The sequence below is a fragment of the Maniola hyperantus genome, chromosome 24, assembly GCF_902806685.2.
Source record: "Maniola hyperantus chromosome 24, iAphHyp1.2, whole genome shotgun sequence".
In the NCBI taxonomy this organism is placed as follows: Eukaryota; Metazoa; Arthropoda; class Insecta; order Lepidoptera; family Nymphalidae; genus Maniola; species Maniola hyperantus.
In genome coordinates, this window is record NC_048559.1 from 8348953 (window position 1) to 8470848 (window position 121896).

The 121896-nt window shown below is 38.2% G+C and overlaps 2 protein-coding genes across 2 annotated transcripts in view; one reads left to right on the forward strand and one right to left on the reverse strand.

The window, feature by feature from the left end:
• Positions 1 to 3961, reverse strand: part of nst (phosphoglucomutase 3-like protein nst) — a 25245-nt gene extending 21284 nt beyond the window's left edge. The window contains exons 1-3 of the mRNA XM_069507028.1: positions 3748 to 3961; positions 330 to 400; positions 1 to 35 (exon numbers count right to left, since the gene is read on the reverse strand). The exon at positions 1 to 35 is cut by the window's left edge and continues 98 nt beyond it. Of these exons, the coding sequence (XP_069363129.1) occupies positions 1 to 35; positions 330 to 400; positions 3748 to 3851 (210 nt within the window). The 5' untranslated portion in view covers positions 3852 to 3961. The remainder of the gene's footprint in view (positions 36 to 329; positions 401 to 3747) is intronic.
• A 28286-nt stretch (positions 3962 to 32247) lies between these two features.
• On the forward strand, positions 32248 to 117887 carry LOC117993598 (homeobox protein BarH-like 1b). Its single transcript, XM_034981401.2, is given in 3 exon segments — positions 32248 to 32740; positions 32742 to 32829; positions 117191 to 117887. Coding segments are annotated over 3 exon segments (912 nt in total). The 5' UTR covers positions 32248 to 32308; the 3' UTR covers positions 117583 to 117887.
• The last annotated feature ends 4009 nt before the right edge of the window (positions 117888 to 121896 follow it).

The window sequence follows — 121896 nt, forward strand, 5'->3', positions numbered from 1 at the left end:
GTGGGAGGCTGTTATCATGATGCCTATCGTGCGACCTGGATACAAACAAACGAACGTATGTACTAACCACTTTTATAAGTCGCATCGGCGAAATTCCTTTGCGCAGACAAGCCCAACAAAAAAGAAGACTTAAACCGAATGTACAATGGCGCTGATTCTGTTGTCTTTCTCTAAACTAAATTTAGAGAAGATACTGCATCCTTTTCTTTTTAATATTCCTAAAAAAGGACGGAGCATGTTTTTTACATTTAAATACTCTAAATTTAAGTGCTCGCTATAAATTTAAGCGATACGCTCGCGACATTTATAATATTAGTATAGATACTGACCATTTTTGCAACGCGAGCGTAGCACCGCAAGCAGCCCCATGCGGTAGACCACATGCTCCAAAAGGCTGGCTCTGGAAGGTAAATAGAATAATACTTATATACGCGGGCAACAGCTAGTATCTACCTATTTAAATAAGAACCAAACTACAGTACGATTCAAACTTATGTTAGCTTATTGAAGTTAGTTTAATGAATTAGACAATATTTGACTCATCCGATGTCACGCGATCTGTGGCGGGGAAGCCATCTTGAATCGATTTGTATAAATACCGGTGTTTGAAGGTTTTTAAGGACCCCCCCCCCCCCCCCCCCCCCCCCCGATAAAAGACGCCCTAAGCACGTCCTTAACGACCCCGACGATCAAATCATGACCGACAATGCACCCTATCTCGTAGGGCTACACAATTCAACCTCATCACAGCGTCTTCGCCGGCGAAAACGAGGTCCCCGATTTCTAACGTCACCCGGACGTGGACTCACGCCACGGCCTCGGGGGCGTACGGACTAACCAGTAGTCCAACAACTCCACCCATCCCAACGTCATCCTAAGCCGTGGTCCGAGCCTCACAGGAGGCGCCCATAGGAGGACGTTGCCCCCCGACCTCTCAAATTATTTCTTCGAGCCCTAGGGCTCACCCCCAGGCGGAGCTTCGCGCTCGCCAACCCCCCCGGTGACGCTGTAGCGGCCAGTAGGGCCTACGCAGCATAGTCAATCCGAAACAACACACAAACAAAGTTTTTAAGACAGTCTCGTTCCGACTCGAGACTCGACGACTATTAAATACTTTTTGTGTTTAGGTCGCTATTTTCATTATGTGGTTGCAATAGCAATTGTGCCCTAATCAAGTTAATATTGCAGTTAGGTTATTATAAAGATTAAAACTCTCGATAAGCCTCTACGCGTTGTGATCTATATCTACGTGCAAGCTTTATATGAGGGAACATTTTAATAACTTATAACATTAGTTAAATTTAACCTGCTTTTCTGACCTTAAACTTAAATGCGTCTGCGTGAAGTTGCGACACGTGCGCAGTTACCCTCCCCGCTTCCCCAGACACCCAAAATGTGTGTTCTGCGCAACGTCGTGCGTAAACTTGGGGCGCATTTAAGTTTGAATCGTACTGTGCATGTGCATGAAACGCACTGGGAAACTCGAGGCCAGGGTTACGTCTCTAATCTCTTCAACAGTTGAATTATTGATTATATCATCAAGTGCAATGACTCATGTAGGTTCTCAGAATCTTAATACTGCTTTAGTTTTTGTTATCAAGCTGATAATCGCAACAACCTATATAATTATATTTGCCTTGTAGATAGTAAAAGTGGATTAGGTGATTACAAAATTAGTAATTAAGTACATGTTTACTTTATAACTAACTAGCTTTTTGCCTGCGACTCCGTCAGCATGGTACAATCTTCTATAAGGAAAAGGTGACTGACTTACTGATCTATCAACGCATAGATCCTTCTTTCCACACACATGCCAACTGTGGAACCAACTCCCATCGGCGGTGTTCCCACTAGATTACAACATGGGGTTATTCAAGGAGCGGACCAACAAATGCCTAAAAGGCCGGCAACGCATCGGCGGTTCCTCTGGTGCTGCAAATGTTCATGGGCGGCGGTAATCACTTAACATCAGGTGATCCGCCTGCTCTTTTGCTCGCTATTTTTAATAAAAACAGTATTGAAATATATATGTACTAGATGATAGCCGCGACTTCATCTGCATGGATTTAGGTTTTTTAAATATGCCTGTGGGAACAAATTTCGTCAAAATCGGTTAAGCCGTGAAAAGCTAGCAAACTTCGTATGGAATGGACAGGGCTATTGAACAAACAAAATGGCACCGACTCAGTGGTGCTTTAGCACCAATGCAACCTCAGTGACGTCTGGATTTTAAACGAATTATTCATTAGTATCCAAGAGGTGGTGCTGATTTATTTGGTTCCAAAAACGTGAAAATTTTTGTTCGCTTGACCATATCTTGTCATTTATAATGATGGATCATCATCATGATCAACCCATCACCGGCTCATTACAGAGCACGGGTCTCCTCTCAGAGTGAGAAGGGTTTTGGCCATAGCCTACCACGCTGACCATGTGCGGATTGATAGACTTCACACACCTTTAAGAACATTAGGTAGAGCTCTGAGGCATGCAGGTTTCCTCACGATGTATTCCTTCACCGTTAAAGCAAGTGATATTTAATTTATTAAAACTCATAAATAACTCTTAAAGTTAGAGGCGCATGCCCGGGATCGAACCCCTGACCTCCGTTTAGAAGGCGGACGTCCTAACCACTAGGCTATCACAGCTTTTTCGATATCGATGGATACAAGCAATAAATTAGTGTTCCTGATAAAGAACCTATATCATTTCTGTAACGGCGAAGTGCTTGGCCAACCGCCAAAATATATTTTGGAAGCTTTTTGGAATGTTAACTGCAATTGTATGCATAGTAACTATTGTCCAAGCTATTCTGGGGCTTGAATACCAGTTATCTATAAGTCTATGCTAAGTATTATAATATTTAAAAGGAAAAGCTGACTGACTGATCTATCAATGCACAGCCTAAACTATAGGACGACTTGAGCTGAAATATGGCATGCAGATAGCTATTATGACATTGACATTCCACTACGATAGGATTTTTAAAAATTCAACCCCTAAGGGGATCAAATAGGGGTTCGAAATTTGTGTAGTCCACGCGGACGAAGTCGCGGGCATAAGCTAGAAGCTGGTATTCAGCCTAAATAGAATTTCAGACATCTACTGTCATAATCTAGCCTAACAATATAGATTTTGTGTCATAACTTATAAGATATCATGTTTGTAATATACAAAAAGAAAGTTTTTAATTAAATAAATACCTATATATCCAACTAAACTAAAATATTTATTTATTGCATAAATAGGTACAGTAATAATTATACACTTTCAAAACCCATTACCTAATTATAAATTGCATTGCCAGTTCATGTCAAATTATTAGTGCAAGTTAATATCAACATTCCACAATTAATTCCAATGTCAGACTTGCATTCGTAATTATGCTAACAAGGTCTTTTTACGACCATATTACACGACTGTTGATACACTTTTTGCTTATTGGAAAAAAAAGCTTGAATAGATGTGTGGCACACTTGTTGTTTAAACAGGGAGTCATTAACCATAATCTCGACGACTTCCCGTTACCAATTGTCCTACACTTACTATTAAATGACTCATGTTTCGCGACAAAATAGTACGTACATAAAAGGACAAATGCATCCTTCGTCAATTTGCTTACGTGACAACTTAAGACTTGAAAGTTAAGTGTCTTACTATCTAATTTCGTAACTTTTAACATTCAGGGTCTTTAAGGTATTGGGAAAACCCTTTATTGACTCCAAATCGAAAATGCACTGCACTTACTTGGTACGGAATCCGGCTGTGCCGTATTGAATGAACACGTCCGTAGTTTTTGGATGCATCTCCCTGGCGAACGCGTACACGACTCGAAGGCTACTCGGCGGCATTCTGTTCGGCGAAATTAATTTATAAGCCCGAGAATAAATCAGGTACAATCACTTGGAATCAACAAACGAGATTTCCACATTCCCGCCTTGACAGCGGCAAATTATGACTATTTTTGTATTTTTTTAATGTCAAAAAAATGTCAGTGTCAGTAAATGATTGTTAGCTATCCGACTATTTGCATAGTCATCCTTTTCAATGCTTTCTAGCTATGTTCTCAAAGCTTTTGAATTTTGCCGAACAATAATCAATTTTGACGTTTGTTTTACGTTATAGTAACACTAGTGCCTACTAGATGGCAATGTAAAAATTTACGTCAGGGTTTTTAATCCTTGATAAGAACCCATTTAGGAACTGCTTAGCTAATCGTCAACAGAGGGCAGTATAGGTTATAAAATTCAAATTCTTGCGTTACTTCTAGTCTAGTGCCTACATATTGATAAATAGCTATGGAAAGCTCTGCCTATGCTTAATAATGGCGCAGCATTTAGCGCAAGTAACATCGCCCATCTCGGATGCGACGAAGCGTGAGCGCTGATTTACGACGAACGCCATTTACAGCACTTCGTCGCGTAGCTACGCTATTCCGTGTAATTAATACCTTCTATTAATATCTACATACTTTGTCTCATGTTTAAATTTAAAAATCGTTGCAAAAAATGTGGACCTAACGATTAGGTACGTTTAAAATATGTAGTAAGGGTGCGGGCGAGCGCGGGTGACGTGCGGGTGTGCGGAGCGTCCCCCCGCCTCATACCCCAATTGCCATTTCAAATTGTCGCGTACCATACCTAACTACCATATAAGTAGATTTTGACTCCCTTGTCGGGTCTTTCGGTATTCGGCATTCCGAACCAGAGGTAAATTATGTAGTGTATTTTGACGATTCAAAGGCACCCTAAAAACATTCTCGCGACCCGCACGTCCGAACTCCGAACCCAGTCAAACGGTAGATACATCTATTCAATCAATATTTTTACATCAAAAGCTTTCAGAGGAACCCTAAATCATCAATTAGTGGTCCCAAACTCTACAATATTGGGACGTCGTATAAATAATAATTAATTCGCCATTACAAGGTTTTCAAGCTTTGATATGTTATGCCCGCTCTTCTTCAGAAGTAGGGTTACCATCCTTCCTGGTTTCCCAGGATTTGTCCTAGTTTGGAGGGTTCCGTGCCTGCCGTGCCAGGGAACGTGGAGGATTTGAGGGTTTTATAGTTTTAATTTTTTTTATTCATATACAAGATTTTAGCCGACTTGTGGTGTCCGCTAGTCCGCTTCCCATACAAATTAATTTGTTTTTGATTTAAAAATTAACCAATCATACTCAATGAAATTTTTTAGACACATACTTGAAATAAATACTTATCTGTTAAGTAAATTAGCTGTGATAGCCTAGTGGTTAGGGCGTCCACCTTCTAATCGGATGTCGGGGGTTCGATCCCGGGCATGCACCTCTAGCTTTCGGAGTTATTTATGCGTTTTAATTAGGTAATTAAATATCTCTCGCTTTAACGGTGAAGGAAAACATCGTGAGGAAACTTGCATGCCTTCATAATGTTCTCAAAGGTGTGTGAAGTTTACCAATCCGCACATGGCCGTGGTAGACTATGGCCAAAACCCTTCTCACTCTGAGAGGAGACCCGTGCTCTGTAGTTAGCCGGCGATGGGTTGATCATGATGATGATGATGAAGTAAATAAGATTTGTATGTAAATCTTTGAGATTCTATTTTTAGGATGAAAAAAAATTGACAGTGTCCGGTTTTTACGCTCGAAAGTTTGGGGCTTTCAAGCCCGTTGTCCTAGTTAATAGAATTTACAGATGGGAACTCTACTCTGCAGCATATTAGGGGACATGTATTTTAGTTCAACTAATTACTAATTAGTTGGTGGGAGCCAGTGGTGCGTGCTAACCGATGCAAATGTACTGCGCCTGATTTATACTCTGTTAAGATGAATTAAGTGATGTTGATGTCAAAAGAATGAGCAAAATTATCTATATTAATGATTTTGGAAGCCGCGATAGCCTAGTGGTTAGGACGTCCGCCTCCTCAAGGTCGGGGGTTTACCTCTAACTTTTCGGAATTATGTGCGTTTTAAGTAAGGTTCTTGATACAAATAAGGCCTATGCTCGAAAAAGGCCTACTCTCCCGAAAACCCGGTTAAATAAATGTAACATAAAAGATTCTTCACGCACATACATACTACGGCCCTATGATTAGGTACGAACTGCTCAGGCGCCCTGCGCCTATTCCCTGAGCTTGTTGCGACGCCTTCTTTGTGGAAGTCGGGTTTTCCGCGGCGCACTATAAAATTTTCGTAATAACAAGGCAAGTTATTAGGTTTTATATTGACATTTTATATAAACTAATAAGTAGTTATAATACCTTAGCCATTATATTAGATAATTATTGCTTTCATTTTCATCATTTTGAATAATGGAACGAATTATGGAACTTTAAGTATATTTTATCTGGCACGGTACCGAATAAGGCCCTAGGCCTTAATTGTAACCCTAGGCCTTAATATAAATCCCGCATTTTAATACGCATTTTGATGTCTAGCTGTCAAAGTAAGTAATTAAATATCACTCGCTTTTTAACGGTGAAGGAAAACATCGTGAGGAAACCTGTAGCTCTCCATAATGTTCTCAAATGTGTGCGAAGTCTGCCAATCCGCACTTTGCCAGCGTGGTGTCTACCACGGTGGCAAAGTGCGGCCAAAACCCTTCTCACTCTGAGAGGAGACCCGTGCTTTGTAGTGAGCCGGCGATGGGTTGATCATGATGACTGATGAGTATACAATTTTACGTAGGTACCTACCTAGTAGGTAGGTACTTAGATACGATACACTTTGATAGGTAGATAGGTAAAGGTAGGTTAGGTAGACATTTCTAGCTGCTGCGGACTGTCAGCAGCTAGAAATGTATAGGTACATCGGCCTTTAGAATGACAATATGTCGGCTTTGTAGAGCATTGTCTCTGTCACTCATACCTATATGACGTTTTGTCGGTCTCAACGACAGAGTCAATGTTCTACAAATCTGCTATCTAAATAAGTATATAAAAGGAAAAGGTGACTGAGTGACTGACTGGCTGCCTGACTGACTGATCTATCAAAGCGCAGCTCAAACTACTGGACGGATCGGGCTGTTTTGCATGCAGATAGCTAATTATGACGTAGGCATCCGCTAAGAAAGCATTTTTGAAAATTCAACCCCTAAGGAGGTGAAATATGGGTTTGAAATTTGTGTAGTCCACGCGGACGAAGTCGCGAGCATAAGCTAGTCTCCTTCTAAAAGTTGATGTAGTTTGTAGATTGTAAATTAATATAGGTAGGTATGTACTTATATTAGGTGGATACATTATGTCTAGGTACATAGTAATCTACGTACCTAAATAATAATAATAATAATAATTATTATTATTTATTTATTCATTATTTAATTAGAACGGCCATAAAGCCAATTACACTAATTAAACTACGAGTACAAACTAACATAAACATACATACAAAAATTGTTAAAATTATAAATTTTAAAAAGCAAAATTATAAATTTTTATAAATATATAAAAATTTTAAAAAATTATAAATATATAATATATCAGAATGGTGGGTAATATTAAGTTATTAAACCATAGGTACGTATACCTACATTAGGCTATTATGTTATCAGCCATTAACCGTTTTGAAATATCAATTCGTACAGGGTAATTTGTTTCCATAATGGATAATGGAATTTTGCTCTAAATTATGCATAAGTAGCTCGTGTTATTACCTGCAGATACCCATTATATCTAGTTGGAATGAGAACTATATAAGTATTTGTAACAATTTTTAATCACTGCATACCTATTATAAATGCGAAAGTGTGTTTGTTTGTTGGTTTATTAGTTTGTTGTGTTTATCCTTCAATCACGTCACGACGGAGTGGATTTTTCGCATGGGTATAGTTACCAAATCAGAGAGTGACATAGGATAACTTTTATCCCGGAAAATCAGACAGTTTCCGCGGGATTTTCAAGAATCTAAGTCGCGGGCATCAGCTAGTCTAATCTAAATGTATAAAAGGAAAAGCTGACTGACTTACTGACTGATCGTGATCTATCAATGCACAGCTCAAACTACTGGACGGATCAGACTGAAGTTAGGCATGCAGATATCTCTACATATTAGGTAAGTAGGTAGGTACCTATTTAGTAGATACCTATAAAAAAAAAGTCGCTTCCCGCTGACCGTATGTATGTAATATGTATATGTATGAGTGAATAAGCATCTTCTAGGTAAACGCGTCCCATCTTAGGCCGCATCATCACTTTCCATCAGTTGTGATTGCGGTCAAGCGTTTGCCTATAATGAATAAAATAAAAAATAAAAAGTATGAACGCATAGATTTTATAAAGTACGCAACGGATTTTAATGCGGTTTACTAATAATAGAGTGATTATAGAGAATGTAGGTTTTTCTACAAATCCCGTGGGATCTCTTTGATTTTCCGGGATAAAAGTAGCAAGCTAACTTTGTATCAATTTTCATCAAACTGTTGGGCCGTTAAAACAGACAGACAGACACACTTACGCATTAATATTAGTATGGACAGTGGCGTGCACAGGGTTTGAAGCCAGGGTAGGCATTAGTTAGGGGAACCTGTTTACTGGCAGGTCATAATGTAAAATTTGCATTGAGCTATTACAACTGGGGTAAGCAGTGCATTTATGCCTCTATGACCTGCACGCCACTGAGTATGGATATCTTTGTGTGTGTACGTCGGTATGTGGGTTATGATAGTGTTAATAAAACATCCATCATAGGCTAGTGACGGGAGGCTGTGTGGTCCACGACCATGTTCGGACCATAAACACACCATTCATACAATTAGTACGCCGGTAGGTGCTCAAGGAATAAAGGAACGGGTTTGGGAACACCATTTCAGAGGAAATTGATATGAAAAGTACAGTAGAATATTTTTACATATCATCATTATCAACTAATAGAGTCCACTGCTGGACATAGGTCTCTTGTAGGGACTTCTTCTTGTGTGTTTATTTGTGAATGACGGAGGAGGGAGAGCGGGGAGCCTGAGATACAGGTTTTGCAAACTTTCTTCAGGGTCCCGGGCACAATTTTTAAAAAGACCTGTGTAGAACAAATAAATCATTTCATTTCATTTCTTCTTCTTCGCTCTGGGCTGGTTTCCGCACTTAAACGTTTCCGTCTGTTGCCTCTGTTGTCGTATTGTTAATAGGGACTTCCACAGTCCACACGCCACGGACTACTATAACGCTGTCCTTTCCGATGCGCCAGTCTAGACCCCAACGTCTATACCCTATTGGCTAACGAAACTAACCCAAATTCGCAATAAAGATAATGGAAATCTGTAAGTTGGTAAGTTGGTAAATATATATTTTGATTGAAATCTGGCTAAGTTTGTTAAAATTTCAATCAAAATAATTCAGCATATTTCGTACTGTATTTTGTTGCTTTCAGGTAGGTGCGTCCAAACTAAATAGGAACGATTTTCCGCCATATTGTGACGTGACACGTCTCAGGCCCGGAATCGAACCCTCGATCTCCCGAATAGGACGCTGACACTGCTTTACTACTGCAGGACCATTTTAAAATAGGAATAGTACGCGACAGGTCGAGATGGCAATCAGGGTGGGGACACCCCGCACAGCGCCCGCGCTAACCCGGTGCGGGATAGCACGGGTGACGTGCAGGCGTGTGGGGCGTCCCCACGCCGATTGGCATCTCGATCTGTCGCGTACTATAGGTAAACCTGAAGCACATAAAATGTAACGGCGCCTAACCCTGCCCCGAGCCCCAGGCCGAGCTCCAAATGTACGTACTTACCACCCACAGTTTTCTCACACTGAAACCACTCGCAGTCTTAATGAAAGCCTCCGCTCCGCTGGAAATATTTGGTACACTCGGCCGCACAAAAAGTAGTAAGTAGGTAGGTACAAAGTTTCCTAAATGTAGACTACATATTTTAATTTAAACAACTACTTATTGATTTTTTTATTGAAATACTTAATTATTTTTTGTTCCAAAATTAAAATCAATAACATACAAACTTAAATAAATTTACAATGAACCAAAAGCTTAACCTATCTATATATATAAAAGGAAAAGGTGACTGACTGACTGACTGACTGAATGACTGACTGACTGACTGACTGATCTATCAACGCACAGCTCAAACTACTGGACGGATCGGGCTGAAATTCGGCATGCAGATAGCTATTATGACGTAGGAATCCGCTAAGAAAGGATTTTTGAAAATTCAACTCCTAAGGGGGTGAAATAGGGTTTTGAAATTTTGTAGTCCACGCGGACGAAGTCGCGAGCATAAGCTAGTTCGCTATAAACCGCTGAAACAGCTCGAAATGCACCGCCCGCCCTCCCACTGCATGTTTAGCAGTGGGAGCGCGGGCGGTGCATTTCGCATGCTGCATGTTGCACCATACAGATTCGACCTGTTTCAGCGGATTATAGCGAATTAAGCTTTTGGTTCATTGTATATCATGGACTTCCGCAAAGTAACGCCTGCTTCTATATAACATTTAAATAAACCTTACTAACTATAACCACGCCGTCAAAAAGTCCGCCCCTGGTTGCCCCTGGGACAAAGGTGCCCATCAAGCTGGCACCATTGCCACGCTGAATGGCGATGGACAATCTTTAGACCAGGTAGGTCCCAGAGCACGGATCGCAACCTCTTTCCCTTAGGCGACGGCCGATGTCGCGTACAAGGTGATATTGTCGATTAAAATCTAGAAAGTTTTTCCACTTATAGTTTACCTTCTGGAAGATGCTCACGACTTCTTCAGCGTAGAGTTAGGTTTTTAAAAATCCAGTGGAAACTCTTTGATTTTCTGGGATATAAAGCATCCTATGTCCATCGCCGCAATTCAAATTCTTCCCTAGGGGAGGCGCATATCGTTGGTGCGCCTCAGACGTGCGGTGGGGGACCTTCGTGAGTGGGTCCCTGTGGAGGGGTTCCGTACTACAGTCGTATTTTTTCGACATTTTGCATGATAAATCAAAAACTGCACTAAAAAAATCTGTTTTTGAATGTACCTACAATAGGTAAAGCCCTTTCATATCATGATACCCCACTTGGTATATTAGTAATCTTACTTTGGAAATTGAAAAAACTAATTATTGGTTCATTATTATTATTATTATTATTATTTATTTATTTATTATTTAATTAGAACGGCCATAAAGCCAATTACACTAACTAAACTACGAGTACAAACTAACATAAACATACATACAAAAATTGTTAAAATTATAAATTCATGAACACATTTTAATTTTTTTTTGTGATGAACCTAAACACAAATTCTCAGTTTTCGGACTTATTCCTTTACCTGTGATATAAGGCCTACCTACCAAATTTCATGTTTCTATAGGTCTATGTGAAGTAACCTATAGGTTTTCTTGACAGACACGACGGACAGACGGACAGACAGACAGACAACAAAGTGATCCTATTAGGGTTCCTTTTTTCCTTTTGAGGTACGGAACCATATAAAGTAGGTAAAGGTTTTAGATGAAGGACTGTCGTGTCCGACTGTACCCACGGTACGGGACTATCATCTTAATGCTCGTATCCCATCACGATCACAATGGCTTCGCGGTGGTCCCATAGACCCATACCTACTACACTTTACCTTGAGATACCTATTTTAACAGCTTACCTATATTGTTTCCTGAAACTTTTGAAAGCCATAATATTTTTATTACAATACGGAATTGGGTTATACAGACTATACTTGACGCGGGCTATGCTTGGAGTTTCTTAATTAAGAACATTAAAAAAAGTCGAAAAAAAACGGGCCTAATTGAGGACCACCTCCATTTTGGACGTCGGTTAAAAATATGAGCAGATCTGTTGCGTCGACATCTTGAATCGATTGTATAAATACGGGTGGTTGATGATTTTTAAAGCTAGTCTCGTTCCTTTTTGTGTTTAGGTCGCCATTTTGATTGAGTGGTTGTAATAAATGAAATGAAATGAAATGAAATGAAAATGAAATGAAAATCTTTTTTATTCGTATAAACTTTTACAAGTGCTTACGAATAGTTGGATGCATCTACCACTGGTTCGGAATGCCTTTCCTGCCGAGAAGAACCAGCAAGAAACTCGGCGGTTGCTCTTTTCAAATGGTATTTGATATAGGTACAAGATTATGCCATGTATTAAATAGTATTTGCAGTCTTGTGCGTTGCTGGAACGAGCTGCAGGTCAAATCCACGCTCTTTTATCATTTAGATAATCTTCAATTGTATAATATGCTTTTTTCAGGAGCATATTTTTAATAGATTTTTTAAACTTTTGCAAAGGTAAGTCCAAAATAGTTTGCGGGATTTTATTATAAAAGGTAATAGTAATTATTGTGCCATAATCAAGTTAATATTGCAGTCAGGTTATTATAAAGAGTAAACCTCTCGATAAGCCTATTCGCGTGTGATCATTGTCTGCGCGCAAGTTTAACAAGAGAGGACATTCAAATAACTAATCCAAAAATAGCTTATAATGCCCTGCTTTTGTCTGACTTTAAATCCATTTCTGGTATTCTTTTAGTAGTAGGTAAGTAATAGTTAGTTACCATATCGGGTGAGATAGCATTTAAAAGTAAACCTTTCAAAAAAAGAACAAGATGGGAATCGTGAGGATCACTTAACAATAACTCCACTCGTTTTTAATTTGAAACCGAATCAAAAAGCGCTTTTCATATTTACATTCCGGCACAAAGCGCGGCTGAGAGGCGATTAGCGCAGCCTGTGTCGCTCCTCTCATTACTGCGGCCTAATTGCGCGGCAATACGCATCTCAAACGCGCCGACCGCTTTTATCTCGCCGACCGACGGGTATTGGCACGTTGGATAAGCGGAAGCGGGAGCGGAAACTTTGAAAGAACATGCTGATATTGTTCTATTATAATAAGTGTATGCTAAGTTATAACAATAGAGGTTTAAAAAAACCGGCCAAGTGCGAGTTAGACTTGCGCACTGAGGGTTCTACAATCGTATTTTGCACGATAAATCAAAACCTATTATGCCTAAAAATAACCTACCTACCGCCTACGACGCGGCATTGACTCTGAGTGGTCTACTTACGCAACGTTCGTTGACCTCTAGCGTCAGTCAGATGTTTTATTTGTAATAGGTATATCGTTGCAAACATTTACAAAATTAAAAGATTATTATATATATATATTATATTATATTATTTACATATTTTTTTCGCGTTTTTTTTGTGGTATCATAACCAGTAATCATCAGTAGGTACTAGCCTGTCTTCGTTTTTGCCAGCGTTCTAGTTACACCCTGTATAAGCATGAAGTCTATGAAGAATCAGCTGCCCGCTTGCGCGTCCGCTTTATCTTCATCGCCAAGCATCTTCCCTTATCCACGTTACAATGTTACTGGGAAAATATTCTTTTATTTGAATGTAAACCATTTCGCCTTCATTTTAAGAGTGGTAGTTGTTTGTCAGCCTATATTTGAAAGTCATCCCAGCCGCAAATAAAGGTTAGCACCCACCGGCGGTAATTGTTTTTATTCATTTATTGCTCTTCATATAAGCTGAAAGGTGATTTTAATGGGCTCTCTATTAGCAGTGGGCTTATCATTGAGTTATAGGATCCTACTAATTTTATTGAAGCCATTCGGTTCTTAGCTTTATTGGTTGGACATTGGTTTCGACGGGGCGCGGGAGGCTTTATATAAATTAATTTAGATAGGTAGGTATATTCTGACTTTATACAGATTAATTAGACACTTTTATTGGTATTTTGGGATATGTAGGTACCCAGATATTAATTATTTAATTTAAATAGGTATTATTTAATTTAAATATGATTTTGTTGTATTTTTAGGGTTCCGTACCCGAAGGGTGCCAAGCATATCATATCGCTGGTGCCAAGCCAACGGGATCCTATTACTATAAGCCTCGCTGTTGGTCCGTCCGTCTGTCCATTCAGAGTGAATACTAGGCACCTTCTAGGCAAACGCGTCCCATCTTAGGGGACATCATCACTTCCCATCAGGTGTGATCGTGGTCTAGCGTGCGCCTATGACGAATAAAAAATAAAAAATAAATCGAAGATTGTGCCGAAGAAATTTTCAACCTGGTCCCTCCTTCACCCTTCTACTATCGTACCTCAAGGCTTCGCCGAGGTCTTCACCCGCACGTAGTCGAAATTCCACGGATAGGAATTAGGAACTTTTTTTTTTTTTCCAGATACAAGTTAGCCCTTGACTGCAATCTCACCTGGTGGTAAGTGATGATGCAGTCTAAGATGATAGCGGGCTAACCTGGAAGGGGTATGGCAGTTTTTTATTAAACCCATACCCCTTTGGTTTCTACACGGCATCGTACCGGAACGCTAAATCACTTGGCGGCACGGTTTTGCCGGTAGGGTGGTAACTAGCCACGGCCGAAGCCTCCCACCAGACCAGACCAGAAATTTAGAAATTATAAAATTCCAAACCCCTGCCAGGAATCGAACCCGGGACCTCCCACTATTAAGACCACAGCGCTCACCACTGCGCCAGGGAGGTCGTCAATACGATACGTACGATGCGATTTGCCTCCTCATTTCTTATCCGAACCGCTAAGACCTGGAACACCCTTCCAGCATCAGTTTTCCCCTCCAATAATATGGGTACCTTCAAGTCGAGAGTGAATAGGCATCTTCTAGGTAGCGCGACGGTAAGAAAAGTGCTCTAAATCCAGATCCAGGTTTTTTTTTACCCGACTGCGGCGAAGCTTGGTCTTCAAAACGGTAAAATGGTGTAAAAATAGACGCAGACGTCATTTCTGTATTAATAACCATCAATTATATTCTATTTGGTTGTCAATTTACACCTCGTGAAGGATCTTTAGTGTTCACAACGTTATTGATAGAATGTCTACAAATAACTTTGGAGTTTCCAAAAAAATACAATATTAACCGGTATTTAAGTATCTAAATTTCTAAAAGCATTTAGATTGAAGGCATACACTGCGTATCTTAAAAGCATTTAAGAAAAGCACTTTCGAATAAAAGTAGCCATGGAAAAGGTTCTTTTTGATGTTCACGATCTTGTCTTAAACACAAAAGAATAGATCAGTTGATTAAAAAGGTACCGGAATTCATTGTGCACCTTAAAAGACCCATAATGTGACACCCGTTGATGACAGATGACTGAGAAACCAAGATTTATTTGCTGTTAGATTAACATAAAAAGAGCTTTATGTCGTAGCAATTAAGATGAAAGTTGTGTGTGTGGATAAAGTTGTTGATGGATTTTAAAAGGGTTCAGAGGCGCTAAAAGGTAGTTCCATTAAATATATTTATTTGAGGCGACATGATGTGTTGACTGTTGGATAAAGACGTTCAGTTCGAAATTTAAACTTTATTTTTAAAGTTTTACCAGTTTCCAGAGTTTTACTGTGAAAATTAGCATTGGTGGCCTAAATTTTAATGTCTACCTGCCATAACAAAGGAGTGGCAAAAAAACCGGCTAAGTGCGAGTCAGGCTCGCGCACCGATGGTTCCGTACTGCATTCGTATTTGTTCGACATTTTGTACGATCAATCAAAAATTATAATGCATAAATATTAAAAAAATCTGTTTTAGAATGTACCTACAGGTTTGAATTAATTTAAAAGTTGAAAATACTACATAATTTGTTCATGAACACATTTTCTTCACATCACATTTTTTTATGATGGCTACACAAATTCACGGTTTTCGGATTTTCCCTTTACAATGTGTCATAAGACCTACCTATCTACCAAATTTCATGATTCTAGGTCAACGGGAAGTACCCCAAGTATCTATAGGTTTCTTGACAGACAGATACCAAAGTGATCCTATAAGGGTTCCTCTTTACCTTTTGAGTACGGAACCCTAAAATACATCATTATGTAGTTAGGTGATTCACTGTTTGTTTCATATAAAGTTTCGGTCGAGCGATTTTCATAAAGAGCCATAAAGAATTTGAAATGTTTGCGAATTTAATGGATGTTTCTTGTCTTAATTATGTGTTCCGTTTATTTCACTTTAACACGTAAATAAATTGCCTACTAGTCCTTAGTGCCCACATAAATTCAAAGTAGGTACTAAGGTACCGAACCATGAAAATAATAAAATTCCGTAATTGAGGCTAATTCCGTTGTACACAATCTCTAAAGTCTAAACTACTTACCTACACTAAAATGATACCTACGGCTAAATCTATTGCTATCCCTTTCATAATTTTGCCCGCAGAGAAGGCACTAGATTTACCTAGACCTGTTAATTTACTTTGGTTTAGAGGTTGTGTAAACGTTATATACGTAAGAGAAACAGCCCCATTGTATCTAATATCTAATGTGAAAAAAACAGCGAAAAAATTTATGACACTGACACAGAAACAACAAATCGAAGGGACAATCTATTTTACATTTCGTATTTCCACGTCATCATCATCATCATCATCATCATCATGATAAACCCATCGCCGGCTCACTACAAAGAACGGGTTTCCGTAGAACGAGAAGGATTTTGATCTTACTCTACCTCGCTGGCCAAGTGTCGTTTGGCAGACTTCACACACCTTTGAGAACATTATAGAGAACTCTCAGGCATGCAGGTTTCCTCACGATGTTTTCTTTCACCGTTAAAGCAAGTGATATTTAATTACTTAAAACGCAGAATGACTCCGAAAAGTTAAAGGTGCTTGCCCAGGATCGAGCTCCCGACCTCCGATTATTACTGACTGACACACTGACTGACTGATCTATCAACGCAAAGCTCACGAGACGGATCGAGCAGAGGCATACAAATAGCTATTAGGTAATAGGTATGACGTAGACAACCGCTAAGAAAAGATTTTGAAAATTTATTTATTTAATTTAAGAATTTGATAATTTAATAAATTAGATACGTATATTTGCGAAAATCACTCTATTTTAGATTCGCCTTCAAACAAATTGATCTAAACTCATATAAAAGTCATTATAACGAAACTCGGTGATCGAAATCATTAGCCATTCATATTCATAGAGGCACAGATTATCCATCATCAGGGCCTGAATGTGACACTAAATAACCTCAAGTACATCGGTCACAGATAATTAAACGGGCTCATATTGTTGTCATGTAGGGTGACATACGTTTTTGTTCATTAAAGTAGGATCACAGCACACGACACTGAAATCTATAGAGCGTGCTTTGCCTTTGCATAGACTTAAGTCACTGTTAAAACTAGACAGATTTATCATCATGATTAACTCATCGCCGGCTCACTACATGGGTCTCAGAGTCAGAACTCAGAAGGGTTTTGACCACTCTACCACGCTGGCCAAGTGCGGATTGACAACAGACTTCACACACCTTTGAGAACATTATGGAAAACTCTCTGGCATGCAGGTTTCCTCACGATGTTTTCCTTCACCGTTAAAGCAAGTGATATTTAATTACTTAAAATGCACGTAACTCCGAAAAGTTAGTGCCCGGGATCGAACCCCCGATTAAGAGGCGGACGTCCGAACCACTGGGAATGATTTTTATTTTTATTTATTCGGATCAACAAACAGTAGCACGCAGTGCTTGGATAAAAAACAGTAATAATATACGTGTTACCCACTACGTCAACCACATAGTTATTATTATTAATTAATATACTTACATGTATAAAAATATATAAATGTAGAATAAAATATAAAGTTACATGTATAAAATATAAATAAAGAATATATTAGTACCATACCATCTATCTAAATTCTAATTATTCTAAAGGCTTAGTGTAATATAGCAATATTATTCCTAAGATAATTCATGACCAGCTTCTTGAAAGAGCCCACTCGAGTGGAAAAAATGTCAATATTTCTGCGTCATTCTGTATAGTGGTGATCTCTCACCAGAATTTGTACGGTATATTGAAGTAGCAAAAAGTTTGTGTGTTCGAGTCCTGCGTACATGACTTCTGGCAGGAATTCTATAACAAAGTTTACGAGTCAAAGGAATACAATCGTATTTATTATTCCACAGATCATTCAATAGCATAGCTTCATGATCCCTCATTAAACATAAGTCCTGGTCGCCGTAGCACGTAACATCTGCTGGACACAATGCAAGTGATTAGCCGTGTCTGATCTGCGCGTTGTCACGCTGTTGACATCTCACTGGCTTTACTCGCGCCTCGCGCCGACTGATCTATTGTACCCTGTAGGCGACATATTCTACTAACTACTACTAACTAACTACATATTATAATAATATCCAAATTAACTTAAAGTAACTTATTATTATAATTAAAACCTATTACTAAAATTTATCATTATAACTTATAACTAAAACTTATCATTAAACTTATAGCTAATACTTATAAATATTTATATTAATCTAAACCTTAAATCTAAATAAATACATATATATTATTACCATACAAAATGTACTTGCCGGCCGACCGAAAGCAAAGCTGACCGTACGATTGAATTTTACATTTTGCGATAGTCATTAGTACCTACGACAAAACTAGTTACGCGGTGCATGGTCGGGCGGCCGTCGCGATGTATCGTTTATAAAATTAAATCAGTGTGTGGCGGCATGTCCCCACAGCGTTACACTTACATTGGTGCATTTTTATTTTATCCAACTTCCGCTTAAAGACCGTCCGTAAACCCTCAAAAACTATACCCTTCCACTTCTATACTGATAGAGTAGGATGGTTGTTTCACTCAGGTACCTACTGTAGATACTCAACTTGGGAGACATCCTCAGTATGGAGAACTCTCAGGCATGCAGATTTCCTCACGATGTTTTTCTTCACCGTTAAAGTTAATCTACCACTGGTTCGGAGTGCCCTTACTATTGAACAAGAACCAGCAAGAAATTTGGCGGTTGCTCTTTTCAAATATTTGACAATGTTATCAAAGTCAAAAGTGCTTTTTTGAATGATCCCTGACCTGCCTCTCATAGTTCTCACAGTCTCGCTATTATGTATTACTAGCTTATGCTCGCGACTTCGTCCGCGTGGACTACACAAATTTCAAACCCCTATTTCATCCCCTTAGGGGTTGAATTTTCAAAAATCCTTTCTTAGCGGATGCCTACGTCATAACAGCTATCTGCATGCCAAATTTCAGCCCGATCCGTCTAGTAGTTAGAGCTGTGTGTTGATAGATCAGTCAATCAGTCAGTCAGTCAGTCAGCCAGTCAGCCAGTCAGTCAGTCACCTTTTCCTTTTATATATTTAGATTTTTGAAATTCATGTTCGCCCTACTTCAAGCTCAGAAGAAATGCAAATGAAAAATACGCTTTCTCATGGGTTTTACTACGTGCATAGCCTTAACTGGCATACGGAAACATTGCAACATCTGTTAGAGATATTAATAAATCATAGCATATTATTATTGTGTTTCTATCCAAGAATCGACCTCCTAATTTTTAATTCCAAAAGTTTTTTCGAACCGACCGAAAAAATGCAACCTCAATCGATTATAGACCACACATTCTGTTTTGTGGTAAAACAGTTCATATTTATGTGTAACCAGCTGTTTATGACTCTATTGTTTGCAGAATATGGTCCTAATTTGAATGTTTTAAGTTTCAGACAGTTAGAAATTAATGTAGACAATCAAATAAGACATGACTGAGGTGTCTACGCAAATGACTTTCAACACACCCCCATACCACAAAGCCTTTGGGTAGATTTTTAACGAAAGTTTTGTTATAATTATTATATCCGTCAAAGGACGGTGGCATATGTCTTAAACTAGCTTCTCCTCTTCGTCCGCGATTTACCACTCAGGGATAATGTAGCTGTCTAATCGGATTATTAGTTCCGGAGATGGTCCCCTACATACAAACTAACAAATATCTCTTCATAATAATATTAGTGTAAGTATAAGTACCTAACTTTTTTTTTTCTAGGAGGAGGAAAAATCCCTCATGGACTTCTGTCTATCGACAGGGTGTGTCCGACTCGCACGGACTAAAAAGACCTCCCCCTCTACGAGATCAGCACGGAACCGTGTAACATTACTTCGTGCTGACCCTCTGGTTGCTCTCTCTCCTTTTTTTCTTGTTTTTCTCTATCTTCCCTTCTCAACATTATGGCTCTCAGGCCGTCTCTGTGCCACTCATTTTCGCTTGACACCATACGGGCTACCAGATTTTGGGCGTTGACATTGTCACTAATTGCTCCCTGTGCTGCTTCTCTAAGATCCGCGCACGCGGGACACTCAAAAATCGCGTGTCTCGGGGTGTCCTCTCCGCAAAGTCTAAAGTACCTACCTATTGTAGATGAAAGGGTGTCTATTAGGTGCGTATTGTACCACTATCTATAGTATCTACTATCTATATATTCTAGTAGTCATATAGGTAGGTATCTGTAGGATTTAGTTACGTAGGTAGGTTTTATCTTAATAAGATCCTGACGATTCAATCAAATTATTCAATGTTCAAATAGTTGGACTCAATATTTGTTATGAACACATTTTAATTTTTTTCTCGTGATGTAACCACATAATATTTGCGGTTTCCGCATTTTTCCCCAAACCTGCCAAATTTCATGATTCTAGGTCAAAGGTAAGTAGCTACCTTATAGGTTTCTTGACACAACACAGAGACAGACAACAAAGCGAACTTATAAGGCACTAGGGTTCCTTTTTTAGGGTTCCGTACCTCAAAAGGCAAAACGGAACCCTTATATAGGATCACTTTGTTGTCTGTATGTCTGTCTGTCTGTCTGTCAAGAAACCTACAGGGTACTTCCCGTTCACCTAGAATCATGAAATTTGGCAGGTAGGTAGATCTTATAGCTGACATTTGGGAAAAAATCTAAAAACCGTGAATTTAGGGTTAGATCACACAAAAAAAATTAAATTGTGGTCATGAACTAATAATTAGTATTTTCAACTTTCGAAGTGAGTGACTATATCATACGAAAGGTCTTCACCTGTACATTCTAAAACAGGTTTTTATTTATTTTTATGCATCATCGTTTTTGAATTATCGTGCAAAATGTCGAAAAAATACGACTGTAGTACGGAAACCTCATTGCGCGAGCCTGACTCGCACTTGTTTTCTTTTGGGGTACGGAACCCTAAAAATTCCCATGTTTTATGTCATAATGATGACCGTTTACAGCAGTTACAATAAACACTGTCTCCCGGCCACCCGCATGCTGCTTATTACAATTTATTGAGAGCAAGTTCAGCCGTTGAGCCAAATTGAGATGTGTTATAATGACCACCCTCGAAATATTGCTGCGGTTAGGTGGTTTCCCGTTGCTGTACCTGCGTATAGGTATTCTACTGCTTCAAAGAATTTTTTTTTTTTTTTTTTTAAAGAATATTAGCCATATTAAATGACTAATATTCCCCTTTCCTCTCCAATTAAGCGTCAGGCTTGTGCTAGGAGTAGGTAAGTACGACAATAGTGCAACGGGCGGGATTTGAACCGTCGACCTTTCGGTTTTCAGTCCACTCCTATACCGGTTGAGCTATTGAGGCTAAATTATTCCAATAAACTACTTTATTTATTTATTCAGATACAAGTCAGCCCTTTGACTGCAATCCCACTGTCGGATGTGTAAACGAAACTAATAACTATACTTACTAAGTATAACACGAGTGTACAACTTATTTTAGGCATCGGTGGCTTAACCTAATTTTGGTTGTAATTTTGGTGAAACAATTTTTTACTCCTGTCAAACGTCTATGCTTTCTCTCTGCCTGCGACTGACCATCGACTCACCGTGTTTTTCTGTGTGCTCCCAATATTTTAATTAAAATCTAGTTTGATCCTTCTAAAGTAGGTATTTTCTTTTCACGGCCTACTTACGCCCTTCATGTTTAGGGGCTATGGGCCCAGCACGCTTCCACTGCGTGCTGGGTGGTAGGTACTATAAGTGATGATGCAGTCTAAGATGGAAGCGGGCTAACCTGGAAGGGGTATGACAATTTTTTTTACTAAACCCACACCCCTTTGGTTTCTACACGGCATCGTACCAGAACGCTAAATCGCTTGGCGGCACGGCTTTGCACGTAGGATGGTAACTAGCCACGGCCGAGGCCTTCTACCAGACCAGACCAATGAGGAGCCTAGTCTAGCTCTCCCACTGTCTAGATCAGCTTTTCGAACTATGTCGAATCCAGCTCATAGCCACTTCAGCTTCGCAAGTCGTAACCCGCTGAGCTATCTCGGTTACCTACTCTGGTTCTCCTACGGATCTGCTCATTCCTAATTTGATCACGTAGGTAGGTATAGAATAGAATAGAATAGAATAGAATGTTTTTTATTCATGTAAACTTTTTAAAAGTGCTTATGAATAGTCAGGTAGTTTTAATTTACCACAATTTACCACGTATGGAAACTCCAAGCATAGCCCGCTGAGTTACCTACTCAAAATTCCTCCATGCCGGGTTTGTTTGTTTGTTTGTGAATGGGTTTGCGCTCGCCGGCACCGGAGGGCTGTGCGGGTGTGTGGGGCGTTCCCATCCCGATTGCCATCTCGACCTGGCGCGTACTACGGGTATCGAATGCATCTACCATAATAGTAAACCATCTACTATTCCGTGCACCCCGATCGTATTATACATCAAATGACTAATTCGACCGTAGTTTAACTTCCGTCGTCCATTTCCACTAAACTCGCCACTAATTCCACTAAATATAGGGTACCCGTTGGATTTGTTTCGGAAGTTAGTAGATGTCATTTGAAAGGTGCGAGCTTTTTAATTTCTAACATAAAAAAGTTGAGTTAGGTAGGTATATGTCGGTTAGACACTTGGTTGCTTACCTTATTCCTGATTTGATCTTGTATAGAGAAACTCTAAGGATAGCTCTCTCCATCGCCCGCTAAGTGACTCTGAGGCGAGCTTTCTTATCAGTAGATACCTATCTATGGCACATAGTTAGCGACCATGTCTCGGATCCATAATAGGTATTTAATCATCAGCAACACTGGCAACAGACAATGTTTGTAGCTGACTTTGGTACTTATTACAAAGTCACGAACTTGTTAATTCAGCGGTAGCGAAGCGTAGCGTTTTATTGCTAAACTTACAAAAATCTAGGTAAGTAGGTAGGTACCTAACAACCTACCCATTCTAGGTTCTAAAGTACTGTAGCTAGACCAGAATAAAAAATAGAATAAAACAAAAACCAATTTGCCTGATAATCGATGTACCGATTACCCATTTCCACATTCTACAAATAGATGTAGGTATATTATATAGAAAATGACTTAATAACGACACCGGAAATGTGTATGATTGACCAATCATAGCGCGGGAAAGCGAGCAATATGGCGCCAGTTCCGGTTCTGCCGTAAAAAGTTAATAACACGGACTATCAAACCGCTAATAGACGATGTCGATTGATTTTTTGATTATCTGTCTGTGTAAATATTAGATAGGTACCTACCTACTAGCTTATCCTCGCGACTTCGTCCGCCTGGACTACATAAATTTTAAAAACTTATTTAACCCACTTAGGGGTGGAATTTCGAAAAATCCTTTAGAATAGAATAGAATAGAATGTTTTTTTATTCATGTAAACTTTTTAAAAGTGCTTATGAATAGTCAGGTAGTTTTAATTTACCACTGGTTCGGAATGCCGTTCCTACTGAGAAGAACCAGCAAGAAACTCGGCGGTTGCTCTTTTTAATTTTTAGTGGATACCTAGGTAGGTACCTACTCTTTACAAAAAATACATTCTCCAAATTTCATGTCTCCACGCTGATATAGGTAGATACCTATACCTACCTAAGTGAGTCAGTCAGTCAGTCAGGACTTTGAATTTTATATAAGTAGGTATCTATAGGTAGGTACAGATTTCATTGAAATGGCTAGTTAGGTAAACTAGGTTCGATTGGATGAAAATTTAATTAAATGATTTTATGTGACCTAGGTACCTGCCTAATCTGACAACAATAAAAGTTAGGTAGGTATCTACTTAGACATAAATAAAACTAGGTACCTACTTACCTACTGACTAATATTATAAAGAGAAATGAAATGAAATGAAATGCCTCTGCCTCTACAAATTTATCTGCCTCTTGATTCGCTAACTCAGTGTCTGAATGATACTTAAAGTCACAGAGCTTCTTCGACTTTTGTTTTTAATCCATTGAAGGTTTTCTGCAAGAAAATATTTACTGTCACTCAATGAAGCAGCAATGTAGAACCAGCCAATGTCAAATGAGCTCGGTGGCTATATCATTCAGTGTTGGCTGAACACACACTGAGTTAGCGAATCACCCCGCTGCATCCACTAACACATCGATGTATACCTATCGATTCTACTACAGATTTTAATACAAATCGATGCTATATCGATGCTACTACAGATTTTAGGTAATACAAATCGATGCTATATCGATGCTACTACAGTTTTTAATACAAATCGATGCTATATCGATGCTACTACAGATTTTAATACAAATCGATGCTATATCGATGCTACTTACTACAGATTTTAATACAAATCGATGCTATATCGATGCTACTACAGATTTTAATACAAATCGATGCTAAGTATATCGATGCTAATACAGATTTTCTGTTTGTCTTTTGTTCTTGATAGTCTGTTTCTAAATAAATATAAACCATTGAAGCCTAAAATGCGATCCCCACAAAGCCCATTGATATGTCCCCTATCAATTAAAAGTCACAACAAAACTTACCTACCTCTACCTATTTCAAAGTCATAGAAAAATAGACCTATCTACTTCAGAATAAGATACAATATAGCCAGTTTAAAGTTTCATTGTTTTGATGTAAATTTAAATTGACGTTGAGTCGGCCATTTTGGAGTCGTTATTTACTTTTTGGTGAGTTTACGGTTCATGACGTTACGTTGGGGACGAGTAGCGTGGAAAAGCTGTCTAATTAGACTTTTGAGTGTTTTATTTTGATAGGTAAAATAAGTACCTACCTAGGCAGATATGTCTACCTAGGGTTAGATACGTAGGTACTATGTACCCGAAGGCTGCCAACCGGACCCTATTAGGTAGGTACCTACCTACTAAGCCTCCGCTGTCCGTCCGTCTGTCAGCCGGCTATCACTAAGTAGGTAGGTACCTATGTAAGTATCACATAAACTGCATCTAAGGTAGGTCAGGTAGGTACCTACTTGTTTTTTTTTTTTTTTTTTTTAATGTTCAAAGAATGTGTAGGTACCTATCCTAACTACTTAGGTTGTGACATATGTAAACCTCTTTTCTTAGTTTATAAAAAGAGAACAATGTCATTGTCATTAAATAACAAATAAATGATTCCTACATATTTTATAGTGGCGACGAGGATGGGATAATAAAGTGAAGATGGTTTCTCCCAGGAAATTAGGGGAATTCGATGTCGTGAGTGGGAACTGGGCATCATACTGCGAGCGGATGGAAATGTATTTCATAGTGGGCGATGTGAAAGAGGCCTTAAGGGTACCTACTATGATATCGATGGTCGGGGACAGGGCGTACGAGCTGATGGTAAACCTCTGTAGCCCGGTTAGACCAGGTGATAAAACTTTTGCCGAGTTAGTGAAGATAGTGGGAGAACATTTACAACCAAAACCATCAATATTGGCTGAGCGTTTTCGATTTAGGCAGTATCGTCAGCAAGAATCAACTTCGGTCTCACAATATGTCGCAGAACTGAAGGAACTATCACGTTTTTGTGAGTTTGGAAATAATTTCAGCGAAAATTTGCGAGATCAGTTAGTGTGCGGCTTACAGAGTGAAGTCATTCGTCAAAGACTCTTTGCCGAAGAGACTTTAGATTTTAATCGCGCAGTCAGGTTGGCTACGACATTCGAAGCCGCGGAGAAAAACGCACTTGCAGTGGAAGTCGGAATAGGTATCAGCAGACCAAAATCGGAACCAGGGAAGACGGGAGAGACGCTACGAGAAGCAGCTGCGAGTGTCAGCGGAACTTCATCAAAATCATTACATCGTTTTCGAATTAGTGCATGCGATCGATGCGGGGATCAGCGGCATGGTAAAGATGACTGTCCTTATAAGTTTTTTGAGTGCAGCCGATGCCGACGGATCGGGCATTTGCGACGACGATGTCCTGATGACCCAGGAGCAGGATCTGTAGGGCAAAATGCTGCCAGGGGCTATAACCGATCGCGGCGCGGCGGTCGCAGCTACGGAATGCGTTGGGGAGCAGGAGCACAGCGTAGAAATCAGGGTGCGGGCATTGCATCGAGGGGCCCGAACACGGCGGGCACGAACCACTGGCGGGACGAAGACCCGGCTTGGATGGAGTCGGTCGGTTCGGACGACGTCAACGAAGAAGAAACTGTTTATCAGATGTCGCTAAGGGACTATAGGCCGGTTAGCATAATAGTATTACTAGACGAGAAGCCTTTGGTTATGGAAATTGATACTGGTTCTGCATTGTCATGTATAAGCAAGCAGACGTATATTGAAAGGTACAAATACCTACCGTTAAGATCGTGTCGGTTAACGTTAACTTTTTATGATGGCACAAAAATTAAACCTCTAGGGTATATCTCAATTAAAGTGAGGTATAAAGATCGCATGAAGGTTTTAGATTTATATGTCATCGATAATGGGACGACGTCATTATTAGGGCGTCAATGGTTAGCGGAATTAAACATTGACGTGCCTAAGTGCAAAATTAATAATTTGCGAGTACAGGAGTTTGTTAAGAATAGATACGTGGAGGAAATATTTTCCAGGTTTAGTGAGTTAATCGACGGCGGGCTCGGGCGCTACACGGGCGGGCGCGCCACGCTGCACGTGCGGGAGGGCGCCGTGCCCGTGTTCTGTCGTGCGCGCCCCCTCGCCTATGCGCTTCGGGAGCGCGTGGACGCCGAGCTGGACGCGATGCTGCGCGCCGGTGTCATCGAACCGGTTGACACGTCGGACTGGGCCACCCCGCTTGTAATTGTGAACAAACCTAACGGTGCCATTAGGGTATGTGCCGATTATAAGGCTACGTTGAATCGTTTTTTATCGGTTGATAAATATCCAGTTCCTAAAATAGAAGATCTACTGGCCAATTTGAACGGTTGTCAGTATTTCAGTAAAATCGATCTTTCACAAGCGTATAACCAGATCGAGTTAGATAATAAGTCAAAAGAATTTACGGTGATAAATACTCACCGGGGTCTGTTCCGTTACAATAGATTAGTGTTTGGGTTAGCTTCAAGTCCGGGCATATTTCAAAGGATAATGATAAATTTGTTTAAAGATATTCCGAATGTGGTAACTTTCTTAGATGACATATTAATCGCAAACTCTTCACTTGATGAGCATAAGGATACATTGAAGAGAGTACTTACTAGGCTGAAGGATTGCGGTTTTAAAATTAAAAAAGAAAAATGTGCATTTTTCGAAAGTCAAATAACCTATTTAGGGTATGTAATAGAGGATAGAGGTATTCGAGTTGACCCAGATAAAGTCAAGCCTATTTTAAATTTAACGGAGCCAAAAGATATTTCCGAATTAAGATCATTTTTAGGGATGGTCAATTTTTACGGTCGTTTTGTCAGGAATTTAAGTAGTAATTTATCACCATTATATAGTTTACTAAAGAAAAATCATAGTTGGTATTGGGGGATAGAAGAAAGGAATTCATTCAATAAGGTTAAAAGATTACTGGCGAGCTCTGCGGTTTTAGCGCATTACGATGTAAATAAGCCAGTTATATTGACATGTGATGCGAGTGCGCTTGGGATAGGCGCGGTGTTAGCGCAGCGAGGCGCAGACATCGGCGGGGGCGAGCGACCGGTCGCTTATGCCTCCCGATCGCTGTCGGCAGCGGAAATAAATTATAGTCAGATTCAAAAGGAGGCTCTTGCAATTATTTTTGCCGTTAAAAAGTTTCACCAATACTTGTATGGGCGCCGATTTATATTACGAACGGACCACAAGCCTTTAGTGAGCATTTTTGGGGCTGAGTCAGGTATTCCAAACATGACAGCTAGCAGGCTTCAGAGATGGGCGTTAATTTTGTCGGCATATGATTTTTCAATTGAATATGTAAGTACTGATAAAAATACAGCTGATTGTTTGTCAAGGATGATACAAGCTCATAGAGAAAATAGTGAATCTCAAATGAGCGAATGTCCCGAGCAAACGTATTTACATTTTGCTTCAGAAGCTTTATTACTTGATTATAAAGAATTAAAAAAATTTACTTGCCGAGATCCCATCATGGGACGAGTATTAAGTTACATTAGGGACGGTTGGCCCACGGAGGTAGAAATAAAAGAATTACGGCCATTTTTCAATCGTAGGAAGGAGTTATATACCGAACTAGGATGTCTCATGTGGGGTCATAGGGTCATAATACCCGTTGAGTGCCGAGATAAAGTGTTGAAGGAACTTCATGACTCGCACATGGGGAAAGTTAAAACTAAGGCATTAGCGAGGAGCTACGTATGGTTTCCGGGAATTGATGAAGCGTTGGAGGCGATGTGCCGCGCGTGCGAGGTTTGCGCCGCAGTGGCCGACGCGCCGCCGGCGCACGCACCGCACATGTGGCCGTGGCCGAGTCGCCCGTGGACAAGACTGCATATCGATTGCTTGGGACCTATAGCGGGGGTTACTTATATGGTGGTAGTCGATTCTAGTTCCAAATGGATTGAGGTGGTAAAGATGGGTTCCATCACAGCGAAAACTGTAATTAATAAATTAAGAGATATCTTTGCTAGATTTGGTCTTCCAAAGCAGTTAGTTAGTGATAATTTTGCTTCGTTTCAAAGCGTGGAGTTTGGAACTTTTCTAAGTCAGAACGGGATTGAACAAATTTTTTCAGCGCCGTATCATCCTTCGTCTAATGGTGCTGCGGAAAATGCGGTTAAGATTTGTAAAAGAGTAATAAAGAAAGCTCTTATACAGGGGGTAGACGTAGACACAGCGTTATGTCGTTTTCTATTATTATACCGGAATACCGAGCATAGCACGACAGGAGAAAGCCCAGCCAAACTGTTACAAGGCAGGTCATTACGCACGCGTTTGGATAAGCTAAAGCCGGAACGGGAGGATATAGTTCGATCTGCCCAGGCACGTCAAGAGTTTGCGGCGGGAGGAGTTGAGAGATCGTTCGAGGTCGGAAGTAGGGTGTGGTACCGAAACTACGGAACAGGCAATAAATGGTTAAACGGGGATGTCATAGGAAGAAGCGGGAGTACAAATTATAAGCTGCGTACTGGAGATGGAACTGAGATATTCAGACATGTCGATCAGATAAAAAAATGTTCGGAAATTAATTCAAATATCGGTAATTCAATTAACATTGAAACTGGTGATAGACCATCAGCAGCGGGACGGTCCAGGGGCGCGATGGTGGCAGTGGCGTTGAGCTCGGTACCCGAGGAAGGGCCGCAGGAGAGCGGCGGGGAGACGAGCTCCTGGTCGCCCGGTCGCGCGGCGCCTGAGCCCAGCACTAGCCAGCAGCCCGAGTTAGCAGTGGTGGACAGGGCGCCTCGCGAGTCTGTTCGTAAACGAGGGCCGCCAAGACGTTTTGGCATCGATGATTTATATAGTTAAGATAGTAAGGGAAGTTATTGTTTAAGAAGGGAGGTGTGACATATGTAAACCTCTTTTCTTAGTTTATAAAAAGAGAACAATGTCATTGTCATTAAATAACAAATAAATGATTCCTACATATTTTATATAGGTATAAGTACCTACCTACTTACTGTAGGTACCCGGCAGGATTTTTTTTTTTAAATTCAGATACAAGTTAGCCCTTGACTGCAATCTCACCTGGTGGTAAGTGATGATGCAGTCTAAGATGATAGCGGGCTAACCTGGAAGGGGTACCTATGGCAGTTTTTGTTAAACCCATACCCCTTTGGTTTCTACACGGCATCGTACCGGAACGCTAAATCGCTTGGCGGCACGGCTTTGCCGGTAGGGTGGTAACTAGCCACGGCCGAAGCCTCCCACCAGACCAGACCAGAAATTTAGAAATTATAAAATTCCAAACCCCTGCCAGGAATCGAACCCGGGACCTCCCACTATTAAGACCACAGCGCTCACCACTGCGCCAGGGAGGTCGTCAGGAAATATTGCACATTGAACTTTACAACGAGATTTCGGCTTCGTAGAGCGTCGTCTCTATCACTCATACGGCATATCTACCTATGTAACGTCTTGCCGGTCTCAAAGACAGAGACAGCGCTCTACGAAACCGTTATCTCTTTTAAGTTCGATGTGCAATAGGTATTTCCTGCCGGCCACTGTATCTATTTATTTATTAGCTAGGTACTGTCGCTCTATAACAACAAATACTTATCTAATACCTACTTATTAAAAAATTCAAAATAGCCGCCATGAAAATTAAAAAGTGTTAGGTAGATAGGTACCTACAGTATAGGTAAGCGACCGAAAGTGATGAACATCGGCCTTTAGAATGACATTTTACCTTTGTAGAGCGTTGTCTCTGTCACCTAAACCCATAGGTATGACGCTTTGTCGGTCTCAACGACCGAGACGCGGTGCTCTACAAATCGGCTGTCTCCTTCTAAAGATCATCATCACTTTGGCTGCGTACCTACTTACCTACTGTCCTACTTATCTACCTATTTCTTGTCCGATGGTAGGTACGGAACCACGTGTGCGAGTCACAACCTATAGGTACCTAACCGGGTAACTACCCTCTATGCTATCACTCTCATAGAACGGAAATCCGACACGATCAGAGAGAGATCAGAGCAACGTGTATATATAAATAAAATAGAAAGCCTTAAAAAGAAGTTATTCGAATATTTAATTAAAAACATTTTTTATAGTGTTGACGAATATCTAAGATGACATTTTTTCCTTTAGTGTGTATTTGGTTACCTTTTGACATATTTTGTATTAAGTACCTACTATCTTGTTTTTTTATTCTTTTGTGACTAAGTATTAAATTTGGCAAATTTTATCAAAACTATGTACACGTTTGTTAGGAATATCATATTGCATGCTAATAGGCAGAATTTGGCTGTACCTTTTTGTTTTGTAACATCTCCACTGTTTACCCAGATTCGCAATAAAGAAATTTGAATTTGAATTTGAATTTGAACGGCTTTACCTACTTGCTCTCCGACTTCCGAGGCGTGAGGCTGTCACAGCCAATTTTCCAACTCCGGGATGCCAGCTTACCTGCAGCTCGTTCCAGCAACGCACAAGACTGCAAATACTTTTTTATACAGGCCATAATCTTGTACCTACCTAAGTAGGTAGGTATATCAAATATTTGAAAAGAGCAACCGCCGAGTTTCTTGCTGGTTCTTCTCGGTAGGAAAAGCATTCCGAACCACTAGAATAGAATAGAATACTTAGAATGTTTTTTTATTCATGTAAACTTTTTAAAAGTGCTTATGAATAGTCAGGTAGTTTGATAGATGCATCCGACTATTCGAAAGTAGAAGGTACCTACTTGTAAAAGTTTATTTGAATAAAAAAGATTTTATTTTATTTTATTTATTTTTAGGTAAATACCTATCTACTTACCTAATACTTAGATATGGGAATTTCTTAAAAGGAAAACTCATCAACTTTTCGGTCCTCTTAAGACATGTCTTTGCCCGGCTGAATAAGCAAGCCAATAAAGAAGTAAAATTCCTTAACTAACCATCTATTAGGTCTATACCTACACGGTTAGTATTTTGTAGTTAAGTATAAAGTCAAAAAAGCAAAATTGCAGTTGGCAACTTTGCCCTTTGTATCTAACTTTTCCCAGTAGCATAATTCACCACCTAGGGGAGGTGTGCCCAAAGTGGACACCTCGACTTTGAGTTTAAAAATATATATAATTTTACCTATTGGTATTCCTCTTCAACCAATAGGTATAAACCTATAGGTACCTATCTCTTAAGCTAGGTTTAGGTATAGCTAAAACCTACTTATCTACATTACTCAGTCACCTAGTAATCAAGTCTAAATCTAATCACCATATCCGACAATTCAGCCGTTATTAACTCCCACTAATGGCTGACATCTATAAATATTTCTAACAGACCTGACTGACACGGCTGACAACTACTGAATTAGGCAATTAACCGATGAACTATAAATGAAGTAAACCAAGTACTACGACAAACGCCAGCCTATCTACGCTGAATAATTGAAAGCCGTACTTAGACTCGCGTCTTCATCCTGATAATTAAACAGCTCCCCCCTTCACAAACCACCTCACAAAGCTAAATTAATCACACTACGAATCTCGCCCCCCAATCCTGGACACGATTAAAAAGTTTTATTGGATAGCCGAGTGTGAACCCTCGCCACACCCGTTGCGTTAACTCCAACCAATCAGCGTCCATGGAACGTTAAATGGGCTTCTGTTATTGGTGGAAATGAATTAAGCCACGCCTCGAATAACCGCCCGACCCAGGGCTGTCACTTACCTCGTCAGTTGACCGATGCGCGTTGAACCGTCAACCGTATCCCGTGTTATCGTTAAGCCTTAGATTGTTAGTGACTGTGTTATGTGAACTAAAATGGAGGAGGAGTCGATGTCCGGGCACAGCTGTTCTGAGGACGATATCAGTGTGGGACGTCCGTCCCCGGCACCGTCGCGGTCGTCTTCTCCTCAGGACTATTTCAGGCCATTGAAACGGTTGAAGATGGCTTCCGAACCGGTCGAGGAACGTCGTGGTGAAGGTGTCAAGAGTTTTTCTATACTGGACATTCTCTCGCATAGCCCGAGAACGCCTCCGAGGATTGTAAGGCCATGGGATGCGTCAGGATTTGAGAGGCTACAGCGGTTGCAGCGTTTAGCCGGCGCTGCTTTGTTGGACGGTGAACGCTGGAGGTTAGCAGCCTTAGGATTGCTAAGGCCGAGGGATTTGCCAGCGGAGTGCTGCGATTCAGCGTCTGAAAGGTCCTCGTCAGCTTCGGATTGCTGTTCGGAGCCGAGAAGGGTGTCGCAAGGGGGGGTCGAATGCACCTCACACTCCTTTGGATGCCCTATTTCATATGACCAGCAAAACTTTTGAGGCGAATACTTCTGAAAGTGGAGGTAAGTGGTGATTTTCTATTGTTTTCTGACTGTTTCTGATTGTGGAAATAACTTTAGGTGGAATTTTGTTTAGGAATGTAGAGTCTGTTTTATGTTTTTATTTGATAGTGAAATTTCAGTTCACCTTTCCTAAATCCCTCCGCCTTTAATTAAACGTCTAAATTGGTAATTAAATAAGGTAAGTTAAGCAGTTTATTTTATATCTCGGAAAATTGCTTGCTATTAGCTCTCAAAAGTGGCAAAGTTGCCAGATCTGTCATTAAATTTTATATAGGCCTATCTACACAATAAACTTTTAGTCCAATTTACCTACCTAGGTACTTAACATCTAAGCAGATATCATGTAATATCCTAAACCAAAATCATTAATGGTAGAGAACAGAGTGCAATATTTTCCAAAAAAGGCATAGGACCCTACTTACCTACTTACTTACCCCAACCTTTATCTACTATGGTCTGAAATAAAAGATTATTTGTTTTAAAATATCCTAGTAGGTATGTACCTACCTATTTTAAAAGTTATTTTTTACAAAGAATAATAGATACATAAAGTAAGTACTTAGGTACCTAGATACTTTTTAAAAAATCTCTTGACTTTTAAAACCAAACGTTTTAAGCCGCGAGAAAAAGACGTTGCTAACGATTTTTGCCTAACTTTTAAAAGTGTAGTTTTTGATTATCTATTGAATAATGCGCGGAGCACATACAGTGCGCGAATGTAGGTAGGTACTTAGGTAATAGGTTGGTACCTAGATAGGTAGGTAGTAGGTAGGTATGCCGCTTTAAGAAGTGCTCATTTTGAGACACTCCTATTAGATTGCAGCGATATAATCTGCATTTAAACAATGCACCTACAGATACCTAATTCCAAACTCATGACAATACCTAATGGTGATGGAACGCATTAGGTATTTGATTGAAGTCATCAAATTCATATTACGGTCTGTCAGTAAACACTGAATTGTTCCACTTGTTACAGGTAGTGGCAATTTTCTGAACTAAAAACAGACTTTTATTGAACCTAAGTACCTGCCTATTTACCCCATTTATCCTACATATTTGCATACCCTTTCTCTATTGTTATCTGCGATCGATAATAATTTAGTGATCGAAAATTATAAATAATGAAACCTTTTACTAATTAAAAAAGTAGGTAGGTAGTAAGTAGGTACCTACTTTTAATTAAGATTTAAGTTAATGAAATAAAATTTTAATAATAATTATTTTAGGCAAAGTTACAATACTTACCTATTCGTTCAGTAGGTACACGGCAGAAAATAATAATTTGTACTTCAACCTTTAGAAAGAGAGCGGTTTTGTAGAGCGATGTCACTGTTGTTGAGACCGACAAAACGTCACATAGGTATGAGTGACAGAGACAACTTTCTACAAAACCGAAATCTCATTCTAAAGGTCGATGCACATTATTTTCTGCCACGTATAGCTGTAGTGATTGATTGTATCATGATGACAGTTCGGTGTTTGTAATTTTGTAAATACTTAAAACATCCCTAAAATAATTTTTAGGCACCAATCTAGGTAGATACGATGCAGTCTTAGAAGATCTTGTGATTTCCTAATATAACCCGAGCGATCATCATGCTAGTTGGAGAGACCACCAATTCACGCACTTTTTCAAAAAATACCTACCAACAGTTTGAGCTGTGCGTATGTTACCTAACGTAGATAACCGAAGAAATAAATACCTGGTTTTAAAAAACACTACACCATCCCTTAAACAAGTAAAAAGAACAATTTCAAAATAAAACCGAAACTCTCCATTGTATAAGCCGCGAAGACAATGTTGCCATTGTAAAGAACCGCCGATTACCCCGCGATAACACTCATTGGTGATCGAAGCGATGTTAACATTGGTAATATTACGGAATAGGTGATTATGTCATGATTACAGTGCGGTGCTTGGATAATTGAAATATCCCTGAATGGCGCATCTGCCTTCACGTCCTCTGTTATTATATTTGTGCGTGTTTTTTTTGTTTAATTGTCATCGATTTCGGTGATTGTGACGTAGGCTTTATATTCTTATAGGCGTAATGATCGGTTTTGAAAACTTGCGTCATGAATCATGATACTTTTTAGATCTACCATTGGTAATAATTTGCTTTAATCGATTGGATATCATTGTTGCATATATTTTTTTATAGGCGTTTTGTTGGGTTTCATTGTTTCAAAATAAAATAGATTCCTGCATATTTAAGTATTTTTAGGTATCTAATTGAATTTAATACCTACAAGAAACTATATAATATATATACCTACCTCAAGTAGCTATTGTTAGATATGAACTGTATTAAAAGCTTGGTAGATACCTACTAGGTACAGTACGCGGCAAAAAGTAATGTAGGTCTCTACATCGGCCTTTAGAATGACATTTTGGCTTTGTAGAGTATTGTCTCTGTCACTCATACCTACCTATATGACGTTTTGTTGGTCTCAGCGACAGGGGCAACGCTCTACAAATCTGCTATCTCCTTCTAAAGGTCGATGTACTTAGGTACTGTAGGTACCTCCACCTTAAACATACTTATATGTTTACTTAGTAAGATAGAGAGCAATGGCAATCGGGGAGGGAACGCCCCGCACACCTCCACAGCCCCCGCGCTAACCCGCTGCGGGTGAGCGTGGGTGACTTGGTGTGGGTGTGCTGGGCGTACCCCCGCCTCATACCCCGATTGTCATCTAAACCTGTCACGGGATATAGGTAGGTATTTAATCTTAGTAAAAATAAATTGCGGGTAAAGTTCGCACAACACCTAGGCAAAGTTGTCATCTAATCTAGATTTTGTAAAAGTTAACGTTAACTTGTAAAGTTACACTAGAAAAAAAAGAGCCTAGGTATAATTAGATTTAAGAGAGTTGATAGTGAATCTGCTAAAATTACCTATTTAACTTTGCCTACCCTGCAACTTAGCCTATAAATTCCACATTAAACTAGGCTCTCACACATAGTGCACCGGCGAAGACATCTGCTAAAATTACCTACCTAATTCAACTTTGCCTGCCATGTAACTTAGCCCTTAATATCCATTATCCATATTAAATTAGGCTCTCACCATTTCTCACCAACAAATGTATTTTAAATTAACTCCCCGCGTCACAATGGCTGACATTTATAAAAATTAACCACTTAATAATATGAAAGAGCAAATCAATGAGCCCTTAAAGACCCCAAAAGTTACACGCAGTCATTCAGCCGGCCCTTTCGGAAAAAAAAATATTAGCGTAATTTACACGGCCGTTGCCAAAAAAATGCAAAAAAAAATCTATTGTCGATGGTACAAAAGAAGACATCACTATCCATTAACTACAGCTATTCAAAATTCGAATAGATGTCAGTAGCTCGTTCTAGTAGAAGTTTGATCATCTCGAAAACTTTGATCGTTTTCTTTAGTTCGATATTATGATGTCAGAATGTCGGTTCCCACCCGTTGCACTATTGTCGTATCTACTCCTAGCACATCTAGGAGTAACGCTTAGTTGGAGGGGAAAGGGGAAATGGGAATATCAGTCATCATTGGCGTTCTTAGAAGTACGAGAAATACGAGAAATTACCTACTGACAAAACTAGACTTTATTCTCATAGTTTTTTCATAATCTTCTTCATACTAATTTGTTACTGACAGTTGAGTTGATTGAGGAAGTCATTTCTAGTTTATGAGCGGAAATAATACTTTTCCTGTAAAGCTTCTTATGTTAATAAAAAAAAATAGACAAACAAATACAAAAAGTCGTAGGTACCTAGTTACATTCCGTAATACCAATATATATATATATATATATATATATATATATATATATATATATATATACTAATACCTATTATAAATAGGTAAAGCTTGTAAGTTTCTTTGTAGGGGGTAATCTCTGGAACTAGGTACTGAACCGATTTTGAAAATTCTTTCACCAGCACCAGAAGCTACATTATTCGTGAGTAACATAGGCTATAATTTATTTTCAAATAAAATTTGAGATCCCTACGAAAATTGTAATAAGCGAAGCCGGGGCGGGTTGCTAGTCTCAAATAGTTATTATCTAGTTTAGTTTAGTATTATAAGAGGAATGTGCAACATCCATATAAACTCAAGAGAGTTTCTGGATCTTGGCTGAAATAAAGAATTTAAAAAAAAATTCGCTAGTTGTGCTGGCTGGTTACCTATGGAGGAACTCGACATCGAATTTCGTTTTCGATAACTTTATAATAAATACTCTTCCTAAGGGTGCGGAAAGAAAGGCGGGAATTATTGTCTATGCCCCACATATGCCCCATATGCTACAAGATTAACATAATATATCTAAGTCATTTGTCACTGGCGCGCCGAGCGCTTGATTGAGGAAGTCATTTCTAGTTTATGAACGAAAATAATACTTTTCCTGTAATGCTTATTTTTAATAAAAATAGAAAATAAACAAACAAATACAAAAAGTCGTAGGTACCTACCTACCTACCTCGTTACATTCTGTAATACCGATATTTTTATATCACAAATATTTCGCAGTGATGCTGGCAGTAGGTTACCTATGGAGGAACTCGACATCGAATTTCGTTTTCGATAACTATATTGTAAAAAATACTTACTCGTACTAAGGGTGCGGAAAGAAAGGCGGGAATTGTCTATGCCCCATATGCTACAAGATTAACATAATATATCTATCTAAGTCATTTGTCATTGGCGCGCGGGGCGCTTGATTGAGGAAGTCATTTCTAGTTTATGAACGGAAATAATATTTTTTCACCATCCCCTGTACGTTGCATTAGATTATCTAAATGATAAAAGAGCGTGGATTTGACCTGCAGCTCGTTCCAGCAACGCACAAGACTGCAAATACTATTTTATACATGGCATAATTTTGTACCTATATCAAATATTTGAAAAGAGCAACCGCCGAGTTTCTTGCTGGTTCTTCTCGGCAGGAAAGGCATTCCGAACCAGTGGTAGATGCATCCGACTATTCGTAAGCACTTGTAAAAGTTTATACGAATAAAAAAGATTTTCATTTTCATTTTCATTTTCATTTTCATTTTCATTTTCATTTTCATTTTCATTTTCATTAGAGATTATTGTTGGGTGATATGTATCAGCCGCCAAGACGAGCCAAACTAAAGGACGGGGCACTACGTACTTACCTTTTCTCGAAGCGTTTCGTCGTATTTTCGAGCAGTCATAGCTTCGGTCTGGATGACGCTAGAAAGCTGAAATTTTCAGAATAAGGTGTCCTCAGCAAACTTATTAAAAATACTAAGTATCATTTATTTAACTTTTATAGTTTCAGATTTATTGATACCTGAAATACGCTGTTTTTGTGACTCACTGATGATCATCATAATCCATAGTCAAAAATGTTAGGGTACTTCCAGAAGTCCTAGAAGGCTGAAATTTGGTATGTAGGATAGGAATTGCATATAACCAACAGGAAAACCTCGAAACCGGAAATTTTCCCCCTCCAACCCCTCGTATGGGCAGTGGCGTGCAGCTCATAGAAGCATAAACGCACTGCTTACCCTCATTATAAGAAATCAATGCTTAATTTTCAGTATAACCTGCCGTAGAATAAGTTCATACCTAAATGCATACCCTGGCTTAAACTCCTGTGCACGCCACTGCGTATGGGGGAAGCATATCTGTAAATTCTGTCGCGATATTATTTACTGCTGCATTAGAAACTATACACAACTGCAAATTATTATTTACTAGCCGATGCCCGCGACTTCGTCCGCGTGGATTTAGATTTATAAAAATTCCGTGTGAACTCTTCAATTTTTCGGGATAAAAAGTAGCCTATATGTCACCCTCCAGGTTTTGAAATTAGGTATATACCTACCTAAGCAAAAACCGGCCAAGTGCGAGTCAGGCTCGCGCAATGAGGGTTCCGTACTACAGTCGTATTTATTCGACATTTTGCACGATAATTCAAAAACTATGATGCATAAAAATAAATAAAAATCTGTTTTAGAATATACAGGTGAAGACCTTTCATATGCAGTGGCGTGCAGCTCATAGAGGCATAAACGCACTGCTTACCCTCATAGTAATAAATCAATGCTTATTTTTCATTTTAACCTGCCGTGTAATAAGTTCATACCTAAATGCATACCCTGGCTTGAACTCCTGTGCACGCCACTGTTCATATGATACCCCACTTGATATAGTCACTCATTTCGAAAGTTGAAAATACTACCTAATTATTAGTTCATGACCACAATTTTTTTGTGTGATCTAACCCTAAATTCACGGTTTTCAGACCTATAAGATCTACCTACCTGCCAAATTTCATGATTCTAGGTCAACGGGAAGTACCCTGTAGGTTTCTTGACAGACAGACAGACAGGGGTAGGTACAGGTAGATAATAGGGGTAGTGACTATGTAAATACTAAAGGTATGTATTCAACATAAATTGCAAGCAAATCAGTAAAACGCAGCATAATTACAATTTACAAATAATTACATCCGAGATGACATCTCGTATCGTACAAACTAATCACCGCTAACTATCCTTAACTACGCGAGATGGTAAGTGGTGACACGAATGCTCGTGTTATGATGACCTTGTTGTATCTATGTATTGTACAGTAGGTGAGCGGCAAAAAATAATGTACCTACATCGAACTTTAGAAGGAGATAGCATTGTAGAGCACTGTCTCTGTCCTTGAGACTTACATTGCTTACATTTTCTTCAAGGAAAATCGGAAGTTTTTATCCCGGAAAATCAGAGTTCCCGCGGGATTTTAAAAAACCTAAATCCACGCGTATACAAAGTCGCGGGCGTCAGCTAGTTATTCATAGTTGCTAAATGCATAATATATATTATGCACCTATATACAGGTTTATGTAGGTACTTACCTATAGGTGCATTTATTATTGTAATAAAATTATTGTTAACAAGTGACATATAAATTTACAGGTCAATACAACAAAAAAAAACTATATATAGTATATTATGCATACAGAAAAACTTATCACAAAAAAAAAAATCAATAGGTGCATAATAATATGTACCTAGGAATTATTAAGTATCACTGCCTACTATAGTCTACTCTATACTTGCTATAGTGGCTATTAAAATCTACTTAGGTAGTGTTAGTTATTTATATATCTAAATAGGTAGGTATAGAATTTTATTAGGATAGGTATGTTGGTTAATACCGCGACTTCGTCCGCATGGACTACACAAATTTCAAACCCGTGTTATACCCTGGATTGAATTTAAAAAATCCTTTCTTAGCGATTGTCTACGCTATCTGCATGCCAAATTTCAGCCCGATCCGTCCACTAGTTTGAGCTGTGCGTTGATAGATCAGTCAGTCAGTCAGTCAGCCAGCTTTTCCTTGTATAGGTATATACCTAGAGATTAGATAGAGATTAGAAAGAGCACAATACATAGCTAGGTAATGCTGTTGTAAATCTTATCTAACACAATTTCTAAAGTAAACTAAAATTGACAGATCTAATCTACTGCTATCCTTTTCCGCAAAGAGCACTATGAAAGGGATAGCAATATATTTAGAGCTATCATTTTAATTTCGTTTAGAGATTGTGTCCAACAGAATTAGTCACATCAACCCATTTAGGCTATAGCTCAATACTCAATAGCCAGTCGCCCCCGCAACGGTCCGTATTATTATATTTTATTACCCCACAAACACAGCCTCCTGTGGGGTCCAAGGTGTCAGAGCCGGCACGTTTGTATTACCCCCATTATGATACGAAAAAAAAAGAAAAAGAAAAAAAAAGTTGGCGGCAAAAAGCTCCTGCTATTATAAACGTAGGTGCGTTCTCTGACTAAAGGAGCAAATAGACGGGAACGCGTCAGAATGTGAAGCCTTCTGGGAGAAGCTACTTTGAACAAAACAAGCAATTTCCTCTGTTATACGTTACCTTTTCCTGCTCTAGCAATATAAATATTTACTGCGAATAGTGTTATTGGATGAATTGCACTGTACTTAGATGTCAAAACTAGACGGCTGATCTTGTTGTCACATTAATTCTAGGTACCTATGTTGTCTACTGTGTTGCAATGCAATCTGGATAGTGAATTTTTTTTAAAGCGTGGCGATAGCCTGGTGGTTAAGATTGAGACGTCGTCGGCTTCTTATTTGTGAGGTCGGGGGTTCGACTAATTTTTCGGAGCTAGTAATATTATGTGCGTTTTGAGCAATCACATAAATATCAGTTGCTTTACCGGTGAAAAAAAAACATCGAGAGGAAATCTGGTAAGTAGCAGAGTTTTTCATAATGTTCTCAAAGGTGTGTGAAGTCTGCCAACCTGCACTGGGCCAGCGCGACGTGGCAGACTATGGCTTAAATCCTTTACATTCGGAGGGGCGACTCATGCTCAGTAGTTGCACAGTGGGCCGTTGATGAGTTTAACATGACGATGATGAATAAATAACAGATTATAGTGTGCACGTTTTCATATTATCAAATATGTCTCCGAGACTCCGATCATCTTCTATTGCGTCATAACTCATAACAAACTCATCAATCAATCAATTAGCCTGTTTTCGTCCACTGCTGGACATAGGCCTTCCCAAGAGCGCGCCACCACATAATATGATCCTTCGTCTTCCTCATCCAGACTAACAAATACACACGTCAAGATCACAGTTTACCCAATGGACCTAATGCACGGCTTAATATAATTGCACCTTGTGATATACTATGTAGCTTGGCAGCATTTCGATTGTCTTCCGTCTATCTTTTTCCCTAGTCTGTGGACGCATACAGGGTGCGTTTGCGTTCAGAAATTGCTGACTAATTGATAGTGAATGGTTTTATTAGATTACAAAATCGATAGGATACATGTGGTTTAATTTAAAAAAATGAATTTAATACAGTTTCACGTAAATAATAGCTTCAGGTGGTTACGGAATCTGATTTCATTGAGTTAAAAAATAAAAATCCATACTATTAGGTATTTTAATATTATAAATGCGAAAGTGTGTCTGTCTGTTTGTCTGTCTGGTTGCTTTTCACGGCTCAACCGTTGATGATGTGATGAATTGACCAGCCTTGATTCATTAGGGTTTTAAATTCTTTCTTAATTTTTTTAAATTCTCTCGAGAACTTACATATTTAAAATCCACAGGCACCGGTTTGAGCTGTACCTAAATAGAAGAATACCTTCGTTGATATGTCAGTCAGTCAGTTTCTTCTGTTACATATTAGATACTAGATGGTTCCGTCGACTTCGTCCACTTAGATTTTTTTAATCCATTGGGAACCCTTTGGTTTTCCTAGATAAAAATTAGCCTATGCACTGGGGTGCAAGTTATCCCTGTAAAAATTTAACAGTCAGACAGACACACTTTCGCATTTATATCTAACTAGCTTATGCTCGCGACTTCGTCCGCGTGGACTACACAAATTTCAAACTCCTATTTCACCTCCTTAGGGGTTGAATTTTCAAAAATCCTTTCTTAGCGGATGCCTACGTCATAATAGCTATCTGCATGCCAAATTTCAGCCCGATCCGTCCAGTAGTTTGAGCTGTGCGTTGATAGATCAGTAAGTCAGTCAGTCACCTTCTCTTTTTATATATTTAGATATTATTATTATTATCTTCTAAGTAGATTACTTAGAAGATATCAGCTCCGTTTCATCGTAGCTAAAAACTGTTATAAGTAGGTAACTCAATAATTAATAATGTAAGTCATCAAAGTCTGCCAAGGTTCATTTCATCCAAATCTTAAAATCTTTAAGATCTAAATGCATAGATATAACCTTCTCCCTCACTCCTGAGGCAAAAGAGCGAGGCAGGTGTCGTATTCGATTAATTTAATTATATTATTCGGTGCACCTTCATCGGCTCCTATCTTACATCTGTGATAGCTTATGATGACACAACACATTCGACTGAACACAGTGCGCGCTTTTAAAGCTTAAAGCTATAACTTTACAACCTTATCTATAGATACAAACATAATTTCCTACTGATTATACCTATTTGTTAATCTGGATCTAAAACTTATTCAATATCAAATATTCTCTCCATTGTTTATGACCGAAAACAATAATAAATACCTACCTATAGATTATTCAAGAAATACCAACACTTAGTAGGTACCTACCTATTTACAAATACATATTATGCACGCAGAGATTAATTTCCTGGTTAAATTAAAATTCCTTAATCTGCCACAGTCCTAAAACGTTTTTTATTTAGAAAAATTTGAAACAGTGCTGCAAATTACTCTAAGAACAGGTAGATATCTTACTAATATTATTAAAAGGTAAACCTCACCTTTTATTCATCTTAATTTAGTAATCTTTGGAACTACTGAACCATTTTATTTTCAAAAAGTTAGAGATACCTACGAAAATTTTAACAAGCTACCCGTGCGAAACCGGGGCGGGCCGCTAGTGTCTAATAAATCTGACAGTTTATGTTTAGTAAGTACTTAACTACTTAAAACTTATTAGCAAAAGTTACGTTTGAATTATTAAAAATTAATCAAAATATTGTGTCTAAATTGTACCTACCTACCTACCTAACTTTTGGGTTAAATAAGTATACCAAAATAACAACAGCCCTAAATCAATTTGGGTGCAACCTCGTGTATCGAGCGTATTGTAGGATATTACGGGCGTTCGGTTCATTATTTAATAACCCCACATTTGGACACCCCGGGCGGCGAATTATAGGGCAGTGTTTTTTTTTTAAAAAAAAAAGGAAAACGTGTTATTTCGCCCGAAATTTGTAAGCGGCAGCCCTTTGTTTTTGAGAGATACCTAAATTAGCGTATGTGTGTTTGTTCATTCGTTACCCGCATTACGCTTCAAGTCTTCAATAAAAAGGCCTGGTGGTATTTTTATAGACACCACCGCAGAAAGGGGCGTGTTTGTTATACCTGTTATTATGTTTAACCGTTGTCTGTCTTTGCCGATTTAATTGCATATTCGTCGTCGCATTGTCGTCCCATCGGAATCATCATCATCAACCGATAGACGGCCACTGCTAGACATAGGTCTCTTGTAGGGACTTCCACACGCCACGGTCTTGCGCCGCCTGAATCCAGCAGCTCCCTGCGACTCGTCTGATGTCGTCCGTCTACCTATAGTGGGGGGTCTTCCAACGCTGCGTCTTCCGGTGCGAGGTCGCCATTCCAGCACCTTGGGACCCCAACGTCTATCGGTTGTACGAACTATATGTGCCCTGCCATTTCAGCTTCGCAACCCGTTGAGCAATGTCGGTTACTCTAGTTCTCTTACGGATCTCCTCATTTCCTCATTGATCACGTAGAGAAACTCCGCACATTGCTCTCTCCATCGCCCGCTGAGTGACTCTGAGCTTTCTTATGAGGCCCATAGTTAGCGACCATGTATTGTCTCGGATCCATATGTCATCACTGGCAATACGCGCTGTCTTCAAGGACTGAGGAATTTCCAATCGGAGTAGAGTAAGGGAGTAGGGGATGATGTTTGCTCATACACTTGCCCTACAATGTCCTTCGTCATTGACCTTTCCTAATACAAAGGTACGCTGGACCTGCAATTGCCGACTGTTTTTGAAGCAACTTGATTTTTGTAATATGTACGAATTGTCAGTTTAAACGTAGCATGTTCATATTAGCTGTAACATAAAAATGCAACTCCTCAATATATCGAAGTAGGTTGCCTGCACATCGGATTGAAAGAGAGGTGATGCAAAATTATGTAGGTTTAAGGTTAGGTAGTTAAGCAATAAGATTAAAACAATAGTATGTAAGATTTTCTTTATTAGTATTGTTAGTCCATAAGCGAGAGTAGATCATAAGCCGGCTGTCAATAAACATCTTCCACCGTGGCCGCATTTAATTATTACCATACGGCCACAACATATCTCACCATTTTGGCGCTGAGCAGCAGCGACCGTCAAGTGAGCGAACTCGGCAGCTCGATTGCGGTAGAATGACAGCTACAATGTCATCACCTCTTGATGCTCGCTCACTATTGGCTACAACGCATTAAGAATACCTACTGAATAGGTACCTACGTAACGACCATAAATTCAGCCGATCACAACAATTTGGTGATAATAATTGATGCGGGTTTTTCGGAATCGACCTACTATGGTACTAAAATGATGAGACGTCCTACATAGTGTAACTCGAAGACCATTTGGTTCATGAGCGGGACGTTTCCAATCGGCACAAAAATAGCTGTCATTTTAAATGGCACACCTCTTCCAGCGTACCTACCTACTTGTAAATATTAGGTCCATTACAGTGCCCGGCCCTGTTTCTATAAATCTCCAATAAGATTGCGGCTACCATGGCCAAAATTTGGTCAAGAGAATAAATTATTACAAAAGTCTATATATTAGATATTAATTTTATTTAATTAAACATAGTCCGTACAAAATGACTCCTCACGCGCCATTTTAGCATAGATCAATTGTCATGTCAAAAGTAAGATTCGCCTAAAAAAGTAGTAAAATCGTACTTTTGACATGAAATTTGACACATAAAGTTAAAATGGCGCGTGAGGAGTCATTTTTACGTCATTATACCTAACTGCAAAGCCTACTTTAGCCATTATAAGGCGAATAATAAAACAAAAAAAGACCCATTAAGTTTCACACCTTTCTAGTTTCTAATAATACTCGATATTGATTTAGATAAGTTAATCGATGCACAATCGATTTGTTTTTTATCGATTTGGCCGTTTCGAGCAATTACGGGCTTTTAGAGTCGGTTTGTGAGCTTTTCGTTAAAGGTGTGTTAGTTTTTGGATTCTATTTCGATTTTTTTTGTTTTTTTTTTTTGTTTTTTGAACGTGGGCGTTAACTCCGATGTATGTTAGCAGGTATAGGTATATCCATAAATACCTATTTATCTACATAAGCTAACTCGTGCCGGTGACGCTGTAGCGGCCAGTAAGGCCTACGCAGCATAGTCAATCCGAAACAACACAAGCTCATGCCGACTTGCTTGGGGGAGGTTTGTGAAATCTACGAGCAAACTTTATTTTTAGGGTTCTGTACCTCAAAAGGAAAAAAGGAACCCTTATTAGGTAGGATCATTTCGTTGTCTGTCTGTCATGTCTGTCAAGAAACCTACAGGGTACTTCCCGTTGACGAAGAATCATGAAATTGTGCACTCGTCAGTCGTCCGTGACTTTACGGATCCGTGAAAAAAATACAAATCGAATGTGCGTTTTTGACAAATGAGTTCACAAACGCTCTTACGTGTGCTATAAGTAAGCCTACTACCTACCTACTTATCTGCCAAATTTCATGATTCTAGGTCAACGGGACGTACCTACCCTGTAGATTTCTTGACAGACAGACAGACAGACAGACAGACAACAAAGTGATCCTATAAGGGTTCCGTTTTTCCTTTTATGTACGGAACCCTAAAAAATACAATAGGTACTACATTCAACACAATAAAATAATATATAGGTTAATATTATAATTACCTAATAAAAAGATCAAATAAAGTACAATAACAATAAAATAACTCTGAAATTGCAATATAAGTTACTTATTGTGAAATGTGAATAGAATACCTAATACGAAAAAAATAAACCCACGAAAACGAAATTAATTTCGTAACAATAAGTAGGTACATTGGTTATTATCATGAACTACAAAAGTGTCAATTAAAGAAATAAGTGGTTCTTATTCGAATTTCACACAATTACGAGTCGAGGCCAATCAAAGGACTTTGGCGTCTTCACTTTCCAAAAATATTGTAATAAATTCTTTTCATTCGCACATCACGACTTATTTCACCATTATTAATACACGTAAACTGTTTTTTATTCAATACATTATAATTAAATTGCAATATGGGTCACAGGATATAGGGCTGCCAACTTTTTTTTGGAAAAGTAAAGGTCTGTTCGCACCTGAGCTGCGCTGCACTGCACTTCTCTTCGCGGCACAGAGCGTCAAAATATTATTTCTATCATTTTGTATGGCGCATATCGCACTAGAGCGGCGCTGCACAGCGTAGCCAATAATGAGTGAGCATCAACCAATCGAAAATATATTTTCGATAAATAACAGGTATAATAATAATATGTTCTCTCAAATTAAACTTGCGCACAGCGCAGGGGCATACGCCACAGCGCGTATAGGTTTATCGAGAGATTTGATTAATTATTAATCTTAAATCGCTTAAATTCAGATCAATTTTTAACAATCCTAACCTAATAATAAACCCAAAAGAATAGAATCTTAAAATTTTTCTCTAGGACTACCATCATTATACCATAATGTATTTTTCAATCTCTTTTTGAGTGTAACTATTTATTATAAAGTTTGCGGCCTGGTTTTATTTAGGTTTTCTTTAAATCAAGGAAATAAGGAATAGCTTTGGCAACCCTAGCTCATGGAGCGTTTTAAAAGTGCATATTTCTCACACTCAAATATACTTCCTATTGAAATGAGCATAAAAATAAAATTCGCATGCATTAATTAAGCAGATGGCACACCGAGTTCACTGCACGATTCATTTTCTTATTGGGATGTTATTGTTTACAAAAATGGCGGCCAATAAAAAGGCAGTGCGGTTTGAATCGAACAAAAGTTGTTATACAATTGAATTCCGAGTCGAAACGTCTTGAAGTCGTGAAAAATTATCTTTTATGTGTATAGAATTATTTATGTGTTAAACGCAATGCTCGGAAATGAAAATTTATGGTTTTTATGATTGAAAGTGCATATAAGTCCCGCAAATTGCTATTGCGCTGGATTCATGTCTCATTAACATCGAAATGACGTCATTTTGACTCAGCCGAAATAAAAATATACCATCAGCTCGAAACTTCAGTCTAGTGCTATCGTCACTAAAATGGCGGCCACGCGCATCAACAATTTGCGGGATTTATATCTACTTACGTTATTTTGAGGAATTCCATAAAGATCTAGATACTTCCATACTAATATTATAAATGCAAAAGTGTGTCTGTCTGTCTGCTAGCTTTTCAGGCCCAACAGTTTAACCGATTTTGATGAAATTTGGTACAGAGTTAGTTTACATCCCGGAGACGGACATAAGCCCATTTATCCCAGAAAATCAAAAAGTTTCCAAGGGATTTTTAAAAACCCAAATTCACGCGGACGAAGTCGCGGGCATCATCTAGTACCTACTAACTAAAGATAAGTTTAGGGGAAACTACCTGTGAGCTAAATTGAGTAGGTACCTACCAACCAATGTACGTAAATATTTCCGGAAAGCTGATTTTTTTTGGCTGAAACTATCACTACCTCTACATACCTACTCATTCGAACTAAAAGACATGCAGATCACGGGTCTCCTCTCAGAGTGACAAGGCCACGCTGGCCATGTGCGGATTGGTAGACTTCACACACCTTTGAGAACATTATGGAGAACTCGGCATGCAGTGGCCCTACCGCGGTTGTTTGACAGCTACAATGTCACGATCGCAATCATCTCTGATTGGTTAATGCTCGCTCACTATTGGCTACAATGCATTGTTGCAACAAGAATCGCACAAATTCAGCCAATCAGAACAATTGAGATTGTAATAATGATTGATGCAGGTTTTAGACAATCGCCCAGCAGGTTTCCTGGCAATAGACACACTTTTAACAGACACACTTTAGCATTTATTATAAAACAATTAAAAGATACAATTAAAAGAGCTCTTGCCACCATAAATATTCCTGCGCTCATTGAGCCGGCAGGGATTAGTCAGGATGATGGCAAGAGACCTGATGGATTGACGCTGGTTCCCTGGGAACGGGGACGGGCGCTAATGTGGGACGCAACTTGCGTTGACACATTGGCCCCGTGTCATATCAGGAAGACAGCATCAAGACCGGGAGCCGCAGCAGACACAGCTGAAAACGGCAAGCGGCGCAAGTATGCCTCTCTTATAGAGAATTACATTTTTGTGCCGTTTGCCGTGGAGACCCTGGGGCCATGGAGTATTAGTGCTAAAAAAATTTTACGAGACATTTCACCGCGATTAATAGCCTCAACTGGTGACAGAAGGGCTGGCTCATTTTTTGCGCAACGGATCAGCCTGGCTGTCCAGCGCGGAAATGCAGCCAGTATTCTTGGCACCATTCCACGCGGTCATGATTTATATAGTAATTAGATAAGGCTAGCTTTAAGTTTTATTGTATTAAAAAAATATATATATAATAAAATAAATAAATAAATAAAATAAAATAATTTTATTTCAGGCAATGACAATACAAGTTACAACCCATAACTTTTCCTTCACCGTTAAAGTTATATTTTCGTAATTTACAGGCGCACACTCCATTCTGAGTGTTAATAAATTCATTTCAAAACTTTAAACAGATTGCGAAGTGTTTAAAGTTGCAAAAATAAATACACCATTGAAGCAATAGGCGACAGTTCGCCGCCTGTGGTAGGCTGAAAACAGGCTGTTGCGTTGTCTCTGATGCTAACCGCATTCAATCTGAGAGGAGGAAGCCGCGAGGGCAATTTAAATATTTGACAGAGGTTAGGCCTAATTTAGGTGATACCTCAATTAGGTACCAATCTACTGTAGCCGGTAAAAAATATTGTACATCGACTTTTAGAATGAAATTTCGGCTTTGTAGAGCGTTGTTTCCAGAATAGAATAGAATTTATTTTTATTCAAGTATTTGACGACCTCCCTGGCGCAGTGGTGAGCGCTGTGGTCTTAATAGTGGGAGGTCCCGGGTTCGATTCCTGGCAGGGGTTTGGAATTTTATAATTTCTAAATTTCTGGTCTGGTCTGGTGGGAGGCTTCGGCCGTGGCTAGTTACCACCCTACCGGCAAAGCCGTGCCGCCAAGCGATTTAGCGTTCCGGTACGATGCCGTGTAGAAACCAAAGGGGTATGGGTTTAATAAAAACTGCCATACCCCTTCCAGGTTAGCCCGCTATCATCTTAGACTGCATCATCACTTACCACCAGGTGAGATTGCAGTCAAGGGCTAACTTGTATCTGAATAAAAAATAAAAAAAGTAGACTTATTACAAGTGCTTTTGAATCGTTAACTAGTTTAATTTACCACTGGTTCGGAATGCCGTTCCTACCGAGAAGAACCAGCGAGAAACTCGGCGGTTGCTCTTTTCAAGTCACTCATACCTATCTATGTGACGTTTTGTCGGTCTCAACGACAGAGACAACGCTCTCTCTTTCTAAAGGTCGATGTACAATATCTTCTGGCGGATACTGTACCTGTTCTAATGTAAAGATTTTACTTGGAATCCATCTTATTCGAATTCAATTGAATTTCACTAAGCAACAAGTAACTTACCTATACCAGCGTACGTACAATTTTTTTTCTCTAAAACAGTTCTAACAGTTCTAAGAAATTTTCTACAAAACAAGTTGATGATAACAATGTTTTTAAAACTTCAATTCTTCAAAAAACGGGATAATTTGAACAAATATGATATTGGTCATTATGATCTTCACAAATTGAAGTTTTTAATTATGTGTATTTAATATAGCTGTTAATGCTTTAGGAATGTAAATCTTTTTCTTCAAAGTTTTCGCGATTTCTCACTTGTTTCAGCCTTAAGACGTTAGTACTAATATATTGTTCTGTGCTTTAAGCCTATAAACTAAAAGAAAATCGTTAAAAACAGAACTAAATACTCAACTATATGTAGGTACATACTTAAGACACTTACCTAACCATATTATATACCCAAACCAAAAAGTAATCAACGGTTGCTATTAATACAAGGCAAGTCAAAAGGCACAATGGCCGTCGATTTGCTTTAAACAACACCTACTTGCTATAAATATACCCTATTGTTGTTTTAATCCGAGTTGACTAATCGACTGGAAACGTGTCGCTTCAAACTCACGGCGTTCACGCAGCTGTAAAAACGGTCTTACCTTTACCGTGCAGGCGGCAGTAATTAAAACTGGTTGTAATTGAAAGCGTCGTATTTTCTGCGTTTTGTGAGCTTTTGCTAACTTGGCTGCTGTACCTACTAACCGCTCGTGTGACGTCGTCAGTATGAACGCGCTCTTACATTTGTCGTGCAATAATGGCGGCATTAATTAAAACTGGCTGTGATTGAATGCGTCGTATTTAGGTACTGCGTTTTGTGAGCTTTTGCTAACTTGGTTGCTGTAATAACCGCTCGTGTGACGTCGCGCGTCGTCAGTATGATCGTGCTCTTACGTTTGTCGTGCAGTAATGGCGGCATCAATGAAAACTGGTTGTGATTTAATGCGTCGTATTTACTGCGTTTTGTGAGTTTTGTTAACTCCGTTACTGTACTAACCGCTCGTGTGAAGTCGTCAGTATAAGATCGCTCTTACTTTTGCCGAGCACTAATAGCGGTAGTAATTAAAACTGGTTTGCGTTTTGTGAGCTTTTTCTAACTCAGTTACTGTACGCTCGTGTGACGTCGTCAGTATGAAAGTGCTCTTACGTTTGTCGTGCAGTGATGGCAGCATTAATTAAAACTGGTTGTGATTGAATGCGTCGTATTTCCTGTGTTTTGTGAACTTTCTCTAACTGGGTTAGTGTACTAGTCGCTCGTATGACGTCGTCAGTGTCTAAAGCGCTCTTACTTTTTGCAGTGCAGTAATGGCGGCATTAATTAACACTGCTTGTGATTAAATGCGTCCTATTTACTGCGTTTTGTAAGCGTTTTTTAACTCGGTTACTGTACTAGTCGCTCGTATGATGTCGTCAGTATGAAAGCGCTCTTACGTTTGTCGTGCAGTAATGGCGGCATTAATTAAAACTGGTTGTGATTGAATGCGTCGTATTTACTGCGTTGTGTGCGCTTTAGCTACTTATTTCAGTTTATTTTGCCTATTTAATGGATCACTCACCAACTGTGCCTATTAGATTTCAGAACTACAGAGGAATGTGCAGTGCTCAGGCAAGCCGCCAAGCGCTTACGAGCATGAAGAAACCAATATTGTAAGCGTTTTTTGTTTTTGTGTGGAAATAAATTTAATTTAATTTAATCTAATTTTGGTGGGACGTATTTTTTTATTTTTTATTTTTTTAATAAAGAATATTAGCCATTTTTTAAATGACTAATATTCCCCTTTCCTCTCCAATTAAACGTCAAGCTTGTGCTAGGAGTAGGTACGACAATAGTGCAACGGGCGGGGTTTGAACCGTCGACCTTTCGGTTTTCAGTCCACTCCTATACCGGTTGAGCTATTGAGGCTCTGTAATATGTAGATATTAGTTGGGTATTTGTTTTTAAAGTTTATAAGCAGCGTTCTACTTAACCAACCGTTTCCAGCACGTTAATAGCAAGCTGGTAAGTGATAAGGCAATCTATTGGCTGCCATTCGTCGCACATGATAAGAGAAATGCAAAGAGAAACAAGGTATTGCAGGCCACTTAATTGGATTATGTTTACAGAAATAAACCTGCAGTTCCTGCTCGCTGATTGGCCGGTTTAAATACGGAATAATGGCCGTCATGAAAGTGGCTAGTGAAGGGAATCGTTCATTGTTTTTATACCTAAATGGCAATATTTAATATTATGATTAATTCTGAATACAAAAAACTTTTATACCTAAATATCTTGTGTCAAATCTCAAATTTTTAGGGTTCCGTATCTCCAGAGAAAAAAAGGAACCCTTATAGGATCAATTCGCTGTCTGTCTGTCTGCGTGTCGTTCAAGTTGTCTATCTATCTGTCTGGCTGTCTGTCTGTCTGCTAGCTTTACACGGCCCATCCATTCAACCGATTTTGATGAAATTTACAGAGATGGCTTGCATCCCGGGGAAGGACATAGGCTACTTTTATCCCGGAAAATCAAAAAGTTCATTTCTAGGATTTCTGAAAACCTAAATTCACGCGGACGAAGTCACAGGCATCATCTAGTACCTAACTATAGATATTCTAACGGATAAAGTGATTTCGACCTCCCTGACGCAGTGGTATAAGCGCTGTGGTCTTATTAGTGGGAGGTCCCGGGTACGATTCCTGGCAGGGATTTGTAATTTTATAATTTCTAAATTTCTGGTCTGGTCTGTTGGGAGGCTTCGGCCGTGGCTAGTTACCATCCTCTAACGGCAAAGCCGTGCCACCAAGCGATTTAGCGTTCCGGTACGATGCCATGTAGAAACCAAAGGGGCATGGGTTTATTAAAAACTGCGCCATTACCCTTCCAGGTTAACCCGCCTCCATCTTAGATTGCATCACTTACCACCAGGTGAGATTGCAATCAAGGGCTAACTTGTATCTGAATAAATAAATAAAGTATTATCTTTAGTTGTTTATATTTTCTTAAGGATAAGAGATAATGAATACCTACATCGTGATAACTTAAAAAACACCTAGGAGGTGCTAAAACCCCACACTTTCATTATTGCACGTGCAATAATCAGGTTAATGCCTCACAATTAGCTCTAACCGTCGAGCGGTACGGCTAAGAGTAGACATAGACATAATTATACACTAAGAAGGTACTGCTGAGTCTTGAATATAAGTTTTCAAGGCAACAATTTCGTTAAATAGGAACTTGGTTATCAAAAATTTTTTTTTATTTAAATAAAAGATAGAAAATAGAAACATATCTAAATATATAAAAGGAAAAGTTGACTGACTGACTATATCAACGCACAGCTCAAATTAAAGGATGGATCGGACTGTTTAACATGCAGATAGCAATTAATACCACGTAGAGGTAAATGCTTTTTCTCAAAGCGACCACCGACGGAGCAACATGAGTGTAGAGCCGGTTCTGACGCATCTGAATATTATTTCCAATCTGGCAGTAATTGTTTGACCCACTTGTCTAGTACTTTGGTAACATTGCGCAAATCTTCTCCCACTCTTAAGGGGGTATCGCTTTATCTCAACGCGGCCACCGACGGAGAAACATTTGTGTAGAACCGGTTCCGACGTATCTCAACATAATTTCCGGCCTAGACAGTAATGTATTGTTTGACCCACTGGTCCAGTACTTTGGTAACATTGCGCATCTCTTCTCTGCCTCAAAAGGAGTTATCACTATATATCAAAGCAACCACCGACGGAGAAACACGTGTAGATCCGGTTCCGGCAAATCTCAACATTATTTCCGGCCTGGACAGTTTGACCCACTGGTCCAGTACTTTGGTAACATTGTGCATATTTTCTCCCCCTCAAAAGGGTGTATCGCTTGTTCTCAAAGCGACCACCGACGGAGAAACATGTGTAGAACCGGTTCGGACGCATCTCAACATAATTTCGCGCAAGAATAAGATAGAGTGAATATAATTTGATTAAAGAAACGCGAAAGAGGTCTTATTAACAAGATGGCGCGAACAGAATGTATAGTACGAGTACATACTAGTAATAATTCAATGATAGTACGCAACAGGTCGAGATTGCAATCGGGGTATGCGCCATGCGGCCAGGGTTGCCAGGCGTCCGGATAAAGCCGGACATAGGTAGGCTTTTTGATTGCGTGTCCGGCCAAAATAAACGGCTTGTCCGGCTTTTGTTAGGCTTTTTACATTTCGCATATGAGCGTGCCCGAGCGCAGGCGAGTCGACTGTCGGTCGCTCCCGCAGGCGGCAGTGCCGCCTGACAAGATTTATGACAATAATAAAAAAAAGCTTGATTTCACATAAAAAAATTTTGTCGTACCTATTAATACTAAGACACAAAATCCTCAATAATGTAGGGTGTCCGGCCTTTCTACCCAAATGTCCGGCCAAACTAGCTGGTCAGTCCGTCTATTAGGTTTGGCGACCTGGGAACGCTACATGCGGCGGGGGGATTTTTTCATGGCGGTCATTTTGATTTTATTATTATTTGTTGTTGCCTATACCGGAAATAGATAGGTTCTATGAAAATTTCCACTCTCTGTCCACTACGGTTCATGAGATACAACCCTCTGACAAACGGACGAACAGACAGAGTGCAGCGGAAGCTTAGTCATGTACTTAAGTATGGCCACCATACAAGCAAGCTCGCGATTGAGCCATTTCATCGCGGCCCGCGTCCGACGCTATCTCCCGATTTGATCTCTGGTATTGTTCACTCATTCATTTTCATACCTCACTCATCCATACACGCGCTCATTATGAATTAGAACCGCTTTGCACGGCTAAGCGGCAGGCTTCGAGAATGCGGGAATTCCAAATTTGAATTTGATGTTTTTTTTTACTTATGTCATGAATCAAGCTGTGGATGCTTGCAATTTTAAAAATTAGTCCTGTCAATGTGGCTAATTCCGTTGTACACAATCTCTAAACTAAACTAAAATGGCACGTCTAAATCTATTGCTATCCCTTTCATAATGTTGCTTGCGGAAAAGGATAGCACTAGATTTAGACCCGTTAATTTAGTTTAGTTTAGAAATTGTGTATAAGAGAATCGGCCCCAATAGGCCATTAAAATTAGACAATTCAATCTTAATATTACGCTAATAAGGCAACGGCAAATAGGGTTTAGAGTTTACAACATCTGATAGGCAAGTCTATTGACATTCTTATTTTAAAAGTAACAAAAACTGGTCAAATGTGAGTAGAAGAACAAAATATACCAGAAAAAAGATTTTTTAAAATTGCATGTCGGCCATTTTGAATTTTTTATTTTTACTGTTTGTTGTTATAGCGGCAAAAGAAATACTTATCTACACATTCTGTGAAAATTTGAACTCTCTACGACGCGCGACGTTAGATTAATTAAAATCCCGTGGAAACTCTTTGATTTTCCAGGATAAAAAATATCCTTGTGTTCGGGATGTAAGCTAACTCTATTCCCGTCAAAATCACATTTATGAAGTAGGTAGATACCTAGGTTAGCATCCATATTAATATTATAAATGCGAAAGTGTGTCTGTCTGTCTGTCTGTCTATTTGCTAGCCTTTCACGGCTCATCCGTTCAACCAATTTTGACGAAATTTGGTACAGCGATAACTTTCATCCCGGGTAAGGACATAGGCTACTTTTATCCCGGAAAATCAAAGAGTTTCGGCGGGATTATTAGAAACCTAAATCCACGCGTACGAAGGTCGCGGGCATCAGCTAGTAATTAATAATTATTAGTACGGGTTTTAACAAAAACACCATTTTCAATAAAATCGCATGCAAGCTCGATACCTAATAACAAAAAAGCTATCCGTAAGCTTTATAAGTTCCAAACTTTTAGTAGCTTTGTGACTCAACCGCCCACGCGGCTCAAAATAAAGATTTGTATCTTATTGCCCTAATCCAATTACAGAGATCTTTAATACTGAACCCCCTTAATCCTATCAAAGAACAACGCACAACACTATTACACAAACTACAACCCAAATTCAACTCTATTCCCTTGACTAAAGATTTATTAAAACTGCAAACAAAACATTGTTAGCAATAAAACATTTGGAATTGTGTCAAACCAATTTAAACTCAATTCCCTTTCTTTAAAAACGATACAAGCCGCAAATATAAATTAGCTGTAAAATCCCTAATCAATAAAGCTCTAACTAATTAATTTGAACCTTAATCCATTGTCTTAAGGGTTTTGTGGGACGCTAAATGTAAATTGGTGCGAACGCTGTAGTACAAGAGACGGTGTAACGAATGCGAAGGAAATCGGGACTTAGTGTCAACACTTTACAGGTGATGACTATACATAGGGACGTGACACGTGTCTGAGGGTAAATCAATCGATTTTTGTGATGAATATTCTAAAGTTTAAAAGACGCTATTATATGCGTCGCTAACTATGGGCCTCATAAGAAAGCTCAGAGTCACTCAGCGGGCGATGGAGAGAGCTATGCTTGGTTACTCTACGTGATGAAATCAGAAATGAGGAGATCCGTAGGAGAACTAGAGTAACCGATATAGCTGAACTGGTTGCGAAGCTGAAGTGGTCATGGGCAGGGCACATCGTTCGTAAACCGATAGACGTTGGGGTCCCAAGGTGCTGGAATATCGACCTCGCATCGGAAGACGCAGCGTTGAAAGACCCCCTACTAGGTGGACGGACGACATCAGACGAGTCGCAGGGAGCCGCTGGATTCAGGCGGCGCAAGACCATGGAGTGTGGAAGTCCCTACAAGAGACCTATGTCCAGCCATGGACGTCTATCGGTTGGTGATGATGATGATTATCTGCGTAGTAGGTAGACCGTACTATTATTATTTAGATACTAGACGATGCCTCTGACTTTATCCGCGTAAATTAGGTAAGTTTTTTTTTTTTAATCCGTGGGAACATTTTGATTTTCCGGGATAAAAGCCATAACCATTTAGGTAGAGAAGCAAGGTATACAGCAGTAAGTATATATGGCAGTTCATCTCCGGGATGCAAGGTGTTTGGTCAGAAGCAGTTCATGATTATAAAACACAGGCAGTAGGGATTGATCTTATAATTTAACATAATAATTGATTTTATAATAATAGAATAAGAATTGACTCTTACGTATTAATCGACTATTTAGTCACATCCCTGGCTATTAATGGGGGGTAGAGTGGAGTGTGGAGTCACAATGCGGTCACCGCTTTGTTGTTCTGAGCGGAGTTACACGCTTTTTGAAGTTCGTCTGTGGAATAGGTAATCGGTTAGGTTGTTAATGGCTTTCGAAATTGACTACCTACCTATAGTACCTACGCGACATGTCAAGATGACAATCGGGGTGGGAACGCCCCGCACACCCGCACAGCCCCCGCGCTAACCTGGTGCGGGCGAGCGTGGGTGATGTGCGTCCCCTCGCCTCAGACAGACAGACAAAAATTTAAAAAATATATTTTAAGGTCTATATACGTACCCAGTGGCGTGCAGGTCATAGAGGCATAAATGCACTGCTTACCCCAGTTGTAATAGTTTAATGCATATTTTTCATTATGACCTGTCAGTAAACAGGTAACCTAACTAATGCCTACCCTAGCTTCAAATCCTGTGCACGCCACTGTACGTACCTATCGATAATAATGTTTCCACGGCTTAAAATTTTCAAAATATACCTAGGTATTTAATGTATGGCCATGTGCGGATTGGTACACTTCACACACCTTTGTGAATATTATGGAGAACTCTCAGGCATGCAGGTTTCCCGGGATCGAACCCCCGACCTCAGATTAGAAGGCGGACGTCCTAACCACTAGGCTATCACAGCTTAATAGAAAAAACTTAAAAATATAAATTCTCAATTCAAACTGCTCGTGCCGAGAAATCAAACACGCGGCCTCCCATTTACAATACCACAAAGATCTCTTGGAGTTTGCACACTCCAAGTTTTGTGCCGTTGTGACCAGCGGCTCCCTGTGATTCGTAATCCAAAGACCTACCAAAACATACCACACAAATCGATATACGGGTGACCTCAACAAAGGCGTACTAATTGCCTAGCGCGGATCGGTAAAATTAATCAATCTGCGCGCGAGTCGCACCGTGAACGCTTCTCATTCTTACCACACTCGTATTCCTTTAGCAATAAGGGTGAAAATCGGTTATTCGTCGAGTTATAATAACTCATACCTGTGGTCGACCGTACCTGCCTAATATAAACGTTGTAGTCGGTGCGCTTTGAAGTCGCGTACTCTCCAATTAGCGCTCGCCGCCGCCTTTGGCGTCCGCCGCCTTCAAGTTAAAGGTGTTTTCTGTCCTTTACGCACGCACCTCTCGCTTTAAGGCTGGCCACACTTCGGTGCTAACACGGTCGTCACCAGACATGCATTATTACCACATTATTGCTACTTTAAATCGTTTTAATTTCGTGCAATTATTATTTTTCTTCACAGCAATTTTTCAGAATGGATTTTTAACGGAAAGGGATTTTTCAATTTTATTATTGCTGTGTAATATTTAATTGTTTTTACAATAATTATATTATTGTTTTTGTAATAATTATTAGATAGGTATTGTTTGATACATTAATTTAACTAGATGTTTTTTGTTTCTAATATGAAGCGATGAGAGTGTTTTCGCACGCACACTTTTTAGCATCTTAGCTTGGGTCAAGTGTGCATCGAGCACACGCGAAGAAACCAAGTCGAATAATATATAAAAGGCAAAGGGGACTGACTGACTGACTGACTGACTGACTGACTGATCTATCAACGCACAGCTCAAACTACTGGACGAATCGGGCTGAAATTTGGCATGCAGATAGCTATTATGACGCAGGCATCCGCTAAGAAAGGATTTTTGAAAATTCAACCCCTAAGGAGGTGAAATAGGAGTTTAAAATTTGTGTAGTCCACGCGGACGAAGTCGCGAGCATAAGCTAGTTAAAAATAGGTAGATACTTACCTACCTATGTAATAATTTTCTCTTTCTCAAAAACTAGTAGGTATAGGACTATAGGTACAGTATAAATAAATTACTGTATACAGTAATTATCCTAGTTAGCCCTTGGAATAAAATACAAAAAAACAGACAAAAAAAATATCCTCTCACCTACTTTCTTTTTCTCTTTAGGTATTCTAAACAAAAAAAGTGTGTAATTCTATGAATTGCCGAAGAGGCGCTCTATACGCGACCCATACGACCTTGTTACCGCGAATTGACAATTAAATCGTGATTCAAGTGAAAACGTAACTCCAGAAGGTCTAAAGCGCCGGTACAATCGCGTCTCTTATGCGTTTTAGCAAGAAGGCTTCTGCGATTTTTAAGTAAGCAAAGGAAAACCCTATACAGTACGCGGCAGAAAATTATGTAGGTACATCGATCTGTAGAAGGATATTGCGGATTTGTAGAGCGTTGTCTCTGTCACTGATACCTCTGTGACGTTTTGTCGGTCTCAACGACTGAGACAATGCTCTACAAATCCGAAATGTCATTCTAAAGGCCGATGTACATTATTTTCTGACGCGAGTCTAGGTAGGCGAGTATGTGTAGGCAGCCTAAAAGAAAATGTGTTTTCCGTCCCTCACGCACCCACCTCTCGCTCTAATACGTCATGGTTGCCATCGCTGCGGGCCGCACACATGTTTCTTGGTGCAAGTTCACATACGTAAAGATTTTTATCATTGTATAATGCATTATGTGTTGAAAGAATGTACATAATAATTGCACCGCTCATGGCCTATTTTTAATGTCTTATTATCGTCTGTAGATAGTTAGTTTTTTAACATACCTAGGGTACTGGGTACGTGTTTTCTTATCATAATAGGGTCTTGGGCTGTAATGATTTTTTTTAATTATTCTAGCCCCATAAACTACCGCTATACAAAAAATCACATTATATCATTACTACAGTCCAGACCAGCCCCCCAATTGTGTAAGAATAACCATTTCATGACTATCGCAATCGTCAAGAATTCTGCCCTTTGATTGGCTGTGAAAAAATGTAAACAGCGAATCAACCAATCAAATGGCAGAATTTCTTGACGATTGCGATAGCCATGAAATGGTTATTCTTACACAATTGGGGGGCATATTATTTTTCATTTTAATGTTTAAAATTTTTAAAATATTCAAACATGTTTGCTTTCGCTCCTGTAGATTTAGGGTTTTTTAAAATACCATGGGATCTCTATGATTGTCCAGCAGGGTGATTACGTAAAACTTTGCAGTAGCGACAGCAACGCGACAGAAATAGCAATCCGGCAGTTTATTTGCTGTCTCTCTTCTTCTTTTTCTTATTTTGCTTTGTGGCTATTGCTGTCTCTCTATAGCCGGACGTTTGACAGCAATGATCGCGAGATTTACTATCGCGAACTATTTTTGCACCAAATGTCAAAATGAATAGACCAGAGTCTTGTACTGTAGACGAGGAGAAAGAGAGGAGCTAGAATTCATTATTAAAGAGAATAATTTAAAAAAAATCATGATTTTTATTTATTTTTAACATACTTAATTAATTATTAGATATTAAACGTCATGCTGTACGGAAAGCGAATACCTAATGACGTCACATTGCGTAAACGACGATTTCCAAACACCATGGTCTTGCGTCACATGACTGTGCTTGCGCCACCGCGAAAACAAATTCGAAACTACCCTACACGAAAACATGAAAAGGAAACAGCAACAATCTCTACATAGTATAAAATAAAGTCGCTTCCCGCTGTCTGTATGTATGTACCTATGTATGAACGCGTAGATTTTTTTAAACTACGCAACGGATGCGGTTTTCACCAATAGATAGAGTGATTCAAGAGGAAGGTTTATAGGTATATTCCGTTATCTCTGCTCCTCACTCACACCACATTAGTATCTATATTGCACCCATGCGAAGCTGGGGCGGGCCGCTATAGTAATATTATAATAACCACAGATAATAACATTATAATCCTTACAATATCAAAAAACGCGCGGCCCTCCGCGTCCTAACAATAAATCTTTACTCTATATCAGTTATTTTGCATAAATAAAACTAAATTACGAATCCCTTTGCACCCGGTAGCCGCCTGATCATATTGTAACCAATAACTAAAATAAATTAAACAAAAAACTTACCAGCCACGAACGAGTCGAACACGTCGACTTTCGTGTTGAGGGGTTCCGTATAGAAGTCTTCTTCTTCTTTCTTACCTTATCCCACGCTACGTGGGCGCGGCACAACATGTATTTTTCTTCCACTCACTTCTGTCATCCGTCAACGTATTATCCGTCCCTTTTACACGCATATCCTCTTTCACGCAATCCATCCACCTTTTCTTTGGTCGTCCTCTCCTCTTTTTCCTTCCACATTACCAGCATTACCCCTCATCTTTTCTACCACTGGCGCTACTTTCAAAAGTAATTAGAGTAAATTGTTACATGCTTTTTACTATTTAGCAAAAAAATCAATAGGGGCGTCGATTCTTCTGATGTCTTTCTCTAAACTAAATTTAGAGAGAGTAAGAGTAAATTATTACATGTTTTTTACTATTTAGCAAGAAAACAATGATATTATGGCGTCGATTCTTCTGTCTTTCTCTAAACTAAATTTAGAGTATCTGCATCTTTTTCTTTTTAATATTGCTAAAAAAGGACGGATAATGAAAAACACTATGCTCAAGAATGGCACCTAAAGTCACGAGGTTTGACAGTTATAATTAAAATAAGTTTGTCTGTCCTTTTCTTGTTACATTGGTAAGAAAAGGATGCGAATAAGTACCTACTCTAAAACTTAATTGCCATCAGAATCAGGATTTGTCTTCTATTCAACAGAAAAGTTTTTAATCGAAAAATAAAATTGTGGTTCGTTTTTCTACGATCTCATTACGGCACCTCGTCAAATGATCATTTATTAAAACAAAAGATATAGATATAGACACAGATATGTCCAGATTTGCAACTAGCGTGACCCCCTCAGTCCCTCTCGCTCAAGCAGATTTTCTTACTTGTGAAATGTCATTCCTTATACACTTCACGTTGTTTGTCAAATACTCACGTACAAATACATTTTGACAAACACAAAAAAGTGGCCACGGTGATAAGGACAAAACATAATCATTTTGTCACGTTCTAACAAGAGCTTAAATGCATTTAGCTATCCCGCTCTAACAGTAAGTGTCACAATAGGGCTACTTCTAACAGTCCTTATTCTGAGGATATAGACATAGGTGATATTATGCTACTCGGGCTCGCAGACGAAGGGTAAATTTTCATAGCGGCCATTTTGAAATTTTTATTATTTCCTATAGCGGCACATTCTGTGAAAATTTCAACTCTCTACCTAACGGGTCACGAGATACATCTCGCTGACAGACAGACAGACGGACGAACAGCGGAGGATTAGGAATAGCACATATAGGGTCCCGTTTGGCAGCCTTCGGGTACGGAATCCTAAAGAGCTTGTAAACGCAAAAGAAAAAAAGGCTGTAGGATATGAAAGGGGCCGCGATCACGTAGCAGCGGGTTATGACGAGCCGCGGGAGTGCCTGTGGCAAGGAAATTAAAATTACGCCACTACAGATCCCGAAAAGGATTCCTATCCTATACAATTTTTGATGTTAGGAAGAGAAAAAATAGTTCAATCTATACTTACTAATATTATAAAGAGGCAAAAGTTTGTAAGTTGTTTGTAGGGGGTAATCTCTGGAAATGCTGCACCGACTTTAAAAATTCTTTCACGAATAGAAAGCTACATTATTCTTGAGTAGTGTTAAAATGAAAACTACTTTGATATACTTTAACATACATTTGTGATTAATCACTGTTTCTTATTTAATTAATTTACAAGTCGGTACAATGAACTATTCATATCCCAAGTGTCCCATAGAGTCCAGAGTCTAGTCAAAACCATAGACCCCTCGCGAATGTCAGAGCGTGTTAGGCCGTGTCCAGACTTCCAACAGTCCATCTAACACACTATCAGCAATCGACCTAACAGTAGGTAACATTTATGCTATATTTTATTTTCAAAAAATTGTAATAATACCCGTTTGTAACACTTACAGGTATCAAAATTATACCGTTTGCTGCGATAATTAGACGCCAGTTTTTGTTTGATTTGTATTTACCAACTGTTTTTATTTTTAAGGAAATCCTGCGAAAGGACCTATGTATAAAAATATCGAAAAAATAACTAACGAAGTCTCAACTCAACTCAACATAAAAGTTTGATATCCTACTAACCATAGCAAGAATAATAAGCCACCTTAACTTTCAGTAAAAATATCTATCAAACGATTGATATTCCAAAAGAATTTTATATTGCTGGAAAAGGAGTATAATATTAAATTAATTTTATGATACCTATGTGAAATTTAAATTCTCGCATTTTTAAACTTAAACATAGAATATACCTCTCATGTTTAAAAATGTCTAAATTACGGCAACTTGAAAAAAAAAACCGCTTTGCCCGAGTGGCCGCCTAAAGCGGCTTTGGGGGTACCTACGGTACGTAAGGGCAACGTGGGGCCAGCCATAAAGTTACTGGTTATTCTTATCTTTTTTTATTCAATATGCTTGACGAAATTAAATTAAGTTAATTTAAGTTTCCGCAAAATGGTCCATGGAATCGCACCAACAAGTCCAACAACAGTGGTCTATGAAAGCCACTTATAGTTATTAACAATTCAAATATAATCGTAATTTCCCTTACATGAAATGTATTGTCATCGACATAAAACAGATGCTTCCGAATACCGACACGACTGCGAATAGGGATGGTAAAAAAGGTAAAAATATCGATAATTATGTTGTATAGTGCATTCAAAATAAACTGGCGTGTTTCCACTTGAGACTATCATTAGCAATAACAATAGGATTACATTCGGCATTCCACGTAAACAATAAAGGTAATAAACCAAACACTCATAGAGCCCATTAATTTTTAAATGAGCTGGTTCAACCTCATAGTGTTGCTACTTTTGAATTCACCCGCCACGACTTATTCCTATTGTTATTGTTAATGTCTCAAGTGGAAACACGCCAGTTTATTTTGAATGCACTATACCTATGAAAGCAGGCGTTACTTTGAGGAAGTCCAAACCAGGAACCAAAAGCTAATAATCCAATAAAACAGACAGATACAAATCTGTGTTAACTAGATTACCACGGGGTAAGAATTAAAGAGGATTCATATTTTTGTCAAGCGAAGTCGTGGGTGGTTCGCTGGTGAAATTATTTACATTTCAGATAGATGATCGAAACATCGATATTTCATGCCAATAAAATCGATGTTTTTTGGAAATATCGATTTATGTTCACAGTAGCCCATCCCTAGACGCGAGCCATAGGAGAAGCGCTGCCCTTTGAAGTTACCGCAGCTATTAAAGCTCGATTAAGCCGCCGAGACGGGCTGGCTCCCACTTTCGATTTTACAACTATCTAAAATTGAACAGCCTATTCTTGAAATTGGACGCGCGCGCGGAAGAAGGGACTAAGCGACGTCCTATATGTTAAGTTAGTAGATCAACTACTTAGGCGCTTCTTACATTACGATAGGTACTTAGAGACGACTATATTCCAAGGCTGTGCAAGTATCCTACGCGAGTCTCAAAGATGAATCGCTGAGGTGAGGTATTTCGCACACTTCGCTACCGGTATCCTCGCATCTGCTACCAGTCTGACGATAACCACCTTGTCGTCGCCCGCGCGGTGCGTCTCCTACGAATCTCGGCAAAATGGCGGCGGATCAGCAGTTAGTTCAAGAAGAATTCTTTGTTTTCAGTAGCATTCCTATAATCTACGAACTCGAGTAGCGAACATGTGTTAGCTTATTGAAGTTAGTTTAATGAATTAGACAATATTTGACTCATCCGATGTCACGCGATCTGTGGCGGGGAAGCCATCTTGAATCGATTTGTATAAATACCAGTGTTTGAAGGTTTTTAAGCCAGTCTCGTTCCGACTCGAGACTCTACGACTATTAAATACTTTTGTGTTTAGGTCGATATTTTGATTAAGCGGTTACAATAGCAATTGTGCCCTAATCAAGTTAATATTGCAGTTAGGTTATAATAAAGATTAAATCTCTCGATTAGCCTCTACGCGTTGTGATCTATATCCACGTGCAAGCTTTATATGAGGGAACATTTTAATAACTTATAAAATTAGTTAATTTTAACCTGCTTTTCTGACTTACGCCTAAACATGTATTCTACTGGCATGCGACTGCGGTATCGTCTCTTGCGAGTATCGTAATTCGTAATGTATGAAGGGCCTTAAAGTAGACTGAAATGCGAAAGATCATAGGACCAATCCATAGGTCTGCCATCCATAGGTGTGGTGTGCGCTGTGGTCTTATCAGTGAGAGGTCCCGGGTTCGATTCCAGACATGGGAAATTTGGAATTTTGGAAAATTGCGGTTTTTACAACAGTTCAAATTCTATTGGACAGATTTTACAAGTCGGATTGAAATTACCTATTCTTAGTTCAATAAAATACAAATCTCAAGTGTCTATCTGTCCAAAATTACAGAACGCCGATTGTTTATATCGCATAGCTGTATTTTTAGATATATTCACACCGATTGAATCATTTATCAATGTGTTTCGATTGATTGATGATGTATATTTCGCATAAATAATGTCTATTATAAAAGATTTGCATTCAATGTTTTTAATAAAGTAATTATTGTTATATTTAGTATTCAATGTATAAAGATCTTCTTCGTTATTTTATACTGAAAAAACAGACCACCTGTGCGTGGTTTGTCTTGGCTTGGGTTTTAATTTTGGAACACCACAGTAATATTATAATGGCGACAGTGTGTATGTGTGTGTGTTTGTGTGTGTGTGTATGTGTGTATGTTTGTTACCCATTCACGCAAAAACTACTGGACGGATTTGGCTGAAATTTGGAATGGAGATAGATTATACAGGATTAATAAGTACCTACTTATTAATCGCAGAAATATCTACCTATCACTTTTTTAAACATTTTTTTATTTTTTAACTATTCTTACTCCTAGGTTAACTTTACTATAGTTTTAGATTTATTCAATTACCATTGCACCTTGAATAATTTTTGTTTTTTGTGTTTTCACTATTTCGGAAAGTTTTAGCTACATTTTGTATTATTTTACTTATATGATTAATAATTGTTCCATGTAAATTGTGTGAATGTGCATGTAGTGTTTGCTTTCAAATGATTTTACATACAACGTCATGTAATTTAACTTTATGTAATTTAAGATCATTTTTGTAAAAATCGCTAGCGAACCTTTTCAATAAAAAAAAAATACTCTGGATTAACACATAGGCTACTTTTTATCCCGGAAAATCAAAGAATTCTTACGGGATTTTTAAAAACCCATATCCACGCAAACGAAGTCACGGGCATCAGCTAGTTGTTTATAAACTTTTTAATTTAATAGTAATAATAATATGTCTGGTCATCAATTTAAGTTAGACTTAGAGATAAGTAACAAAATGATCTAGGATTTTTTATAATTTTACTAAGGAGTTTTTTCTTTCATCATCATCATCATGATCAAACGATCGCCGACCCACTGCTGAGCGGGACTCCTCTTAGAATATGAAACATTTAGGCCATAGTCTGGCACGCTGGCCAAGTGCGGTTTGGCAGACTTCATAAAGGTACCTTTGCGAACATTATGGAGAACTCTCAGGCATGCAGGTTTCCTCGCGATGTTTTCCTTCACCGTTAAAGCAATTAGTGATAATTGATACCTATTTAGTATCACGCCGTAGAGTACCTATTCGGGAAATTAAAATTATCTATCCTTAGGTTCTGTCTCATCCATAGATAACAGAAGTTATCTATGTCTCATCTCATCCCAATTTTTTCTGTCACTATTTTGTTTAGATCTTTTTGTTCCCCACTTACATAAAACCGGCTCTAAAACACTAAACGGTGTTGCTTTATTCTCTTTTCACACTAATAAAAACATCAATCCCGAGCCGACGCGACGGACGCGACGGACACCCCGATTAGAGACGTATCTTGAAAACCAATATGTATATAAGTATAAGACACACGCACATTTCGGTTGTTATAACTAACTATAGTTAAAGTTCATGACAGTTAGGAAACGTGTACTTACGTCAAAACAATTTTGCCACACGGCGGGACTATCGCCACGAACATTCACGAAAGTATCAACAATAACTGTACTAAGCATAGACATAATCGGATAAAACTGCGCGAACGAAATAGGTAACAGACAGTCAAATAAAATAATGATTGTGCCTATGTGTTTACTACTTAGCTATTTTATGACACTGACAGCCTAGTGGTTAGGACGTCCGCCTCCTAATCGGAGGTCGGGGGTTCGACCCCGGGCTCCCTCTAACCTCCCTCTTTTCAGAGTTAATATTTATGTGCGTTTTAAGTAATTAAAATTATCGCTTGCTTTGGTGAAGGAAAACATCCTGAAGAAACCTGCATGCCTGAGAGCAGTGGCGTGCAGGTCATAGAGGCATAAAAGCACTGCTTACCCCAGTTGTAATAGCTCAATGCAAATTTTACATTATGACCTGCCAGTAAACAGGTTCCCCTAACTAATGCCTACCCTGGCTTCAAACCCTGTGCACACCACTGCCTGAGAGTTATCCATAATGTTCTCAAAGGTGTGTAAAGTCTGCCATAATGCAATCCGCACATGGCCAGCGTGGTAGACTATAGTCAATACCCTTCTTACTCTGGGAGGAGACCCAGTTCTCTGTAGTGAGCCAGCGATGGGTTGATCATAATGATGAATGATATTTACCTATGAAGAAGCTTATACTTTCCAAATTATAAGGTCTTTGATTGAAATAGCGCTCATTTGCATTGATCAGGTAATCGTGTGATTTACGATATCGACAGATTGGGAGAGAATCCATGTTTATGGATAAGCTATGTTGACGTACAGTCAAAGGCCAAAACTCGTTTACCACCTTAATGATCGGTTTCACTTGCACTGCACGGCACGGTTGTGCGCACATAATATTACTAGCTTATGCTCGCGAACTTCGTCTTCGTGGACTACACAAATTTCAAACCCCTATTTCACCCCCTTAGGGGTTGAATTTTCAAAAATCTTGCAAAATTTCAGTCCGATTCATCCAGTATAGAGACCATTATTGTGCGTTGATAGATCAGTCAGTCAGTCACTTTTTCTTTTTGTATATTTAGACTAGCTTATGCTCGCGACTTCGTCCGCGTGGACTACAAAATTTCAAAACCCTATTTCACCCCCTTAGGAGTTGAATTTTCAAAAATCCTTTCTTAGCGGATGCCTACGTCATAATAGCTATCTGCATACCAAATTTCAGCCCGATCCGTCCAGTAGTTTGAGCTGTGCGTTGATAGATCAGTCAGTCAGTCAGTCAGTCATTCAGTCAGTCAGTCAGTCAGTCAGTCAGTCAGTCAGTCAGTCAGTCAGTCACCTTTTCCTTTTATATATATAGATGAGTGTTTGTGTGGCGTGTTTATAGAAACAGGTCATAAGTGCGACTGGTTTTGGTGCAATAGGTACCTACTTTTGCGGAAATGCTACTCGAATTCTGAGGCCGACCGTACCTCTATGAATCATTGTAACTTCTAACTTAGTATTGCTAACTCATTTGACATATAAGTAGTAGAAAGTGTTAATCAACTCTCTACCTATTACGGTGCATGAGATAGGTACAGCCTGCTGACAGACAGCCAGACAGACCGACGGACGGACAGACAGCGGAGGCATGCAGAAAGAAGAACCCAGAACCTTCGACTGAGTATAAGCTATCCACAATGCATACCTACTTACGGGGCAGTTCATAGCTGAATCGTGTTAGAAGGAGATTATAACAGCCCGCGGCAACTTATTATGATCTAACGATGTAATGGTTCGAGAGTAGAACGCGCTGAGGCTGTAGTGATTTTTTTTTTTAAATTTCGATACAAGTTTTCCCGCAATCTCACCTGGTGGTAAGTCATGATGCAATCAATGATGGATGCGGGCTAACCTGAAAGGGGTATGGCAGTTTAAACCCTTTGGTTTTTACACGGCATCTATATTATGGTTTTGGTCCTACAATGTTGTGGCATTTATACAATCATACAATGTTAAAGATTAAATGCACATCATCATCATCATGATCAACCCATCGCCGGCTCACTACAGAGCACGGGTCTCCTCTCAGAGTGAGAAGGGTTTTGGAAGTCTATCACGCTGGCTATGTACGGATTGGTAGACTTCACACACCTTTGCGAACATTATGGGAAAACTCTCAGGCATGCAGGTTTCCTCATGATGTTTTCCTTCACCGTTAAAGCAAGTGATATTTAATTACTTAAAACGCACATAACTCCGAAAAGTTAGATAGGTGCGTGCCCGGGATCGAACCCCCGACCGCCGATTAAAAGGCGGACGTCCTAACCACTAGGCTTGTTGTATGGCAAAGTTGGCTAGTTTGACGGTAACTACTTATACCATTTAGGACGTCTTAGGTATTTAGGAAGGTGGGATACCTAAGCCCTTTAACGGTTCGTATCAGACACGTTGAGCACAATTACTGCTTCATACGAACAATTTCGCATGATTTCCTCACATATTTCTCAACCATACGATCATAAACGGACTGATTTAATTAATTTTTAGGGTTCCGTACCTCAAAAGGAAAAACGGGACCCGTATAGGATCACTTTGTTGTCTGTCTGTCTGTCGGTCTGTCAAGAAACCTACCTACAGGGTAATTCCCGTTGACTTAGAATCATGAAATTTGGCAGGTAGATCTTATAGCTGACGTTTGGGGAAAAATCTGAAAACCGTGAATTTAGGGTTAGATCACACCAAAAAAATTAAATTGTGGTCATGAACTTTAAATTAGTATTTTCAATTTTCTAAGTAAGATAACTGTATCAAATGGGGTATCATATGAAAGGGCTTCACCTGTGCATTCTAAAACAGATTTTTATGCATCATAGTTTTTGAATTGTCAGGCAAAATGTCGAAAAATTACGACTGTAGTACGGAGCCCTCGGTGCGCGAGCCTGACTCGCACTTGGCCGGTTTTTTTGTTTATAACAGCAACAGCTATTAATTAAACTATAATATACGACGTCGCAACGCGTCCGCGCGTTTCAAAACCAATTATAAGTGTTTAATGGAGATATCAATGTTGCTATTAAATTAAACTGGCTTAGCGTTATGAAATAACTATACTTAATAAGTTATCAACATATGTATATCTAAGTAATTTAATCAATACATATATATAAAAGGAAAAGTTAACTGACTGACTGATCTAACAACGCACAGCTGCTGCTGGATGGATCGGGTTGAAATTTGTGTAGTCCAAGTTGACGAAGTGAACGCACGGGTAGCTTATTACAATTTTCGTAGGGATCTCTATTTTTTTTTAAATAAAATATAGCCTGTCTGGCCTAAGTATGTCACTCAGAATAATATACCTTTCGACCACAAATTCACGGTTTTCGGATATTTTCCTTCATACAATGAACCAAAAGCTTAATTTTGCTATAATCCGCTGATACAGGTCGAATCTGTATGATGCAACATGCAGCATGCGGAATGCACCGCCCGCCCTCCCACTGCTAAACATGTAGGAAAAAGCAGCCACCAGGCAAGCAATACGCACCCGCACCACCTTGTGCTTAAGCTTAAATTAAGCTTTTGGTTCATTGTATATCATGGACTTCCGCAAAATAACGCCTGCTTCTATACAATATTTTCCTTTACTAAATTGTACTAGGTACTAGGTAAGACGTGCCAAATTTTTTGATTCTACATTCTATTAGAATAACTCTAATTGCTTACTTCACTTTATGAAAATCCGTTTCTGAATTTTCTAAATGATTCCTCGTCTAATTTCACTCATATGAAACTGTATACCTTCATAATATCTCCATTAATTATAATTTATTCGTCTCAATTCGTCTTGTAGTCAAGTTATGGAGTACAGCCGGTAAGGCATACCTCCCCGTTACCTACCTAACGAAACTAATTGACGAACAGTCAACGTTCCTCTAACAACGTACCTAACCCTTATTGTTTGACGTACTAACCTTACGGACATGTTATTACTTGCTCTTATGGTACAAGTCATAAGCTTATAGCGTCTTTTATCAGACTAACGTTTGACACCTTTTTACACGACTGTCCAAAAAAAGGAGTGTAATGTTTTCAGAGTGTATGTTAATTTCTTAATTCAACCACGACTTCTAAATACTTTCTTGAACAGATTTGAATGTATGGGGTAGGTATCGATATAATCCTTATAATATCATACATTTTTTGGCTATAAATTTTTTGAAAAAAAAATCAAAATGGTAGCTGTATGGCGCTATTTTGAATTTTTTAACACTACAACGTTCGACTTTATAATATCTCCATTATAATTATTTATTCATTTCATTTTGTCTTGTAGCCAAGTTATGGAGCACAGCCGGTAAGGCATACCTCCCTGTTACCTACCTAACGAAACTAATTGACGAACAGTCAACGTTCCTCTAACAACGTACCTAACCCTTACTGTTTGACATACTAACCTTACGGACATGTTATTACTTGCTCTTATGGTACAAGTCATAAGCTTAAAGCGTCTTTTATCTGTTTTACACGCTGAAATTTTAATGGTTGTTGTCATGATTTTGTCATGGTTTTACAATAAATTCATAAGTACAAAATTTATTAGAATCAAAAATGGCAAATTTACAATTCAGAAAAACAATATTCGAAAGAGACCTCGAACCAACAGTAATACCACGTGCGTGCAGGCTAGTTTATGACGTATCGTTTAGTAAAATTACAGACAGACACTTCAACGTTATTTATTAGTATAGATTACGATGATGTATATATTATGTTACCAAATACCCGACACAGTATCAGTATCAATTAAAATCAATTAATAAAAAGGCCAAGTGCGAGTCAGGCTCGCGCAATGAGGGTTCCGTACTACAGTCGTATTTTTTCGACATTTTGCACGATAATTCAAAAACTATGATGCATAAAAATAAATAAAAATCTGTTTTAGAATGTACAGGTGAAGACCTTTTATATGATAGCCCACTTGATATAGTTATTACACTTCGAAAGTTGAAAATACTAATTATTAGTTCATGACCACAATTTAATATTTTTTATGTGATCTAACCCTAAATTCACGTTTTTCAGATTTTTCCCCAAATATCAGCTATAAGATGTACCTACCCGTCAAATTTCATGATTCTAGGTCAACGGGAAGTAGGTACCCTGTAGGTTTCTTGACAGACAGACCGACAGACAGACAGACAGACATACAACAAAGTGATCCTATAAGGGTTCCGTTTTTCCTTTTGAGGTACTGAACCCTAAAAACTACTATCCCGCTCATTGCCTATAACTTGCGCTATCCCAAGAACACGAACATGTACAAAAGGATCATATTATACCTCATTACATTCCCGAGTTGTTACAATCATTACCAGGCCCCACTAATTGTTCGCTTTGCCTACCCATCTATAACGAGCGTTGAAAGTGCGTACCTCTTTAATACATATTCTCGTATTCGACATGTTGGAAATGTTCACAGGCGTTTTAAATTATTGCGCTCTATTTCCTGGCCAAGTGACAGAATGTAAATCTTCTACAAAATCTGAAGTTAATTTAAGCAGATGACTTTGTAGTGTGTGTGTGTGTGTGTGTGTGTGTGTGTGTGTGTGTGTGTGTGTGAATTCGTGTGCAAGTATGACTCGCATTTGACTGGTTTTCAGGGTTCCGAACCTCAAAAGGAAAAACGGAACCTAATAGGATCGGAAAAATAGGATCACTTTGTTGTCTGTCTGTCTGTCTGTCAAGAAACCTACAGGGTACTTCACGTTGACCTAGAATCATGAAATTTGGCAGGTAGGTAGATCTATAGCTGATATTTGGGGAAAAATCTGAAAACCGTGAATTTGTGGTTACATCACACAAAAAAAATTTAATTGTGGTCATGAACTAATAATTAGTATTTTCAATTTTCTAAATAAGATAACTATATCAAATGGGGTATCATATGAAAGGTCTTCACCTGTACATTCTAAAACAGATTTTTATTTATTTTTATGCATCATAGTTTTTGAATTATCCTGTAAATAAAAATCTGTTTTAGAATACACAGGTGATGCTCTATCATATGATACCCCACTTGATATAGTTATCGTACTCTGATAATTGAAAATACTAATTATTAGTTCATGACCACAATAAATTTTTTTTTGTGTGATGTGACCACAAATTCGCAGTTTTCAGATTTTTCCCCGAATGTCTGCTATAAGACCTACCTATTTTTTATATCAAATTTTATGATTCTAGGTCTACGGGAAGTACAGACAGACAGACGGACAGACAGACATACAACAAAGTGATCCTATAAGGGTTCCGTTTGAGGTACGGAACCCTAAAAATACCAATAATGTTTCCGTTATAAGGATTCAGCATCTTTACGTAGAAATGTGTCAATTGCCACCAGATTTTGTCGTAAAAAATCGCCTCTTGTGCAATCTGTGTGGTCACTGGTGGCTTTTGTTCCCCAGGCTCACTAAGCAAACATGGGCGCGCAATAAATTGTTGCTAACAATCGAGCTAATTTGTTTCCAAAACATGACATCCGTTCTATTTTTAAAACATGTGAAATATCGAGTTACAGACGTCGCGGAGGTCACTTTTGAAAATAAATGACGAGTTAGCGAGCAAAATGGTGTACCTACATTTCTGATACTTTTATTTTTCCAACTCAAGTAGGTACTTAAAAGTGCCCGACTTGAGTCCAAAGTTTGTGATTTCGATCACTAAATAGTAAATACCTACACATCTAAATCACATCACATTTCCATTTAAAATTTTTTACAAAAAAAATAAAAACCGACTTCGTTACACAAACACTAAAAATTGAAAAATAATTTAATTTATTACCGAATATATTATATATACAAGAGTTAATATAGTTTCATAATAATACTTTTTGGTGCCGGTGCCAGTTAGCTTTAGCTGCGCGAATCGTCTAGACTTCATATTTTTATGGGACTCCACAATGGCACCTCATTGGCACCGACCCCAAAAAATATTATTATGAAACTATATTAACTCTTGTATATATAATATATTCGGTAATAAATTAAATTATTTTTCAATTTTTAGTGTTTGTGTAACGAAGTCGGTTTTTATTTTTTTTGTAAATTTTTTTTATTTCACAATTTTTAGTGGCCCCATGGAATTATGCTATGACTGGTTAAAAATCTACTGTTTACTAAGCTATTACACTGATCGCGAGCAATTTACTCTTATCCGTTGAGGAGTTCCAGTATCTATCTTCGAAGATGTTCATCAGATCTTCACCAAATTAAAATGGGACCAACTTTGAAGTATACCCTTTCAAACAAAAAAAGAATTTTCAAAATCGGTCCAGGCGTTTTCGAGTAATCGGGGAACATACATAAAAAATAAAAAAATAAAATAAAAAAATAAAAAAAAACGATTCCGACGAATTGAGAACCTCCTCCTTTTTTTGAAGTCGGTTAAAAAGGCGAAAAGCTTCGATAAAGCTTAAGACACCTAAAGATTTCGATTACTGAGGGCCGGTTGTTTCAAACCATTGGTCTTCGTAAGATACGTTCGTTAAAATTTAACAGACGTAGACGAACTTTAACATCTGTTAATTTAAGTGCGTTGCTTCATTGTACACAAAAACTGTTCGTCATTGTTATTTTGGTTGCGAAACTAACCCTAAAAATTAACTTACTTCTCCGTATCCTTTTTTTATTTCATTTTAAGTATATTAAATTATATACATAGTTATTAATATTGCTACTTCGCATTTTAAACACTTTTTCTTTCTTACAAATTCTCTTTCATCTTCAAAAAAACTACCATTAAAAGCTTTGAATTAAATTGATTCCATTATAATTTGTAAATAAAATATTCCGTTTGTAAGAAGTATGAAGTTACGAACTGATTTGACGATCACCACTGGCGCCAGCACTGGTTAACGTAAACGTAACTTTTTAACGAACGTTAGCGCTAATAGATGCTGGATCAACGCTTTTTCTTTACTTACGTTCGTTAGCGCCATATTTAAAGGTTACGTGTCCGTCAAAGTTTGTTGAAACAACCGGCCCTGAATATGAACGGTCTAATGTCTTAAAAGGTACATAGGTATATTAAAAAATAAAATTGAGTTCATTCTGTTTAATTGAGCTCCTCTAAAATGACAGTTCTAAACACTAAATCTCATTGATATTCTTTTCATAATGGACGCTGTGGAAAAGGATAGCACTACATCCAGACCTGTCAATTTAATTTAGAGCTTGTGTCTAAATTATCTATAGCTTGTATACAGAATCGATAACATTTCCTTTCTATTCTAAAAGATTTTTACGCGTCTCATGAGACCTACCTACCTAACTACCTACCTAGTTTTGCTGATAAATGAAATATTCCAGCTACAATATAAACTACAAATAAAACAGCAATAAATCATTATTCCTGAGCTAAAAGCGAGAGCAAATAAGAGCACTTTGAGCAAAAAGGTTTGTTATCTATTCACTTAGCAATATGTCAAAATATTATGTTTAATCTGTTCTGCCTTGCCGGCGCCCGGGTCAAAACATTGCAATGGCGCCACGAGATACGACAAGAAAAACTTAAAGAGGTTTGCGCTTACGATCTTTTTACGAGTAGTTTTTGTGGGAATTAAAAAACTTTCCTGGAGAATGGATTATGAATATATTTATTTAAGCATCAATTAGGTGTATCTAGGTTTCATTGAAAAGTTGTACAGTAGAAACGGGTAATATTGATTAGTAGAGTAGTAAGTTTTGCGTTTGTAAATGTGGTAGGTATATCTGGTGAATTTTTTTTTTATTTTTTTTATTTGACAACTTAAAACTATCATTACAGGCTAACCTAATGCGATAGCTAAGTTAACTTAAATTATTTATATCTACTTATTACCTATTACATACTTTTTACTATTTACAACTGACTTAAACTTAAATAACCTATTTTATTTAAAACTTAACAAAAACGTTGTGGCCCTTATGAACTCGCCCAGTGAGCAGCTGAACAGGTCGATGTGTTCAGCGTGTTTAGGTGTTCCTATCCTAGAGGTTACTAAACAATTTGCAATACACGCAATGAAAAGTTAAAAAGTCATAGATTACATACCTATGTCGTTACGCATACGACAAGAAAACAAAGAGGTTTGCGATTACAATCTTTTCTACGGGGGTTGTTTTTGTGGGAATTAAAAAACTTTCTTGAAGGATATCTACTCGTGTGCCACTAACTTTTCGGAGTTATATGTATCTATCTATTTTAATTTGAATCAATTAAAATATCACTTGCTTTACCTAACAATGAAGGAAAACATCGTGACGAAAAATCGCCTCATTTCCAAAATTGTTTAGCGAGCGAGCGTTATTTCTTCCTTTTTTTATTATTTCTCCTTATTTTCTCCTTTTGTTTTGTTTTGGTTTATGAAAGATCATCTCTGGAAGCAAATTGGTACTTAATGAGTTTTTTACTAATCACCATTTTGGGTGGTGGATTGTAAAACAAACGTCGCTATTCTGCGATTCCGTCGACTCACCGTGTTTTAAATTAAGAACGTCTGCCGGCGCTTCTCTCGCTAATGAAGATTTCGTACGATGTCGTGCTTTTTTGTCAGCCCTGTCTGTTTGATTTTCTCAGCCCTGTCTGTTTGTTTTTGTCAGCCCTGTCTGTTTGTTTTGAGTTCTACATCAATTTATTAGCCATTAGATGATACCCACGACTTCGTTCGCACTCTCAACCTGTCGCGGACTTTCGAGATTTCAGTCAAATCTAAATCGTTTTTGGTGATTCGTCCTTTACTTACCTACTGTTTGGTCGTCTGAATCGATTTCCGTAATTTTCCTTTGTTTGAATTGATTATATTATCTAGGTATTTTCAGGTTTTTAGTATATATATACCTAATATGTATGTTGTTGGTTTTAGTTTATAAAATCTTGTTAAAAAGTCACAAGAATATTATGAACATTCCGTTCGGCCGATTCGCCTCGTCTTTTTTGTCAGCCATATCTGTTTGTTTTGAGTTCACCATCAATTATTATCCAGTTTTAAATTAGTCGTCGCGAGCACCGGTCTATCGCCGTCTCGTTTGTTCGTAGGCGGGTGGTGTCTGCGTCTCTGTCGCACGAGTTTGTTTTGTGCGTGACAAGACACGCCTCCATTTCTTTAGTGGCACGGGCGCCGGTAGCCGGCGACTCGTTAACTTTTTTTCTTCCGCCTGTGTGTGTTCGGCCTAATATTTGTGTAGGTCGGGGAAAAAAGTCCATTTGTGTGCAGTGGGAGGCGCAAGGAATCTACTGTTGTTTCCTTTATTGATCTTGTGCGTTAATTACTGGGCGATTTCTTAGAAAATATTTATTGACTGTACCTATACACAAATTTCAAACTCGTATAATACGCCCTTAGGGGTAGAATTTTCAAAAATCCTTTCTAAGCGGATGTTTACGTCATAAACATATGAGCTATCTATGATCTGCATGCCAAATCCCAGCCCGATCGGTCTAGTGGTTTGAGCTGTGCGTTGATTGATCAGTAAGTCAGTCTGTCAGTTAGTCAGTCAACTTTGCCTAATATAGAAAAGATTATAAGTAAAACATAATAATAATATGATGATTTAATAAACCTAATTAAAGAATTACCTACCTAATTGGTCGAGAACACAAATCTTTATTTTTAGGGTTCCGTACCTCAAAAGGAAAAAAGGAACCCTTATAGCATCACTTCGTTCTCTGTCTGTCCGTCGTGTCTGTCACGAAAACTTAAAGAGTACTTCCCGTTGACCTAGAATCATGAAATTTGGTAAGTAGGTACCTAATAGTAACTAGGTAGGTCTTATATAGCACAAGTAAAGGACTAAATCCGAAAACCGTGAATTTGTAGTTAGGTACATCATAGCAAAAAAAATTAAAATGTGTTCCCTGTTCATGAACAAATATCTATTAGTACCTATTTTTGAATTTTCAAAGTAGGCATGATAACTATACCAAGTGGGGTATCATACAAAAGGACTTCACTTGTTCATTCTAAAACAGATTTTTATTTATTTTTATGCCTAACAGTTTTTGACTTATCGTGCAAAATGTCTAAAAAATACTACTGTAGTACGGAACCTTCGGTGCGCGAGCCTGACTAGCACTTGACCAGTTTTTGGGGTTCCGTACCTCAAAAGGAAAAACGGAACCCTTATAGGATCACTTTGTTGTCTGTCTGTCTGTCTGTTTGTCTGTCTGTCAAGAAACTTACAGGGTACTTCCCGTTGACCTAGAATCATGAAATTTGGCAGGTAGGTAGATCTTATAGCTGACATTTGGGAAAAAATCTGAAAACCGCGAATTTAGGGTTAGATCACACAAAAAAAATTAAATTGTGGTCATGAACTACTAATTAGTATTTTCAACTTTCGAAGTGAGTGACTATATCAAGTGGGGTATCATATGAAAGGTCTTTACCTGTACATTCTAAAACAGATTTTTATTTATTTTTATGCATAACAGTTTTTGACTTATCGTGCAAAATGTCTAAAAAATACGCCTGTAGTACGGAACCCTCGGTGCGCGAGCCTGACTCGCACTTGGCCGGTTTTTTTTCTTTAGTCCGTGACACTGACAAGTACATAGAACTTATAGCATTCGTTAATTTCTATTTTCCTTTGAAATATGTTCGCTAATGAGCTCTGCTTCGTAATTCCCGTCATTTGTCGCGTTTCGTGCCATCGCGCGATTTGGCGACCACGCGAGCCTGCACCCACCTTTACATGACTTAAGCTTATAATCCGTACACGCAATTATAAGCCTTATCACCAATGATTAACGGCTATTATCCTGTGTGACAAATAAGCTAGTAATTATTACGTTGCCTCATTTCTACTCATTTAGATGGTAGTAGTTGTGTAAAAGGTAAAATTATTCGGTTGCTGGGAGGTTCCGAACGCAAGAACAGTATTTTTTTATTTAAATGTGTATACTTACTGACCTACCTTTTCAGGGTTCCGTACCTAAAGGGTGCTAATGGGCACTTGTTACTGAGCCTTCGCTGTCCGTCCGTCTATTCATCTGTCTGTCAGCGGGTTGTACCCTCATCTCATGAACTCAGTGGCGTGCAGATCATAGAGGCATAAATGAACTGCTTACCCCAGTTGTAATAGCTCAATGCATATTTTTCATTATGACCTGCATGTAAACAGGTTCCTACCTAACTAATGCCTACCCTGGCTTCAAACACTGTGCACGCCACTGCATAACTGTAATTTCTATTGCCGCGTAGCGGACTGTAGCCTAAACCTTTATGATCTGAGAGAATACCCGTGCTCAGTAGTGAACTGGCGATGGGTTGATCATGATGATAGTACGTTGAATAGTTATGCCAGTCAGTTAGTCTATTTCATTTACGTTACATTACTGTTAAAGTAAACACAAATATTTAGGTCGACTAACAAAACAAGCAATGTAAAGAGTCCTTGTCGTTTACACAGCTAAAATAATATTGGGCTTAGGGTGCTTCCACACATGTACGATATAGATCGCGGTTGTTTTTTACACGACTGCCCAAGAAAAGAGTATGCGGGGCACCCCCCGCCTCATAACCCGATTGCCATCTCGACCTGTCGCGGACTATTGTAAGTATTTTCATAGCCTACCTATTCTACCTACATTTGACGCCTGCCAATGTAGCTGAAGCTTCGACGTTTTGTTACAGTTCTTGCAATTCACGAAGGCGAGTAAACTTTACTTGTGGTTACGTCGTATACGCGGACTAACGTAAGTGTGCGTGCACGTCGGACCAATCAGTCAGTCAGTCGTCGAAACAACACAAGCATGAGCCACTTGCCCTCGTGAAATGCAAGATCTATACAAGTTTTTTAACAGTCGTGAACTGTGAAGCAGGCTGAATATTAAATAATTTTAAATACATATCAAAAGTTGCGTAACCGGCAGGAATCGAACCTGCATCTTCTGGGTTCGCGCCCGATACCTTGACCACGGTCAGTGACGAAATTTGTGATATGTATGTTCACTCAGTACGGAAGCGACTGTTTAATGCCATCTAGTAACGACACTTTGCACTTGCAGTTATCGAACCCAGAAGATGCAGGTTCGATTCCTGCCGGTTACGCAATTTTTGATATGTATTTAAAATTATTTAGTAATTTCCTTCAAGTGTTGGTAAAAACACTATCATAAAAATTATAAAAATATAGGCTGAATATTACTAGCCCGAGTATGTGTGAAGGCACCCCCACGGCGGCTTCAGCCAAAGCGCCTTAATCCGCCGCTAATGCTTGTAGGGGGGATTGGTCGCGCTCGCAACTGATTGCGATTTGTGAAATATATAATTTGTCACAGTGACGAGGTAAAATAACTCGTTTGGAAGGGCGTCCATTTCTGGAAACAATTACTAAAAATTAAAATCAGTACCTACCCATAATTATAAATACGAAAGTGTGTTTATTGGTTTGTCCTTCAATAACGTCGCAACGGAGCAACGGATAGATGTAATTTTTTGCATGGGTATAGATAAAGACCTGGAGAGTGACATAGGTCGTATTTTTACGACATTTTGCACGATAATTCAAAAACTATGATGCATAAAAATAAATAAAAATCTGATTTAGAATGCACAGATGAAGCCCTTTCATATGATACCCCACTTGATAGAGTTATCTTACTTCGAAAATTGAAAATACTAATTATTAGTTCATGACCACAATTTAATTTTTTTTGTGTGATGTAACCCTAAATTCACGGTTTTCAGATTTTTTCATGTCTGCTACTACCTACCTACCTGCCAAATTTCATGATTTCTAGTGCAACGAGATACCCTGTAGATTTCTTGACAGACAATAAAGTGATCCTATAAGGGTTCCGTTTTTCCTTATGAGGTACGGTACGGAACCCTAAAAGTAGTAGGTAAGTATTTAATCTCATGTCTCTATTGACAGAACAGATAAACTAACACACTATCCAATAAATTGAATTGCAGTTCATTTTATCGCCCACATAAAACTCCTGGCATCCCCCTCGCAAGTCGAGCACGGCGAACGCGCGCGAACAATCGCTTTTTTGCGGTAGTGACATTGTTATTCTGTCATTTTCCGAGCCACTAGCCAGACATATTGGTCCTTTTATCACCGTTTATTGTAGTTCACACCTATCTCTTTGCTTCTTAGCTTTATTTAGGGAGCTTTGCGCACCCTTTGTTGGTCTGTGCTGGCCTTTTATTGAAGACTTAATGCAATTTAGTCAAACTAAAAAATAAACTTTTCGGAGTTTTAAGCAATTAAATATTTCTTGCTTTAATGGTGACGGAAAACATCGAGAGGAAGCCTGCATACTAATTACTAATAGGCTACTTGACTCATATCTAATTTCGTCCAATAAATGATTATTTATTATAGTATTTTGCTTAAGACAACGAAATGTATCAATAACAATTATTAAAAACGCAGGATGGATATATAAATCCAATTTAAAAAAATACAGTTTTTATTTTTATTTGAAACGCAGAAAACGCTGTCAGCCATAATGTGACGTCATTAAATATGTAAACAAAGAAATGTCATCCCTATGTCACGCGGGGACTAACGTAGTATCCATATTATATATAAAATTTAAAGTCCTGACTAACTTATATATCAACGCACAGCCTAAACATCTAACCAGCTGGTCCTAGATACATGAAATTTGGTGGGTGTGTTCTTTGTAGGTAAAGAGAAGGTATCCACTAGGAAAGGATTTTTTGAAATTCCACCCCTGAGTGGGTTAAACGGGGGTTTGAAATTTATGAAGTCCACGCGGGCGAAGTCACGAGCATAAGCTAGTTTTTATATATTTCTAAAAACTCATAGTAAACGTAAAAAATTATCGTTTTCTCTTTATAAATTGAATAAGTTATTAAGTAAGACTTACAACGAAGTGATCTTTGCAAAAATAAATTTGGGTTGAAGTCGTTAGTCATATAGGATCGTGTTACGTATATTTATTTCACTGGGCACTCTAATCCACAACTTTCCTGTGGTCTTTATCGATGCGTTTTTACATTCTCGGATGATACAATAACGATAATTACTATATTTTCCATGTAAACTAGTATAGAAGTCATGTTTATTAAACTTTGGGAAGTTATGCTGTTGTTTACAAATGCATGACGTCAGAGCACAGATAATCTATCGGCCAAACATGGCCGACAGTGTTTTCACCTGTCTAAGAAAAATATATTTTTAAATTAAAGTTTTACGGTTTTTAGGGCGCAAAAAAATATAGTGTTAATTTTTTTGATATAATAGGACAAATATTAACCATTTAAGCCCAACTTAAAAAAAGTGTCAAGTAGCCTATTGAGAGTTCGAATGCAAGTGAAAAATCGCTTTTTTGCGGTAGTGACATTGTTATTCTGTCATTTTCCGAGCCACTAGTCAGACATATTGCTCCTTTTATCACCGTTTATTGTACTTCACAAATCACACCTATCTTAGCTTTATCAAAGAATAGGTTTAATTTAGGGAGCTTTGTGGACCCTTCTGTGTTAGTCAAACTAAATAATAAACAGTAGTGTTTAGTTTGTGTAAATAATACAGCTAACTGAATAACAAAAAACCGACCAAGTACGAGTCGAACTTGCGCACCGAGGAGGGTTCCTTTTTGGAAAGATATTATGTGTAACTATTTTTTTATTTAAATTATTCTAAATCGAATGCAAGCGTAAAATCGCTTTTTGCGGTAGTGACACTGTTATTCTGTCATTTTCCGAGTCACCAGTCAGACATATTGCTCCTTTTATCACCCTTTATTGTACCTACTTCACACAAGTAAAGTTATTCAGCCAAACATCACATATTTGTGTAGTTTTGCTCACCTGACGAAGCAACGCAGATACATAAATTATATCAACTATACCTACATTTTCTTTTTTAGGTAAGTTATCGTGTAAAAATAGTATTAAAAGTTGGAACTTTTAATACATCCGGCTCTATTCACTATTCATGTGCCCGAGCCATTAACTTGTGTCTAATTAATTCACCTCAGCGAACTGACTGATGTAGGTTAGGAATTATTAATTTAAATAGAAAACCCGTAAAGCAAATCGGCAAGCAGGTGGTAAAACGTTCATAAAACAGTTGCTGTTCAAATTTGAATATACACTAGGGATGCCAATTGCCAACCGTTTTAAAAAACCGGCCAAGTGCGTGGTGGGCCACGCGCAGTGTAGGGTTCCGTAGTTACAACTTAGTCATGATAGTTTTCCTTTAAAATTGATTATAAACCAAAATTAACTCTGGCTTTCTCGATTGTAAAGTTCGTGCTCTTGTGCTCACTTGTTCTACACTTCTAATCCATACTTTTATGGTTGGTTAGATTAGGGATTGGAGGAATTTTTGCCTGAAATTGTTTGCTCACGTTTTGAAATACGTTATTTCTATTAAGGCCTATAATACTTTACGATGCAAGAAGAAAAAAGAGTGTTTTAATATACCTACTTACTGTTATACATGATGCATGAATTTAGGATATACTTATCGCATTTATAATAGATATTATTAGTAGCATGGATGAAACCAATGAATTTAACTCTACGCGCAGATAATATTGATGTTTCTAACATAGATAATAATAATATTGTCTGTGTTACTCTATACTTATCTATAATTAATAGTTTTGAATGTAGTCTAAAACAATATCAATTGAATTTAGAAGTACTCATCTCTTAGTTTAACGTTTCGATATACTTACTGTAATGTTGTATCCATTTAGAATACTGCACCTAAATTGAATGCACTAAGTTATCTAGAAAGCGAATCTGAATCCGGATTTAACTTCCATCAGCAGATCTCTGGCGGTGTGCCATCGAGACGATCGCGGTCCTCTGAGATTAATTACTTTGGGTGCATTTACAGTAAATCAAACCTTAGTTGTAATGGCATACCTAGCTATAGTTCGCAATTGCAACAATAATGCAATTGAGTATTTTCCTAGTTTTGAATTTGACAAATCTTATTATTTACTTTATTATAAACTAGGATAAAAATAATGACGTGCGCTAAAAAAATATTAAAATCCAACATAAAGATTTTAATTTTGGAGTGGGATAAATTAATTGTATGAAACCGCACGAAGTTACCTACTATGGCATTAGTAAAGTGTGACGTCAAAATGCTATATCGCTATCTACGTCTAATCCATACTAATATTATAAATGCGAAAGTGTGTCTGTCTGTCTGTCTGCTAGCTTTTCACGGCCCAACAGTTCAACCGATTATGACGAAATTTGGTACAGTGATAGCTTTCATCCCGGGGAAGTACATAGGCTAAAAAATCCCGGAAAATCAAAGACTTCCCACGGGATTTTCATAAACCTAAATCCACGCGGACGAAGTCGCGGGCATCATCTACCTAGTAAAGTAATAAAAAAATTGGAGTCAAATACCCAATTGCAACATGCAATTGGTAGAGATTGCAATCAGGGTATGAGGCCCGCCCTCGCTCGCCCGCACGTTAGCGCGGGGGCTGTGCGTGTGTGTGGGGTGTTCTCTCCCCGATTGCCATCTCGACCTGTCGCCGATTGTCCGTTCATCGCAACTTGTTACTTGACGCGTGCGGCGTGAGTAATATTATGTTGGCACCATTGTAATCCAATCCATCCATCAGCCTGTTTGCGTCCACAGCTGGACATAGGCCTTTCCAAGAGCGCGCCACCAAACACGGTCCTCCGCCTTTCTCATCCATCCGCTCCCCACCACCTTCTTCAGGTCATCGGTCCAGCGGGCTGGGGGTCGTCCCACACTGCGCTACCGGTACGCGGCGGTCTCCACTCAACACGTCTGCCCCATCGGCCGTCGGTTCTGCGACAGACATGACCTGCCCATTGCCACTTCAGCGCGCTAATCCATTGTAAATCACACAATAATAAACCTAAAGTTCTAAGGAATAAAGAATCAAAGTGTCTGTCTGTCAAGAAACCTACAGGGTACTTCCCGTTGACCTAGAATCATGAAATTTGGCAGGTAGGTGGGTCTTATAGCTGGCTTTAGGGGAAAAATCTGGAAACCGTGAATTTAGGGTTGCATCCCACATTAAAAAAAAAATCTGGTCATGAACTAATAATTAGTATATTCAATTATCCAAGTAATATAAGTATATCAAGTGGGGTAATATAATATGAAAGGGCTTCACCTGTGGATTCTAAAACAGATTTTTATTTATTTTTATGAATCATAGTCTTTGATTTATCGTGCAAAATGTCGAAAAAATACGACTGTACTACGGAACCCTCGTTGCGCGAGCCTGACTCGCACTTGGCCGTTTTTTTTTAAATGGATTTCAAATATATTACTTATATATTACTGGGAAATTATACCTAGGTATCAACTATTAGGCAATCTAGGTACCTATCTACTTTCTTACCTATAAGAATAAAATTATTTTAAATAATTTTCTATACTCTGATAACACATTATTATATACCTATCTATTGTTTTATCTATCACGCTTCAAGATTTCGTACATTTTCACACTTAATACCTATAATATGTAAATTTTCCTACGGTACAAACATATCACACTGTGTATACCTACCTATGCTTGCGCACTTAGGTAGGTATAATTACGAAATGTTTCCTTTATAAAATAGGTAGGTAGTTTACACTTATTACAGGCTGGCAAAATATACAATTATTTAGGAGCTTTAAACTGGCAGATCTCGCCGATTAGCGCGTAGGTACGCAGTGGCGCGTGGCAAGAACAAGATAAAACAAAAGAATATTAATTTTTCCTCCATTGATATACCACATGTGAGATATAGGTAAACCTAGAACAGTCTTCGTTCTCCAAGTGGATGGTAAAAGGAGGAGCACAATTTAATTTAATTTAGAAATTTATTTCATAGAGACAAACAGTTACAATTATATAAATAGTTAGTAGGTATATTATATAAAACACTTAAACTTAAGCAGTCTCCAATGAGAAATTAATACTTATAATAAAAACTATGTTCACAAACAAACAAATGGGCAACAATATACAAATAATTATTTCAATAACAAAATACCTGCCTATCACTAAATTTCTCGATAATTAAGTAACCAAGTTCAGTTTCTAAAAATATAAATTCAATCAAAAGTTGAGTAATATTTCTCTTTGTCTTACCTCTCCAAGTATATCTTTTGAGATGAATAAGAAAATAGGTACAAACTACAAAACAATAGTCAAAACAGTAGACCAGAATTAACAGTAAATAGGTAGTCTATCGGATGAGGTTCAAATTAAAATCGTCTATCGTTTTTTATGCGTCACATTTTCTGAGGCCTTACAATAAAATTATTTATAAGTAAAACTGTAAAATCTGCATTTCAAAACGAAGGTGGTAAAGGACTTTTAGAGAAGAGAAGACTCCGTTAAATTAGTCTTTCGCATATACAAACGTAATTTATCAAGTACCAACCGCATCCTGAACATGTTTGCGAGCAAGATGGACTCACCAATGCTTGAACACTTTGTTCAAGTGTTGGTGAGGCCACATTTGTAAATTAAACTGTCTTTTTGCCACAATTATACCTACTTAGTAGTAGTTACTAACATTAGTTTTTAAGTGAGTTTGTTTACTAACAAATTGAGCCATAGTTGCTCTGAATAAAAAGATTTTATTTTATTTATTTATTTATTTATGTAAGTAGGGATAGCTGGACCTGACCAGAGATATAAAAACTTGGTCTGGGGGCGCAACTAGTAGATATATGGTCTATATAGTCAATAGGTATATCTACCTATGGTCTTGTATAAGTAAATTAGTTGCACGGTTTTTTCGCAATAATATAACGAGATATTTATTTTTCTGGTCAGGCTTTACCTAACAGTGTATCTTTGTTAGTTATCTATATCAATGTTTTCCCCACGACTTTTCAAAGCTTCGCCAATTTTCACAAAACCACATGGCCCCTTGATACTATGATTTAGTATGATGAATAGCTAGTTGTAATTAAATGAAGAGCACATTTATTAATTTAAAATGTAAATATCGTTTAGTATGAGCAATATTTATAATATTTTAACACGATAGGCGCTTTTTAGCGACTTTTTTTATTCGATGATAATAATATTATGAATGTTACGACTTAAATATCCGCATCACTGTGTCACGGAAACTCAGTGTGTTTTTGTTTTTATAAAATAAATAAATAAAATAAAAAAGCCATTTATTTTCGTGTTCCTTAGTTAGTTACATAGTAGATTAGTTTTGTTAGTAAGTACAATTTTACTTATTTTCCTAGATTAGTATGGTTAGTAAGTGAACGCTAATTTTTGTATTAATTTATGGAACATGAGCCCCATTTCGGGTAAAGGCCTCCTCCAACCTCTTCCACTTCTCCCTGTCCTTGCCCAGATACAACCAGTTCTTCCCTGCAGTTTGTACTATCTCATCAGCCCACCGTTTGAATGGCCTCCCAACACAACTTTTGCCTACTGGTCCTTTCCATTGTGTGGTTTGTATTGTCCATCTGTTGTCCAAGTAACGTGAGACATGTCCAGCCCATTGCCACTTCAATGTAAGAGCTTGATTTAATGCATCGGTCACTTTAGTTTTTTGTCTAATGCTGTCGCTTCTTATTTTGTGTATTTTCCTTATTTTCAATATACTCCTTTCCATTGCTCTTTGGGTTGTTATAATTTGGTGTTTTGCCTTATTTGTGTATACCCATGTTTGACATCCATAGAGTAGACAAGGAAGCAGACAAGTATCTACCACTGTTTTGCCTTATTTGTGTATACCCATGTTTGACATCCATAGAGTAGACAAGGAAGCAGACAAGTATCTACCACTGTTTTTCCTTATTTGTGTATACCCATGTTTGACATCCATAGAGTAGACAAGGAAGCAGACAAGTATCTACCACTGTTTTGCCTTATTTGTGTATACCCATGTTTGACATCCATAGAGTAGACAAGGAAGCAGACAAGTATCTACCACTGTTTTGCCTTATTTGTGTATACCCATGTTTGACATCCATAGAGTAGACAAGGAAGCAGACAAGTATCTACCACTGTTTTCTTTAGATTTAAGCTGTAATTCCCTTTTAAAATTTCTTTTACCTAATGCCCAAAATTTTTTCCATGTAAGATTTATTTTTCTTTTTATTTCTTCTTAAAGATAAACGAAAAGAACCTCACCAACCTCACCAGAAGCCACTGAACACGCTCGCAAACACCACATTACATCAAAACTAACAGAATCAATGCATTTGACATGATGAGAGGAAGAAGCAATTCCTTTTTGTTTTTATACGAATAATAATTTTATTAGTAATGCCTGTAGATATCGAATATCGATTATAATGCGAGAATGACAAAAAGGCAATTAAATCGAAAAGAGCAATATTTAAATGGCATGTTTCGAATTAAATCGATTAATCCACCCCACTTTGTTACGGAAACTTGGATGTGTTTTTGTCTCCGAGGTCTCTACAGTTGTTTATAGTAATTTCTGTAGGTATCGATTATAATGCGATGCAAGAATGACAAAAAAGCAATTGAATCGAAAAGTGCAACATTTAAATGGAATGTTTCGAATTAAATCGGCTAATCCGCCCCACTTTGTTACGGAAACTTGATGTGTTTTTGTCTCTACAGTTGTTTATAGTAATGTCTGTAGGTATCGATTATAATACCGATGCAGCGTAATCGATTCGAATCCCGGCAGGGCGCATCAGAAACGCAGCGCAGGTGGATTGCATTTGAAAATGGAACGCGACTTGACAATTTAGTTTTTTGTCAAATTTGTAACGCTATAGTTTGCTACGGGGATTCATTCTAAGTTAGTTTACTTTTAGCTGTTTACTTACGCATAATTTTGCTACGATACTATTTATTCTAAGTGTAGTTTACTTAAGCACCTTTTGACACCTACGAGCGTGCTTCAAAAACTGGCGGCCAGTTTGGCTGTTACCGGGGTTGCCGCATAGTAGGTAAAATAATTAAGATGGATTCGTTTAAAATTAAATTTCCTATCTATATACTACCTATAGCATCCCTAACTACATATTTAGCTTTATTAGACTTATCCTTTGGCATGCTTAGATACTTATTAAAAAACCGGGCAAGTGCGATTCAGGCTCGCGCACCGAGGGTTCCGTAGTACAGTCGGATTTTTTCGACATTTTGTACGATAAATCAAAAACTATGATTCATAAAAAATATAAATCTGTATTAGAATTCACAGGTGAAGCCCTTTCATATGATACCCCATTTGGTGTAAATTATTTGTTCATGAACACATTTCAATTTTTTATCGTGATGTAACCACAAATTCGCGGTTTTCGGATTTTTCCCCTTACGTGTGCTAGTTATATCTTACTTTGATAATTGAAAATACTAATTATTAGTTCATGACCACAATTCAATTTTTTTTGTGTGATGTAACCACAAATTCACGGTTTTCAGATTTTTCCCCTAATGTCTGCTATACCTAAGACCTACCTTCCTACCAAATTTCATGATTCTAGGTCAACGGGAAGTACCCTGTAGGTTTTTTGACAGACACGACAGTCAGACAGACAGACAGACAGACAGACAGACAAGCAGACAGACAGACAGAAAGGCAGACAGACAGACATTCGAGTTGAGTTGAGGTACGGAACCCTAAAAATGGATTCGATATGACGTATACCTATATTAACCGATAATCCAGTTCTCGGAACAGACTATAAACAGAGGCACGAGCTTAATCGATCAGGTGGACAATTGCATTTTAGGGTTCCCTGCGAAGTTACCGTATACAAAAAAAAACAGAACTAAAATTGGTTAAGTATGAGACCTTGTTAAAATCCTTACATCATTCGAAGTGACACTGGCTATACTTACTTTTTTTTGAAAAAATTTAAATGTGGTGCCATTTTCAATGCGAACATTTTTCATTTTAGGTACTACCTACCTACGAGCTGCTTGAAGCGCTCGTCAAGCGGCTTGATCAAGCAAACAGCACTTTTCTCATACATCGAACACTGTCCGAACGTCGCGTCGCGTCAAGCACGTAAATGCTCAAGCATCAAGCAAACTTTGTAAATGGTCAAAATGCTTGACTCAAGCAAAAATCTACGTGCTTGACGTCAAGCCGCTTGACCGTGTCGGAAGACGCACCATACGCAGCCCATAGAACTTTTGTTGCCGCGAAGTGAAAATGCAGGAAATGATAGGTACGATACGAGTGAAAAATTTAACTCCAGAAGACCTAAAGCACCGGGAGAAGGTTGCTGCGATTTGCTTATCTTTTAAGAGAGATAAGAAAAGAAGAAGAAAAGAAAAGACGTTTATTTACAAAACTGTGCCACACATCACATTTTAAAACTAAGAGCTAGTTATTCCGGTGCTTCTTCCACCTGAGAACAAGCAAAAGAAGCGCCGGAACAAACTGTCATGTGTGGCACAACCCGAAAAAGGGTCCCCGCTCAGCATTATGCAGTCGCCGATTTTCAGCTGGTACTCTGAACCGGGTGACGGATATGGAAAAATAGATTTTAGTACGGAGCCACTACGCGTATTCTGGCACGCTCTTGGCCAGTTTTTTATCTGTGCAATGGCATCGCAGGTGGACACTTGTACAGACAATAAAAACTGGTGGCGGTAACAATTGGCCGAGTGACAGACCATTCCTACATTTCACATTTCGTTACGGATTTTTGCTTTAGACCTCGTTCATGGTATAAGTACGGTTGGACTAGTGGAATTCGGAATCTTAGATATTATATTCAGTCTCTATGGGATGCAGCAAATGATACAAGTTCGGCATTCGGCAAATTAACTGGCCATAATATACGGCGAATGTTTTGTGTTTGACCAAGTTTTAGATACTTAATTATAATATGCGACAGGTTAAAATGGTAATCGGGGAGGGAACGCCCCGCACAGATCCCGCGCTAATACAGTGTGAACGAGCGCGGGTCACGTGCTGGTGTACGGAGCGTCCCCTCGCCTCATACCCCACTTGCCATCTCGACTTGTCGCGGACTATATAGGTAGGTACAGTTTCACGTTACACATTGTAGGTACAACTGTGCTATAGTATAGGTAAGATTGGCAAATCAGCCGGACGCGACTAACAGCTACTTATCTGCATTCTGCATGCCCGATCCGTGCAGTAGTTTGAGCTGTAGCCTGTAGGTACGTTGATAGATCAGTCAGTCAGTTAGTCATCTTATAACCTGTATTTAGGTAGAAAATGGATTTTTGTAACAAACAAAGCCGAGTTTCTTGCTGTACTTCTCTCTTTTGTTAAACTCCCAAAATTCAATTACTAAAATCGTTGCACCCATTTGAACATATCATAGAATTTAAACGGATTCAAACTCACTGAGGAATTCGTTAGCGACGGGGTGTGTTGGACCCCCCCGGGGTGGAGGGGGGTTGTCACTGCGGGGCGTTTTCCATTTCACGCTCCGTTCGCCTCTGATGACACCGCATTCCGCGGGGCAAATGGTTCGACAAATGGAACGTGGGGTCGGACACGCCCCTCGTCATAACTGGGCCCTGGCTGCAGTGGTCACGACAATTGATACAATTTTACACTCCACTCGCTCCTTTATCCGTGGATAAACACTTGGTGGAAGAGTAGTTTTGACAAACTAACTAAAATAACACAGTTTTTACGGTTCCGTAACTCAAACGGATAAAAGGAACCCTTATAGGATCACTTCATCACGTCACACGATTTAGATTTATACCATGTATGTATGTATGTATATACTTTATTGCACCACAGAAACACAAATGACAGGTTACAAAAAGAAATCTTAATAAGTAGGTACAAAAAGGCGGTCTTATCGCTGAATAGCGACCTCTTCCAGACAACCTTAACGCTAGGGAGAAAACGAACAAATGGACAATGGGAGGTGGTGTAAAATAAACCTAAATACCAATAGCTAAATACACTAAACCATATAATAAGAATATAAAATACATATTATTAATACACTAATACATACAAATAAAATATGATAGACATACATAAGACTACATAGATATATATACACATATAGATTTAAATAATAAACTATGCCGTTACTGATGATAGCAGAGAGATAGGTAATGATCTTTGACGTCAATTTGTTAAGGGATTCAGATTCGGGATTCATCTCCACCTCCGCCTGAGGGCAGATTATCGGCCCATCATCATCAATTCCTCACCGGCTCACTACTGAGCACGGGTCTCCTCTCAGAATGAGAAGGGTTTGGTTATAGTCTAAAATGTTGACCAAGTGTGGATTGACAGACTTCACACACCTTTGAGAACATTATGGAGAACTTTTAGGCATGCAGGTTTCCTTACGATGTTTTGACGTATGCATCATCATCATCATCATCATCATCATCATTATAATCAGCCCATGACTGGCTCATCACTGAGCACGGGTCTCTCCTCAGAATGAGAAGGGTTTGGTAATAGTCTGCCACGGTGGCCTAGTGCGGATTGCCACCCATCATATACAGTGGCGAGAAGTTCATAGAGGCACTGCTTATCCAAGTTGAAATAGCTTAGCCCGCATTTTTCATCATAAAAAGGTAACTTAACTAAGATAAAAGGCAGACGTAGACCTGGCCGTAGACGAATATCCTGGCTCAAGAACCTTCGCCAGTGGTTTAACATGAGTACAAGATCACTGTTTAGGGCAGCAGTAAACAAGATCCAGTTAGCCTTAATGATTGCCAACCTTCGGTAGGAGATGGCACTTAAAGAAGAAGAAGAACTAAGTAATGCCTACCCTAGCTTCTAATTATGTGCACGCCACTGATCATATACCTATGAGAACATTATGGAGAACTCTCAGGCATCCTAGCTATAAGCCGATGGTATCAAAACAAATGGCGTAGATTTTCCGTCACAAAGCGGAGCTTAGGAAAACAGCGGGAAACAATAGCGCGGAGTTGCCAACAATCAACACGTCAACGGCGATTTAGATTTATACCCCGTGACGGGATTTATGTCCTCCGACCTCCGCCCGAGGGACGGAGGGACGGAGGGCAGATTATCGGCCCGTCATCATTATCAATTCCTCACCGGCTCACTACGGATCTCCTCTCAGAATGAAAAGGGTTTAGCTATAGTCTAAAATATTGACCAAGTGTGGATTGGCAGACTTCACACAACATTAAGAACAATATGGAGTCACTGGCAGTAAGCGAACCGTGGCTTGGCGGTCAGAGCGTCGGGCGCGATCCCAGGAGACGCAGGTTCGAATCCTGCCGGTTCCGCCATTTTTGATATCTTATGTTTAAAACTATCTAGAAATTTCCTTAGTGTACCTAGATAAAAACACTATAAGTCCCGCAAATTGCTATTGCGCTGGAATCATGTCTCATTAACATCGAAATGACGTCATTTTGACGTCAGTCGAAATAACAATAAGTATACCTACCATCAGCTAGAAACTTCAGTCTAGTGCTGACGTCACTAAAATAGCGGCCACGCGCTATAGCAATTTGCGGGACTTATACCTACCTATCATAAAAATTATAAATATGGTGAACTCTCAGGCATGTCGGTTTCCTTATATTTTAAGGTTAAGCAAAACAAATGGCGTAGATTTTCCGTCACAAAGCGGAGCTTAGGAAAACAGTGGGAAACAATAGCGCGGAGCTGCCAACAATCAACACGTCAACGGCGATTTAGATTTATACCCCGTGACGGGATTTATGTCCTCCGACCTCCGCCCGAGGGACGGAGGGACGGAGGGCAGATTATCGGCCCTCCCGATCGCCGATTTGTCTGTATTCATACGATTTCGTGGTCGTAAATCACTTGGTAAATAATTAACGGTAATAACGGAGAGTTTAAGAATAGATCAGACGTTTAGCTTCAGTTCGTGTTGTTGACTAAGAGCCCGTGAGGGCCAGACCTTCGTTATTTTATAAAAACTGTTAAACACCAGCCACGATTTTGTGGTCGTAAATCACTTGGTAAATAATTAACGGTAGGTATATTACGGAGAGTTTAAGAATAGATCAGACGTTAAGCTTCAGTTCGCGTTGTTGACTAAGAGCCCGTGAGGGCTAGACCTTCGTTATTTTATAAAAGCTGTTACACACCAGCCAGCCACACTGAAACTTTAACATATCAATGGTTAAGGGTGTCTGGCTGTCTGGCAGGGGTTTGTCACCATACTAAGTGTCTGGCAATGCATGACGTGATTTCTAATAGGCACTAAACACCGAGTAGATAACAATGTGTTATGTGTCTGTGGCACTAAAGGTACTAAGGTAGGTAGTCTGAAGAAAATATAAAAAGTGCGAGTCAGGCTCGCGCAACGAGGGTTCCGTACTACAGTCGTGATTTTTCGACATTTTGCACGATTATTCAGAAACCATGATGCATAAAAATAAATAAAAGTTTTAGAATGCACAGGTGAAGGCCTTTCAAATGATACCCCACTTAATAAGTATCTATAGTTATCTTATTTCGAAAATAGAAAATACTTATTATTAGTTCATGCTCACAATTTAATTTTTTTTGTGTGATGTAACCACAAATTCACGGTTTTTAGATTTTTCCCCTAATGTCTGCTATAAGACCTACCTACCTGCCAAATTTCAAGATTCTAGGTCAACGGGAAGTAGGTACCCTGTATAGGTTTCTTGACAGACACACAGACGGACAGACAGACAACAAAGTGATCCTATAAGGGTTCCGTTTTTCCTTTGGAGGTACGGAACACTAAAAAGATATATCTGTGCATATTACAATAATACTTACCTATAGGTACCTACTACCTACCTACCTTTTAAACAAAAGAACAAATAAATAAATTAATCTTTAAAAAATTAAACTTATAAAAAACCAGAGAATCACATCAATCTCCATATTTCTACCTAATAGCTGGCAATATTTCAGTCGACCGAGGGAGTAAGTCTGTTAGCTAATTCGGGGAGCCCCCATTTGTCTCCGCTGCCTCTAATTGAGATGTATGTCGTTACGGCACGACTGGCGGGCCGGTACGATATATTGGCCACATTACTATTTACATTGAAGCGTTTTGTCAAGCTTTTAGTTAAAGGCACTTATTTATTGCAGAGAGTGCTAAAGCAAATTAATTGAACTAGAAATCTTGAAAAAAGTGGTGCTATAGCCTAGTGCTTGCGACTTCGGGGGTCTGGAGTTTGATACCATGCACTCATTCTTATAACTTTTCGCAGTAGGTTAAAAGATAGACCACACAAGTCAAAACGAATGCCACCCCCTAATTCACACTATATCTGTCATCGGCACACATTTTGCCATTGCCACAAGACGAGAAGAGACATCTATCGCAATAATTTATTACAACTTCAAGAGGAAGTCGTCAGATCAGGTACCTAGTCCTTGATTTTTTTATATTTCCCTAGGTTTTCAAAAATCAAAATCAAAATAGGTATGAGTGACAGAGACAACGCACAACAAAGCCGAAATGTCATTCTAAAGACATTCTAAAGACAAAGACAGGGATGGGCTGATCATGATGATGATTAAGCATTTACAGTAGGTACATGAAAGTAATGTACATCGGCCTTTAGCATGACATTTCGGCTTTATATAGCGTTGTCTCTTTCACTGATACCTATATGACGTTTTGTCAGTCTCAACGACAGAGACAACGCTCTACAAAATATCTGCTATCTCCTCCTAAAGGTCGATGTACATTATTTTCTGACGCGTACTGTACAGATCTACCATTTCTTCACAATACGATCTCTATGTAGTACCTAGGTACTACACTAGACGAGTCACTGAAAAAAGCTTCAAAAGCCAATAATTGGGAATTGAATTGAAAAAAGCTTCATAGAATATCTACTTACTATTTTTGTTTGTAGCCTTTCCAATTTCCATACATTTAATTTAATGATTACTCGTAATATAAGTACATACATCTCTAACAAAATGTAGACAAGTAGACAACCGATGTCCTCATTAGAACCCATTATAAAACACAGATTAACTTTAAACCCTATCATTTGACAGTGAAAGTTCATTATCAACTAAAATAAACTGCCAAAATTGAAAAAAACATGTTTTTTCATCGCCAATAAATCTGTCAATGGGGCGTTTAGTTTTCGTCGTGTGTCACCGCGCGACAATAACGCGGACCGCACACAACACGATCTGTTGATCTGCCGTTATTGAGAGACGACGTATTTGTATCGGTTTAAAGACTTTAAACGCTCATCTAAATTACCTTGTAAATGTATTAAGAGGTATGAAAGATAATATAGCTAAAACTTTCTGTAGAATGTATGCTTCTAGTTTTCTACTGTGATCAGTACCCGTAGTACAAGATTTTACGTCTCACCAAACGAAACCAAATTCGAGAGTCGAAATACTTCCGCGTTACAGTAAAATGGACCTAAACAGCCTTGAATTGAAGTCAAATATTCAATGCGACTGATTTTAATTTCGCAATGTTTTAGCTTGGAGCGCTGGCTGTAGAAGTGTAGACAAACTTGAGCTTTAAAACAAGGTATTTAAGATCCAGTTTACTGTAACGCGGAAGTATTTCGACTCTCGAATTTGGTTTGGTTTGGTTAGACGTAAAATCTTGTACTACGGGTACTGACTTTGCAGCCACAATCTGTACGACAATTGGGGCCGATTCTCTTGTAACACAATCTCTAAACTAAATTAACAGGTCTAAATCTAGTGCTATCCTTTTCCGCAAGCAACATTATTGTCGCCATTTTAGCAACCTCGGATCTTCTATCAAATACCTATACGCAGTGTGTCAGTCAGTTTTTAACTGACTTCAAAAAATAAGGATTTATTCAATACGAACCCATATGTGCGTATTTTTTGTTGGCGGCGTTTACATCCGTTTTTGGATATAGTTTTTGTCGCCGTACCAATAGTTTACTCATCTGTCACCGCGCGACAATAACGCGGACCGCACACAATACGATCTGTTGATCTGCTATTATTGGGCGACGACGTATTGATGTCGGCTTAAACACTCGCCTAATTACCTCGTAAACGTATAAAGAGGATGCGATAGGTGTAAATGACGAATACTTGAATAGAAACACATACGTGAAACAGATGAGTATGCGTGTTTTTAGATTCTATAAGTCCCGCAAATTGCTATTGCGCTGGAACCATGTTCCATTAACATCGAAATGACGTCATTTTGACGTTAGCCGAAATAAAAATATACCATCAGCTCGAAACGTCAGTCCAGTGCTGACGTCACTAAAATGGCGCGGCCACGCGCATTAGCAATTTGCGGGACTTATACCAATCGAAAGTTATTTTAATCTTCTATGGATTATAAACTAGGTACTTACCTACCTATATCACATAATATACCTACCTATATGAAAGTTAATTCTCAATTAGTAGATATCCAATAATTTATAACTTTACAGACACGTTTTAATTCCAATTTCCTATAATTAGAGTATATGGCCGACAAAAAAACCTATATGTCGAACAATGAATCCGGTAGCGCTTCATATAAATCACTGTGGGCAATAATGCGGGCATCCCCTGGGTGCCCTGTGGGTGTGTAGGGTGACCATGTCAACAATATCATTCTAGGACATTCCTATAATTGGGTATTTGACTATATCAAAAATAAATTATTTCTCATTCATTATTAAGTAGAGGGTCTTCCAAAATACGTAAAATCCACGTCCTTTGTTCGTTTTAAGTGTGATAACCATTTCAAATTATCGATTAAACTAAAAAAGTATGTCATCATGATGTGACGTTACATTCCAGTATTTCATAGAATCTCGCATACTAAGCGCGCGCTTTGACACGTTTAATGAAAAGTTAGTGATTTGACTAATTGTCAAATACCGACACGACTACGAGAGAATATAATAGGCATGGGATATGACAATTATGTTTGTGTTTGGTTGTTTATTCATTCATATCTAGATTAAAAAACAATATTCCAAGAATATGCAAGCATTTTCTGGGTGCCTTGTGTTAGTGTCGGGTTGCCATGGGAACAATAATACTCTAGGACATTCCCATAGTAACCAAACTACAGGATAATAATATAATGTTTAACAGCTATGTGTGTGTATTTGGTTGTTTATTCATTTATATCTAGATTCCCTAGCTTACGTGACGTCTGCCAATCCCCACTTGTCCAGTGTGGTAAAATATGGCATGGAAGAGATCCGTTCTCAGTAGTGAACCGGCGCGTGATGGGTAGATCTTATTCAAAGAATCATCGCGGTGCGGGTAATACCTGGGTAGGGATATCTACTCATGTGCCCTGGGTGCCCCGTGACTGTGTAGGGTGACCATGCGAACGATAATATTCTTGGACATTCCTATAATAACACAAACACGGAAGAGATAGAGAAGAATATTCGTGTACGTAGCTCAACAGGGTTAAATACATTCGCATTTAGCAATTTCTTACAGTACGCGGCAGAAAATAATGTACATCGACCTTTAGAAGGAGATAGCGGATTTGTAGAGCATTGTCGCTGTCGTTGAGGCCATTCCAAAGGCCGATGTACCTATATTATTTTACTACTTATTATTATACTGTACGTTTATTGTGTTAATTTGTTTTTAATTATCACAATCTTCTGGTAGGGTCCTGAAATGTAACCACAAATTATAGGACCCTTCCAGAATATTATCTAATAAGTTGTCACCGTAACGTTCACCGTCAAGATGCGGTATAAATTGTTATTAAGAATAAAGACATATGGATGGCGGGGTGGTGTATTTATAGGCAAAGGAAGGAGATAGTGGATTTGTAGAGCATTGTCTCCGTCTTTGAGACCGACAAAACGTCATATTGAGTGACAGAAACAACGCTCTACAAAGCCGAAATGTCATTCTAAAGGCTGATTGTACGTTATTTTCTGCCGCGTACTGTACGTTTATTGTGTTAATTTATATTAATTAACATGTTTATAATAATCACAATCTTCTGTTTCGGTACTGAAATGTAACCACAAATTATAGGACCCTTCCAGAATATTATCTAATAAGTTGTCACCGTCAAGACGCGGTAGTCACATAATTGCTTAAATTGTTATTAGGAATAAAGACATATGGATGGCGGGGTGGTGTATTTATGGCGCAGTGAGATATGGCGTTTTGATGGTGTCGTTTTGGTTGTAGCGAGTGATTTAGGGCGGATTCAATTTGGAGGAATTCTGAAAGATCTCTGTTAATGCGGCGTTCAAATTAATGCCCTTTTATTGTTTGAAGCGACTTCTTTGTCGGCGTTTTGATGTATTGGATACTTCTTTAAGTTAGAAAGCATCCGTCGCTCTTATTACGAGTCACTAGCTGTCCCGCTTCGCTCGAGTGAATTTTTTAGGATTCCGTAGTGAACAAGGAACAACCGTATTTTTTCGACATTTTTTCACGATAATTCAAAAACAATGATGCATAAAAATAAATAAACATCTGTTTTAGAATGCACAGGTAGGTAAAGACCTTTCATATGATACCCCAATTGATATAGTTATCTTGCTTCGATAATTGAAAGTACTAATTATTAGTTCATGACCACAATTTAATTTTTTTGTGTGATGTAACCACAAATTCACGGTTTTCAGTTTTTTTTTTCCCGAATGTCTGCTATAAGACCTACCTACCTGCTAAATTTCAAGAGTCTAGGTCAACGGGAAGTACCCTGTAGGTTTCTTGATAGACCGACAGACCGACAGACAGACAGACAACAAAGTGATCCTATAAGGGTTCCGTTTTTCCTTTTGAGGTACGGAACCCTAAAAATACTGCTATGCACGACTGACGACTGTAAGAAATAGTTTAAATTCTAGTTCTAAGTACTTGTCTTACGAACATGAAACATCAAATGTCCTACCCTTGTTAAGAACCAACAAAAAAACGTTTAGACAATAAATAAAGCATAAAAATAAAAATAAAATTGAAGTGGCTTCACAAGAGGGCTCAAACGGTTTGTTTTGACTGCTGCCTCGAGTGAAGAAGTGGTAAAAAATTATCTTCACCACTGAAGCATCAAAGTACCCGAACGAAAACACTCTGCCAAGACTATGCGTGTATCGAGATAAAAAGATTTTATTTGGTTGTAGTTTTACTCTTGTTTTACTATGAATTTCAGGATTTTATGGTCTCTGATTTTAGTAGGATAGCCTACTTAACCATTAAGTTTACCGTATAATAGGTACCTACCTAGGTTTATATTGAGGGATAAGACAAGTACTTATACATTTTCTAAACTTCAAATTAAACAGAATTAAAATATCTAACACTCTAACAGTTCTAAATGTAGGTCCTACTTTCATAATACCTAATCCCTGTGGAAAAGGATAGCACTAGATTTAGATCTAAGTAAGTATGTCCATTAGGGTTCCGTACCTCAAATGGAAAAAGGAACCCTTATAGGATCACTTTGTTGTCTGTCTGTCCGTCCGACCGTCTGTCCGTCGTGTTTGTCAAGAAAACCTATAGGGCACTTCCCTTTGACCTACAAACATGAAATTTGGTAGGTGGTCTTATAGCACAAATACCTAAAGGAATAAATCTGAAAACCGTGAATTTATCGTTACATCACACACAAAAAAATTAAAATGTGTTGATGAACAAATATTAGTACCTAGGTATTTCAATTTCCAAAGTAAGATAACTATACCTACTGGGCTATCAAAAAAATATGAAAGGGCTTTACCTGTAAGTATATTCTAAAACAGATATTTATTTATATTTGTGCATAATAGTTTTTGATTTATCGTGCAAAATGTCGAAAAAATATCCGAGTACGGAACCCTCGGTTCGCGAGTCTGACTCGCACTTGGCCGGTTTTTAAGTATATACTATAGATACCTGACTATAAATGATGCCTAAGTAGATAAGTAAGCTCCTGTATAATGTATCAAGTTGCATTGTCATGATTTACTAACTAGATACTAGGTTTATTTAGCTATATTATTTTCTAAGTTCTAAGCACTTTTAAAGCCATAATTTTCGCGTCATACGTCAGCGATCAGCTAGCTCCTTAAACATACAGGGTGTAACCAGAACGCTAGCAAAAACTTAGCGTTATTGTTATACTACCTAAACACAATCCAATACCAATAACCATTTGCCTCATTCTGTAGTTTTAGTGATTCGGTATTTTTCAACCCCGCAATGTATAGCGTGCAAAACTGGGGTCAATGCCCCGCCTACGACGTGGCATTGACTCCGAATGCCCTACTTACACAACGTTCGTTGACCTCTAGCGTCAGTCATATGTTTTATCCATACTAATATTATAAATGCGAAAGTCTGTCTGTCTGTCTGTCTGTCTGTCTGTCTGCTAGCTTTTCACGCCACATCCGTTAAACCGATTTCAATGAAATTTGGTACAGAGACAGCTTGCATCCCGGGGAGGGATATAGGCTACTTTTGATCCCGGAAAATTAAAGATATCCCACGGGATTTTAAAACCTAAATCCACGCGGACGAAGTCGCGGGTATCATCTTTTGTAATATATCGTGAACTTTTTCAAGATATAGATTTTTTCCCGTTTTTTTTGTGGTGTCATACCAGTAGTCTTCAGTAGTATCAGTTCTGGTTACACCCTGTATAATAATATGTTGATGAGGAAACTATCAGTTTACATATAATTACAATTCGCACACAACAAGCTGAGGTAAACGGTTGGATGAAAACTATTCATTATAGCACTTACTACTTACCTATACATATACTTAACTACGTGAGCTTTATGTGAAGTACAAACTTAACTTTGCGGTTCAAAATGGCGCTAGTGTAATAGTGGCACCGATTCCGTTGTCTTTCTTTAAACTAAATTTAGAGTATCTGCATCCTTTTATTTTTAACAATGCTAAAAAGGGACATAACATGAACTTTACATTTAAAGACTCTAAATTTTAATGCAAGCTACAAAAAACCGTAGGCTCGCGACTACGACTGTGCGCTAAAATCACGGGACCATCTAAAAATTAAATTTAAAACTGTCAAACTGCGTCTGTCCTTTTCATATTACATTATAGTAAGAAGAGGATGCGAATAGGTACTCTAAAATTTGGTTGTGCTCAGAATCAGTACCAGTGTCTAGCGGTGCTAATGTTGTCAACGGCTCTTTTTTTATTCCGATACAAGTTAGCCCTTGACTGCAATCTCACCTGGTGGGAAGTGATGATACCTACAGTATAAGATGGAAGCGGGCTAACTTGGAACCCCATACCAGAACAAACGTTTTAAACCAAGTATTGAACTAAATTAGCACCTATCGAGCTATTTGAAACAACAAATGTGTTATATAAATCTGTCAAAATTATGTGACATTGGTTAGAGGTGCGTACCAAGGATCGAACCCTGGACCTCCCGATTGTTGTCTGCCGACTGCCTGTCCGTCTGTCCGTCGTCGTGTCTGTCGTAATAACCTATAGGGTATTTCCCGTTGACCTAAAATCATTAAAATCTGGCAGGTAGGTCGGTCTTATAGCACAAGTAAGAAAGCATTCGACAGCCGATAATTTGTGGTTATATCACAAAAAATGCTCACGAAAATATTAATTTACTAATTCACATATAGATGGCGCTGTTGTCATTAACTTGTTCTACATAACGGTGTTCGGCGGTTATATTATCTTGTACGATGGTACGGAACCCTTCGTGTGCGAGTCCAACTCGCACTTGACCGATATTATAAACTACCGTCGCCGGCAAACTTAACTTTGTAGAGCTGTATCGATAAACATCGGTCGTTACGCTGTCACGGGCTTTGCACTAACTGCCGACGTACTCCACGCGTGCAACCTTTTTATACACTGACGAAGCATTCCTTTTTCAAAAATGTGTTTTTCACAAAGACCAACCATTCGAAATTCAAAATTCGAGAGGAATGCACCGTGTTCCATTAGTAAACTGCAAAGCGCCTATAATTTATGCGTTCGTTGGTAATCTTCGCATACAAGTTCTAGCATTTTGGCGCCCACTATTGAGTTTTACCGCTATTTTTAGGGTTACGTAGCAAAACGGGGAACCTTGGTTTTGCCCAATTCGTCAGTCCATCTGTCTGTCTGTGTTTCATTTTAAAAATAAAGTATAAAGTATAGAAAGCAGAGACAATTTAACAAGTATAGCAACCGAAAGGTTTTGATGTGGTTTTGATAGAAAAGGTGGATAATTTTTATTTGTATCAAATAAACAACTAACGCCACCTATTATCTAGGTTTGAACTTAGTACTTACTTTTTGGCTTTTGCCTTTGCTCTTGAATAAAGATGTCCGTCACTGAGTTCCAAAACGTCGTCGTCTTATCAATTTTTAGTAACTATTACCATTTCAGTAACTATTACAATTTTCAGTAACTTTTACAATTTTTAGTAAATATTTCCTTTTCAGTAACCATTACAATTTTCAGTAGGTAGGTAATAGTATAATAAGTATTACCTTTTTTTTTTTTTTTTTTTTTTTTTTTTTCTTTATTAAAGGGTTTGTTCAATCAGAACATGTCACCCTTGTAACAAATCACAATAGGTATGTATAATAATTATCTTCGTTTTAAAGTTAAATTAAATAGTTTATATAGCATTCTGGCCTCTCGCGATAATGGAGAGGCCAAAATGCTATTACAAACGCCAATATTCCTAATTTCTAAATTAAACATTATAAAAAAATTAAACCTTTCGACTTCATTGCGGGTACATTCCAAAAATATGTGATTTATATCTTCTCTCACTCCACATTCCGAGCAATTCGTTTACCTTACCTTTATAATTACCTTTTTAGTAACTATTACAATTTTCAGTAACTATTGCCTTTTCAGTAACTATATTACCTTTTTAGTAACTATTTCAATTGTTAGTAACTATTATCATTTTCAGTAGGTAACTATTATTACCTTTTCAGTAAATATTACAATTTTCAGTAACTATTCAATTTTCAGTAACTATAGCATGGCTACAGAACCCTACATTATGCCTGCTCTGACACGCACTTAACCAGTTATTTCATCGAAGCTCAGTTTTGCGGCACGATCAAAAAATTATGCTGAACGAATTAAATTGCCTCAGCGATGTTGATTGAAGTTTGACCAGAATTATATTTTTATTTAATTAAATAATTGAATAATTGTTACCAATTTGTTTTTACTTGTTATGTTATCCGCACTAGTACTTATTGTTTAACTCTCTAATAACCGTATCGTACAAAATATAATAGGCATCTACCTAGGTATTTATAAATTATTTCATGTATATCTTAATTGGTAGCTAAAAATATATAGTATGCGACAGGTCGACATGGCAATCGAGGTGGGGACGCCCTGCACACCCGCACAGCCCCCGCAGACAGACATACCCTGATTGCCATCTCAACCTCGCAATGTCGCGTAATACATATAGATACTTTTGTTGGATGCTCAAAAAATCTTGTGAGCCTAATGATTTACCCTTAAATTATAGGTACACATACCTAAATAAAAAACCCAAAAACCAATTTTTTTTAAAGAATATCGTCGACCTTTCGGTTTTCAGTCCATATACCGGTTGAGCTATTGAGACTCTTAATACCATTTCTGCAATTGAGGAAATAAGTTTTTAAAACCTAATATAACATAGGTATATTATTATACATAAAAAATTAAGCAGGAATAGCTTCTATTTTGGGAGATCTTGGGGGTACGCACTTCTAACTTTTCAGATTAGGTAGGTATTTATGTGCGTTCAAGCAATTAAAAATATCACGCTTTATCACTGAGGGAAACGTGCATACCTATGCCTGAAAAGTCAAAAAGTCAAAAGTCAAATGATTTATTCAAAATAGGTAATAAATTACTCTTATTGATGGTCTGGTATGGTGTTAGATTTAGATTAGAAATTTTTCCATATTGTTCTCAAAGGTGTCTGCCCAAAAAAAAGTGTGCCAAACCGCACTTGGCCAGTGCAGCGTTTGGCGAACCCCTTGTCATTCTGAGAGCAGACCTGTTCTCAGATCACTGGGCTGGCAATCAGTTGATAAAATCGGTAAAAAATCGAATCGTAAACTGGCCGGTAAATCGAATTCCCAATAGATTGTGCGGTTTATAATAAATAAAAAAACACAAATAGTGATGTAATTCTTCAATTGCCCTACAAATATAGGATGTACTGTACAGTAGCCGGCAAGAAATATTGTACATCGACCTGAATGACATTTCGGCTTTGTAGAGCGTTATCTCTGTCACCTATGTGACGTTTTATCGGTCTCAACGACAGAGACAATGCTCTCCTAAACCGCTATCTATTTCCAAAGGTCAATGTACAATATTTTTGCCACGTACTGTACCTAATGAGAACGCTTGCGAAATTTAGCGCTATCTATATATATTACGTAAACACAATCCAATCTCCCTTTAGTTCCCTCACTCTAGTTCACTCTACAAGCGTTCTAATAGCACCCTGTATAGTTGGAAGTTGGGACAAACAATGTTAAGGTGTCGTTCAACGGGCCATGACGGTGGTAGCTGATGGGAGCTGGTGGTATTGCCGTGTGAACTGCGCCCGTGAGAATGCGGTTATCTGTCATTATGATTGTTTATCTGTGGCTACCGAATTCGGCGCTGTCAATTTTCTTTTAAAGTATCATAAAGTTTCGTAGGTAGTACAGTACGCGGCCGAAAGTATTGTACATCGACCTTTAGAAGGAGATAACAGATTTGTAGAGCACTCTCTCTGTCGTTGAGACTGACAAAACGTCACATACAGAATTACAGAGACAACGCTCTACAAAGCCGAAATATCATTCCAAAGGCCGATGTACATTACTTTCGGCTGCATACTGTATCTATATGTCTGCTACATTTTCACGGCCCATCCGTCAACCGATTTTGAGAGAGACAATGCTCTACAAATTCCGCTACCTCCTTCTAAAGGTCGATGTACATTATTTTCTGCTGCGTACTGTACACTTTATTACTTACTAGCTGATGCCCTTGACTTCGTACGCGTGGGTTTAGACTTTAGATTTTTAACAATCCCGTGGGAACTCTGATTTTCCGGGATAACCAAGTCTATGTCACTCTCCAGATCCTTATCTATACCCATGCAAAAAACCATGTCAATCCGTTGCACCATTGCGACGTGATTGAAGGACAAACCAACAAACCTACATACCAATAAACCAACCAACAAACACACTTTCGCATTTATAATAGGGGTAGGTAGTGTTTCATTCCTTAGAATATTTTTATAATTTATATAGTGTTTTACCTTCACTTCAAGGAAATTTCTAAATATAACTTTAAATACATAACAAAAATTGCGGACCGCCAGGATTCAAACCCGCGTCTCTTTGGATCGCGCCCGACGCTCTGACCACTAAGCTACAGCTCGCTTGCTGCCAGTGCGGGTTCGATTCCTGCCGGTCCGCAATTTTAGCAAGCAAGCCAACGGTATACAAAGAAAACTAATTATGACGACTTATATAAACTTAGGACTATCAATGTATACTCACTTACAGGTTAAATTTTTGATATGTATTTAAAATCATTCCTAAGAAGTTACAAGATATGTGGTATTTTGATCGCTATAAGATAGTCTGTTTAACCGGATACTTATCCCTAATTAAGAGGCAGAAACAGCAACATAGTCACGCGCTGTTGCAGCCGCTCAGTCGTCTGTCTGCGCGACACTGACGCGCAATCGTCCGTGGCGGGAAGCGACTCGTTCATCTGCGACCATGCAGCTTTGTGACTGTTTTGATGCCGCTTATTATACCACTTTGTACTAAATATAGACCTAATAGGCAGATTCATCATGAACAACCGTCACCGGTCTACTACTGAGCACAATTAGTCTCCTCTCAGAACGTGAAGGATTTAGGCCATAGTTCCGTGGCCATTGGCGTAGCTAGGTAACCAAGGGCCCTGGGGCAAAAAAAAAATGGGGCCCCACTGCCATCTTAACTGGTTAGGTTTTTTTTTTTAAATATATTTTTGTTTTGTAATATCTGCACTGTTTACCCATATTCGCAATAAAGAAATTTGAATTTGAATTTAGGTTTTATCAAGTAAAAATATTAAATATACAAATGCTTATAGCTACTTTATCATCAGCTCTTTTTCGTGCACTGCAGGGCAGGTAATTAAAATATTAAACAATAACAACATAAATTACAATGAATACTTGGTAGGTATTGGCACAGAATCCGTCAAATTGACAACACTACTTACCAATCCACAGGAAGAATTTAGGGGAATCCCCTAAGTATAACTTTGGAATTTCTCTCAACTGAGTTGCCATGATTAAAGTCGGGTTGCAACCTGTCATATTTATTTTGAAAATGGGACAAATTTTCAAAAGTTCAGTTCGATCGAGATTTTCTGGTGAGGATTCGAGGGCCCCCTGAGCTTGAGGGCCCCGGGGCACTGCCCTGCCTAGCCCCTAGGTAGCTACGCCACTGTCCGTGGCCATTACCAGCAGTGAAATTTAACAGACTTCACACAACTTTATAGAGGTTCCGACTTCCGTGAGGGTCAAGCGGCTTGACGTCAAGCACGTAGATTTTTGCTTGAGTCAAGCATTTTGACCGTTTACAAAGTTTGCTTGATGCTTGAGTCAAGCATTTACGTGCTTTTGATGCACTTGATGCGATTTTATATTTTTGTTTGACGCGACGTTCGATGTATAAGAAAAGTGCCGTTTGCTCGATCAAGCCGCTTGACGAGCGCATCAAGCAGCTTGATCAAGCAAAACAAATCTATGTGCTTCGTTCGCGTGGACTACATAAATTTCAACCCCCCCATTTAACCCACTTAGGGGTAGAATTTCGAAGAATCCTTTCTTAATGGATACCCACTCTTTACAAAGAACACACTCTCCAAATTTCATGTCACTAGGACCAGCGGTTTAGGCTGTGCGTTTATATATAAGTCAGTAAGTCAGTTAGTCAGACAGGACTTTGAATTTGATATACAGATGAATAACAAGTAAAGAATTACGGTCATTAATATCACCACACTGGCAGAGGTCGTAATATTATGTTTTTTCTTATTTCGGACCTCTGTTATTATGTTTTATAGCGATTGTACGTGTGTAATTATGCCTTATCCATCAAATATCTATTAATAGGTACCTACCCATATCTTAAATCGCTACCCATATTATGTAGGTTTGTTGGTTTATTGGTTCGTTGGTTTGTCCTTCAATCACGTCGCAACTTGATAGGTAATTGATTCTAAAACGTGTCTCCCAAAATTCATTGAGTTTAATATTTAGCGCTTGAGTTAGCCTACACGGATGTACGGTAGGTATACATACAGGGTGTAACCAGAACGCTGGCAAAAACGAAGACAGGTGACAGTACTGATGATTACTGGATATGAGACCACAAAAAACGCGAAAAATAAAAATATAATTCTTATTAAATCCTATAATTTTGTAAAAGCGTACGATATATTCCAAATGAAACATCTGACTCACGCTAGAGGTCAACGAACGTTGCGTGATCAGGCCACTCGGAGTCAATGTCACGTCGTAGGCGGGGCATTGACCCGAGTTTTGCACATACTTTGCGGGTTTGAAAAATACTAAATCACTATAACTACAAATGAGGCAAATGGTCATTGGTATTGGATTGTGTTTAGATAGTGTAACAATAACGCTAAGTTTCTGCTAGCGTTCTGGTTACACCCTGTATAGAAATGTTTGTAACAGTTATATTAAGTAGTGTGGGCCACAAAAAAATAGGTTTTAAAATTTTCACAAATCGATTTGGCCCGTATCGCCAGTTTTTCTATCGATTAAAAAAACCCAATGAATCACACGTAAGTTGGTGTTTCGCTTCATTTTTTTTTGCCAAAGAGAATGGAATGGGCCTTAAAATCGTACAGAATGGCCCTGTCTTGACCGTAACGTGCCCGTGGCAGGATATTCAATTTGTACTTGTTAGGATGCTGTTAGGAGATGAAATCTTTGTCCGTATATCAATTGTATCAACATGGGACGGTTAATAAAGATTCAATGACTACCGACCGTCATCAAAATCCTTTTTAGGGTTCCGTATCTCAAAAGGAAAAAAGGACCCCTTATAAAATTACTTCGTTGTCCGTCTGTCAAGACCCTTTTTCTAAAAACTGTAGAGCCTCAATAGCTCAACCGGTATAGGAGTGGACTGAAAACCGAAAGGTCGACGGTTCAAACCCCGCCCGTTGCACTATTGTCGTACCTACTCTTAGCACAAGCCTGACGCTTAATTGGAAAGGGGAATATTAGTCATTTAATATGGCTAATATTCTTTAAAAAAAAAAACGCGAGAAGGGCTATCTATATTAAGCAGTAAATTATTTTTTATTTTTATTCAGATACAAGTTAGCCCTTGACTGCAATCTCACCTGGTGGTAAGTGATGATGCGGTCTAAGATGGTAGCGGACTAACTTAGAAGGGGTATGGAAGTATGGAAGTATTATTAAACTCATATCCCTTTGGTTTCTACACGACATCGTACCAGAACGCTAAATCGCTTGGCAGCACGGTTTTGCCGGTAGGGTGGTAAGTTGGTAACGTAACGGCCACGGCCAGCCGAGGCCTTCCACCAGACCAAACCAGAGAACATTTAGAAATTTAAAAATTCCAAATTTCCCCTGCCGGGAATCGATCCCGAGGCCTTCTACTAACAGCGGCGCTGACCACTGCGCCAGGGAGGTCGCCGAAAAAAATGTAGGTAATATCATATCGTTACTTTGTGCCTATAGGTAGATTTCTTTCATCAGAAATTCGCTATGCATTCATTCACATATTAAAGTCCTTTGATCGTACCTACATCAGGTTCAGGTCGACCTTTATATCGATCAGTTCCGCAAGGCCACCAATCATCGACGAAACTTTAACCAGGTAACATTCTATGTGGTCATCCATTGCCCCCTGTGTTCTTTGCTTTCTTCGAAACATTAGAACTTGGCTACAAATGTATATCAAATTTAACAAGGGATATACGCTTTATACCTTACGACAAAATCACTTTTTTGAATTTTATATTTTCGATACGATGTTAATTTGTTGATGAAGTCAATTTAGATAAGATTAACTGCTGAGCTTTTTTTAACTGTTGTCAATAGAAACTGATTTTCGAACCTGTGGTAGTCTTACCGCCGTACCCAGAGTCGCTAATCGTTACTTAAGATTTAGTTAAAACGAGCTCATTTTAACTCAACTTAAGTAACGATTAAGCGAAATAAATTATGTTGAATATTTTCATTTTTCATTTACAAAATATCTCTAAAAACTAGTTTCTCTTTCACTAAGTATACATAATTCTTACAGGCTGGGCAAATAAATAAGTGATCTGATTACTATTTTAGTATTTGATATTTTTACTTGATTTATTTTTTGTCTGTACTAATATCCATACTAGGCATAGTTACACATATATATAGTATGTATACACATCCAAAAATCACATCGATCATGTTACGCGTTGCTCCTTTGTGGAGTAACTGAAGGACAAACAAACACAATTTCCCATTTCTTATGTATATAGAATTACTCCTAATGAGTAGGCAGGAAATTCTGAAACTTTCACACAAACATAAACTTTAGAAACTAATAGGTACTGGTGGATGATACAATCTTCTTCAGGCTCATGTAACCTTGTAAACGTATGATCAATATTTTCATTGATTGTTTTATCATCCAAGATTATTTTAATTTTTTAATGAGTAAAACTATGTATTCCTTCTTTCTCTATTTTCACTCAAGATATCGTAATCATCACGTTATCGCCAATTCAAAAGCATCCTTACACCAAACCAGTGGTGGTCTTATCCCCCCACGCAAAATTAACCCTTTTCCCAATCAAATTAAAACCTATAATTGCATGTTAAAAACAGAGCCTAAAGTGACTATGGCCCGCACAAACAGACCAACGTGATGTTATTGAGGAATTAATTAAGTACCTCAATCGTGACGGGATGAAAGAAGCTGATCTGAACGTTGAAGCTGATGGGATCAATAAGGTGCTAGTGACAACCGTGCGAAATTGGAAATGTCCGGCATTCAGTCTTGTTGACTGGAGGAAGACAAAAAATTCTTGGCTTCTTTACAAATCACTTGACGAAACAATAAGTTGAGTCAAGTTATTTATAACAAAATTGAGTTCATTGGGCTATTTAGGGACGTAAAGTAATGGTCTCATTCCATTATACTTATAGTTATTAAAAGTGACAGATGCAAAAATTAATTATTATGACTCACAAGAATAACTAAAAGATTTGGTTTTTAAATTCAGATGATATTTTTCTTGATAGGCTACAATTAAATCAAGTAACAAATCCTGAGTGTTTTAGAACTTATTATACCTAAATAATAACTAACTATTTCTATTTTTTTAAGCATTTAAATATTTCTATTAAGTTTCTACTAGTAAGTATATAACTTATTTATTTGACTTTGTTTTTAATGCCAAAAGTGAGAGTCAAATATTCGCAGTATAATAACATGTAGATATGTTATTCCTTCCCTTTTGAATAACATCTTTAAATTTTGAAAGAAATTGTTAGCAGATTGTCTAATCTAGGATTTATTTTAATGTACATAGATGACGGGTAGGTAGGTACATACCACGATTAATTTGGCATTTTTATTTGTCGATATTTCAGCCCAATTGCACGGGTCCTGGTCACGACGGGACTGCGGTGCTGCGAGAGATGAAGTTCGAGCTGTCAAGGGCAATAGGGAACTACCCTCTTTCTTGTTCTTCTCGCTGGAACTTTCACGAGCTGTCCGGCTAAATACACTCACAACCTCACTATTAACTTTCGATGTCATACGATGCTGTCTTAACGCCAAATTAATCGTGGTATGCACCCGTTATCTACATTAAAATATGTCGTTAAACTACGAAATAAGTTTAAAATCATTAATCTAAGATTCTAGATAGTAAACACTTATTATTATTAGAATCTCCAAGAACAAAATAAAATCTGATGCCATAGTTTTTGCATCATAACTGATTGCATATTTTTTATTTTCATAACGATGTCTTTTGACATGAGCTGTTTTTAGTAGTGTTTTATTCAGTCCTAATTGAGGTCCGCATTCGCTAAGGATGCGATTAGGCTGTGATTAATAAAGCAGCAAAGGCGTTAGGTTTTGCCGACTTCAATCAGATTTCAAATAAATTGTTTCCTTTATTCCTTTAAAGAATTAGATGTGACTGTTATAGCGCTAATGGCAGTGGTGAGTAATAAATGATTGGGTTTTCTTGCGAATTTCGACGTCAATTTATCTTCCAATGCTATGAACATTTAGAAATCAGAATCAGATAATTAGACAAGGAAAAATGACGTTTTTTTTATTCAAATACAAGTTAGCCCTTGACTGCAATCTCACCTGGAGAGTCTAAGACGGACTCTGGAAGGGGTATGACAAATTTTATTAAACCCATGCCCTTTTGGTTTATACACAGCATCGTACCGGAACGTTAAATCCCTTGGGGGTAGGGCTTTGCCAATAGTCGAAGTCTCCCACCAGTTCTTTTATACTTTGTTGGATTCAAGATTTTATGTAACTTGCGATTCTGTGCACTTACCTCGTGGTAATCCGCGACTTTCCACTTAACTAGAGAAAAACCATTTCACTGATTGCATGTGAAAATCACGTGAAAAGCATTTTCATAATATTTACTTACCTAATATTTGCTATCTTACTTAAAGTGTCTAACCTGCGAAGAAAAACCTTACAAAGATTCAATCCTTCTTTATTGTTTAAATTTCGCACGTGCACGGTTACCGACCCGAGCTAAAGAGCGCGTGAGCGGGAACACTCGCATTGCTGCGTCTAAAGGATATCTATCGTCATAGATCCAAAACTCTATTGTTTTGTCCAGTGTGTGACTAAGTTTTTAGAGGGCATTTTTGAAAAAATGCATCAGTTTATTACTTACCCTGCGCAAAAATCACCCAGCGTTAATGGAAATATTGCAAGAATGCCATTATTATCTTTTATACGACCGTATTAATATGAGACGTATGAATCGCATGCGGTTCAAGTAATTGTGCTCTTGAAAGCGAATTCCGATTGCCTGACAGTGCATAGCCCACTGCCCATAGGCTGTTGAGTGTTAACGACGCCATCTTTATTTTATTATTTTATTCATATCTCTGGTTTGCCGCCGCCACAGATGAATGATCGCACACTGTAACTTCTCAGAGGTCGCAAATTGTAATACCTAATCATTAATTCTTTAAATTTTTTTTCAAATATTTATAGACTAAACTTTATCCGAGGAAACAACTTAGTAAAACGCTCTCTCTCTCTGTTACATAATCCCATACAAATGATAGAGACAAAAATCTCAGTGGGCGTTAACGATTTTGAATCACCAACCAATAACAAATATTTTTCAAAAACTTCGAAATCCGATTTATAAATGTTTTCTGAAACATTCGAAATTCAAGAGATTTTTGGCTCTATAATTTGTATGGGATAGAGGATAGTAATCACTAGATTATTATAAATTATAGTCAGTGGAAGTATTGTAGTAAAAGAAGTTAGTATTTCTTTCCGCGGATATAGAGTATATAGCAATTACCTAGACCTGGTGGCAAATGATGATGCGTAGCCCAGCCCATAAGTCCCGCAAATTGCTAATGCGCGTGGCCGCCATTTTAGTGACCTTAGCACTAGACTGAAGTTTCGAGCTCATGGTACCTATATTTTTATTTCAGCTTGATGAGACATGGTTCCAGCGCAATAGCAAATTTGCTATTGCGCTGAAGAAGAAGGCCTTCTTCTTAAAGTAAGCGACTGTCCTCAGCATTTTTAATCACACGGTGTTATTTTGAAGTCGTCAGCGAAGATTGAACACTGACTATACCGTATACATAAACAGCAGGAACAGGAATGGCCCCAGGTGAGATCCTTGGGGAACTCCTGATGTGGCAAAGAAGGGATCAGAAGTGTAGCCTTTTATGGTATACTCTTAGGGGTCTGTTTTTGAGGTACGATCTAAACCACGAGAGCAATGGTTCGTGGCTCCCATAAGCCCCAAGCTATAAAATTAAGATATCGGAGAGTTAAGAGGTGACTAATAATATTATTGTGAATGTTATTGGATGTTTCATGTTTGTTACGCCTTCATGACACAATGACTGAACCATTTGGGCTGAGGAATGGAGATAGCTTATATCCTGATTTTTCAACACCTGTCATTTAGAGGTTTTTAGGAAAGCACTTCTCTCTAAGTCTAATATAACTTATAAGCGAGTTTAAATTTAGCGAAACACCAAAAAAAATCGACGCCCGTGTCCCGGAAAATTATTGCACGTGGATAAACTATGAATGACATTTCGGATTTGTAGAGCCTTGTCTCTGTCACTTAACCTATATGACGTTTTATCGGTCTCAACGACAGAGACAATGCTCTACAAATCCGCTATATAGCATCACTATTATTCACAGGTACCTAGGTATGTACGTATGAGTAATATTTGTTACGATAATTGACTAGATTATTTTAGAACTTACTTATCGATATTAGCATTCTCAATAACCTTACACACTACATTGTAGCTGATTGTCATTAAAAAACGTCCAAGTGCGAGTCAGGCTCGCGCATCGAGGGTTCCGTACTACACTCTACAGTCGTATTTAATCGTCATTTTGCACGATAAATCAAAAACTATTATGCATAAAAATAAATAAATATCTGTTTTAAAATGCACAGGTAAAGCCCTTTCATATGATACCCCACTTGATATAGTTATCTTACTTCAAAAATTTAAAATACCAATTATTAGTTCATGACCACACTTTAATTTTTTTTTGTGATGTACCTAACCACAAATTCATGGCTTTCAGATTTTCCCACTTATGTCTGCTATAAGACCTATCTATACCTGCCAAATTTCATGATTCTACGTCAACATTAGGAAGTACCCTGTAGGTTTCTTGACAGACAGACAGACAGACAACAAATTGATCCTATAAGGATTCCGTGAAAAAAAACATGATTGCCGTCAAGCCTATCATGCAATAAAAAAAATAGCTTCTGATTCTCTTGATGGGTCATAACAGACTGATAATGAAGTGATCTTATAAGGGTTCCTTTGTTCCTTTGGAGGTACGGAACCCTAAAGAGTGACTTTTACGAAGAGCCCGTATTATGCTCGTTAAACGCAGGTCCTGGGCGCGTTTTTATTAGGTTCTTTTACGAGGGAAGAGTTACATTTTAGCGCTGCGGGCTGTTTATTGCCATAGAGTGGAATAAGGTTTTAGTGCCTGATAACAAGTTACAGCGATGGTCGGTTCTACCATAGAATCCACACCATATAAAAGGATATTGGGGCCGATTCTCTTGTACACAATCTCTAAACTAAACTAAAATGGCACGTCTAAATCTATTGCTATCCCTTTCAAAATGTTGCTTGCGGAAAAGGATAGCACTAGATTTAGACCTGTTAATTTAGTTTAGTTTAGAGATAGTTTACAACGGAATTAGCCACACTGACTACTAACTCTAACTACAAGGTGTAAGATAATGACCATTGTATAGAAGCAGGCGTTATTTTGCGGAAGTCCATGATATACAATGAACCAAAAGCTTAATTCGCTATAATCCGCTGAAACAGGTCGAATCTGTATGGTGCAACATGCAGCATGCGAAATGCACCGCCCGCCCTCCCACTGCTAAACATGCAGGAAGAAGCAGCCACCAAGCAAGCAATACGCACCACCACCACGTAACACCACACAAATCCCAAACTGCATGTTGCACCATACAGATTCGACCTGTTTCAGCGGATTATAGCAAACTAGCTAATGCTCGCGACTTCGTCCGCGTGGACTACACAAATTTCAAACCCCTGTTTCACCCCTTTATGGGTTGAATTTTCAAAAATCCTTTCTTAGCGGATGCCTACGTCATAATAGCTATCTGCATGCCAAATTTCAGCCCGGTCCGTCCAGTAGTTTGAGCTGTGCGTTGATAGATCAGTCAGTCAGTCAGTCACCTTTTCCTTTTATATATTTAGATTAAGCTTTTGGTTCATTGTATAATGACCATTGTCCGTAACATGCCGTCCCGGCAAGCTGAGGTTACGGCCGATGTGTATAGATGTACCTACCAAAATAATAATGAGCCTCTCTGACTGGCCTACTTACGCAACGTGCATTGACCTCTAGCGTCAGTCAGATGTTTTATTTGCAATATATCGTGAACCTTTACAAAATATAGAATTTTTATATTTTTTTCATGTTTTTTTATGGTATTAGGTATATATCAGTAATCATGAGTACTATCACCTATCTTCGTTTTTGCTAGCGTTCTGGTTACACTGTGTATATTTTACCAGTTCTATACTTATGATAAATTCTGTGGACTGAAATAATGTTATAACTTTTAGTACCTGATAGCAAGTTAGAGAGTTGGTTGGTTTCTACTTTCTTACTTACGATGTAATATACACATAAAACCTTATATCTATCTACTTTACTGTTTTATTATATGTGCCCCTTTTATTAATAGAACTGTCACATCCATTGCTGTTGTATAAATCTTATCGTCACTATCTCTGATATAAAGCTATTTTTCATATTATATACTTTTTGTGCATACTAGATAATATTATTCTTTTGTTACAATTTAGCGACTTTGTCTCATAGAGATGGAATTTAAATTTGACTCATACCTTTTGCACCACTTTCAGAATAAAATAATAATTTGTATTTAATCAAAGTTACAAATATCTTTAAGCACAAACTACATATTTCACAAGTCATTAAAATAACACAGGTTGTACTATTCTTTTATTTTATTTCAGTGGCTGTCCTACTTCGATCAGTTACCTACATTCTAATTCCCATCGATATCGAATGTACTTAGTCTTAGAATTTCAATCGAAGCTAATTACTTATACTTAATTCTTTAAAGATTAATTTTGTTTTTAACATCTTGATTCCCAACTTTTTTTAAAGTAATCAAAAAAGAAACTTAGATCCCTGTTTCCTATCCCTACAATAAACGACGTATTTTAACGAATTACTTACAGCGATCACACACTCATCTGTGAAAATACGGATATAAAAATATCTACGATATATGACGTCATAAGCTACCATACAAATACTTTGTAAAACAAAAAGAAGCGTATTTTCACAGACTCGGATCGGATGAGTGCGTGATCGCTCTTACTTAACAATTTTCCCAGATATTTATAACAAAAAACTTTTCTTGTTTCAGATGGCCAATCAAACCACTTGAACCTGTTCAACTCGCGACCGCAACCGAAAAAGAAGCGAAAATCACGAACAGCCTTCACAAACCACCAGATTTTCGAGCTCGAAAAGAGGTTCCTGTACCAGAAATACCTATCCCCTGCTGACAGAGACGAAATCGCCAGTTCCCTGGGTCTATCAAACGCTCAGGTCATCACATGGTTCCAAAATCGACGAGCGAAATTAAAAAGGGACATGGAGGAGCTAAAAAAGGATGTGGAAAGTGCAAAAGTCCTTTCAGCTCACAAGAGTTTTCTCGAGAATGTCACAGATTTAGGGATTTTGAAGAAGAAAGCCATGAGTATAGGTGCCAGTGAAGAGGCTGCGACGAATTTAGTGGTTAGTGCGTCTAAATGAAACGAGGCGGCGCGTGCCCTCGCGCCAAACGTCGCTTACGACCGACGACTACTCGATTTTTAATCGATATCGTTAATATCGATACACGGACTTCACTAATGAGTGATAAACTTTTCGCTTGTGTTTGGAAGGAAAAGTTAGTGTGATTGATTGGACTATTCGAATCGAATATCGATTAGGTACCTTCTAATGTTATTATCTATCACAGAGAGAAGTTAGTATAGCGCTCTCTCTGTTACGTATTCCCGTACAAATGATAGAGACAAAAACCTCAGTGGGCGTTAACCATTTGATATACCTACCTACCAACCAGTCACAAATGAAATTATATTTCTAATTGAATTTCTAATGTTTTTTAAAACAATTTTGATTTGATTTTCGAATGTTTTTGAAAACATGTTTGTGATTGGTTCAATCACAAACAACGCCCACTGAGATTTTTGTCTCTATCATTTGTATGGGATTACGTAACAGAGAGAGCCGTATACTAACTTCTTTCCGCGAATAGAGTATAATGTTAACAGCAAACGGACTTTTAGTGACGATAAAGTTAGTGTGATCGATACATGGACTATTCGAATAGAATATAGATGAAGTACCTCCTAAATGTTAATAGCAAACCGATTTTTAGTGATTAAAATAACGTTCTTAGCTACACTAGATCTAGTATTGTATTGTAATACACTTATTTAATGTAATACTGTAAATAAATTACTTTCATATTATTGGATAGTCGTTTGTACAAAAAATATTATTATAGAGATGCTTCGTTCGAATAAATGTGATAGATTTATATTTAAGTACTTAAATATTTTATAATAGAAATTATATTCCTAAATTATTTATTGTGGGTTGTACTGACTGGCATTTAGAGTAACGCAGTTATTAATTTTTTTAAACATAAATATACCTATACTTAGTCCTTCTAAAGAATTTACTAGACGTACTTACACTACCTACTATGCAATTGTTTTTCATAGACTGTGAAATCTATAGACAAAGGTTATATCCTATCCGCGGAAAGACGTTGGTATAGCGATCTCTGTTACGTAATCCCATACAAATGATAGAGGCAAAAATAGAATAAACATGTTTTTAAAAAACATTCCAAATTCAATTAGAAAACATAGTTTTGTTTGTGACTGGATTGTGGTGACTCAAAATGGTTAGCGCCCATTGAGATTTTTGCCTCTATCATTTGTATGGGGTTATGTAACAGAGAGAGTGCTATACTAACTTCTTCCCGCGGATAGAGTATAGTAAACACTACATTATCATAAAAACTACTGTGTTCGGTCTAATCTCAGAAACTACTGTAGGTACGGTTTTTACCAACAGAAAGAGGGATGTATAAAAAAATAAAAAAAATAGTCTGGTGGGAGACTTCAGCAGTGTCTATTTACCACCCTACCGGCAAAGCCGTACCGCCAAGCGATTAAGCGTTCCGGTACGATGCCGTGTAGAAACCAAAGTTCGTGGGTGGGTGGGCGTGGGTTTAATAAAGACTGCCATATCCCTTCCAGGTTAGCCCGGTTCCATGTTAGACGGCATCATCACTTATAGTGCATTCAATATTAACTGGCGTGTTTCCACTTGATACCGTCATTAGCAATAACAATTGGATTAAGTCGTGAAGAATTCAAAACAATTCAATGTTGATTGGTTTGCAACAAAATATACATATAAGGTTGAACCGGCTCCTTTAAAAATGAATGGGCTCTATGAGTGTTTGGTTTATTACCTCTATTTAGAATAGAATAGAATGTTTTTTTATTCATGTAAACTTTTTAAAAGTGCTTATGAATAGTCAGGTTTAATTTACCACTGGTTCGGAATGCCGTTCCTACCGAGTTATTTTTACCTATTGTTTACGTTCAAGTGGAAACACGCCAGTTAATATTGAATGCACTATACCATCAGGTGAGATTGCAGTCAAGGGCTAACTGGTATCTGAATAGAAAAAAAACCCTGTGGCAAACGTGGATTCGCCTATACAGAGGTATTTTACGTGACACCATTGTATTAACTAATACTTAGTATTGTTAATCTCCGCAATAATGTGCAATATATAAACGAATAGTAAATTCCCATTTTGCCAGTGAATGCCTATTTGTAAATAGTTAATAGTGTCTAATATAATAATTGATGTATAGTCGATTTAGAAATTATTTTATTGCGTAGTTGTTAATATAAATTACTTACAGAGATATTGTGGTGTATAGAGATTAATTTAATGTTTAATTACTTGTTTGGTTTCGAGCTAGGGTTGGCAACTGTCCTGAATTGATCATTTTCAAATAATACCGGAGCTTTTCTTGGTATAATACCTAATGTACCTAACCTAATGTGATGGACTCCTAGACCTAAACATTAACTTAACTTACTTAGTGGTTAGAGAGGAAAAATCACCACTTATAAAATATACCTACCTATCTTTACCTATCTTACCTAATTTATCTATCTTTATTTATTGCAAATATAGAACTTTCATTTGTCCAAATCTAAATGTTTTGTGAAACGCACTGACTGACTCACCATCGATCGCCCAGCTGAGAACTGAAATTTTGCACAATTTGTTCAACAAATTTGCAGATTTACCTTTGAGAACATTATTGAGAACTCTCAGGCAGGCAGGTTTCCTCTCGATATTTTAAGTGACATTTAATAACTTAAAACACAAAAATGTTAAGTAAATGTCAGACCTTTGTCGCAGTTTTTTTTCTTGTGGTCCTAGAAATATTTATATTCAGTTTTAACAACTTTTGTTTAATTTAACTATTTAAACACTTGACAACCCTATAGCCTGCAACCGACTTCAAATTAGCAAAGTTAATTAAATTAAATAGCACCGGGAATAATGTACATGATAAGCGTTGTTAGAACCCAATGAAATTTGTACTTAAACAGTTCTATATTAAGACTTAAAATTGTATAAAATAATTTATTTCGAATATCAGTTGTTTAAAAGTCAACTAGTTTTAATCTAAATATACCCTTTTACGTGATAAATCTGTGAGTCCTCAGTCTGAATCCATACTAATCTATACCTACTAATATTATAAATGCGAAAGTGTATCTGTCTGTCTATCTGTCTGTCTGTCTGCTGGCTTTTCACGGCCCAACCGTTCAACCGATTTTGATGAAATTTGGTACAGAATTAGCTTACATCCCGGGGACGGCATAGGCATCCCGGGAAAATAAAGACTCTCACATAAATCGGCCTCGTTTTTACTCAATCTTAAGTCTGAGCAAAGTCAAATTGCGCTTTATAGATCTCAGCCTTAAAGTCACTCTATCTATTGAACTGCGTTAAAAAAATTAATTTAAAATCCATAGAGTAGTTCAAAAGATCTAGCGTACATAGGGACAAACGATAGGAAGTGACTTTGTTTTATATTACTATATCATCATCATCATCATGATCAACCCATCGCCGGCTCACTACAGAGCACGAGTCTCCTCTCAGAGTGAGAAGGGTTTTGGCCATAGTCTACCACGCTGGCCAAGTGCGGATTGGCAGACCTCACACACCTTTGAGAACATTATGGAGAACTCTCAGGCATGCAGGTTTCTTCACGATGTTTTCCTTCACTGTTAAAGCAAGTGATATTTTAATTACTTAAAAACGCACATTACTCTGAAAAGTTAGAGGTGCGTGCCCGGGATCGAACCCCCGACCTACGATTGGAAGGCGGACGTCCTAACCACTAGGCTACCACAGCTTATACATACTATATGGATATACTTACTATATGGATATGTTAAATAATATATTTATGAATATTGAATGCATTTACACATTAGGTAACATGACGCAACATTAGTGATATGATAACTAATAAGTTAACAACCCAGTCACGGTTAACAACTCTTTCACAAATATTATATCGTAAGTCACGATATTGCGACTTTATTAGCGATTTTGTAAATAATTGACTATAAACGAACACGCAAAGTTAATAAGTTGTTAAAATAATAGTTAAACTATTTAGGTACCTGCTTCTTATTAAATTATTATTATTATTTATTTAGTTTACATCTAATTGCAACTTTAATAATTGAAAGGCGAATTAAAATAATATTATGAAGTTATGATTTACAAAATATCTTACAATTCAGTCCTATAAAATATTACAAAGTAGATTAAATCTAATAACATACAAACTTAAATAAACCTTAGGTACTAACTAACCACGTCGTCAAAAAGTGCGCCCCTGCCCTGGTTGCCCCTGGGACAGCGGTGCCCATCAAACTGGCACCATTGCCACGCTGAATGGCGAATGGCGATGGACAATCTTTGGACCAGGTAGGCCC